Below are 138,493 nucleotides of genomic sequence, written 5' to 3' on the forward strand. Positions count from 1 at the left end.
AAGTAGATTACTTATGTAGCAAGGGTGTAGCCTATCCCAGCTGCTCCCTCAAATGGCTCTGGTTTGATAGCTCTAGAACTACAGCAACACTGAACATAAGCTACAGGAAATCTATAAATTGGTTCAAAGGCACGATCAGGTTGAAAATTAAAGGTCTGCACCTTAGCTATGGCAACAGTGTAGCCAAATGATGCAGCTCAAATTTTGTTTAATTTATGTTTTGTGAGATTGAATGGTTTGTTATGGTAACATTTGGTTGAAACACAGTATGTAAAAAAGGAGCTACTACTCTGATGATAAAAACTGGTGATGCGTGCCAGTTTATGAGAGAATGTATTGTGATATATGTGTGTATGGAGGGAGACAGAGAAGATAGTTATAAAATGCAAGTGAGAGAAAGAACATTTACTTCACAAAGGATTCCGCATTTGTAAATCCACAAAACAGTTTCTTATCATTGGGGTCAGTGAACAGGCATCAGAGCCTCTGAGAACTCCTTAAAGGTGGAAGTATGATTTTTTGCATGTAAGTATCCACATTTCTGGAGAAACAGTCCATGGCTTTCAAGACCATGGCTTTCAAAAAAAAAAAAAGTGTGTGGCAGGTAGACAGTAACTGTTGCTTTAAATATTGAACTTTTAGAACTATTTCAAATGAGTTGTGTTACTTATTAATGGGGATTGTGAAAAATGACTGCTAATAGCCCTCAGATATGGTTCATCAATGAGCACCTTAATTTTAAATGCAAGCCCAGTGAATTTTGGAATCACAGGAGTTGTGCGCTCATATCAAGTTTGAGCCTCCAGTTGGATATAATGCTGTAAGTGACAAAAGAAAAGGGAAAATAATATATAATAACGGTTTATATTGTTGCTGACGATATGTCAGATAATGTATTCAGGACAAACACACTTTTCTCAGCAATGGTACAGCACAGTGATCAAGACCCAGAGAGCAGAGATGAATTCCTGCCTCTGTTACTGTTGTGTGACTTTGGACAATGACTCCCCCTTGCCAGGATAATAACAGCTGGTTCTCATGTAAGAACACTGTACGGGTTAAATAGATAGTGCATGTGGATTGTTAGAACTGTTCCTGTCTCAGAGCAAAATGCGCATAGATGTCTGCTCTGTTCCCCCTAAAGCAGTAAATGGGAAAAACCTTGGGCAGGAAGTGCTCAGGAGAAATAGCAGGGCATTTTCCTCTTACTACCATCTTTCCCTGAAAATAAGACCGGGTCTTATATTAATTTTTGCTCCATTAAAGGCTTATGTTCAGGGGCTGTCTTATTTTTTTCATGAACAACAATCTACATTTATTCAAATACAGTCATGTCATCTTCTTCTGGAACATCGTCTTAACCTACTAAATGCATCTATCTGGTTGAGATCTTAACTGGGCTTATTTTCGGGGTAGGTCTTACTTTCGGGGAAACATGATATCTCCTGTGAGCTTCAGGGTCTAGAAAGCTGCGCATTCTCAGTTATTTTAGGCTGAACAAATGAAATTCAGTTAGTGGTATGTAAAATGTAATTGTCCCTGCTGGAATACCCACCGCCATCAGCAGCCTCGGCTTCTCCGCGAAGCTCACACTGGATTCTGAGCACGCAGGGAGCAGTGCCCTGGACCAGCACAGAGACGCCTATTGACACTGGCTAGGAGAACCCAGGAACTGAATTCAACAATGTGTTTGGAGGCCACAGAGCAGAGCGGTGAAGTCAACCTGATTTGACCTGCAGTGCGGCCCTTCATGCGTTTTGCAGCTTAGGACATGCTACTTCACTCTTTGAGCCTCAGTGTCCTGCTCTGTAGGATGGGCTTGATAAGGGGAGCTGCTCCTTGGTGCAGTCCTGAGGAGGTGTGGTGAGGAGGCGAGCCTTGCAGAGTGCTTTGCAGTGTCTGGCACCTGGTATTAAAGTAGCATGAGTTAAAAAGTGTTTACTGCTATAACAAGAGGCAGAGAAGGACCCAGTAATCCCACTTCTGGGTAATTATCCGAAGAAACACAAAACACTTCTTCTAAGGGACACGTGCATCCATATGTTCATTGCAGCATTGTTTACAATGGCCAAGATGTGGAGGCAGCCTGGGTGTCTGTCGATGGAAGAATGGATGAAGAGGAAGTAGTATTTACAGAGGGTGCCAAGAAAATGTATACACATTTTAAGAAAGGAAAAAAACTATTAAAACTGTAATACTCAATATATATGGATGACAAAAGATGAATACAAGTCATGTTTGACTTCTGTAATTACAAGAGGTGCTCAAAGTGGTTACCATCAGCATCCAGACACTTCTGATTACAGCGAACTACTGCTTGAGCAACATTGACCAAAATGTCTGCTTGTATACATTTTTGGGCACCCCTGGTATATACACTGGACTATTACTCAGTCAGAAAAAAAAGAGAATGAAATCTTGCCATTTGCAATGACATGGATGGACCTAGAGTGTATTGTGCAGAATGGAGTAAATCAGGTGGAGAAAGACAAATGTCATATGATTTCACTTATAGGTGGAATCCAAAGAACAAAATAAATGTACAAACAAAACAGAAACAAACTCATCGATACAGAGTACATTCGGATGGCTGCCAGATGGGAGAGCGTTTGGGGGTAGGGGACAGCGTGAAAAGGGAGAAGGGATTAAGAAGTACAAATTGGTAGTTGCAAAATAGTCATGGGGATATAAAATTTAGCATAAGGAATATAGTCAATAAAAATTGTAATAACGCAAAAAAAAAAAAGTGTTTTCTGCATGCTTGGCCCAGTACCGAATTTTCTTATCTGAATTAGCACTGGTAAAGCACCTCTGAGGTAGGTATTAGTAATATCCCTATTTCACAAATGCAGAATCAAAGAAGAAAGTGTTTGAGAAAGTTGCCCAAGTTCAGACAGCTGGAGAAGGACAGAGGCAGATTCGTTTCCAAGGATCCCCACGGAACCCACTGCACAACCTGGCCAAGTCCTCATGAGATCGAGAGTCTCTGTGCCCACCACCAGTGTTCCCAAGTGTGTCTCCACTCAAGGTGGTGGGAATGGGAGGGACCACATCCCTTGGCCCAGAAAACTGTCCCTAGGTTACTGCGATCTCACAGAACATACAAAATGACGCAAAACAGTGATGTCCTAGGTTTTTCTAACATTTTCTATGCATGGGCACATACAAATATATGCATAAGACATTTGTGTGTTAGAGGGACCTGAAGAGGAGTGATGCTTTAAACAGCTGTGTGAGGAGAGGGTCAGAGCACTTGGAGGAAAAAGATAACCTGCAGCATTTAGGTGAGAGTCTGACATCAAGCTGTGGTTTGCCTGGGGCACTGTTTGAAGGTTTTAAAGGAATTGCAGGAGGGGCTCCGCACACTGTCCCACAGCCAGATAGATCCTGGGTGCCCTCAGTTAACAGTAGGGGGCCTTTTGGTGACTTGTCCCAGGCCCACAATCCTATCTCTACGGTTATTAGTGGCACTGTCAGTGTAAGTGCCTTATGGAGAGGGAGCCCTTCATTTGACCACCTGGGCCGGCCTTGTCATTCCAATGAGATCAATGCTGTCAGAACTGCAGAGAAGACTGCCTCCCAGCCCTGGGTCAAAACAGCATTCCATGTTAGCTGTTCACATGTCCTGGTCCTAAAAATGAAAAGAACATGTACTTCTGCAGTAATAGATATTCTGCACACCCATTGATCTATTGAATTATGTTCAAGTTATTTTTCTGGACATATGTATGGAAATAAACTTGATATTTTAGACTACAAAAGCAGTCAAATGAAACAAAGGAAGTAGCAAGGCAAAAAGGACATTTTAGCAGCAAGTCCTGAAGTGTTTACCATGTTCTTCAAATATTTATAATATCAAAGTATATATGATGTTGTCATGGATGTCTCTCCTTCCAGCCTCCAGAGGGAAGGATGTTGAAGGATGTGAAGAGCTGGCAGTATTCAAAAGCCTTCCAAAGGTGTTAGAACAAACTTTAGAGCTCTTTGAGTTCAAATATTCACTTGAGTGTTTCATGGCATCTCAAACTGAACATGACAAATGCATACTTGGTGGGGGGACAGGGGGTAAACTTGAAAGAAAATCAAGGACACAGTTCTCTAGAAATCAGGATGTCCGTACCTCTGTGGGGATGGATATTTGTGATCAGGAAGAACCCTGGAGGGGTGGGTAACTGGCAGCGTTCTATTTCTTGATCTGCATAGAGATTACATCCATACGATGCGTTAGAAGAATTCATTAAACTGCATGTGTATATTTTAAGGATTTTTTTTAATGTAAACTTTTTATAATGAACAACAAGAAAAAAAGATGTGTTATCCACACAAACCTAATGCTCCCCACCCCCACCACTTCAGTAGTTGGTAGTCCCACCATCTCTCCAGTTACTAAGGTCTGAAACCTAGCCTTCTTCTTGACTCGCTTTCCCTTCTTTTCCTTCTACCCCTCCATCAATCCCATCAGCAGCCCCCAAAGTTCTCTCCTCCCCCCAGGCCTCACCACCTCCACTGCCACCACTGTCCACCCTCCATCCTGTCCTGTGTGGATAGCTGGGCTCCTCACATCCACTCTTCCTCCCCACACAAAGACAGTGAACTTAAAAAAATAGTTTCTATTTTAAATGATTATAGATTCATAGGAAGTTACACAAATAGTACGAAGAGGTCTCATGGACCTCCAGTTGCCCCCGTGTTAACATCCTATATGACACGACAATACCAGGAAATTGATGTGGACATAATTACAGAGTTTATTCAGATTTCACCAGTTGTACCTGCACTCGTTTGTGTGTGGAGTGTGTGTGTGAGTGGGAGGGAGCGAGGGGGGGGTCGGTCTGTATAATTTTATCGCAGGTGTAGATTCATGTAGCCACCACCCCCAGCAAGACACAGAACTGTTCCATCACGGTGGAAAGCTTCTTTATGCTTCCCTTTATGGTCACACCTAGTCTTCTCCTCCTCACCCCTGGCCCTGACCCCCGGCAACCGCCAATCTCTTCTCCATCTTATAATTTTGTCATTTTGAGAACATTGTATAAGTGGAATCATGGAGCATGTGGCCCTTTGAAATCAGCTTTTCTTTTTCACTCAGCATAATGCTCTTGGATTCCATCCAAGTTGTATCAATAGTTTTGTTCTTTTTCAGTGCTCAGTAGTAGCCATGGTATGGAGGTAATCTTTTAAAAACAGAATCTGTCACTTCCAGCTTCAGATGGGGCTTTCCCATTGCACTGAGGCCAAAATCTAACTCCTCATCTCCAAAGCCTCCCCACTGGCCTGGCTGCTGCCTGGCTGCTGCCTTTTCTCTGTCTTTTCTTGCTGCTCTCTCCCCACCCCCGCCACACACACGCCCCTGTCCCTCCTAAAACCCACCCAGCTTGTTTCTCTGTGCTGTTCACTTCACTTGGGGTGACCTCCCCACCTCTCCCTGTCCTCCGGGTCCCTGCTTAAGAGTCACCTCCTCAAAGAGGCCTTCCCTGCACCTTCCTATATACAAATGCTGCCATCCACCTGTTTTCCTGCTTATTTCCTGCCTTGCACTAATTAGACGCAGTAACAATTTTTTGCTTCCTTTGCTTACTTGTTTAGTGTCTGCCGCCTTTCCCCCAGCAGAGTGATCAGTGTGAAACAGACACTAACAAACGAGTGAGTTGAATAAAGGAGTTAATTGGTCTCTGAAAGAGAATGTTGAAGATTACTTATGTACTTGTTTGTACCTGGCCTTCTTCCAGAAGGGATTCGGGGTGGCTTGTAAAAATATAGGCAAGGCAAGATAAAAACTGATGAGAGGAAAAAACAATAGGAAAAGAGCCCACAGCCTGTGGATGAGAAGCAAGCGGGTTGCACGCCTGGCGGCCGGTGCAGGAAGTACAAGACGACGGCTCTCCTCACCCTTGAGCAGGCGTTAGGGCACCGTGGTGCCAAGCCCATTGGCAGCTGGATAGCAAGCGAATAAAAACACCAGCAAGGTAATTTCAGGTTGTGATGAGGGAGATAAAGAAAATAAAAGTTGGGCGGCCGGTCGGCTCCATGCTTAGAGCACAGTGCTCATAACACCAAGGTCGCCGGTTCGATTCCCACATGGGCCAGTGAGCTGTGCCCTCCACAACTAGATTGAAAAAACAACTTGACATGGAAATGATGAGTCCTGGAAAAACACACTGTTCCCCAATATTCCCAAATATAAATTAAAAAAAAAAAGAAAGAAAAGAAAAGTTAAACATGGTCATGTGATTTGCAGTATCCATGAAATTAAAAACAGGTCCTTTTATTTTTCCTGAAGGAAAACAGTTATTCCTGATTCTGTGAATTGAGAGAAAAATTCATCATGAGTCCTAATATTTTTATTTTTATGTTGTGTTTTTTTTTTTTTTTGAAGACAGTATGGTTGGACCCGAAGGATATAACGGAGAGGAAAATGACCAGTTTCCCCTGCCCTCTAGGTGTTTATGTGTCATAGGGGAGAGAGGTTCCAGGTACTGAGGATGCCTCTCTTTCTCTTTCAGTCTCTCTCTCTCTCTCTCTCTTTCTCTCATCACCAGATCCTGTTGCTTCTACCTCTTTCCTGACATCTAAAAGATTAAATGAGCAGCCCAGAGAAACATAGCTGGTTAGTGGCAAGCTGGGCCAAGAAAATCAGCGTCGGGAGAGTAGGTCCACTTTCTTCCCGTAACATCCACCGTTCTGGGTAATCCACTATTGGGATCTAAGCTGTTACAGGCCTGGCCTTGGCCAACCTTTAGACCCCTGTGGACCCCACAATGTTTCCTTATCAGTTAAATTCAGTCCACATGAATATCAAATAGCCTCCAATGAGGGAGATTATTCAGCAAAGACTAGCTTACCTGCTGAGCGGTGTGTGTGAAGGAGAGGGCCCTTGCCAGCCCACCCCACCCCCACTACCACACTAGGGCTCAGCTCCTCCAGGAAGTTGAGCCAGGCATTGGGGCACCTGGTGGCAAGTTCAACGGCAGCTGGATGATAGGCAAATAAATACACAAGCAAGGTAATTTCAGGTTGTGATGAGGGAGGGAGATGAAGAAAATAAAAGATAAACATTTAACTTTTTGATGCATTCACCATCCCCACCACACACAGTTATTCTGAGTTCCCAGCCCCTCCTTGGGTTCCCTTTAGGACCCTGTGTCAGCCTTCTTTCTCTGCAGTGTAATTACCCCCTGAAGATGACCCTTCGAGGTCGCTGTTTCACTGAGTACAGTTCAGGTGGCACCAGCAATAGAATCCTCTGGGTGCCTGTTCAAAATGCAGACCCCCTGGCCCTTTTCCCATCTCACTGAGTCAAATTCTCTGGGAGTGAGGCCCAGGAACCAGAACTTCTAAGAATCTCACTAGGCAATTCTTAGAAACTGTGTCTTGGTTTCTGTTTTATTCTCCGGTTCAGCTAGACTCTATGTAGTCTCTTCATACATACTTGTCAATTCATTGATAAGTAATAAATAAATGTGTATGGGGGATTCTACACAGACAGTGTGACCTGCAGTACCATTGTTTTTAGCTCCAGAAAGAGTTCTGGCCTTATTGTGACTTCTCTTTGCCAAGAAGCCTGTCAGAAAGTGCACAGATTTAGGTTTTAGGTGGTGTCTTGGAGCAGCAGGGTGGAGGTGGATTAGGAGAGCAAACCTAGAAGTTTCTTCAGGAATCCAGGGCAGAAGAGCTAATGATGAGAACCAAGAAACATTATGAGGATGGAGAGAGATAGAGGGTGGGGGAGGGGGTGGGGGAGGAATAAGGCAGAAGAAATAGGATCTACTGATATGGGAGACAGGAAGGATGAGGCATCAAACCAATTTCAGGTTGTGAATCAAACCAACCAGTGAGACCTTTTGTAGAGACCAGATCAGTCTAAGTTTTAGTCACCCACGTGAGTCTGGATAAACTACACAAGTTCTCTGAGCCTCAGTCACTTCACCTATAAGAGAGGGCTTATTGCAAGTGTGAAAGTGCCATTAATAGGGTTACAACGCCTGTTGTAGCATCTTAGAAATGTGTAGTTATACATATTGGTGTTGTCACTACCACTGTTACTTCCAAAGTGGTACTAGACGTGGCTGGCATTGCCGAGGGCGGAGGACTCTCGGTTTGGATTCGCTGAGTTTCCAGATGTCTGTGAGGCTTCCTGACAGACATATTTGGGAGTTCTGGACAGGGGGTTGAGAAAACAACAGTTGGATGATCTAAATTTGGGATTTTGTTGAGCTGTAGCAACACATGAAGACTGTGGGAAGGGACCTTGAAGACAAGGGAGTGGCTGAAGTGATAGGCTGTGGGCCTGAGGCTGGGAGGGAAGAGACGGAAATGGAAGAAGATTGAGAAGGAAGTAGTGGAACTGATGAAAGTGCAGTGTTTTTAGAAGAGTGACATAGCCTGCAGGAATTGAGTTTCTGGCTGGGGCTGGGCAGCGTTGGTGTTTAAGGTTAAAGGGTGATGAGAGATGACCTTGAAGCTAAAGTGGAGGGGAGGAGAACTTGACTGGCACGCGTTGGTGATGGCATGCTGTGGCTGGGCTGTGGGCTGGAGTCATGCCTGACTAGGATGGCGAGGGATAGAGAGGAACACCTGTGCTCAAGTCTGACTGACATCAGGAGGTGGGCAGAGACGGGGACACGTTGGAGTTTGAGAGGTAGAGCCAGGCGCATCTGGCCTCAATGAGCGAGGCCATCCACAAGGGCAGAGGAGGAATGCTCCAGAAATGTTCCTCTGGAGCTGGGAGGCCTTCCCTGCCTGGGACATTCTGGAATGTGAAGCCTAGAAGAATGAAAAGACATACTGACTGAAATGAAAAGGGGGCTTCACAGCATCTCCACAGGTCCTGCCTAGTCTGCCCCTCTATGAGCTGAGTGTAGGGACAAAGAGGACATGGCACCGCATTAGCTAATGTGTAGAAGCTGGAAGGTGCAAGCAAGAAGACAGGCAACTTGAGAGGCAGCTGAGGTGTGTACTCTCCTTCAACAGCCAGCCTCAGTGTCCTGCGAGGGCTGCCAGGCAGTATTTAATGGTGTTGCTGGGGCAGTGGGGGATTTTTTTTTTTTAATAGAGTCCTCAAAATTCATGTGTACCTGACCTCAGAATGTGACCTTACTCGGAATTGGGGTCCTTGCAGATATGATTAAGGTAAGGATGGACATGAGATCATACCAGACTAGGGTGGGCCTAAGGATAGTACCGTTCCAAGAGGTAGACAGAGACACACAGAGAAGATGGCCACACAAACACTGAGGTAGGCAGAGATTGGAGTGATGCTGCCACAAGTCAAGGAACACCTGGGGACAATAGAAGCTGAAAGAGACAAGAGAGGACCCTCCCCTGGAGCCTTCGGAGGGAGTGCAGTCCTGCTGACACCTTGATTTGGGACTCCTAGCCTCCAGAACTGTGAGTAAATTGCTGTTTAAGCCAACGAGTTTGTGGTGATTTGTTCTGGTAGCCCTAGGAAACTAACACAGGCATTTCCCACCGAAGGGAGTTTGAAGTGCTCGGACCATCACCACCGTACACAGAAAGCTGGTTATGGCAGAAGAAAGAAATGTAGTATAGAGCTCTGAGACAGTAAGTGCCAGGTTAGGTGAGGGACAGCGTATGACTGTACACACCATGTACCCATCCGTTAATAATTACAGAAGGAAGCCTCATTCTGCAAAGCTTATTGGAAGAAAGCAAAATTTTCTATGACAATCAGATGATCAAGGCTCATTACTACCAGCAGAATCAGAGCATTTGCAAGGCAGTAGCCTAAGGTGGGGGTGATCAGGGACTGAAGCGAGCCAGGCATGTTTCAGCCCAGGGGAGGTGAAGTGAAACACTCAGAAGAGGGACCCAGAAGAGAGACCAGGTAGAAGGAGACCCGGGCCAGCTCCAGGACTGCTCACTAGCCAGCTGGTTAAGGTTATCGCCAGGTCCTCTGTGAGAAGAGAGTGGACATCTTTGCATGGATTGACACATATTTATTGAGCACCTACTTTGTGCCAGGCCCAGGCCCAGCATGGAATATTGGGGGGGTCCAACGCAGTTCTCACTTTCAAAGAGCAGATAATGTCTCAGTTCAGAAGATTTTGGTTGCAAATAACAGAAAACGACATTAAAAAAAAGGAACTTATTAATTCCAGAAACTAAAAAGTCCAGGGATCTGAGTCTTCCAACACCATTCAGCCAAGACTATACTTTGTTTCTCGGTGATTCTCTTGGGTTCCCCATCTTCTGTGTATCACTTCCAGCCTAGGGTTGACTTCTCTTTTGCTCAAAAGAACAAACCATCTTGCACAGTCGCAAATGGCCCCTGGCAAGCTCTGCAGCCACTTGTTTTACATTCAAGAAGGGAGAGAGCTGCAATCATTCGACCATCAGAAACGCGCACGTTCATCCCTGATTCAATCATAAGGCAAAAGGAAATAAGATACCCTGACTGGCTCAGACTAGTGCTGCTCAGTGCAGTGTGGTCAGCAGCCTCCCCTGGGAATTTGCCAAACATGCAAATCCTTGGGGTGAGAAACTGAAACTAAACTCTGGGGGTGGGGTCCAGCAATCTTATGCTGAACAGGCCTTCCAGGAAGTTCCAAAGTCTGAGGACTGCACTTGGATGAGCCAGATCCCTTCTCTGCAGCTGGTGGTGGAGGTTATTCTGCCCAAACTGCATCGGTGCCATGCAATGCCCAAGGGTAGACTGGTTACTGGGGAGGTAACGATAATGGCCACTACCCTTAGGATGATGACAACTGTCATAACTGCCAGAATTTATCCTCGTTATGTGCCAGGTCACTGCACGGAACACTTTACACGTATCAACTCATTTAATCCTCACTATGCACATGTGAGGTAGGTACTATTATTATCCGTGACAGCTGAGGAAACTGAGGCCCAGGGCAGTTTGGTAAATTTATTTAGAGCTTCACGGCTAAGTATCAGGATTGGAGTTTGAACTCCAGCAAATGACCCCAGAGGCTGTGTGCTAATAAAGAGCCAGCTGCCAGAACGCGGGATAAGCATCATGACAGAGGAACATCAGGTGCATTGGGAGCAACTTGAAGGCAACTACATGCTCTACTTGGGGTCAAGGAGGGCTTCCTGGAGGAGGTGACAAGCTGGGGGGGAATTTACTAGCTGGGTGAAGAGGAAGAGGAAGAGTGTACAAAGGCCTGGTGTCCAGATATGGTTGGGCATGTCTGAGGGACTGGCTTCAGTGTGATGTTGGGAGTGAGAGGAAGCAAGGCGCGACCAACAGGTGGGCCAAGGCTCGAGCTAGAAAGCTCCTGGGGACTAGGGAGAGAGGTTCCGCTTTTTCCTAAGGGCAGTAGGGAGCACAGGGCGTTCTGAGCCGGAAATGAGTATATTGGACTTGGCCTTTAGAAAGGTGATCCTGATCCTGCTTGCAGGTGGAGAATTGAGCAGAGGCAGAAAAGCTAATTAGAAACTCATTGCAGGAGGCCATCTCACTTCAACTGATGGGGGCTGGGAAAAGGACATGAAGATGAACAGACGGATTTGAGGTCTTGGTGATTAACTGAGTGGCTCTTGGTTTTCTGGCGACGGCTGATGTGTGACCCTTTGCAAAAAGATGAGGAAGAGCAAGCTTTGGGGGGAGTGAAACTCAATTTTTGACCTGATAGATTTACCAAGAATTATAATGAATTGTAAATGTGATTTTTTTTTTTTTTAATATAGGGTTGTGTTTCTTTGGGGGTGGGAGAGTAGCTAACATTTGTTGAGTGTTAACTGTGCACCAGGTAATTTATATGTGTATATGTATATAATTATATATTATTATATATTATATCTACTAATACTACATATATTCTTATATATATTATCTCTAATCCATTCAACTACTCTGCACAATAGGCATTCTTATCTGCATTTTCTGGAAGAGGATGCAGAGCTAAACCTGCCCAGGAATCCCACTAACAAATGGTAAGACAGCTGAATTGAACCGAAATCCCTGCAGGGAGTCAGGCTGTTTACCCAAGACATAACCACCTGTAGGGACTGCTATGGAGCTGGTGTGTTTGTGCGTTATTTCTAATCGTTTATATAGTAGTTAGACTTATGTGATTAGTTGTATATAACACCCATCCCAGAGAGTGGGATCACAAAGCAAAAGACACGTTGTATGGTCACTAATACATTTCCAAGCCTGGTACAGAGCAGATGCTCAATAAATATTTGTAAGGAGAAAAGAAGGAAAGGAGGGAGGCAGGAAGAAAAGGAGAAGGAAGGGAGGGAAAGAAAGGAGGAGAGAGGAAGAAATTGGTAAAAGCTTCCAGGTGTTGTTACACATAGGTGGTTCACTGGCTTTAATGAATGAAACAGTTTCACTAAGAGTTTGGTAGAAAGAGCAGGGAAAAAACAAAATTCTATCTGTTATACTACATGTTAAAATGAATATAAATAGGGAGGAAATCTTTTTTTCCCAATTTTTAGAAATTTTTTTAAATTTACAAATTCTGTATATAGCTCTGAGCTGCTTAATAAATGTTTGCTAACTGAATCAGTAAATAGCATGTATCTACACAATATGTCTTGAAGTTTTCTTGTTTTTAATCCTTAACACTGGTTTTATCTTATATCTGATAGTACTGGAGTATACACAGAGGGCTCCACTTAAATCAGGCTTTACTTATATTTTTTTTTAATTGGGGAATATTGGGGAACAGTGTGTTTTTCCAGGACCCATCAGCACTGAGTCAAGTCGTTGTTTTCAATCTAGTTGTGGAGGGCACAGCTCACTGGCCCATGTGGGAATTGAACCGGTGACTTTCGTGTTACGAGCACTGCGCACTTTCGTGTTACTAACCAACTGAGACACCTGGCCGCCCTTCACTTATTTCTAATTATTCTCTATACCAGGACAATGGAATAAGTATAGGGTCACTTGACTGCTGGCAAAAATGCTTGACACAAAAGTATTATCAATCCTACTGGGATCCTGAAAGACTTGCCTATGGGCAAAATATCACCAAGGTCTTCCTCAGTTGTCCCCAAACTTCAGGGTACAAAACAGTCCCCTTGAGCGTGTGTTTTACATGCTGATTCCATGCCTGACTCCAGCCTCCAGCATCCCCCATTAATTCTGATTAGGAAGATAGAGAGTGTTCTCAGCAATCACTCCCAGAAGTCTGAGGGCCACACTTCAAGATCCACCAACTTATCTTGAAAGTGTTTGTGACCAAAAAAGTCCATCTTTCTCCCAACCTCCCACTGCCAGGCTTTCCTTAGGAGGTCTGAGGGGAGCTGACCTCAAAGTGACTGGCCAATCTGTCAACGCGACTCCTAGGGAAGGGGCTCCTTCGTCACTTCATTCCTGTGTGATGGCATGAAGGGAGATCCTCTCACAGATTACACTGCCAGTGCCAGGTCAGGCAGGGAGGGAACGGGGGTGTGACTTACTGATCACCTTGCCCTTTCAACATCTAAATGGCCCGACCCACTATTGACCCCGGACTCATGGCCCAAACAGCATTTGAAAGAATTTAGGAAAGTTGACAAGAGGTACAAAGAGACAAAATAAGCACTGCTAATATGTTGCAGTAACTATTAGTCAGAGTAAGATCTTTCAGGCGCAATATGTTTCTTCTCATTATTCTGGGCATAGAATCTTCACCATAACCATCTCCATCATCATCAACAACAATCACAATCAATCATTATTGGATACTTAAAGAATGCATCTTAGGTTGATTATGACAGAGACCCTGAGGGTTACAGTTTTCCTTTCCATTTTCAGGCCTTTGGACAATGAGAAGCTGATAATCTAGAAGAACTTTTAAAAATGTTTTTGAGCATTGCTGAAAGAACTGAAGGTTTTCTGAACAATAAAATACAACAAATTAAGAATTGTAGTTGGAGCTCGCTCTCTTCCAGTCACCATGCTAGACCCGGCCACGTGTTCTGTTCGCAATTGTCCTCAACAATTGTTGAGAAATTGTTGAAATCTATTGTTCTCAACAATTCTTTGGTGTTGGTATAATTCTCACCCACACTTTTATGGAGAATTCTTTCCACTTTCTGTGGAGGAGAACACAGAAACTCAACAATGAAGCAGCCAAAGATGATTCTGCTGAGCCTTCCTGCAGCCCCCACCCTGTCACAGCCTGACAAAGGTTCAGCTTCTGAGTGGGAAAGGGAGTCTGGGAAACAGCTCGGATCATGAAGCATTGGGATTTCCAATGAGAGGTCAATGACTTCCATCCAAAGCCTATCAGGAACCCTCCTGGAATTGAAAAAGTTGGGTTTACGTCCAGTTGCAAGGAGAGAGGAGATACATATCAGGGAGCTGTTCGAATGTGCTCTCAGAAAGCATTTATTACAGGATTCAGGCTTGTGTTAGGGTATGTGGGGGAGGGCTCAAGGAAGTGGGGCCTTGCTCTGGGTTGGATGCTGTCGGCAGAAAGCAAAGGACTGTGATTCTTGCCCTCCAGGCAGGAGGAGTAAGCTGAGGCTAAAACAGCAGCAGTGGCTCAGTAGTCAGGATGGGACGGTGTTCCGTCATTTTTGTGTCTTGTACAGTGTTCTTGCTTTGTGTGTGTTCCACGCAATTGCAGAGGGGTCTTGTTTTTGTCTTGACCCATTGTGGTGACAGTGGTCTCGTCTGATGTGGGTGATGTGTGAAATTGTTTATGTTCAACAGGAGAACACTGCAGTCTAGCGGTGGGTGCCAGCCCCAGATCAGGGACCGCCTTTCACGTTCTCAGGGAATTTCAGGACATTGTTTGAAATGAAGACCATCCCCCAAATTCCAGCATGTACGTTGCCCATCTTTTTTCTCTCCAGAGGCACAGAGGCCATATGGCCCAGGGACTGGGAACACAGACTCTTGCCCCATGAGGTGGGGGTTGGGAGTCTGCCTCTGTCACTTATTAGCTGTGTGAGACCCTGAGCAAGTCACTTATCCTTTGTGTGCCTCCTTTTCGTCACTTACAAAATGGGGAGAATAAAAAGGATCTATATAGCAGGGTTATGGTGACGCTGTGAGGATAGTACCGAGCACAGAGAAGGGCTTGCTGCGTCGTTATCAGACAGCCAGTCAAGTCTCAAGTTCCCGGCTGATGGCAGGAGCCTCCAGCTGTTGTCGTTTCTTCTGCACTCTCCTTTTTTCCTGTCTGTGCTGCACACTTTCCCCACACTCGTCTTCTTTTAAAAAGTCCTTCTCATCGTGTTCTGTTGAGTGACATGTTTCACGCCCACTCTCGTTTATTGAGCCCTGTGCGGAGCAGAACGGTCACAGCATTTTACTCCATTCCCCTGCACGGCAGGCATTTTCATTCCCATTTGACCACTTACGAAGGAAACTGAGAAGAGAATACAAGGCACTTACCTAAGGACAGACGCATGGTTTGCAAGCTGGGTTCAAATGCAAAATCATCTAATTCTCAAGCTCTTTCTTCTCTGCGCACAGCCTCCCTCTGAAAGTTCCAATCCTTAGCCCGGCATCGAGGGTCTTCAGTGTCCAGCCCCAGCCTGCCCTTTCAGCCTGATCTTAAAAATCCCCCAAACCACCAAAGTGTGGTACTGAGTGTCTAGCAGTTATAGGACTAGTCTGGTAGGCTCAGAGGAAACCAGACGCAAAAGGCAGTTCAAATATTTTGGTGAAGTAAAAAAGGCATAGCTAAATCAAAACATGGAAATGGCATCAATTTAGTAACAAATCTCTGCTGGCGTGTCATCAATATTCAGAGAAAAGGGAAATGGACAAGTAGGAGTGGGCAGGAAGTGGTTCCCACCGGAAGTCAGGTGTTGGCTGAACTTTCAGTGACAGGCCAGATTTGGACAAAAGGAGGCTGTTCATTTAAGACCTGATTTCATCACCTCATCTCTCCTCTGTTTCTCGAGGCCCCTCTCTACACCCGATGGCTCTTGCTTCTGCACTCTCCGACCTGTTCTTCCTCATTCCTCTTTTTGGGCGCTTCTTCCCTCCTCCCGCTCAGCAGTGTATAAAGTGCTAGATGGCAGGAGCCTTGTGTTTTTCATCTTTTATCATCACCCCAACAACACCCCCTTCCTGTTTCTCCACACAGGACACCGAGCCGCACACACCTTGCTCACGTAAGGCAGCCAGTACTTACATGTTCACCAATGAAGCCCAAGAGCCAAGCTCTTATCTCAATTTCACAATTTCATGGGCTCTTTTGGTACCATTTCTCATATACTGTGCACATCTCCCACCCCACACGCGGCACATCCCCTGCTGGGCCCTGCTTGGCTGTCAGCCCTTGTCCAAACAAGTCCCTGGAAGACTCTGGGATGCAGCTCCCTCCCCTCTGGGAAGAGCTGGGGGTGGCTCAGCCACAGTTTCCTCCTCTGCCTGCGTAAGAATCTAAAAATCACCATCAGGGAAGCTTGTTAGAAGGTACATTCTGGGGTTGGCTCCTTCTCCCAGAGAGTCTGACACAGAGGGTAGCAGGCAGCAGGGGACTTTGAAGCCAATGGTCACTGGACTGCTCTTGGAGAAACCCTGCACTAGGTGACCCAGCCAGTTTCTATGAATCTAAAATGGAAAAGGCTGGCAGAGCCTGGGTTTGGGACTGGTGACGGCATCCCAGTGGGGACAGACCTCTCTTTAACACAAACATGTCTTCATCTTCAGAGCCATCCACTTGCAACCTAATGATCTAGCCGAAGAGCCAGGCTGTGGGACAATTTAGTACCTTGCCCCCTCCTGAATCGGTCATGCTTCTGAGGGCCCGCGGGTCCCGCTGGGCCCCAGGGGCTGCTTCTGATTAACTCAGCCTCTGTTTTTGTTTGTTTGTTTGTTCTTCACGTGAAAGGGTTTCTATTTCTGCTGAGGGCCCTCCTGGCTAAGGCACCCCGTTTGGGAAAAGGCAGCGTTTGCTAAGCCCTGGGAGGCTCCTGGCTCCCGGAGAGGGATCAATAGCCCCGTGGTCTGGGAGGAGGCCTTTGTAGTGTCGATTTGCTGTTTGTGTTTCAGGCTCTAAGGGAAGGTTTGCTCCTAATTAAAGGCGTAAATGCTTTAATCCCTGGCCTGAGGGCTTCCCATAGCGCATTAGCGTATTAGGAAGGAAATGGATTGTAATCCCTTTAATATAAACCTGGAGGAACTCGAGGGCTTCTGGTTTGGGAGAAGAATTTCCTCCTGTGATTTAACAATATTAACAACTTGAATTTGCATAGACAGAAACGTGGGGTTCAGCTTTCCCTCCGGAGAAAGCCAAGGGAATCTGTCTCAGATGAATGAAGGTTGCAGTAATTAAACTCCTACAGCATACCAGACCATAGATCAAGTCGTTGCACACGTTTTTCTCCTTTAGTTTTGCCATCTAACCCCATGACTATGTACTGGGCCAACTATTTTATCAATAAGGAAATGAAGATTTAGAGGTGAATATCCTCACTGGGGAGATTGGGGAGGATCTTGCAGAGAGCCCTTGGTGTGCCCTGTCCTTTCTATACACTTTATTGAGTCCTGTCCACACAATCTTTTTGCCTGCTTTTAAGTATTTACTTCACTTGAACCACGCTTTTAGAAATACACTCATATTGGTTTCTGTTACGCAATTTTGTTTATCTTACCTGGCACAATTTGAAGTCAACTCTTGTATGTGATTTAGACTTAAAAAAAAAAAAAGCAGCATTTACTTTCTGGTTTATTTTTCATCCCTTATAAATGTTGAGAAGCTCTGCCCTCACATGCTGCTAAAGGAGACAGCAAGAAACATAAGAAACTTCCCTGCGCTTTATTCTGTAGGAAAATAACATGACCGCACTGTAAAAGCTGAAAAAGTGGCACAGCGTGACATTTTGCAGGGTTTCGGTGCAAGCGTACAGAAGTTCGCAACTATGGTGTCCTCGGGATGGAGGAAGCATTTCAATTCTCCACGAAGAACGGAGGCCACCGAGGCTCCCGAGGAGAGCGCTACCCCCCCCCGCCCCCCCCCGCTGAGCGAACACTGCTCCGTTAACTGAAGGCAGGAGATTCGGCAGAGACCCCCTACAGCCAAGGAGGCAAACACAGGGGACTAAAAAGAGACCTGAGTACATGGGCCCCGTGACCTTTTCAAGTTCTCTGGCCCGGTTTCTCCTCTGTCAGCCCTTGACCGCTCTTTTAGGGAGGCAACCACCCGATGTTCAGCGCAGGGCTGTGTGGGAGGTACGTGAGGTACCTAAATACGGCCAATTCTCTCCAGGAGCTTCAAATGCCACGCATAGGACCAGCAATTCCAGAGTGTGTATGACACGTCCAGAGCTTTCTTCCCTGAGCTATAGATCCTTTTACCCAGGTGTGAACGCACCTTCTCCACTTGGAAGCCACACAGGCTGCACAACTGCAAGAGATGGTCTTGCTCTCCACATTGGCTCCTCTCCCAGCATGTCCCACCTCATCCAAGGACCATCAACCCCCAGGGACTTACTCCGAATACCTGGGAATCATCTTTGTACCTCTCTGTCTTACCCCGGCTCCTTCCTAATACTGATTAAATTCTGAAGAGTTTACTTCCAGACCTGCTCTTGGATCTACCCACTCTTCTCTATATCTAAGCTCCATCGCCTCCTACCTGTCCCAGCCACCATCGTCATCCAGTGGCCTTCGAACTCATCTCCCTGTGTCCTCTCTTCCCCTTCACCCAGGCAGCTGTCCACCAGTGATCTTTTCCATGGGTGCATCCTCTCGCACCATCTTTCTGCTTAAGCTCCCCAGTCCTTCCCACTATTCTCAGGGTAAAGTCAACCGAGCCTCCTGTACCCACTAGACAAAGCCCTCACCTCCCTCTCCCGCCTCCTCGGGAGCCACACTTATCCCACCTCATTCTGCCTCTCTTCCACACGAGACCAGTCTCCTTCCGCCCTATGGCAGTCACACAGGCCGAGAATCTCCTTCCTCTTTAGGACTGAGTTAAAATGTCACTACTTGAGGCAAATCCTCCCTGACTAGCCCCCAACACTGATCCAGGTCCCCAAACACTGTATGTCCCCTTCACGGCACTTGTCACAATTGTACTTAAAGACTCACTTGTGTGTTTATATATTTGTCTCCAGTTATACTGTAACTCCATAAAGGCCGAGATTGTCTGTTTTATTCCGTTGCTATGATTGTAGATCTTTGCACAGTACCTGGCATAAAGTAGACACTCAGAACATATGGGTGAATATTGGCATGAAGAATGCCAAATACCTTCGCAGACACATCCATGTGACGTCCTACATTCATTTTAGGTGGATATTCTATCACTGTGTTACAGAGGATCAAACTGACTTCTTCTGAACTTACATGATTTACCCAAGGATCTGAGGACAGTGAAGTCTCAGGATTTGGAGTGAGAACTCCAGAATCAACTTGGTAATATTTTCCTGGGGAAAAAAAGTGCATATATATATATATATATATTTTTTTTTTAAATATATATATTTATATATATATATTTTTTAAAGACTTTATTGGGGAAGGGGAACAGGACTTTATTGGGGAACAGTGTGTACTTCCAGGACTTTTTCCAAGTCAAGTTGTTGTCCTTTCAGTCTTAGTTGTGGAGGGCGTGGCTCAGCTCCAGGTCCAGTTGCCGTTTTTAGTTGCAGGGGGCACAGCCCACTATCCCTTGTGGAGTCGAACTGGCAACCTTGTGGTAGAGAGGACACGCTCCAACCAACTGAGCCATCCGGGAGCTCAGTGGCAGCTCAGCTCAAAGTGTTCAATTTTAGTTGCAGGGGGGGAGCCCACCATCCCTTGTGGGAGTCAAGGAATCAAACTGGCAACCTTGTGGTTGAGAGCCTACTGGCCCATGTGGGAATCGAACTGGCAGCCTTAGGCATTAGGAGCACGGAGCTCCAACCACCTGAGCCAGTGGGTCAGCCCTCTGAAAAATATATTCTTAAGGAACAAAAATCACTTGTTTGGGCCCAGCTGTCCATTCTACAGCCATTCTGTTTTTTTAGCCTGTTCTTTGCCATTTATTTCAGTTTTATTAAATTCACAAGCACTTCTTAATCGCTAGGCTTAAGTGACAGTGCACAAGGGATAACCTGAGTAAGAATGAGTTCTTTGCCATACGGATCCCATAATCTGTTAGGAGAAATAACTTCTGTAGCTCTCCAAACTTGAATTTGTTGAGACTGCTTCAGCTGTAAGTTACATAAACTCAACTAAAACTGGCTTTGGCAAGAAAAGGAATATATTGGGGCTCACATAAACTGCAATGTCTATGCAACCGAGCTTCAGGCATGGTTGTATCCAGGGGTTCAGTGTCTTCATGATGTAGTTACTTTCTGTCTCCATCTACTGGGTCTTCTTTCCTCTGTTGATTTTATTGTTGTCCAGGCTCCTTCCACATGGAACACAGATGGCCTCGGGCAGCTCAAGGCTCCCACGGTTCTTACTGCCCACCATCTCAGAAAGAGAGAGCCTCTTTCCCAGGAGTTGGGGATAATCAATCACTGTGGCCTAGAGGATGGAATATTCTGGAGACAATATGCTCTTTAGAACTGGAGCAGAGTCAGCACCACCCAAATCACATGATTCCCAAAGGAAAAAACATAAGATCCCTACAGTTCTCTAAAAGGGAAGTTGGTATGCCATTCTGGAAAGAAGGGGGAAATCCGAGATTCACAACAGACTGCCTCTCTTGGCCTCGTGTCCTCTCCCACTCCTTTCCTCGTCCCTTCTTGCTCCAAGGTATCCTGTCTTACAGGCTTTGCACTTGCTGATCCCTATGCTAGGATACCCCTCCTCCAGATCTTTGCATGGCTGATTTTCTACGTTTCAGATCTCTGCTCTCACGGCACCTTCTCAGAGAGGGTTTCTCGGGCCTCCTATCTGAAGTGCTGACTCCCACTTTCATTCTCTTACATGCCCTTTCATTGGTTTGCTGGAGGCTCAGTTGCTTATTACTTTGTTTACTGTGTGTTTTGCTCTCACCAGAATGTGAGCTCTGTGCAAGCAGGGAGTTCCATCTATTGTGTTCATTGTTGAATACACAAGATTCAGAACAGTGCCCAACAAAAAATATGTGCTCCATGAAGATCGACTGAATAAATGAAAGGAGTCTGTGAGAGACCAAGAAGACCAAGGAGAGCATCCAGTGAGAGACCAAGGAGAGCTTCATGGAGGAGGTGGACCTTAAATAGAGGGGCCTTTTTAAAAACTGTAAAAATAGACAATACAATTTACTATTTCAACCATTTTTAAGGATACAATTTAGTGACATTGAGTATATTTATAATGTTGTGCGATCATTACCACTCTCCTTTTTCAAAGTTCTTTCATCTTCCCAAACTGAAACTCTATACCCAATAAACAATAACTCCCCGTTCCTCCCTCGCTTTTGTCTCTGACAATCACTACTCTACTTTCTGTCTCTATGAATTAGATAACTCTAGTACCTCATGTAAGTGGAATCGTACAATATTTATTCTTGAGGGCTAGCTTATTTCACTTAGCATGATGTGTTTCACGGTTTATCCATGTTGTGGCAGGTATTAGAATTTCCTTCCTTTTTAAGGCCTAATAATATTCCATTGTATATGGAGGCCACATTTTGTTTATCCATTCACCTGTTGATGGACACTTGTATTGCTTTCACCTTTTGACTATTGTGAATAATGCTGCTATAAACATGGGTGTACAAGTATCTGTTCAAGCCCCTGTTTTCAGTTCTTTTGCGTGTATAGATACTCAAAAGTGGAATTGCAGGATCATATGGTAAATCTATATTTGACTTTTTGAGGAACCACCAAACTGTTTTCTATAGCTGTTGCACCATTTTACAGTCCTACCAGCAATGCTGGTTCCAATTTCAAGGGTTCCAGTTACTCTACATCCTCGCCAACACTTGTTATTTTTCATTTTTGGATTACAGCCATCCTAATGAGTATGAAAAAGGGTGGAATTTTGACAGATGAAAGCGGGATGAGCCAGCTTTTCCCTGGAGGGGTTATGGTATAAGGTAGATTCGGTTACTCACAGTCTGATGTCATAATTCACCTGGGGTTTTGTTTGACTGCGTCCTGTAAATAGACAGAGTCTGTAGAGTATTGGAAAGACCCTGCCTCCCGGGTCCCTTCTGATGCTGGCTCAGGTGCGCTAGGACACCCAATCACAATGACCAGGGACTGTGACCAACACAGCCTGCATCATGTAGGTCAGGGCTCACCTCAAAGACAGGTGTGGCAGTGGGACAGGGGCAGGCCTCTCCATGCAACAGGGGCCCCTGGAGTTAGGAGGGCAGGCGCGTCATCTTCCCCTTGGCAGAAGGAAGCGTAGGTGCTGTTTGCACTGAAGCGGGTCTCCAGTCCCCAGAGAGGTGCTGTCTATGCACAAAAAGGAGCGGACACAGGGGCCAGGTGAGGTCTGGCAACCACCCCATTGGGACACAGTCCACTGAATGGAGTGGGGGCTCAAGGCAGGGTTCCAAGGGAATGAAATGAAGTAACGACCAAGACCCTAGGGGTCCATGAATATAAGATAGGGCGAAGCTCAGGGAGTTCCCTCGTCCCCAGGCAGTAAGGGCTCTCCACAGGACTTTAGGGTTGGGGGACAGGGGCAAGCTTGGAACCACACATGCTATCATTTCCCTGGGAATGCAGACCCTCACAACTGTCTTCACCCCAGATACCCCCAATCTCCACTAGAAAACATTCTGTGCTTCTGAATCAGGGTGCCACTAAGTCCTAGGCTTGACCCTCGCTTCCTCGAGGTAGTTCAGAGCCCCGGTTTGGTGGGACTTGTGTACCGGAGTCCGCTCCTCCTGGCTCTAAGAGCCCATTCTATACACATCTTCAAAACTCTGCATCAGCAACATTATGTTGATAGCTCAGCATGAGCCATGTGGGAGCATTTACACCACAGAAATTGGCAAATGCTGTGAATTGGGGCTTATTTGTCCTCTAAAAATAATTGTTGAACATTTACCAGCACACCACTTGCCTTGCTAGTAGAATCACCTCTACTTAGGAGGCAAATTTGATGTTCTCAACAGCGCTAATTCCTTCCAGTTCCTGGCCCCTTTGTCCCAGGGCTGCTGTCCACCAGCTCGTTTCTCCCTGCTGTCACCACTAACCCCTGGGTGGTCGAGTACCTACAGGATGGGGCTAAAGGGACGGGGAAGTCATGCTTGGTTGGCACAGCTTTGTGGACAGTGGCTGCTTTCCCTGCCTGTGGCAGAAGCAGGCCTAACCAACTTTGTCTGTGCCTAGGTTGTCTCCTATGGCAGGTGTGGTGTACCCCAGACAGGTGAGTGTTGTGGGCTTCTGTCCCCTGTGACCGTCTCAAGATTGGACAGCGAATAGCCCCAGGGGTGGGCCAGGCTCTTAGGCTCTTTGGGTCTCCCTCTGGTTATCATTTTGGAATGGTTTTCCTTTCTTTTTTAAACAGGTAGAGGAAAGCTAAGGGTTTACCATTTTCTGGAGGTTCATTTATTTATTCAGCATGCATTTATTAGACCCCTTCGGTGTGTCAGACACTGTGCTGGGCTTTGAGGCTGCAGAGATGCCTAAGGTTAGATCCTAATCTAGTGTATTTCATTAAATCAATTATAATACACCACGTTAAGTGCAGTAGTGCAGGATGTTAAAGGTGCTTTAAATGCAGAGGAGAAAGAGTTTAGCTCCTGGGAGGTGGAGAATAAAAGGGTGGGAGAGATGTTTTGGCAGGGAGATTTAATCTGGGTCTGGGAGGACATGTAGGAGTTGGCCAGTCAGCGAAGAGTGCAACTAGCATTTCCAGCAGGAGATTAGAGCATGTGCCAAGTACGTGTGAAGAGAGGAAAGAAGTGAGGCTGGAGTACAGAGGGCATGGAGGGGAGCCCAGGGGTGAGGTGGGAAAGGCCAGTAGAAGCCAGATCATGAAGGACTACGACTGTCAGGCCACTAATGCCTCTATATGGAGGTACACACAACGGGATCTCTTGCTTTGTATTCGCCCTTATCCTCCAGGCCCCTGTGGATTTAGACATATATCAAAGCACCTATATGGTCAACTATAAACCCTTTGGGAAGCACAAGTATTCCAGGGTCACACCGCAAGAGGTAAGAAGTTGCTCAGTCTTGTCTTCCAGTCACCTGCTCACTGAAATCATCTTTATTTCATTTTTATTATAAGTGTGGACATTGGAGACACTTATTTAGAATAATACCCGAGGCCAAGAGATCTAAGAGGTCTTTTATGTGTATGTGTCTATATGTATTTTAAAATGTACATCAAATATATGTCATGCCTACAGAAGAGTGTAAATAATATACACTTACGGTTTAAACAGCATTGATAGCAAATTGTTTAGACTTGCCTTTTACGCACTTTATTATCTATTGAATCATATTATTTGTATTCTTCTGTGACTTTTACTTTTTGCTCAACATTATGACATATTCTTCATTTTCTGCTGTAGAGTATTACACTGCATGAATATGCCACCATTTATTTGTCCTTTCTCCTGTTGGTCGACATTTGGGTTAATTACTTTTTTGTGACGCTCCCGCGGCCAAATGCTACAGTGAACATCCTCACATGCACAAGTTCACCCATCGCAGAAGTGGAATGAGGGACTTGTTATAGGGCACATCACTGTTTTCCAGAACAGTAGCTCTCTAATCTTGCCATTACTTACTATTATCAGACATTTAAAATGTTTGCCAATTTGGTGGGTTTGAAACAACATTTTCCTGTCGTAATTCTCATTTCACTGACTATTAATGAGGTTCAGCATCTTCTCACTTGTTTATGAATATTTATTATTCTGTGAAACATCTTTCCATGTCTTTTGTCCAGTTTTCTAGTGAAGTGCTTGTCTTTTTCTTATTCATTTGTAGGAGTCCTTTAAATTCTGGCATCTTTCATTTGTCAGTTATATATGTGGCAAAACTCTTCTCCAGTTGGTAGTTTGTTTTTTCATTCTTCCAGTGAATAGAAATTCTTATTTTAATATAACCAGACGTATCAGTCTTTTCATGTATCGTTTAGTCATTTTAAGTCTTGTTTAAGAATTCTTTTCCTATCTTCAGGTAGCTTCACAAAAAATAATAATAAGATCTACACAAACAAAGGTGGAACAATTTCTGAGATTCGTTTAGTGGAAGCGAAGCGCAGACTGGAATTATAATATGAGTCATTTATGTGCAAACCAGGGCCATATATATACATATATATTTATATGTACAGAAAATATTGCTAAAAAGATACAAAAACCTCTGATGATAGTGGTGGCCTCTGGATTTGGGAACCAAGACAGGAGAAGGGTGGGAAGGACAATTTTCACTATTAACCCTTTTGTATTATTTCAGTATTTCCTTCTGTTGTGTATATTTTCATTCAGAAACCAATTTACAATTTTTTTAAAATAAAGAAAAGTGTGCTCTGTTTGGGATACTTCCAAGGAAGCTGCATTGCTTTCCATGTCTCTCAGCCCTCCATCTGTCTATGATTTGTTCCCACAGCAAGTGAAGCTAGAGAAACAACTCCGGGAAAAAGAGTTTTATAGGCCCATCCCCAACCCCAACCCCAAGCTAGAGGATGGATACCCCACCTTCAAAAGACCCCACATGACTGCCAAAGACCTGGGGAACCCCGGTTTCTTCCCATCACTGGACCGTGTGACCACAGCAGAGGACGAACACAGCAGGTTCACCAGCATCTGCCCGTCCGTGTACCCAGTTCTGTACGTGCCCCAGGGCGGTCGGCACCGGGCCCACCAGAGTGTCCACTTCCCTTGCCTCCTGGAGCCCGAGCGCCAACCTGCTGCAGAAGAGGGCAAAGGTTACTTTCTGTTGCCTGGTTGCCTCTGTCCTTATCACTATACAGTCAGGGTCCCTATCTTGAACCGATGGGGACCCCTGATGCCATTTTACCAGTAGGAAGGGTGAAAACATCTTCCATGGTCACTATGGAAATCCCTCCCCCTCACAAGGAAACCCCTACTCTGGCCTTGGATCACAGACAGGAGACTAAAAATAAAACCCTGGAAAGATGATCCAGCAGCACTGGGCTGTACTTGTACTTTACTCCCTGGCCTACCCTGGGACACAGCATCCCCACTGCAGAAGGAGGGAGGGAGGAAGGGAAAGAAGGAAAACTGGTCTGTAGGGAGGCCTGGAATTGGTGTGATGCTGCATTATAATTCAGAGTCCCGCTATAAATATTCTTGCTGTTTTAGGCCTTTGCTTACAAAATGGGGAAAAAGTATGTTTCTCATAGTCCTCGGAATGTTAGGTGTGATTGTAAAACTCAAAATGCTGATTCGATAGCTTTTCCCCTCAAGACTCATATTTCAGTTTCTTCACCTCTCCTACCCTTGTAGCAAGCAATAGTAACCATTTAGAAGCCATTGTTTTATACTTTTCTTCTTGTTCCTTGGAACTTTTGTAAATATATACATGTATGAGTCAGTTAAGAAGTAGGCTAAGTTGCTGTAATGATGAGAACCAAAATATAGTGGCTTGGACAATATGAGGTAGGTAGACAGGAAGGTGGGGCATGTTTGCTGTGGCTTCCGTCTCTGGCTCCAAGGTGGCTGCTATGGACTAAATTGTGCCTCCTACCCATGTTCATATGTTGAAACCCTAACCCCCAATGTGACTGTATTTGGAAATAGGGCTTTTACGGGGTAATTAAAGTTAAATGAAGTCATAAGGGTGGGACCCTAATCCTATAGGATTGGTGGCCTTTAAAAAGAGGAAATTTACTTTAAAATGCTCTAGCAAAATAAATAGTGTTAGTAAAACAGGGGATAGGTGAAACAATACCAGTGACAAAATAAAAGTTGTAGCTGGGTGACGGGTACATGGAAGTTCATTATCTTATTCTCTACTTTTGCGTTTGAAATGTTCCACAATAAAATGTTAAAACAGGAAGAAAGAGAGGGAGGGAGAGAGAAAGACGTGGAACAAAGGAAAAGAAAGGAGGGCAAAAGAAAGATGTACCCCTTTAGACTAATACGAGCCATTTATAAGTGTCTCTAATTAATAACGTCCTTGTCGTCCTTGCCATGCTCGTTAAGAAAAAGAAAGAAAATAAAGGAAAACTAAGAAAGGAAGGAAGGAAGGGAGGAAGGAAGATGAGGAAGGAGGGAGAAAGAAAGGGAGAGAGAAAGGGAAACAAGTCTATTAGTTTGATAGTACAGTCTTTTTTGATTCCTAGTAAGGTTGAATAATTTTGCAAATGATCTTTATCTCTTCATCAGGTGGAAGTGTATTTCAGTGTATTCCCTTTTCCCTTACCTGTTACAATCTTTAGTGAATCTGTTCTATCCATAATTCCTTCTAGGGTGTCTGTAATAGAAAATGTGAACAAAAGTTCACTCTCTCTCACTAAAGAACACTTTTTCAGTGTTGAGTCATGTAGATCAGTTGACAGTTTTAACACAGTTATTTCCACAAAATGATTCAGTTGAGGTGAAAACATTAATAACAATAACTACTCTTTATTGATCACTTATTATATACCAGGCTCTGTGTTGCATACATAACAATCATTATTTCATTCTCACTTATAGTTGAAAAAACAGAAGTTCAGGGAGGTTAAGTGCCCAGCCCAAGGTCACACATGGCAAAGCCAGAATTTAAATCCCAGATTTATCTGATTCCAACCCCGAAGTTTCAGTCATTTTTGGAATGTTGTACAAGGCCAGACAATTAAATTCGAGAACACATCCTAGAAAAAGTGCTACATACCTCATTGCTGAATATCACTATGGTCACCTTCAAAGTACTTCCCTAGGGAAGCTATGCACCAATGCCAGCACCTAGTCCAGCCTTCAAAGCAATTTTGGAACTCTTTTTCTGGAATGGTCATCAGAGCTGTCGTCATAGTACCCCTGATGTCCTGAATGTCATCAAAATGTCTTCCTTTCAATATTTCCTTTATCTTCGCGTAAAGAAAGAAGTCATTGGGGGCCAGATCAGGTGAGTAGGGAGGGTGTTCCAATACAGTTATTTGTTTACTGGCTAAAAACTCCCTCACAGACAGTGCCATGTGAGCTGGTGCTTTGTCCTGATGCAAGAGCCATGAATTGTTGGTAAAAAGTTCAGATCGTCTAACTTTTTCACGCAGTCTTTTCAGCACTTCCAAATAGTAAACTTAGTTAACTGTTTGTCCAGTTGGTACAAATTCATAAAGAATAATCCCTCTGATATCAGAAAAAGTTAGCAACATCATTGCAACAAGTTCTTGAACTTAATTGTCAGACCTCGTATGTCATTTTTATTCTAAATAAATGATGGGAAGTCCTTTAATGCAATAGTTGTGTTGCCCTCTAATGTCCAAGTTTCATTGATTAACCATTCATTGGTGTGAACAACGGCCTAGACCAAGAAGATGGGCTGGATTCAGAGCTCTCCTTCAGGCGACCTTAATCCAAGTTGCTCAGGGGTATATACAGCCTTCATCATAGACTTACAAGGGGTATGACTGGCTGTGCTTAAGATATAAAATAGATCATTGAGACATGCCACGGGAGTGGTATGACCTATAACCTGGGTCCCTTGGAGCAGGAGAGGACAGCGACAGAGGAGCCCTGGGAGAGATCCACTCAAGAAGGAAGGATGAGTTGAAACCCCAGCATACTGCATTTGAGGCGCTTGCTCTTCCTTCCAACCGAAGTGCCTGGAGAATGATAAACTGGGCTATGTCTGGGCAAGAGCCACTGAAGTCCTGAGATTCTGCCTCAGAAATCTCTGTCTGACTTGACCTTCCGTCCAGACCCCACTGCCCCAGGCTTCCTCTGTTGGCACCCAGAAGCGCCCCCTGGTGTTCCTCCCATGTTACGGTAGGTAAATCAGAACAAGCGTCTGGTTCTTTCTCATCTCCCTGCATAACATCCGTTTGGGGCCCTTCACTTTGCACCCCACCTCCCTGCCTTCCTTGCATGCCTACTCAACAGTCCCAGCTCTATGCCTTTGTACTTGCTGCATCTGTCTGCTACAAAGCCCCTTGTTCTGCTTTCTCCCAGCGAAATCATTACCTCTTTGGAAATGCCCACCTTGATGAACTGTCCGTAACAGTTTGCTATTCCTGTGTGTCCCCACAGCTCTTCATTCCTACACCTCTTAGAGGGATGCTGTGAGGATTACAGGAGTGAACACTTCGAGCCTGGCAAATAGTGAGGGCTCAATAGTTGTTAAATCTGTCTTATTTTAATTTTTATTATCTTTAGAATTATTAGTTTCATTTGTCTCAGAGAGTGTTTTGTTTATCTTTGCTGCTCCTGGAAGCTGGCATATAGCAGGTGTTGAAAAAAACTACTGAAGGAATGAATGGGGGTGAGAGGAAGAAAGGGCTTTCCAAGAGGAGGCAAAGGGATGAGGGGGCCCCAGGCGTGACCTCCGGACATTTTCTGTCGCAGCTCTCCAGGCTCTTACCTCTAGCAGTTTCAGGCTCCCACCATGGCTGTGTGTCCACCTTTAGCCAAGGCAGCCCTCAGTAGCTGGCAATGTCAGGTGAGGGTACCTGGGGAGACATCCCTGATTTGGGGTTCAGAAGTCCAGAACTTTGACCACTGAATTCTACTCTCTACCAATTGGAGTCTTCTTTGGGAAGACAGCAGCATGGTGGGAACTCCAAATTGGGTTTGGGCCCCCCCCCCCCCCCCCCCCCCCCGCTCCAGTGCCTTCCTGGTCCCAACTCTGGCCTGGTCTAATAACTGTTTAATCAATAGATCCAGGAGAAGGCTGCTTTGGTCAACATACATTTTAATATTCTCAAAAGAAGACTCTTAGCTCCTCACTCAGTTTAGTCCTCGGGCAGAACATGGCTCGATGCCAGCAGGCACCCCCATTGTCTTTATTTCTCTTGCATTTTTTACAGGCCCCTGAGGTCCCTCAACATAAAGGTGAGAACATGGAATTTGGAGCAGGTGCTGTGGAGGTGAACTCACAGTACCACCAGGATGTGCCAGCACCGGTGTCAGGCATAGCACCTACGGACATTATCTTACTAAATACCCATCATAACCATTGAGTTAATACAGCTGTCACCCCCACTTTATAGCTGAGGAAACCGAAGGCTCAGGTGATTTGGCGAAATGTCAGAGAATTTGAAGCTTGGCTTCTGTGAAATCTCACTTCCATGAAAACCTTCAGTTTTCTCATCTGTAAAATGAAGATAATTACACCCATTTCACAATGTACAGATCCGAATGTAAACAAATACATTTAAAAAGGTTAAGGTTAATAAAGTGTTCTTTTCAATTATTAACATAATAGAGAAGGAACTGACACCGGTTTTGCTGCACTAGCTTGTAGATTGGCCACAGCCAACAACACTGTGTTCCCCCGCCCATTGAAGGGATGCTTTTGTCATTCCATGGCCTGGGGAGGGGCCCGAATGAGGAGGCTGCAGAAACCGGACTGGGAGGCTCCGAGATAATGCTGCCAGCCCTTACATGTGTATATTCTTCAGAGTTTACAAAACACAGTCACAGATGGTATCTCCCTTAATTCTCATTTCATCTCCCTGACATAGGAGTTCTTACCCCCATTTCACAGAGGGGATAAGTAACCAAGGCTGAGTGAGGATGCAGACCCCAGGCTTGTACTGCGATGTGCCCTCTTCTGGACCAAGTAGCCACCCCTCCCGTCCCCAGTGGATCACTAACTCTGAACGAGTGTCTAGCAGGGGATCAGGACAGCACCTTTTAAAATGCTGATTCCTCGGTTCCATCAGGTCTGGATGGAGAATGCCAAGGTCCGGAGCAAACTCCAGGCTTCTGCATTTGATCCAGTTCACCTGGAGGGCGGTGCTCTGGATCACACTTGAGAAGCAGCAGAAGATGATGCAGCATTCCTAGAAGTCTTGAGCACACAGCAGTGAATCTCTGCCGGAGATAAACTCATAACTGGGGAGAGTGGGTGGAGGGGTGGGTGTGGGGGGAACAGAGCATACACGGAAGTATCTCAAGAATGTTTTGGCCAAGCAACAAGCCAGAATGTGCACATTGATTTCCAAACAATAAAAAATACACACACACACACAAATATATGTATATTCCACTTTTATGAAGTACCTAGAGTAGTGAAACCCATAGAGACAGGAAGTAGAATAGTGATTGCCCAGGGCTGGAAGGACCAGGGAACAGGATGATGAAAAAAGTTCTGGAAATGGATGGTGGGGATGGTTGCACAACAATCTGAATGTACTTAATGACTGAACTGTAAACTTAAAAACGGTTGAAATAGTACATTTTATGTTATGTGTATATCTTATCATAATTATATTTATACAATCACATACAAAAGGGAAGCATCTCAAAGTATGACATAAGACCTGGAACATATAAGTTTAAAAATTATTACATTGCATACATAATAATAAAAATTTCTGCAAAAGGATGACATAACCTGATTGCTATTTTTAAAGAAAGCTTTTGGCCTGGTTACAAAAAGACTAAGGCGCGAAAGTCAAAGCAGAGAAGTGGGTTAGGATAATGTAGGCGGGAGTAGGTGGTGACATGGACCAGAGTGGCACTTGTGGAAGTGGAGGCTGTGAGAAGTGGTTGGCTTTGGGGTGCATGTAAAGGGTACAGCCAATGGGATCACCAACAGATTGGCTGGGGACATGTGACAGAAAGACCCGAGACGGCAATGAGGGCTTGTGCAAACTGGACGGTAAGCTGCTTTTCATTTAAGTGGAGAGGATGACAGTCAAAATGGGTTTTGAGGGAAGATCAGTTTGGTTTTGGAAATGTTAAGTTTGAAACACCGCTGGGACATCTAAGTGCAGATTTGAGAAAGCAGTTGGCTACACAAGGGAGAGGTCAGGAGAGAGGTCAGGCTGACTGGAGATAGAAATTTCGCAGTTAACAGCCTCTAGATGGTATTAAATACCAGAAGACCTGACCCCATTGCCAAGGTGTGGAAGTGGTTCAAAGACTGCCATCTAGGGCAGGTCAAGGCTGAGAAGTCAGGGAGACAGAGGAGCTTTGAGTTATAAGGAAAACCAGGAAAGTGTGGTGTCCTGAAAACCAGCTGAAGAGAGGTGCTAGGGAGCCGTGAGTGGATCACCAGCGTCAGCTGTTGCTGCTGGGCCAGGAAGCATAAGGACTGAGGACCTACCACTGCATACAGCAACAAGGTTAAAGTGACCTGGCAAGGAGCCAGTGGGTAAGTGGGGGAGGGGAGAGGGTGTCAAGAGAGAATGAGACAGAAGAAAAGGAAGCACTGAGTATAGATGATTGTTTAGTAGCTTTGCAGAAAAGGGGGTGCAGGAAAATAGGCAAGGATGTAGAAAGTTCACAGGAAAAGAAATACACGTGGCTTTTAAACATATGGAAAGAGGCTGAACCTTATAATCCAATAAATGTGCATGTAAACCACAAAGAGATGTCATTTTACGCTGACTGACCGAATTGGGGGAGACTAGAAAATTGGTACTATACCATTGGGAGGGCAGAGAAGCCAACTCATATCCACTGGGGTGAGCACTTTATTAGCAAAGCTTTTCTGGTCAGTAAAAATGAGGTTACGCTTTAGCCCGGTCACTGTATTCCTAAGACCTTGTCGCAGAGGATAGACTCACACAGGTCCTCAACGTCTGTGCACAGGCCTATTCACAGCATTAGTATAATTGGTAATAGCAAATCCTGGGAGAAAGCCAAGTGCCCCTGACGGTGCAGCCTAAATGGAGCACAGACTACTGTAGGTACAGACGCAGCCTCATCGTATGGACTAGTAAACAGAGGAAGCAAGTGTGTATCATCTCTTCTCATGTGTTACAAGAGGGGATACCCACACACATGCCTGTGCAGGTCTGGGAGATTTGTGGGAGCAACTGGAAACGGGGGTGACCCTGGGAGGGAAGACTGAGGTTCAAAGGTGGGAAACATCGTATTTCATATCCTTTGTACTGTTTGAAATTTTAGCCACAAACATGTAATGTTAAGAATTATATTTAAAACGAAAACTTATATAGTGCGGTCATGTGTAGAGTTAGAGTGGCCTTTCGGGTCGTCTAGGCCGGTGGTTCCCACCCCCTAGTCCGTGGCTGGGCTGCCTCAGAAGCGGCTGGTGGCATGTTAAGACACAGAACCATGTGCAGAGACCCCATCTGGTGCCTGGGGTGGGGATCTGAACTCCAGCTCCTCAGGCCCTTCTGAAACCACGGACAGGACATGCAGCGGGCTCTGTGATGTACAATTCCCTGCAGAGACTAGGGGCCTCCCAAGTGTCCGCTGTTTTCCCTACAATGAACAGCCAGGAAAGAAGATCTCAGGGAGCTTCCCTGCTGGTAAGAAGAGACAGGTGAGAAAATGATAGAATAGCTCAAATTAAGTATTTTACAGAAAATAACTAATGCTCTTAACAACCCTATGAAAACGGGCACTGTTATTATCCCCATTTTATAGAACAGAAAGAGAGGCACAGAAAAGTCACACAGCTAGTGAGTGGGTGAGCTAGGATTTGAACCCCAGCAGTCTATAGCTTAAGATCATAAATACAATAAACAGATTTTTATAAAGGATGCGTACTGACAGAGTGGGAGTGCACCTCTGGGTTTGGTGGTCAAAGCAGACCTCTCGGAGACCCAAACAACAAGGGAAGCTCTGGGGGCTGAAAGACTCCTGGCAAACACAAGACCATAGGATGGAAAAGACATCTGGGGTTGCTCATGGAACAGGAGGAAGACCAGTGTGACTAGCCGTGGAGATTGAGAACAAATGACTGAAGGACAGACAGTGAATATCTGATCTCTTTAGAGCAATAACCTTCTCCTGATGTGGTTCCATCTTCAGGTGGCAGGGAGTACATTGCCCATTCCATTACATGACAGTTCCATTCTTCAGGGGATTCTTCCTTGGCTTGAACTCTGCTAAATTTCCCGTAATAGCCATTTCTCTTTTATATTAACAGGACCGCTACTTTTTCTAGTTGGGCTATGGCCACCTAGAATAAAGACTACATTTCCCAGCTTCCTTTGCATGAAAAACATGGTCATTCGACTAAGTTTCAACCAGTGAGCCATCAGCAGAAGTGATATGTATATCTTCCCTTTCTCTATCCTGCAACTTGGACAAGTCCTGAGCCGAGATGGACCTTATAGGTGGGCTGACAAGAGAGAAGAAGGCTGGATTCCCGAGTGACAGACAACAATAATATCACCTCTGGAATGTCCCAGGGAGAGAAAGAAGCCAATGGTTTTTGACCTTCACTGCACATTAGAATCACCTGGGGAGCATTAAAAAGTGCTGATGACTGCCCTCTTCTCCTCCATTTATGATGTAATTGGGGTGGAGCCTGAGCACTGGATATTTCAAAACTTCCCCAGCCAAGGTTGAGAACCACTGGTTTATGGCACGATTGATTTGGGTTTGTGTTACACACACCTAAACCTGTATCCTAACTTGTCCAAGCTCAGGTGGGTTTGGGCTTTTAAAAGCTGTGCTGACAACACTGTAAAAAAAAAAAAAAAAAAAAAAAGCTGTGCCCCAGGGAACAACCATATTGCTGTTGCTGGATAGGTCTTCAACTCCAAAGTCAGGTGGCACACCTCCTCCCGATGAGCTTTTCACTGGGATAAGAGATGCTCGGGAGGAGATTCACAGATACCATAATCTTGACACTTAACCTGGGATGGGGAGTTTCCAGGGCGTGAGGGTTACCATGGGTAGAAGGAGTAAAAAGGGGGTGACAGAGAAGCTGAGGAGCATGGCAGCTTGGGGAAAGGCCAGCGGTTCACTCATTATTCCTGAACAGAAAGTGTGCACATGGTGGTTATCCAGGGCTGAGGCTTAGCGGAGTCAGTTAGTGGAGGGCCTTGTATGCCAAGTGCACGTGGATGAAAAAGGCGTGCTGTAATAAATCTAACCAAAAGTAACCTCACAGGGTGATCTGATCATAAATTCCTAACCGGGAAAGTCATGGTGGGTAGTCATGCCCCAGCCCTATAACTTCTTTACTAAAAGGCTTAACTTTGCCTTAAGCCAGCCCTGTCTATGGTTTTTGTGCATCTGGGTTAACACACTTTTGAAATGCCCATTTTTCAGACCCCTTGGAAGTGTAACCACCTCAAGAGAGTACATCATCTTGTTAACTATCCTGTAATCCAATTCCCGCCTTGCTTTCCCCCACCTCCAGGTAATTTTCCTTAAATTCCCTCCTTAATTCCAAATGCATAAAAGAAACTACAAAACTGTCATTCTCCAGAGCATTTGAGATATTGCTTCTCAGCATTGTTGTCAGTTTGGCTCAAATAAACTCTTAAATAAAATTTCTCTACAGGTTTAGATGTTATGTCGACACTCATGAGTTTGCCTTTTAACCTCAGGATAACCAGGAGCTTTCAGGTAAACAGGGAATAAATAGCACGGCCAGATTTGTGTAAAACATCCTGTCGTGTCAGCATGAGTTGGTTCAAGATTAGAGGTGAGGAGACCAGTTTTGAGGTCCAATGAGGTGTGATGGAGATCAATGAATGCAACATATGGATCTGACATTTTGCTAAAGGCCTCATATTGTTGATTTACTTTAAGCTTTTAATCAACCTGAAGTTCTGATTGTCTGCACTTGTACTGTTTTCAGGCCACTTCTCCCTCAATCTCTGCTTGTGCAGATTCTAGGAATCTGGAGGAAACGCTATAGCTCCCTCTAGAATAGCCCCGTCCCCATAGCAGTTGCTCAGGGGATATTACCGTGTTTCCCCGAAAATAAGACCTAACCAGAAAATAAGCCCTAGCATGATTTTTCAGGATGACATCCTCTGATCATAAGCCCTAATGTGTCTTTTCGAGCAAAAATTAATATAAGACCCGGTCTTATTTTCGGGGAAACGCCGTAGTAGAATTGACCATGGCCCAGCTGCTTTTTATCTTGTTGCCGCCAGCCCAAGAGTTCCAGCCTGCTCTCTCAGCAGTCAGCCTGGGGAAAGGCTACAGAGAGAGGGTTGAAATAAATCTAAAACTCACTCATAGTCTATCAAAAACATTAATGTGCATATGAATCACTTGGGGGCTCCTGTTAAAATGTGAATTCTGATCCAGCAGGTCTGGGACGAAACTGGAGAATCCGAGTTTCTGCCTATGCTCCAGGTCCAGCAGCCACACTGCGAATGGCAAGGCCTGTGGTTTTTAGCCTTGACTGCACCTGGGATTCACGTGGGAACTTTAAAAAAATCCCGATGTTGGGGCTCTACACCCAAAGGTTGTGATTTCTGGGGCTGGAGCGCAGCCTGTTGGCATTTTTTGTTTTTTAAAGGGCCCAGTATTCTAAAGTTCTCTCAAGATTCAGAAGTGGTGCTTTGGAATCACGAAGGGAGCTTTTTTAAAATGTAGGTTCTAGGGCAAACGCCCCTAAAGCTTTTGATTCTTTACATCTTGGAAAAGCATCCCCCTCCTAAATGTGCATTTAGCAAGCACCCCTGGAGAGTCCGCCGCAGGTAAACAGCACTCACTCTGGAGCCACCCCCTCATGAAGAAGCCCAAGGGCAGTAATTATTGCAATCAGATGGAGCAGGATTGGGCCCCAGGCTGCGGCAGGGTAACAGCGGGTAAATCACTTTTAAAGAAATAATCCCTTAACTTGCCTTTCGCACTAAGGTTAATATATCTGTGTGACTATTTCTGTAGAATAGATCCCCAAAGGGGAATTACTGCGTCAAGAGGAATTAGCCTTCAAATTTACACTTCCTAACTAAAAAAATCCATTGAAATGCATCTCAGTTTGCGTTTCTCACATTGTGTGAGAGTTTCTTGTCATCACCCTTTCACTCACACAGATAAATCTTTTACACTTTTGCTAGGTAATCGTGGAAAACTGGAATTCCATTGTTGCTTACATTTGTATTTTCCCGAGGAACAGCGAATAGCGAGGTCGAGTTCTTTTCATTCATTTATTTATTTTAAAATATTTACAATTCACCAGTGATTTGCCTGATTATACCCACTGGAGTAAATCTGTAGTAAGCCTCAGTTTTCTCCTCTATAAAATGGGGGTGATATTTCCCAAGTTGTGAGGATTAGATGAGATTTCACGCAAACACAGTGCCTAGTAGAGGACTTGGTATGCAGCAGGCATTCCATAAAAGTTTGCCTTTTAAACTCACGAAGGAGCCCATCTTCTTGCTGCCCAGCAGGCCTGAGCCTGGGCTAGGGTGGAAGGTGGGGGGTACTTAATGACTCAAGAAGAACTGCTCCTCACAGTCACCTCCTCGTCCTCCGGTGCAGCCTACCCCTGCCACCTCTCGCCTCCCCGCCGCCGGCACCGCACCTCCATCGCCCACTGCTCACTGTACTCACTGCCCAGCCAGCCCTCCTGCATCTGCCCCACTGGACTGACTCTGACACCCAGTCTCCCCAAACCCCCGGGCGCCCCAGTCTTTCCTCGGTGTCTTGTCGCCCCCACGTGGCCAGTCTGAGGTCTTTCTCCCCAGGCCCGGTCTTTGCACCAACAATTCTTGGCGCCGCTCCCAGCCGCGCGGGAGCCAGATTCCCCGCCCCAGCCCGGAGAATGGACGTCGCAGACACACATCTTTGATCTCCAAACCCTGGGGCCACACTGCGCCCCGGCAGCCCGCGGAGTCAAAAGAGGGAAGACTCGCAGGATACCTCCTGACCCGCAGTTTAGGGTCAAAGTCCTGGAAGAAAGGAATTCCCAGCACTCCCCTTTTACTCCCCCAAGGGCAGCCCCAAACCCCTCAGGATAACAAAGGACATTTCTTGATTACTTTAATAACCATTCTTTCTTATTAGCATAACACGTTTTCCACACACAATCAAATGCCAGCCTCGGGTCCTTGTCATATGCATGTTAAATGTCTGCATTTTTGCAGAAACAAAGTTTCATTTTGCACACTTACCTTGCATCTAATCGCATATTTTACTATGAGATTGGTTTTCTTTTCCTTCTTCACCTCTTGTTTTCTTCCTCTCCACTCCTTGAGTACTCAACAGTAACAGGCAGGGGTTCTTTCTGTACCTTGCCCCCTGATCATTTAACCACAGGTTTTGCATATATGTACATATTTGTATGACTCTAACCCAGTTATGTCATTTAATCCTCACAAGAACTCTTGACCAATTATGCCCATTTTAGAGTTGAGGAAACTGAGGATACGATTTCATTTTAAGTCCATTGAGTACTTACTACTTACCAGCTTCTATGCTAAACATCATCTATTTTATCCTTTAATCTTCACAATGTGCTATTTGTAGTTGAGGAAACAGATTACAGAGCTCGAGGAAAATTGTAAACAAGTGAGCAGTAATGCAGCAGGCTGTGACTGCAAAGCCAGTGCTATCTTGTTCCCTGTCACTCCTCTAAAATGCCCTCTGGACTGAAGGGAATTCAGAGAAGTAAGAATTGTTATGCTAAGAGAGGAGTGGAATGATAAGTGGATTATTACAAGCATCCTGTGATGTTACTGTAGTTATTTTAATAATTGTTTTCCTCACATGTAAAACAGCAATGAAAATATCTGAGTTTCAGTGGTGCTAGTAGAATTTAAAGGAGACCACGTTAAAGCCTTCTAAACTATAAGGCAGGACACAAAGAAAAGATCAATTAAAATATTGTAAATGCAGGTTATTGGTTTTCTTTCTCTTGTTTTATGAATGTACTATTATTAATCCCCAAAGCAGTTCATCCGTTGGAAGACATAAAACAATACCGAGATGCATACTGAAGTTCGTCATCTTCTCCCGCATACCCCCTCCCCCAACTCCTTTCTCCCAAGGTAACCAGTACGGTGTTTGGTGTGGATACTTCTAAACTTTCTTTGTGCCCATGAAAATATTTCATTTAAACAGATATAGAAGCTGTCTTGTGTGGTTGCAATTGAACTATGCATGTTCCTGTGCAACTGTTTACTAATTCCGCTCAGGCTGCTGACTCTTTTGCACGACATCTATAGTATGAATGCATCGTCATTTACTCAGTCATTATCCTGAGTATTTCTTCCCCCTTCATGACTTCTCACAAACACTCTCACTCCCTCTGAGCAGCTCTGTGACCTTTCTGGGTAGTGAAAATTCTACCAGGTGCCTGAGCTCTGTGCCAGCAAACTCAGCCTGGTCCCCAGTCCTCTTCCTACCCACCCTGTGGCTGGTAGCTATAGAAGCTTACCCCACCGTGGCTGTCATGGTTTCTGACAATGCTCCCGGGATGCCCTCTAAAAACTCGTGTCATTTCAGAAGGCAGCAGTTAGGGAGCCACGCACTGCAGTGGCCCCTGAAGAAATCCTTCAAAACCCAACACTGAAGGGCAATGACAGAGGACGCCCCTCTGGGCTGTTGGGGCTGGACGCGGGATGTCTTTCGGCTCCTACTGACATGGATAAAGTGGCCTTCTATCTACTCCTCTGTTCCAGCTCCTTCTCTCTCCACTCAACCCTTTCTTCCTCACCTGCCACAGTGATCCTAAAACCTCACCATGTCCTTCCTCAGCTCAGAAATTTGCAATGGCTTCCTATTTTCTCTGGAATAAAGCCCTACCTTTTTACCACAGAGTTCTGGGTAACTCATCATTTTCAAAAGGGAACACCTGCCCTCAGACCTCATACTCCTTCCTCTGGATGCCAAGCACAGGAAAGCCAGAAGCCATCTACTTCTCCTTCACCTATATTCAGTTAATTCCAGTGTCACGGCCTTTCTGCCTCAAAAATAATTCTCAAATTGATCTACTTCTCTGCACTCACACTATTGAGAATGCCTTTTCTCATCCCTCGCCTTTCCCCCCAAGCCTTCCCCTGGGCTGTTCCTGACTCTTCCCCATCTTTCCTTAGCATCAGACCAAACAGAGGAAGCCTGCTCCAAGCAGGGGGTGTGAGCAAAGTTTAGGGATACTACAATTGTTGGAAGGAGCTGGGGCACACGTTGTTCTTGTTTATTGTTTTAAGTCATTGTCCACTTGAGGTTAAATTTATATGCAGTTTATTGCAAAAACATTGTCATGCATGGTGTCATGCGTGGTCTTTGGCCCCGCTCCCCGCATAAGAACGCAGGATATGGTGAGGCCAAACAGGAACACCCACGGAGCCATAGATAGGGGAGTCATACCACTATAATCTCACTGGTGGCTGGGTTGGAGAACAGGAAGCAGGAGCCACACGATCTGCAAACTGCCTTCTACTTCTCTCTGCCAACCAACCCCACTTGCTAGCTGCAATCCACCGTGCTAACTGCAATTCGTTCTTGCAGGCTCAGCCACCATCTTCTTGCCAGCCCCCATTTGCCACTAGCATAGCCACAGCAGTTATATAAGTTGCCAATGGCTGACTGGTTACAGCTGACGGCCAACTAGCCACAGCTGATGGCCATGCAATCACAGTTGATGGCCATTTACTACCTGAGCCAGCACCTTTCCACGAGGCCGAGAGCCAGGAAACTGCACTCCTGGCTCTGTCCCCACAAACATTATGCAACTTAGTATGACTGAATTTTGCCATATCTGTTATGTTTAGGCCAGTCACCTGTGGTCACACTTGTTATGTTGTTCTCATGATGTGTTGTATGTTTGGAGGAGGGGAATATCTTTACAGGTCGAACAATGTTATTTTTTTTTTTTTTTTTTTTAAAGATTTTATTGGGGAAGGGGAACAGGACTTTATTGGGGAACAGTGTGTACTTCCAGGACTTTTTTTCCAAGTCAAGTTGTTGTCCTTTCAGTCTTAGTTGTGGAGGGCGCAGCTCAGCTCCACGTCCAGTTGCCGTTTTCTAGTTGCAGGGGGCACAGCCCACCATCCCTTGCAGGAGTCGAACGGGCAACCTTGTGGTTGAGAGGACGCGCTCCAACCAACTGAGCCATCCGGGAGGCAGCTCAGCTCAAGGTGCTGTGTTCAATCTTAGTTGCAGGGGGCCGAGCCCACCATCCCTTGTGGGACTCGAGGAGTTGAACCGGCAACCTTGTGGTTGAGAGCCCACTGGCCCATGTGGGAATCGAACCGGCAGCCTTCGGAGTTAGGAGCACGGAGCTCTAACTGCCTGAGCCACCGGGCCGGCCCCCGAACAATGTTATTTTTAAATCTCAGACCTCACCTGATTTCTTCTTGGGGAAAAGGTGAAAATGAGCCCCCTGGTGACAGCTACTATAGTTGCAGGGATAGAATCTCCAGGTTTAAGGAAGTCTCCTTAAACAGTGCCTCACAAATCTAGTTATGGAAAGAGCAGGTGTCCCAGAAAACATCCAGAGCTCCTGCTCAGCCCTAGATTTCTCTAGGAGTAAGACTGAGTGACTCTAGGGGCAGCTGGTTAGCTCAGTTGGTTAGAGTGCGGTGCCTGGAACACTGTGGTGCGTGTACCTGAAAGAAATCAACTGGATCCCTGGCTGGAGTGAAGAAGAAAGGAGTTCAGGGGGCAGCAACTGAAGCAGGCTGACCAAGAAATGAAGAAGAAAGGGGGACACGGGCTGGCTGGGGCCAAGCGGACCCTGGGAAGAAAGACAATGTCCAGTGAATTCTGAAAAGGACTTGGTCAAGTCTTTGAGAAATAACAGAGAAGATACTTGTTTGGAACAGGTTTGGAATCAGTTTTCTTGAGGGTGGGGTTTAGATGTATGATCGCGTTTTATAAATTTGAAATACTACCATTTTCGGGCTAATTCCCCAAAATAAGAGTCAACCATAAATAATTAATAAAAGTTTTATTAAATCATTTAGACTTGAAAGAAGTCACAATAGTTAACACACTTAAGTGCGTTCTGTATACCACCAACCCAAATGGATTGAGTTCAGAATTTTTATAAATAAAAAATAAACATATTTACAGTGAAAAATAAAAAAAATGTTAGCAAGGTAGATGATTTAACAGTTATCTATAATCAGTTTCAGGACAGTACCAACCTACAGGATTACATATAAGACATGTTAAGATTTTATTAGGTTTAAAAAGTCCATAATTAAAGAAGTTAGTTGTAATATGTGATTCATTTCTTACTACGGCTTTTTTTCATCCCAATCCTGAACTTCTGACCAATTTACATAAAAAGCTTCATGGTCCCTTTTTTGGAGGTAAAGTACAAAAAGCTCTTAAACTCTCCCAAAAACCATCTAAGGAATAAAGGTATTTAATGCTACAAATGCCACTATAAAACTAGCTGTGGATAGAAACCATTATACAATTTGTGCTACTTGTCCTCCAAAATATTGCAGATTCCTAATTTACCCACCAGGGACAAAAACGGAGTCAGCTTTTTTGGAAATCAGTTTCAAAATCACCACTGTATCTCTAGAAAGCATATTTCTAGAACAACACAGTTACCATATGTAGGGACTTCAATTATTCTGTACTATAAAAATATTCCATTTTAATTCTCTATATACTTTAGGGATTGCTTCCACCTCCCCAGGCAAAAGGTGAGGGCTGTAAAGTGTGGCCAGCCAGTTTCAAGAGACCAACAGAGAAAAAGGAGCGCACGTGAATTCGTGATAGTTGTCTCAGAGTACACCAAAATCAAGAGCTGGCTCAAATTCGGTTACGCCCCCAATGCAATCCAGTTTAGTTTTGACTTAGAAAAAGTAGTCCGAAATAAATGAGCAAAGAACAAAGTTCTCAACTCCACAATTTTGGAAAGTCACATTCCTAAGAGGCAGGCTATTCTGTTTGGGGTGCAGGCACTATATAAGGTTAACTGTTTGGCAAAGGGTTCTGGGAGTTGCTGGACTGTCTTGAATGTTTCGTTCCTGATGAACTCATGGAGCGAGACCTCTGTCTGAGCACTGTTTTTCCTGGAAACTCCAAGTCCTCAAATACAGCATTTTCAATGATGGTTGTCGCTTCAGGCCGTTCCATGGGGGATGGAGAGAGCATGTCTTGAACCATCACATGCTGAAATATAAAAATTGTTTTGTGATAAAAGGGCCAGGTTTAGACCACTCAACAGTCCCCTAACTCAGTAGTCAGCAAAATTTTTCTGTAAATATAGTAAGTTTGTGAGTCAGCTTCATGCAACTTCTCAACTCTGCCAATGAAGTACAAAGGTAGCCGTAAACAGTACGCAAGCAAATGGGCATGGCTGTATCCCAAAACTTTATTATAGAAATAGATCTGGCCTGGGGATCAGAGTTTGCCAACTCCTGCTCCAAATAAATATGGACCGTGTAATTGCTTGTTTTCTAACATATAATAAGGGGTCTTAAATCATATCCTTAAAACTCAGACATAATCTGACTTTAAAAGTAAATTCATCTTACGACTGCTTATGAATGTACTATAATCTCAATAAAAACTTAAAATATAATCATGCCAGAGATAAATACCTAACACCCTTTTTTGACTTTTTTGAACCTCTATTAATGTAACATATTCTTACGAGTCATCTTGGGAACTGATTCATTAAATTTGCAAAACATATAACAAAACAACTTTTAGTAAAACATTTCATTTTAGGTTAGTGTCCCTCTATATTATTATAAAATTCATTTTAATGCAATCCTTCATTATACTTATAATATTAAAAGATAACTTTAGCCTTTCTCCAATTTGATAACACAAGTCTAATTTACTTCAACTTAATTAAGGAAAATCAAGATTTATCAATATATAAATTTTAAAATGAAATAAAAATAAACAAAAGCTGCAAAAAGAAACTTCAAAAGTTCATTACACATGCGTTTCACCATGCAAGACGAGCTCAATTTTCCCTTGCCACTGTTCGGAACCATTTACTGTGTCACTCTGAGTGGCATGATGCCAACACACATAATCAATAGAAAGTAGTGCCCCTCCCCCCCTTTAAAGAAGCCAGTTTTTAAGATCTCTCCCAAATTCACTAAGATAAAGAAATTCATGGCATGATCATAACAGGAACCCTCCGTTCCTGTGAGGGTGTGCGGGGAGCTCGGACTTCCGGAAGTGAAAGGTCGCCACAATTCCCATACCGGATGTCACGCGGCGGCGCACGCGGCACACCAGGCCCGCGCCCGGGCCTGACTTCCGGTCCCCGCTTTTGACAGGCAGTGTGTGCTGGAGACCGGGGCCCTTTCCTCTCTAGACCTTTGGCTTCCTCTTCAGTAAAACGGGGACAATAGTGAATTGACTGCTAAGGACCTTTTAAGTTCTAAGTGTGATGCTAAAGAAAATAAAAGATGAGAATTATACAAACCTCGTGAGGATATTTCTGAGTAAATAATGGTGGAAATCTGAGATTTCTTACATCAGTTAAGACCTAAAAAGAAAGAAAAGTTACTTACTTTAAACCTATTTTGATATATAGATCTATTTAAACATAAAAATATTTTTTTGATACCCTAACAGAGTGACTAAGGAGAAACAGTGAATCTTAAACAGATGGAAAACTTATCAATAGCTTTTCCCAACTTGATCGTTTATACATAAATGCTTCCTGTGCTCTTGCCATCTAATGTATATTTCATCAAATCATCAAAATCTAGAAAATAATTCAGGTATAATTGATTATGGTTGAATTGTACATATGATTCTGACAGCTGGATTTTAACTGAAAATAGACTGATTTGTATCAAAAAATTCAGTCATTCATGAATACACTTTTGTGTCCTTACTTGGACAATGTTTTCTGTTAGTCCCTAACCTTTTTGCATTTGATAAAAAAAAGAGCATATTCTTTTTCTTTTTCTTTCTTTTTCTTTCTTTTTTCTTTTTTAACGAGTGAAGAAAACCAAGTCAATTGTGCTAAATACTGTGCATAAAACTAAGCTTTTGAAAGTTCTTTGGGAAATTTTCAAGTTACTACTTCCTTTATGTTCCGATTTCTTTATCTACAAAACAAGGATAATAGGGCCCACCTTGTACCAGTTTTGAGAATTAAATGAGGTAATTCAGGGAAACTCTTTAGCATAGTATCTGATATTCCTTTTGTAATGATGACAAAAACCAGTTTTGAGAAATAAAATAAAGCAAATAAGTCTTCATAATTCTTGAGAAATAAGCTGTAATGTACTTTTAAAAAAGCAAGAACTGGTTGGCATTTGTTACTTCCCACTGAAGAGAAACATAAGCTTAACTAGAAGAATCTATCCTGCAGGCACTGGAGGGAGGGTTTCATTTGCTGGTAGATAGGTCCCACCAAACCAAGTGTAGACAAATGCCTGAGCCTGGATTCACAAAGTGATTTTTAATCACGTAGCATTTTTAAACAAAGGTTTTTATTTTAAAACTTAGAATTGAAAAAAGGCCTTGGCCGTAATTCAATGGGAGAAAATGGTCTTTTCAACAAAAAGGATAGCATAAAAGAAGAGACTGAAAAACTGAACTTCAAAATTAAAACTTGCTGACCTTTGAAAGACACCGTTAAGAAAATAAAGTGGCAAGCCACAGAGTGGAAGAAAATAGTCACAATACATCTATCTGGCAAAGGACTTGATGATGGTCAAGTCCTAAAAGATTTGTCATCAGAGAAATGCAAACTCAAACCACATCATGATTCCATTATACCCATACTAGAATTGCTAAAATTGTAAAGACTGAAACGTAACTGTTGACAAGGAAGTAGAGGAACTAGAACTCTCATATACCGCTGGTGGGAATGAATGTAAAATGACACTTTCTTATAAAGTTAAACCACTTACCACATAGCTTATCAATGCTACCTAGGTGATGACCCAAGATTAATGAAAACATGTCTACAAAAAGACTGTTCCCAAATGTCATTGCATCTTTATCCATAAACGATTCTCCATAGGTAAATGGATACATGAACTGCGCTATATATACAGTGGAATATTATTAAATAATAAAAGGAATGAACTGCTGACACACTCGAATAACATGAATGAATCTCAAAAACTTTATGGTGAAGTCAAAGAAGGCAGACACAAATAGAGCATATACACTGAAAGATTCCATTTATATGAAACTTTAGAAAAGACAGAAAGTAGAATAGTCGCGTGGGATGGGGACAGGGACTGGAAGGAAAGGGGATTGACTGGGAAGAAGCAAAGGAAACTTCCTCAGGTGATGGATATATTCTATATTTTAAATGTAGTAGTGGTTACATGGATATATAAACTTGTCAAAACTCATCAAACTATACACTTCAAGTGCATACATTTTATTGTATGTAAATTATTCCTCACTATAATTGATTTAGAAAAGGACCTCGGTCAAATCAGTGAATAGTCTGTTTTACTTTCTCACTAAGAGAATTTCAGAGAGGTTCTGGCTAAACATAGCAGATTTTCTACTAAATTTTCAGTAAACATTTTCACTGAAGCAACTGCAAAAGAATGTAAAAAGCATGATAAGTCTTTAAGGATGAGTGCAATGGAAGGAAAAATCAAATTTTTGGAAGAGAGAAAGTGGATGCAAGCACACCGACGTCCTTAGCAGAGCAAAGGACAGTAAGCCAGGGTGCCTAGAGGGATAATGCCAATGGATAGGGAACTGACTAGCTGTGCAGAAGTACAGAAGGCGGGGTGAGGCTCAAGGATGACGACAGGAGAACTGTCTGAAAGTATGTGTATGGAGTGACACACATAAACACGTGGGTTTCATTTTCTGGTGAAACTGGACCATGAAAATGCAAGATTTAGGGTCACTCAACAAAGAGGAAAGGTATCTACTGGGGGGGGGTGGGCATGGAAAACAGTAGGATGAAGTGAAGATCTGCATGCTAGGACATCAGACACTCTCCACTTCCCACCCCCACCCATCCATACTCTTTCTTGGCAGGAGAATGAAAGCTACTTCTCTGGAGAAAATGGTTCTAGAGAAAAGGCCTACAGATAGATGCTGACATGTTCTCCCCCACGCCCCAAGGTAAGAACTAAATTGTAACACTTACAGAGAAGTCCATTCCAGTCTCCATTTCAGCCCTAATTCTTAAGTATGAACGAACAGCTAAGGATTATCAACATGAGAAAAAAAAGCATTAAAAACTCCAGAATTAGAGATGTTGGTAAGGAGGGAAATAAAGGGGTAGTAGGAGGGAATTTTTTTGTGGTGATGGAACAGTTGTGTGTCTAGGTTGCAGTGGGGCACACAAATTTATACATGAGATAAAATAACATGAAACTATATACACACATTGTAGCAATGTCAACTTCTGGTTTTGATATTGCACTGTAATTATGTAAGATGTAACCACTAAGAGAAATTGGGTGAAAGGTACACTGAATCTCTGTATTATCTATGTAACTTCCTGTGGATCTATATTAATTTCAAAATAGGAAGTTTAAAAAAAGGATCCAGAGGACAAGAGACAATACAGGGAGAAGAAAACTTAAAACATACCTACACACAATTGAGATTCTCAGAGATAAGTGAAGATAAGAAATCCATGTACAAAGAGTGAAATGCTATAAAAAAGGAAGAATCTTGGACAATAAAAACTGGATTGTCAAAATCAAAAAGTAATTAGGAAAGCTGGAATAACAAGTTAAGGCACTCTTGCAAAGAATAGTACAAAAAAACAGAAAAATGGAAAATAGGAGGAAAAAAGGATGTTATTTATAGGATTAAGTGTCAGGGGTTCCAAGAAAAGAAAATAAAAATTGGAGAATAATTTATAAAAAAGTAATATACGAAATTTACTAGAACTGAAGGATTCACATCTTCTAACTGAAAGGACCTACCAAGTATTAAGTACAGGAAGTGAGGGGGAAAGAAAGATCAATGAAAGGACTAAATTTCCTAACAACACTGATGAAGGTCAAGTCCTAAAAGCTTCCAGAAAGGAAAATAAAACAGGTCAAACAGATTCCGTACAGAAAAACCGGGCATCAGATTGATATGCGCTTTCAACAGCAGTGCTGTAAATTGCAATATTCTGAGGGAAACTGGAATCTGGCCAATTTATTAATTATGTGTGAGGAAGGAAAAGAATACATTTTCAGATACCTGGGGACTCTAAAAATTTATCTCATACATTCTTCCTGAGGAATTTACTACAGAATGTGCTCTAGCAAAATAAGAGAGTAAGGCAAGAAAAAAGGACAACATGGCATCTAGGAAACAAGGTATCCAAGCCAGGAAAGTAGGGAAGCACATCCTTTCTTGACAACTTACAGAAGGTTGAGGCGGAATCATAACACACTGGAGGACAAAAAGCATTGAGAAGACTCCAGGAAAAAAAAAAGTCTATCTAGAGAGGTAGATAGACAGATAAGCTATACTGGAAGAACAGAGAAAATATTGTTTGATATGTGACAGATTGTGAACATTTGTTAAAAATTACAACAAAGGTTCACAGAAAACTAAGCAATTGAGAAAAGGCAATTCTGAAAAAAAGGATTGAATCAGAAAGAAAAGAAAGTCAGTATATTATTTGATCTAGCACAAAACAGTATCTGCATGGTCAAGAAAAATACTTCATTTAACCCAATTGTTTTTACATGACTACATTTTTTTTACTGAAATAAAATTCACGTAAATAAAATTCACCATTTGAACTATTTTAAAGTGTACAATTCAGTGGTTTTTATTCTATTCACAATGTTGTACAACCATCACCATTACCTAAGTCCAGAATATTTTCATCACCCAAATAGAAACCTTGTACCCATTAAACAGTCACTCTCCACCCCTTTCTGTCCCCAACCCCTGGCAACTACTAATCTACTTTGTTTCTACAGACTTGCCTATTCTGGACATTTCATTATCAATGGAATCATGTAATATTGGTCTTTTGTGTCTAGCTTCTTTCACTTAACACAATGTCTTTAAGGTTCATCTGTGTTGTAGCATGTTATCAGTATTTCATTCCTTTTTATGGTTAATTAATATTCTTTTGCATTGGTATGCTGCATTTTGTTTTGCCATTCATCAGCTGTTTGGGTTGTTTCTACTTTCTGGCTATTATGAAAATCCTCTTATGAATGTCTGTGTAAAATTTTTGTGTGGACTTATGTTTCCATTTCTCTTGGGTCTGTACCTAGGAGTGGAACTGCTGAGTCTTATGTAACTATGTTTAACTTTTTGAGTAACTATCAAACTGTTTATTATAGCCGCCCTATCTGGTGTGAATTAGTATCTTATTGTGATTTTAATTTGCATTTTCCTAATGAATAATGATGTGCTTATTGGCCATTTGCCCATCTTCTTTGGAGAAATGTCTATTTAAGTCCTTTGCTCATTTTTTAATTGGGTTGTTTGTCTTTTTGTTGTTGAATTTTAACAGTTCTTTATATATTCTGGATACTAGAACCTTATCAGATATGTGATCCACAAATATTTTCTCCCATTTTGTAGGCTGTATTTCTACATTCTTAATAGGGTCCTTTGATCCTTCACAAATGTTGGACCTGTTTAATATCCCTTTCTGGAAGCTTTTAGGGTGTTCCAAAATTTAGTCATTTTGGTAGGTCCTTTTGGTTAGAAGCAATGAGCCCTTTGGCTCTATGTGAGGACTACGTCCTCTTCTACCATGGCTAGGAGTCAACAGATAAGGTCTAAAACTGTTTTTTTGTTTTGTTTTGTTTTTAAATGGTGATAAGGGCACATGTTTTGGAAATATGAAGGTGAGTACCAGGGCGAACAGCTATTACAAAAATTGAAGGTGACTTATGAATTGGGAAGAATGTGACAGAAACCTACTTTTAAAAGACTTTCAGTACTATCTTCCTTGAAAACCATGGTCATGGTTTATTTTGAGAGGAAAAAATTAATTATGCTTAGTTTGCCAGCTTTTAAGTGTATGAGTGTGTGGCCACTTGTCCTCTGGAAAATTCTCCTCTGACTAACCACCATCACTCCCTCTCCGCCCCCACCCCCCATTACCCTGTGGTTCCCCTTGCTTTGTGCTTATTACAAATTTACTGAGTACAAGATACTGTAAGGTTATGATGAATTTTAGCAACAACAAGGAACAAAAAATTCAACTAAATAATTTTTGAAGACTGAGCTTTGAATGGAAGCAAATAGTCTACAAATCCTCCCTATACAGCTCACATGCCCTTTTTCACTTGTAGTTAACCGCTGGCATTAATAACTTATTCTCCTTCTAAAATTGTTCTTTTGTAAATTTAAGAGTATCTTCTTTCCCCGCCTTTTTTGAGGCACGGAGAACTTACCCTGACTCTCTCCATCTGCGTGCCAAATGGGTACAGCAATTCAAACAGGATGAGGCCTAAAGAAAAGATGTCCACTTTATGCGAGTAGTTGTTTCCATGAATCTGAAATCCCATATAAAGAAGAAATATTAGAAAAAAAATAACAGAGACAATACAATTGATAATATGGCATTGGTGAATCCCAACGTTGACTTTAGTCACTTCTCTGCTTGAATGTATTAGGTTGGTGCAAAAGTAATTGCGGTTTTTGCAGTTATTTTTAACCTTTTGAACTGCAATTATTTTTGCACCAACCTAATAATTGTATATGTAAAAATGGCAGCAAAGAGTTAATCTCTCGAGCCTCTTTTCTTCAACTCACTGCAGCAAGAGTAATTAAACTACTCAGCATCACAGAAGGAAAGCCCAGGAAGGGCTCTGAGATATGCATCAGTAAAACTGGCCTGGCAGAAACCTGGAGCCTTGCAGTGGGAAAGTCTGTGGAAGCCAGTAAGAGCTGCTCAACTACCCCCAGGGTGACGTTTTTCAAAGTGAACACTATCTAAAGCAAATCTCTCATTTCTAATCACCTTAGTCCTCACCCATTTTTATGAGAAAATCCTCATTACTCCAAACCACTAATCAACTGTGGTTAGCTCTCATTACAGCACCTAATTACGGACTACTTTGCATTCTTGGTTGTATTTTTCACGTGTATATTTCTTATTCTTCACAACTAGATTAGGAAGCCCTGGAGGGAATAGAACTGCTTCTTTTGTATTCCCACCATCCAACACTAGGCTAAGTATGGAGAAGGCCCTCAATACATACTCATTTGTTAAAATGAACAGATGAATTACACCCCAACTAGCTTCTATTTTAGAGGGGAAGAAAAACAAACACTTTCAGAGAATCAAAAATGCTATGAAAAGAATAAACAGTATAATGTGATAGATCCGTTAAACAAAGCCTCATTCAAATTAAAAGTGACCTGGAGTGGTGCTTCAGGAGAACCCTTTTGTTTGTGACAATTATTTTAGGTACATAACTTGCCATTTGGCAAAACTAAAGAAGGGCAGCATTTTGAGAATGATCTATACCAGCATTTCTTCATGGGGAGTCCCAAGGTCGTGGCTAGGATTACAAACCCTTCACCGCCTCCTCTCTGAGCTGTACTTGGTACGTTTCCCTGGTTACTCCCACAACCGCCTGTCTTTATGCACACAGAATATAGAACATCAGATGTAAAGTTTCAAAGATGGTATGAGATACGTCAACCTTACCTCTTATCCCTGGGGTTTGGGAAGTATTCAAAGAAAATATGTTCAAAAACAGAGCTTACCAGGGTACAGTGAAAAGGCCATCCTCATACAAGAGTGGAGAACATAAACTAACACACCTTCATGATAGGTGACCAGCAATAAATTCCTACTCCCACTTGATGGGCCTAATTAATTTCATCTGCCCAACGTACATGGACATGTGGACAGAGATTTGTACACAGGGATAGTTATCTAAGTGATAATCCTAACAGCAAAAATTACAAGTAACTAAAATGTCCAAAACAAATGTTGAGTAAATTGCTTAGCTGAGACAATAATACTATGTAGCCAAAAATGTTTTGAAGAACATTTCATAATGTGGGAAATGCTTACATTTTATATTGTATCCAAAATTTTACAGACTAGAATCCGATTTTTTTTCCAAAATAAAATATGTATAAAAATGTTATAAGATGTATGTATATACTCCTTTACACAAAAGGAAATAACTAACCACTGTGAAAGTTTTAGAGATTTTCTAGTAAATGATTTTTCTTTTTTGTTTTTACATTCCTGTAGTTTCCATATTTCCTACCCCTGCATAGAGGACAGATTAACATACAATGAGGAGGGGAAAGCATTATTAAATACATTTAAAAAAACAAGTGTAGCTTCATGAACACAAAGCGATCTTTACAGAATATCTGAACAATAAGGAATTAAGTACACATCTCAAAGGGGGCAGAATGTAACATACCCTTTCAGAGTTTAAATTGATTGTTTTATCACTGTGTAATACTAGAATGTGGCCTGTATTTCCTGGTGATTACAACCAAGAACAAAGTAACTATTGTCTGTGCTCATTTTCTCCTAGAAGGATAAGAAAATTAAGAGCTTTGATAAAAAATATTTTAAAACAATGTCTTAGTACAGCTTCTGAGGCTTGGGTAAGACAATTCATACAGCCAAAGTATTTTGAGAGACTTCTTAAAAGGGATGTTTTATAAAGTGACAGTTTCTGTATTTAAAAATACAGAGGAATAATAAGAGGTTTATTAAGAGAATTAAGACTGTCCCTTTTTAACTACCGTATTTTAACTATCATACACTGCCGTGACAAAATTTGTGCAGCTACTCTTGATTTTCTGGTGTTAACAACAGTAACAAACACTGCATCCCTTGTCATCAATCTCTTCCTTTCTCAGATGGCAACCCTCACCTCCAACATATGTACACACGTGTGTAGACAAAACACACACACACACACACACACACACACCAGTAGAAACCAAAATACAGTCAGCACAACACGGAGGGTGGTGGCCAGGATTACCTAGCTGGTGTTTATCTTTTCACTGACATTTACATTCACTCATCCCCCAAACATTTGTGCCGAGTTCTAGGCATTGTTTTAAGTGTTGCGGATAAAGTAAAAAAAGACATAAGCTAGGCCCCTTTTCTGATAGCTTATATTTTAGAGGGGAAGAAAAACAAACACTTTCAGAGAGCCAAAAATGCTCTGAAAAGAATAAACAGTATAATGTGATAGATCCTAAGGGAGAAGGGCAGACGAGTCATCTATTTCAAACAAGTTTGGGGGTGGCGGGGACTCATCTAGGGAGCCCTTCATTCACAGGCATATACATCCAGGTAGAATTCCATTTATTCAGTCATTTCTATTTTGTTTTCACAATACTTAAAGTGTGAAGGTATATTTCCAGCCTCTTGAATAATGGTGAATTTAAAAAAATGCTATTAAAAACATTTAGTATCAATTCTGACACGCCTACATAGAAAAATTGGAAAACACAGGAAAGTCCAAAATACCTTTCAAAGCCCCCTACACAGAAACAGTGACTGTTGACATTTTATGGCTCTTCCTTCCTGTCTTTTTTCCTATGGATATAAATATGTATTTACAGTACTTTGATATTTCGTCCAATTTTAATTTCTCCTTTCACCAGGTCCTGGCCACCTCATTGGACGACGATTCAATTACTTGGGTCACATTTCTTTTTCTACTCAAGCCAGTTTGGAAACTTTTGGTTGTAAATGATCAAGTATATATAACAATCTCTTATAAATTAAAACCTCTGCCACATGTGTCATTTCTAATTTCTAAATTGATTTGTGGTTTTCCTCCTTTAAGTAGATTTGCTAGAGAGGATTATCTTTTTTATTTAAAAACTTAAAATCTACCACAATGTTGTCATCTTACTGTTTCACCCATGAGTTTTCATTCCTATTTAACATCTTACAACTCCTCCCCCCACCCATTGAGCTGAATCACTTACGCAGTAACGTGCTTCTACAATGAAGGCTTTTCAAATACATTTATCTCCAAATACAATATTGGTAGCTTCCTATGAATGTCAATATTTTTCATTTCTTTCATTGTTTTCTTAATACTTTGCATGAGTATTTTTATTATTCATTCAATAGTTACTTAGGAAGGTGTTTGAAATGTCCAGCGAGCCAAAACAGAAGCAACAACAAACAAAAACCCCAAATCAAAACAAACCACTATCATCTTTTTTTATTGCATTGTGATCATAGCAAGACATTCACAAGTTCTGTTTTCAAACACACTGATGCTTCTTTGTGGTCCAGAAGTTTGAAATGAAAGTATATCTTATTTTAACTTGTTTATCAATAAATGTTCAAATGCCAACTATATATAAGGCCTAGTATATTTTTCAACTAGCTTCCCTTTTTAACCTTTCTTTTTTTGAAACACACACACACACACACACACACACAAATTTAACCTAATCTGAAGTTTCCCCTTTCAGGGGGATATTTAAACACATGTATTTATTTATTGTCATAACTAATATTTGGCTTTACCATCACTTTAAATTTTGTTATTTCCATACCCTTCCCTTTTCTTATAGTTTGCTTTTCTCTTCTGTAGTGATGCAGAAGGTAGAAATATTATTTTTAATTCTATTTGCTGAATTTAGGTGCATCAAAAGCAACTCCTTACTCCTATATTTACTTTCTCTGTTCTTACAACCTTCTGTTTCCTAATCATTATTAATTTCGTATGGGAGTGACGGACCCAGCTTATTAGGATGACTATACATAAAATTATGAAACTGTTTTACTATTTTACGTTTTGTATTCAATTTTAATTTGGTATTCATGTTCATAAGCCATTGACACATACAGTGAATCGGTTGAGCTGTCCATTGACAATATTTTTATAAGTTTCCCATTCCTAAATTCACTTTCAATAGGTAACATATTCACATGGTTCAAAAAGAAGCATATAGTCAAGTTTCCCTCCTACCTGTCCCTCATATGCCCAGTGCCCAGCAGCCACTTCCTGTCTGCTGCTCCCATAACCACTCATTACTGGCACATCCTTCTTTACCGAAACACAAGCAAATGCACACCTAGCCTCCCCTCCTTTACACAAACCGTTGTACCGTACACTGTGCACACACTTCTACACCTGCTTTTTCCACATAAGAGAATCTTTTCTTTAACTCGTATCTATCTAAAAATGTCTGTTTTCTTTGTACATGAATAACTCTATGACCAGAAACAAGATTCATGGGTCACAGGCATTTTTCTTCGAAACTGTACATGCTGCTTAATTGTCTTCTGGAGTTGAGTCCTATAGAAAACAAACTCTTTAGCTATAAACTTTTTTTTCCTACCTAAATGCTTATACCATTTTCCCTCTATCTTTGAAATTCAACATGTCGAATTAGAGGGTTCTTTTAAATATTTTTTAATTAAATAAAAAAGGAAAATTTTAAACATAACAAAGAAATGCTTGAATAATGTAAAAAACTGAAACAGTACTAAAGGATACTACACTACAGTAAAATAAAGTCCTTCTTCTCAAAGGCAATTCCTATGACTGGTCTCTGATATAACTTCTAAAGACAATCTAATCCAGCCGTTTCACAGAGCGTGGTCCATGGATCCCTGGGGATCCCAACATCCTTTCAGAAGAGGTCTGCAAAGTCAAGATTCTTTTCATAAAATACTAAGACATGATTTGCCTTTTCACTGTGTTGACCATTACATTGCTGAAACCTTAGTATGAATCAAGACAGTGGCAACAAATTGTATTAGCAGTAATTACATTCTTCAGTGCCACATACTGATAGTTAAACAAAACAACAAAAAAGATAATTTCACTTAAAATTTCCTTGCTGAAGCAGTAAAAATTATTAATTTTATTACATTTTGACCCCTAGGTACACATCTTTATAACATTCTGTGTGACAAAATGGGAAGTAAGTATTCATAAAGCATTTCTGCTCTAAACTGAAGCACAACGGTTGTCTGGAGAGAAAGTGCTTGTGCAGTTGTTGGAGTTACAATATGAACGAGTTGCTCTTTTCATAGAACACCATTTTGACTTGAAAGAACAATTGGTAGACAAACCACAACTACTCTGACTTGGATACTTGACAGACACTGTCTTAAAGATGAACCATGTGAGAACGGCACTTCCAGGAAAACTGGAATTTTGGAAAATTCGTATTCACCATGGGGACCTGACAGGTTCCTAATCCTTAAAGCTTTTTCTGGTGAGATTGGTGGTAATATTAACCAAAGTGATTTTTAAAAAATATTGTATAATGAATTGTGACAACTTTTGGAAAAGTTGCTTAACTTACGGAAACAATAGTTTCCAAATTATCAACACACAATGTTACAAAATCATGCATGGGTAAAAGATCCCCATTCAAAATGCAAAATGAACTAAGGATGTTCAAGTAACAGAGCACAAAACGTTTGATGATATGGTTTTAGATTCCACAGGGCAAATGACTCCTAAGAAATGATCACTTACTGAGTTTTGATGTACTATCAAAGAAGAATACCCACAGTTACCTGAAAATGCTATTAAAAAATTCCTCCCTTTCCAACTATGTATCTGTGTGAGATCAGATTTTCCTCATTTACTTCAGCCAAAATAACGTATTGCAACAAATTGAATGCAAAAGCACATATGAGAATCTAGCTCTTTTAAATCAGATATTAAAGAGATTTGTAAAAATGGAAACAAATGCCACTTTTCTAACTGTTTTGGGGGAAAATATTTATCATAAAAATATCTTTAGGATGGGACCGGTGTAAAATTGTTATTTTTAATTTAATTAATAAAATTTTATAAATTTCTTCGTTGGAATCTCTAATATGGCAAATACCCATAGATAAAATCCCGTAAGAAGGGGCCGGCCCGATGGCTCAGGCAGTTGAACCTCCATGCTCCTAACACCAAAGGCTGCCGGTTCCATTCCCACATGGGCCAGTGCCAGATGGCTCAGTTGGTTGGAGCGCGTCCTCTCAACCACAAGGTTGAGGGTTCGACTCCTGCACGGGATGGTGGGCTGCGCCCCCTGCAACTAGCAACGGTAACTGGACCTGGAGCTGAGCTGCGCCCGACACAATTAAGACTGAAAGGACAACAACTTGACTTGGGAAAGGTCCCTGAAGTACACACTGTTCCCCAATAAAGTCCTGTTCCCCTTCTCCAATAAAATCTTTAAAAAAAAAAAAATCCTGTAAGAAAAACTCTTGGGTTCTCAATCATGTTTGCAAGTATAAACAGGTACTGAGACTGAAGTCTGAGAACCGCTGATCTAAGCACATCGACGCTTGTGCGTATCATTAGCCTGGTGGTGGCTGCGCTTGCTCCACTGCAGCTCCTAAGATGCCCATCACTCTTCCAGTCTCTGTCCTGTTCGTCTGGAGGCAAAGCCTCCCACAAGGCAAGATATTCCAGCCTATCTACCTCTATTTCCTGCCATGGGACTTTGGGGGAGTTGCCTGAGAATTACTGTGAGGGCAGCTCAATACAGTACCTCTGGCTCGAGCTGGCTCTGAAAAGTTCCTCCAGCTCACACAGGGCAAACTGGAGGTAAGCTTGGGAGGGGGGCATTCAAAGTATCTTCATAAGTTTCTGGTCGCTGTCAGGTTCTGGTTCGAAGGGTGAGCATGTTTTATGCATTGTGAGTGTTTCTTTTCAATCCATCCCCAATTCAGGTTGTAGAAACTGCATCTGAGCTGTGTTGCCTGGGGAACACTACTACCAGCTTTCATACTTTTCAGATTTTATTTCAGCAGAACGTGGATGGAGAGTCATGGGGCACATGTAGCTTGCTGCCATGCTAACTAAAAATCTATTTTTAATTCAGAAGGAAAACAAAAAAACTCACCTGCTCTGGGCTCATATACAGTTTGGTCCCCACTTGGCCCGTGTGTCTGGCATAAGCTGGCATTGGGGTCAGAACCACCTGCTCTTCCTCGTCCTGATCCATTGCAGTCACCAACCCAAAGTCTCCTACCTTGACCACGTCGTCCAGTGTAAAGAATATGTTGGAAGGCTGAAAATATCAAATCAGACAAAAAGCACAATGGGTGTGTGTGGAAAAGGAGAGAAAGGGAATTTATTTAAGTAACTACAGAAAACAAATATAAGAAACTAGATATTCTCAAGCGTGTTTCTCTTTAAAATGAGCTAATATGAAAATAAGAACAATCCTTCCATGCTACACAAGTACGATGAATAAAGCAGAGGGAGTTAGCATTTACATTTTGCCATTTAGCTCATGAGTTAGCAAATAGTTAGCATCTATTTAAACCCTTACAGACTGACATTCCCTAGGGTATTCTACTTAATGCTCAATGTTATTATTCTATGTACTCTCCCTCTGGTAAGTTTCTCTACATTTATGACTTAATTTATGATTATAATGATAGTAAAGATAACAGCAAATGCATCTATCTCACTTGCAATATACCAAAGCCATCTGAGCTGTTTACTACTATTCACTCATATGATATAACCCTGTTAGTTCTATTAGTCCTTCATTGTACAGATGTGAAAACTGAAGCCCAGAGAAGTTAACTGCCCAAGGTTCCCAGGCAGTGAGTGGTGGGGCAGAGATTCAAACTCAGGCGTCTGGCTCCAAGAGAAAAGGACTTCTGCTTCGCGACCACAGGTCCAGCATTCTGTACAGTTCGTGCCCTGTGGCAGGCGATCACTGCTGTCTGTTGAATGACTAGCACAGCTGGTAGTGGGGTTTGTGTCTGTGATCGGAAAGGAGGCTCTCATGGAGAATCAGAGCTCCTAATACTCCCTTGTACTGCCTCTTCGAATACCCACATGCTCCCATATATTCTAAGACCTCTGTCCCGAATTCTAGACTCTCATGGGCAACTGTTTAGAAGATACAGCTAACCAAATTTCTCACGGGCTCCTCAAATTCAAAGTCCCCTTCATGAAATATATCATGTTTCCCTCAGAACCTACTCTAACCCCTGCTAACATGACCACCATTCACAGCCCTTGAAATAAGGCAAAAAGAAGCCAGTGAGCTCATGAAATTGAATTTCATCAGGCTTCAAATACTGCCAGACAAATGACATTTTATTCCCAAACTCCAAACTACCACTGTACAATTTTGACTTTGAAGCAATGCGTGAGTTATTGCACATAACCAGTCTACAATAATAACCCCCTGCTCTCCCACAAATAACCTTGTATGAGAGGCAATAATAGACGATGCTGCCTTAAATTTCATCGTTCTTTCCCTCTCCTATCATCTGCTATTCTTTACCGAACACTGTAATACTTTTTAAAAATTGATTTATTTTTCGGCTCTCCAGCATCTATCCCCGTGCTTCCACCAGAAGTATCCTGACTTGACTTTGGGAACTCTCTCCTTCCCTACTGTGCAGCAACCCCATGCTTCTGGCGGACTGTATCGGAGGTGGCATAAACCAATCAGCTTAATCCCATCTCCTGGTCAGGACACTGGTTTAGAGATGGGTGTGTGTCCTTGGCCCATAGCAATTGGAAGGGAACCCAGGCCTTCCGGTCAATAGTAGGGGAAAGAGCTACCCATACTTTCCCCCCCACCTCCACCCACTACTCCAAACCACGTAAAACACGTGGCCCTGAGACTCGCTGGCAGCAGTCCTGAGACTGCGAAGGGACAGCCTGCTTGAAATGGAAACAAGAAATGGGGTGAGAGGCAGGGGAACCATGTCCTGGCCACATCACTTGATCTTAGATCAAGCTTTACTTGAATCTTGGACAGTTCAGTTACGAGGGCCAATACATTTCCTTTTTTGATTAAATTATTATTAACGATTTTGGTTACAAACAAGAGAATATTCAAAATGAAATGATATGAGCATACAGAATGTCTCAGCCATTGTACTAAGGATACAGTAGGTGAACAGACATGGCTCGTGCCCCTGTGGAAACCAGGGGATAGATAATATGACTGTGATAAGAATTATGACCGAGAAATACCAGGTTCTCTGAGGACACTGTATATTTAAGGAACTGATAAAAAAAAATCCCAGTGTAGCTTGAATGAAGAGAAGAATTAAGATTAGAAGTCTGGAGAATCAGGGGCCAGAGGGTGCTGATGACAAAAACGTGACCAAAAAACAAAACGGGGAGAGAGCCTAGGAAGCTTAATATTGAGCTCAAAGACAGGTCAGAACGAACAGAACGCATGACTTTTTCACCTGGGAATAAAAATCTTGGGGGGATTGTTTTTTCTGGTTCACTAGAAATCTTTAGAAGGAATTTATCTCTAGAAAAGAATAAGCTTTTTGATTTCTAGGAAAAAACAGGAAAATCAATGTTCTTCTTGAAATTATTTTGGTGCATAAAGAAATACAGGAAAAATCTTTAGACAACATTTTTAGCATCAAACAAATATTCACCAATATCTCATTAACATTATAAAATCAGCAGAATATTTAAAACTAGTGAAAACATAATTCCATGCCTTTCAACTTGGCATTCTGTGTATACAGTAAGTGTTAAGTACAAGAAAAATGTGTGTATCAGCTAATAGGGTTCAACCAAATGATAAATGTTTACCGTGTTCCAATAGCCAGCACTCTTTCAAGTTTAGGGGTATCTAGCCTCCTGGTAACCTTCGCCCTTCTAACCAAAATAAATCATCTGTGAACTTCTCATTCAGTGAAGAATCATTCTTGGCAATCAGTTTTGGCCCATATCAAAATCGCTGAAGCATAGTGATTATGTATAATTCACAAACAATTACTTTGGAAAAGAGGAATTATTTCTAATTTTTCTCCCTGCTATTCCAAACTCTTAAAATATATTCAAGGATTAAAAAACCCACTGATTTTAGAAGAAAATAACTCATCCAAATAGCTACTTGATTGCCTGAAACAAGTTTGTGGTTACATAGAACAAAACTGAAAGTAATTAAAATGAGTCCAAATCTATCAAGAATTTAAGCTACTTCCATCAGAAAAATATTGACATATTCACTACACATCTACGTTTGCTATGATGATCTCTATGAGCATACGGAATATGGCAGAAATCAGTTAAATAAAAGTTCTATGTCCTTATTTCAGAAACATACTGAGGAAATACTGCACGTTTTAGTACGAATCTTATGTAACTTAGCATAATGCTTTGCTACAATATCCAATACTGTATATACTGAAAATAGATTCAAGGGTTTTAGAGCTGTAATCCCCTGGCTAACCGTGGGCCACCTTTCATCATCCAGCTTCTCTCCTCCTTCCCCAAAGCCTAAACAGTTGGGGAACAGGGGTAAAAAGCATAATTTCATTCTGCTACCTCAGGGCCCTACGGGAACCTGTGTCAGGGTTACTCAAAGCCGTGAGAAAAAGTCTATTTGCTCCTGGTGGATTTCACATATATATATTTTTTTCCTTCAGGAGATTAGGAATACTTTTTACTGGACATAAAAACACATTATAGAGGAGAATTCACGATTTGCTGAGGTTTTTAAAACAAGAGATTTCTTATTTTTGCAGCAGGCCCCTTCAGGCCACTTTCCCAGACCTCTGCTCCCAACGCCTTCACTCTCCTCCACTCTTACGCGTACTTCAGTTAAAACCCACAAATACCGCACATACTGCACAGCACGTCGGAGTGAAACCCTGGGTGATGGCTCAGAAGTACAGACCTTGAGGTCCCTGTGCATGAGCCCTTTGCTGTGCAGAAACTCCACCGCCTCCGCGATCTGCAGGAAGACGTGCAGACACATGCTCCTCTCTCTCTCCTCTATGGTGCATCGGCTGTTCATCCAGTCTTTGAGGTTTTCCTTCCTACACAGCTGCATCTGAATGTAAAGATACACCTTTGGTGAGCTGGGCTGGAGTTTTGCCGCAGTGTTTTTAGTGAGATCTAGACTCAGAGTGGTTGGTCTTGGAAGAGAAATAGACAGCGTGGGTTCCGAAGAAGATATGCTACTGGAATGCTTAGTAGCAGTTAGTTTGTGAGCACAATGGTTGCCAACGTGCAGTCGGTTAGTTTTGAGCTCTTCTTTACTGGACGCGTTATCACAGCCTGAATCTTCAAATACTATAGAAGAGGAGGTTCTCTCCCTTGACCTTCCATAAGGAGAGGCTTCAGAAGGACAAAGTTCAAAGGTGTGCCCGTCATCAGTGCCATCCACAGTGCCACCTTCCAAATCACAGTCTGTAAGGCAACTGTCCTGGAGGTTGTGTGCTGCATCCACTGACTCGCTGGAGTCTCCACCGTCCGTTCCTGAAAATTCTAGTGGAGAGAACTCGCTCTCAGATGAACTTCCTGTGTGGCCACAGGAAATCCCTACTGAAAAAGACCTGCTTCTTTGTGGTAAAGGATCTATGATTTCAATGTGTTCCTTTGTAGAGAAAGGATCCATTCTGCGTATTTTAACTGATGGTGCATCCATTGGACTAGGAGAGCTGAGAGGCCAGTCTGTGCTAAAAGTGGGAGAAATACACAGGGATGAGAGTGAATATGTGTGGATTCAATTAGTTTTGAAAGCTTCAACTACAATAAAGCCAGCTACCCAAAGACAAACAACATACAGATTAAATAAAAACATGCTATATGAGACAAAGAATATTACATTCCATCCATTCTTCCTAAAAAACTTAATTTTCAACTTGGAAAGATTATCTAGGACAGTCATGCTAAGGCAGCCAAGGTCTTCATGCAAAACACAAAGCACAGAAGGAAAAACAAGGACAGGACCCCTCAGTGGCTGTGACTCTGAAGCCCTAGCTCACAGGGCCTGGAGACGAGGGGCCATGTCACGTGATCCTTCCATGGGTTGCTTATTGGCCGAGTCTATAACAAGTGTCACTGTAACGAGGGCTGTTTTTGGTGCTTCTAGACAGGAATTTTACTCTAGCTGTTTGCAACCTGCTTCCTCTTTGTTCTCATTTAGTAATTTTTAAAAGGGCCTTCCCTCTTATAACACAGCATATTTAATATGGGAATTACCTTCCGGTTGCATAAGTTCATGTATTTTTAACTGAAAATGTTGAAAACTACTTGAAAAGCCACTGTAAATCCCTCAGTGAATTACAATTCATAGAGCCCTATCTACTAATAACTTCAAAAATTTATGTTCTGCATCAGTGATGTCAGCAGCATGGTGGTGTGAAAGGACCTCCAGGTGTCTCCTCTTGAAGTTACAACAAGTTGGACAGCTACACTTTAACAAAGGGTTCCCTGTTCAATACACAATGTGTCTGACAGATGTGCTCATTGAGACTTCTTAAGGTAGTCAGGCAAAGAGTGGGGACAGGACATGGAAGGACAGAGATAGGAGCTGCAGACCCAATCTGGTGCTTGCCAAGACCCCAGCAGGGGCGGTAGCAGTGATGGGTCGCAGTATGACCCCACTGGGAGAACTGGAGGGGCAGAGGCAGCAATTGGGTCTGGGTGGCCGGTGCAAGTTGAGGCTGAGCCCAATGGGGGCAGAGAAGGATCAGGGGCAGAGAAGTGATACAAACGGTGGCAGCATTCCACAATCCACCATCACTAGACAAAGGATTCTGCAAATGGAGGAACCCACCCAACCCATCCCTTCCTGCCCCACCTGGCAATAAAATCCTTACTCGGCAGATTGCAAAAGGGCAAGAAAAACTTTCCAGCCTAAGAGGTCTGTACTCATTGCAGCTAACCCCACTAGAAAGAACAGAGCCACAGATGTGCAAACCCACTTCCCAATGCCCACCCCTCCCCTACCCATCTGTGGACCCTGGTAGAGGCAACTGAATCAATGCAAACAGAGCCGCTTCTAACTACAGAAAGGTGGCTTCAGAAACACACAGGTCAGGAGACCGTAACCTGCCACAGCCCACCACGGAGGTGGTGTCCTGAGACCAAGGCAACCGGGTTGTAAAGGTGAAGCCCACCTCCTCAATGAATATGGGGTGTTTTCCACTACAGAGGCGACACGGCCCCACAGAGATTCCTGAAAGCACCAGCAGTGCAGATAAGAAAAAATAAAAATTTGTGCTTCAGCAACACCTACTGGTAAACAAAGAAAAACCTCTACTTATCAACTTGCTACACAGTTAAGAGTCAAATACTTTAAAAATAATATTTCATTCCCACAAGTGCCCAAGCAGAGAAATAATCCATCAAGCACCATGAATAACCAACGTAACAAGGGAACTCAGAAAGAAAATGAAAAATCTCCAGAAAATAAAATTAAAGACACAGAAGACTGTGATTTAAATGACAGAGAATTTAAGATGCAGTTCTAAAAAAAATTAAGTGCACTATAGAAAACTCAGAAAAGCAATTTAAAGAGCTCAGAAATAAAAGCAAAAAACAACAAAAAAATTACTTCACCAAAGAGATTGAAGATATAAAAACAGAACCAAAAAGAAATTCTGAAGTTGAGGAACTCAATAAATGAAATGAAGAATGAATTACCAAGTTTAGGAAATAGAGCAAATCTAATGGAGGCAAGCATTAGTAATATTGAAGATAGAAACCTAGAGATGACTCAGATGGAAGAATAGAGAGAATCGAGAGAAAGAAGGAAGGAAGGAAGGAAGGAAGGAAGGTAGGAAGGAAGGAAGGAAGGAAGGAAGGAAAGAAAGAAGGAAGGAAAGAAGAAAGAAAGAAAGAACTCTACTAGAACGATCTGACTCCTTTAGAAAGAGCAATGTAAGAATAAGCATAATGGGTATACCAGCAGAAGAGAAGGAGAAGGGAACAGAGAGCCTAATTCCAAAAATAACTGACAAGTACTTTCCAACTCTATGTAAAGAAAGGGATCTTCAAATCCAAGGAGGTAACAAAACACCTAATTATCTCAATCCAAAAATGTGCCCTTCTCCAGGGCACATTGTATTAAAATTGTCCAAAATTAAAGACAAAGAAAGAATTCTCAAAGCAGAGAAGGAAAAGAAGATGGTAAACCCCATTAGAATTTCATCAGATTTGTCAGCAGATACCTTACAAGCTAGGGGAGAGTGGAACCAAGTATTCAAGTTATTAAAAGAGAGAAATCACCACCCAAGAATGATATATCCAGCAAAGTTATCCTTTAGATACGAAGGAGAAATAAAAGCTTTCCCAGACATATAAAGGAAATTTACCACAATAATTGCATTACAACAAATGCTGAAAGAAGCTCTTTTGCCTGAAACAAAATACCAAAGGATGCAAAACTGTGAGTAAGATGACTGACAGACGGAAGCAGAAATTACAACTCTAGTTCAGAATAGGCTATTCAATACTTAAATATAACATAAAGATTAAAGGAGGTAAAAGCATTTAAAAAAAATAAAAAAAACAACAGCTTCTTCAATTTGGAAATGAACACACAGCATAAAAAGGGATAATTTGTGACAACAAAAACATAAAAGCGGGGGGAAGGACTGAATTTGCTCAGGTGAATGGAGATAAGATGCAATCAGAAGAAAGAGGACTACTGTACCTATGAAACTTTTTTTTTTTTTTTTTTTTTTTAAGATTTTATTGGGAAAGGGGAACAGGACTTTGTCGTGGAGGGCGCAGCTCAGCTCCAGGTCCAGTTGCTGTTTTCTAGTTGAAGGGGGCACAGCCCACCATCCCTTGCGGGAGTCGGACCAGCAACCTTGTGGTTGAGAGGATGCGCTCCAACCAACTGAGCCATCCGGGAGCTCAGCGGCAGCTCAGCTCAAGGTGCCGTGTTCAGTCTTAGTTGCAGGGGGCGCTGCCCACCTTCCCTTGCGGGACTCGAGGAGTTGAACCGACAACCTTGTGGTTGAGAGCCCACTGGCCCATGTGGGAATCGAACCGGCAGCCTTCGAAGTTAGGAGCATGGAGCTCTAACCGCATGAGCCACCGGGCCCTGCAACTGTTTTTTTTGCATAAACCTAATGGCAACCACAAAATAAAAATCTAGAACTGAGGCACATAACATAAGAAAGAGGAAATGGAGGACAAAATCATATAATACCACCAAACCAAAATAACAGAAACACAAGGGAAAACAAACAATAAAGACACAGAACTATTAAAAATAAAAGATAAAATAGCTATAGGAAATCTTCATATATTAATAATCACCCTAAATGTAAATAGCTGAACCCACCAGTTAAAAGGCACAGAGTACTGGGATGGATTAAAAAAACAAAATGTAACTATAGGCTGCCTTTGGAGACACATCTCAGCTGCAAAGACAAACAGAGACTCAAAGTGAAGGTGTGGACTATGATACTCCATGCAAATGGCATCCAGAGAAAAGATGGTGTAGCCATACTTATAGTAGACAAAATAGATTTCAAGATAAAAAAGGTAACAAGAGACAAAGATGAACATTTTATGATGACAAAGGGGACAAACATCAAGAAGACATTACACTTATTAATATATATGTACCCAACTTGGGAGCACCAAAATATATAAAGCAATTACTAACAGAACAAAAGGGAGGAAAATGACAAAAAATGCAATTTTAATACAGGACCTAAGTACTCCATTGACAGAAATGGATAGATCATCCAAATAGAAAATCAATAAGGAAATATTAGCCTTAAATGACACATTAAAACAAATGGACACATTAAACAAATGACACATTAAAACAAATTTTTACAGAGCTTGTCATCCCAAAACATACATTCTTCTCTAGTGCACATGGAACATTCTCAAAGACAGACAATATGGTGGGGCACAAAACTAGCCTCAACACATTTAAGAAGACTGAAATCATAACAATTTTATTCTCTAACCACAACCCTTTGAAACTGGAAACCAACTGCAAAAAGAAAACTGGAAAAACCAAAATATGTGGAGATTAAACAACATGCTATGACTCAGTCAAAGAAGAAATAAGAGATCAAAAGATACATAGACAAATGAGAATGACAATATGATATACCAAAATTTTGAGGATGCAGCAAAAGCAGTAATAAGAGGGAAGTTTATAGCATTATAGGAATACTTCAAGAAACAAGAAAAATTTCAAATAAACAATCTAACATTCACCTTAAAGAACTAGGAAAAAAAAAGAACAAAGCCAAAAGTCAGTAGAAGGAAGGAAATTTAAAAAAAAATTGGAGGAGAATAATTAAATGAAAGAGAGAACAAAAAGACAATTAATGCAACAAAGAACTGGTTCTTTGAAAAGATTAATATAATTGACAAACCTCTGGTTAGACTCACTAAGAAAAAAAGAGAAAGACTCAAATAAAATCGGAAATGAAAGAGAAGTTACAATGGACACCACAGAAATGCAAAGGACAATATAAGAATAATATGAAAGGCTATATACCACCAAATTCAGTAACCTAGAAGAAATGGACAAGTTCTTAGAAATATATAACCTTTCTAGACTGAATCATGATGAACTAAAATAGAAAAATCTAAATATACCAATCAACAGTAAGGAAATTGAAAATCATCAAAAGCCTCCCAAAAAGTAAAATTCCAGGACCTGATGGCTTCACTAGTGAATTCTACCAAATATTCAAAGATGATTGAATACCTGTCCTTCTCAAACTCTTCCAAACAATTGAAGAATAGGCAGTATTTCCTATCTCATTTTATGAGGTCAAAATTACCCTGGTACCAAAACCAGGCAAGGACAACACAAAAAAAGAAAATTACACACCAAATATCTCTTAGGAACACAGATGCAAAAATCCTAAACAAAGTACTAGCAAATCAAATACAACAACCAGAGGGGAAGGGGTGGGGGAAAGAGGAAGAGTTAGGTAAAAAGGATCAGATATATGGTGACAGAGGGAGACTAGACTTTGAGTGGTAAGTACACAGGGCAATACAGATGATGTATTATAGAATTGTACACTTCAAACTTATGTTATTAACCAATGTCACCCAAATAAATTTAATTTAAAAAATTCATGTTCTAGACAAAAAAGAAGAAAAATTCATGTTTAAATACTAAATGAACTTTCACTTAACAAGTGACTAGAGAACGTTCCAAAGTATGATAAGAGTAATTTGCTGTTATTTTTCTTTTTAAAAAAAAATCACCTCTAAAGTTTTACAAATGATATTTTGTTCACATAAGCAAAAAACTAACCTGAAAGAAAATTCTAGTTTTTATGTCTATGTCTAACAATGTTACCTTTCATCTTTCAGCCAAATTTCATCCATTTTTTCTTGCCATTTTTCTGGTGGTGCTTCCAACCAAGCATTGAAATATCTAACAATTCCTGGGTGTTCAAGCTTGGCTAAGGCTTTAACTTCTCGCATTACCTTTTCCCGAGCCAATTCCCTGAAAAAGAGGAAAACAGAAGACACTGAAGGGTGCTTTGATCTGCATGCAGAGTAATCATATCCAGTAGTGAGAAATAAAATTCTCCCCTGAATGTAAAATTATAAACAGATGAATTAACCTAGTGGATGATTCTAAAAAGCCACATAGTAAGTCCTGCAGTTAAAAAAATACACGTCATTTTAGGTTTTTTGGTTTTTTTTTCCTTCTAAAAGTAAGTGCTACAAGCACATCTATTGCTTCATTCAAACCTTGGCTGACTAAAAAAGAATGACTACAGATCCTTAAAGATTACTGCTTAACGTTTGTTAATGAATAGAAGGATGAAGGGGCATAAGTGAAGTATTCAGAAGAAAGAGCTCAGCATCACAGCTCTGGAGGATGGAGAATGACCCCCCAACAAGGGACATATTATAATCCAAAAAGCTTGTCCTAGGACAAGTTTGTTTGTTTGTTTAAAGCAAGCCTCAACCTTCTTTATACATTTAATCAATATGAAGTATCATTTATAGGCAATGAAGTTTAACTAGAAAAGCATCTGGATTTCATCTTTTGCCTTGACAGCTTTTCTGATGAATCTAATCACATTTCTAGGGACCCCACTATCATCTGAAACAATATAATAAGTACAAGTTATACCCTCCTCCCTCCCCAGGAGGTGGTCAGCTCCTCCCATGTTTCCCGCTGTGCCTTGTTGTTATGTCCCCCACTCTCTGAGAATCCTCGTAGGCGTCTGAATTCATTGCCTCCTAAATCCTCACATTCTTACCAACTCCTACCAGCTCCTCCTTTTCAATCCCTCATACTCATTCCTTTCTCATCCGTCCCCACTGCTGCTGCATTAATGTTCTGTATCCTCTGTATCCTAAATTTTTGCCAAAAGAAACCTCCTAACAAACATTCTTGTCTATGTCCCTTTCCTCATACAGCCATCGACACACCACCTCCAGAGTCACCTCCACTTCAATCACGTCATTCTTCTTGCTTGACATTTCAGGTGCTGGACCCAATCTTTCCCATCTTCTTTCCCCTCTCCCATACTCCCCCATTCTTACCCTTTGCTGTCCCCACGCCAGAACACTCACTATTCTCTTTACCACCTTCTCGTGTTTGCCCAGGCCCTTCCATGTACTTGGCCATCCTTTACCTAAACATCTGTCTACTGAGGTACAAGCTACTCTCGAACATTCAGCACAGACGTCACTGCCTCCATAAAGCTTGCCTTCCTTTTCTCCCACTCAGCTACATCTACGCTTTTTTCATGAGAAGCTATTTATTTAGCAAAGCCACGGGTCACAATCTTCCTTGCACTGCAATTATTTGAGTGTATATATATATATATATATATATATATACAAAATTAATACGAAAGCATCAAATAGTTATAAGTTCTTGAGCACAGAAGCCTTTCTTAATTATCTTAATTGTATACCCTAGGAGGTGCCTTGCACATATGAAAAATTATAGACCAAAGAAAAGAATTAGTCCCGTGTACTCAAACCATGCCATTTCTGTGTCCCCATCTATTGGACAGAGCATTTAACTACCAGTTAGAAGTACAGTCCTGCTGGTGCACATTTAATGAAGAATCCACAGGAGCCTTCTATAATATGTGGGAAGCAATGTATTATTGGAAGCTCCTTTTAAGCATCACACTATTCTGAGCCACAAATCCTATTTCTAAGACTCTACCCTAAGGAAGCAGATGTGATCAAAAATTTATATAAAAGATGGACACTGCAAAGTTATTTTATGACCAGAAAACAAATCAAAAGGAAATATTCTATAATGTTAACAGTGGTTATTACTGGGAAGAGTAGAGAAGACACAGATAATTTTTGTTTTAATACTCTTGCTTATTTTCCACAATAAATATACATTCTTTTTTAAATGGTGCCATGTATTAAAGTGTATAGTTATTAAAATTCACTATGGGAAAGTCCTGAGTTGTTAAGAATCAAAAACAAAGGCAGATTTATTTTTAAGTAGATACAAAGCAATCAAAGTAGATTACATCTTTTAGACATCTGGTTACGTGATAGCACTTACGACAGAAGATTCAGAAAGTCAGAAACTATGCTTGCTAGAGTCTCTATGGAGTGTAGTAAGAAAGGACATATTGCCTATGGGGTTAGATAATACAGTGCTAACTCCACGTTTACCAGCAGTACCATCCATTACCTGTTGGGGAGACGGATTCTCTTGATAGCATAATTGCAGTCATCAACTTTGTTTCTAGCTTCAAAGACAACTCCAAACCCACCACGACCCATGCACTGAATTGGTTCAAAATCTGTCAGATATCTGAAAAAAAAATATTTTTAAAAGTTTGCAAATAGTTTAAAATTTTGTAGTATGGCATTAATCAGTTCAATCTTATTTTGTGATATATAAAAGTGTATAAATTCAGTAAGCCTCACAGAACTTATTTTAATAAAGAGTGTAAATTCTACAACTAGCATTCTTTTATTAGCAGTTCTTCTGTTTGTATAAATTACGCAAACACATTCTAATTTCTTCCTAGGAAATTTATAAAACGTATAAAAGCTTCTGCTTCACTAGGAATCACTTGTTAATCACCTGCTCTTAAACCAATTGTACTACTCTTCTGTCCCATCCAATACTTTCCATCACCTACCAAAATATTCTGTCCTTAATGTCAGTGACTGTAAGTTTTATGGAACACATTTAATCAATCTTGTTACACTTCAGTACTTTTTCAGCCAGAAATTGCTCTAGGAACCAAAGCTACCTGAAATTGGCTGGGTTGCCTCACAAGTCAGCACGCTCATCACCAAAGGTATTCAGCCAGAAGCTAACTCGCTGTCTGTCACGGATGCACCTCCACACTGTAGCCTACTCCCCCCTTTAACACCTGACCTCACTGACCTGCACTGTCTATTCCAGCCAACTCCCACCCGGCTCTCCCACAATTTCGCAGCTTTTGCTTCTGCTATGTATGTGCTCTCCTGGGATGGCCTACTTTTTTGCACTTGATGAAATTCTATTCTACCTTCATTCTGCTTATCTCGCCACCTCTGTTAGGCCTTCCTAGACCACAGACATTAATGTTCTCATAGTACTGTGCACACAGTACTTTGAACTATTTAAACTTAATCTCAATATTTTGTAGTTTTTGTATGCAGCTCACTCTCTCCAATGCCACCAAATTCTGGGGTCCTTGAACGCAGGGACGCAGACCTATTTCTCTTTGTATTTTCAGAGTCTGGGTTTACCTGGCAAACAGAAGGCCTAACAAATACCTCTTGAATAATGCATGAATAAATGGATGAATGAATGAATGAATGAATTCATGCTGTGGAACTTATTTTTCCAGCCATGTCAGGGAAGAGTTGAATTAGATTATCTTTAATGTCCCTGATTAGGCCAAGTTTATTACTTTATGATTTACACACTCCTATTAATTTAGTAGTTGGCTCGCTGGCTAGAGCATGGAGTTAAGGAGGACAGGCAACAGATCCCAGCCCTCCATGGACCAATTACCTTCCCAGAGAATGAAGAGTAATCACCTGTATCCCTAAAAATAGCTAGTCAAAGTACTTCAGTACAAATCCATCTCCCTAACTGCAAAAGCCCATCAAGTTCCTGTGCTACTCCTGGATGGCCAAGTGAGTTATCTTCCTATATTAAAGAAAACATCCATATGAAAATGGATATATCTTCTGAAAAGAAAAACATCTTAAATATGATTACAGACTCTAGAAATGTAAAGTATCTCCTTGCCTAAGGTCCCAGTTGGTAAACGACAAAGTTGGGACTGAGACTCATGACTGAATCCAGAACTCATACTCTTAATAATGCCCAGAATCTAGCAGACACCTAACAACAAACATTAGGTATTATTACAGAGCTCCTGTACTTTAAAAACAATCAGCTGTACTCTTCATAATGAATAAAATGAAATTAAGTCATTAATTTTAGAGCACGTTATTCTAATTCTTTCCACAACATCCTTACAAATATATATTTATTCATCATAGCTCAATCCTCCTGTCTCTATGTACCTAACTCTTACTCACGCATGACTTAAGGTTCGATTAAGATATGACCTCACTTATGATGCATTCTTGAATCATCACAGCCAGAGTTACTCACTTAGTGCATGGCTTTTTTCTTATGTTTTTGTACCCAGTATTAGCTTTCCCCACAGACTTTAAGCTCCTCCAGGACAGGCCCAGTCTTTTTTTTTCTCCCACAGCCTGAATCACTGTCCTACACACAGTTGTTCAGAGGAAATATTGAATGAACAATGAACGCCTTCCGTAGTGGAGTACCCGCCAGGAGTTGTCGGGTCCCTTGCTCGCCCTCTCGCTCACGGCCTGCTGCTATTGCCAGCCACGGATGCATTTGTCAGCATCTTTATTAGCAAGGCTCTTAAAGCCCTTACCATTTGTGAGTCACCCAGTAAATTCTGCTTTGGGAAACTAGTAGTTAAAACTTGATTATAGTAAATTCTCAATTTTTGATAGTACAGTATGAATGCAGCTTAGATAAATGAAGTCCACTGATAATCAAAACGCCACACATTTTAGCCATAATTCTCTATCTCTTCTGTCATAAAACCATTCACCTAGACATTAAGCAGTAACGTGCCATATGTTTTCCTTGTTCCTATATCACTGAAGTGCTAAGTATGATAACAAAACAAAGGGAAAAAGTACCAATAATCCATGTAATATGAAAAATGAACCACAGCACCATTTCCTGTACCACAAAGCATCAAAATCTGTGCACGTGACAGATTGCTAACAGAGTTCTTACTTTTACCTTACTTTCAAATTATTTGAATTGCCTTTTTAGGTAACCCACCTGCCTCTTCTGCTTTCAAAAAATGATCCATCCTCCCCATTTTTTAGTATATTTCCCCATTTTTCTACTTTTTATTCTAGACAGAATAAAAATGAAATAAATAATTAAGGATTAAGTAACAGATGTAGATTTATATCATAGTCTAATAACACAATTATTATTTGGTATTATTAATAGCTGAGCTTAGTACATGTAGACCCTCAATAACTAAGTTATCTGATAAAAACTTAATTTGGTGGCTGAAATTCTAAACTTTTACAACACTATTTTTATCCATTTTTAGTGTACATACCATTCTGAATAATTTAAAGTTACTTTAGGGTAAAGTCTATGTTTTATTTACATAGATATATACACATTTAAAAAAAAAACAACAACAGTTAAACAAGATCTTATTTTAGAGGCTATTTCTTCTTTGATCCAAATAGTTGCCACGAGAAGCTACAAGACACATACATGGTTTATGACAAGACTCTTACCGTGATACGTATCCAGAATTTTTTATGTCATTCCAGCTACTGTCATTAGATTCCCCACTTGCAGAATCATATTTACTTTCAGTTTGACACTGAGTTTCAGATTCCTTCCTTTGCTGATGAGGTGGGAGAAAAAAAGCACTATCAGTAAAAAGCTGAATAGAAGTTCGCTAACAATTTTAGGCTTTAAGATAACATTGAAAACTAAATAAATAATATTGAAAAAAATAAAAGCATTCTAAGAACACAAAATACCCCATTTCTCTTGTGAAACTAAAGGGGAATGAATGATGAGGTGGGAGCCAGATTGCAATGGGTTGAGGAGTAAGTGAATGGTAAGGAAATAGAAATGACGTACGGGCAACAATGATTATTTTATGATAAAACTTATATAAATGTATCCCTCGGCCCCCCACCACACACACAATTAGTTTTCTAAATTCCCAACACTTTGAAATAAATTAATTCTAAAATAATCTTACTCTGTGAGGCTGAGGATGGAAAAGTCTACGCACAATAAAAGTTGTTGCTATGATACAAAACAGAATAGTTGCAACTATTTCTTTCCACCAGTGTAAGAGGAGAACAGGATCCTTTTTGCGGATGTTCTTGTTGTAATTTGGGTTGTCGAGAAATCTGACTGTGATTTTTGTGTTCCATGTGCTCCGTTTGCTTCTTACCCTCTGGTAGTATGGTAGATAATAACCATTATCTTCAAAAACAAACGTTAAAAGTTTTTTTTTTTAAAAAAGGTAAACCAAAATAGATTCATCTTTAATTATCAAAATTATCTATTTTCCTATGACTTACAACACTAATTAATTCCTTTTGTAAAAGTTTCATCTCTTCTTTAACACATTTCAACAGCCTTATTTACCCTGCTTTTTTTTACTATGCAAGTATATTTTCCTTTATTCCATAAGTATCATTTGTTTTCTTTATACTGAATAATAAGACTAGAAAAAATTTAACGTCTGTCTCATTGATTACCTCATTAATAATTCAATCCTTTAAATATAAGAAAGAATTAGTACACAAACTTCCTTCAAGGACTTTAAATTTTACTTTCATTTAGTATCAATCAAATACCAAATTTTATCATGAATCATTCTTCGCAAGCTGAAAGGAAAACATGTCCACCAGGCGCCTGGTCCATTTTAGACTGTCGAAACGAGTTGGTCCTAGAAAGCAGCTTGTCTGTTTTGTCTTTGTCTATTTTGCACCAAGTGAGCAGATCACACAATTCTCCCTTATCTTGTATTTTGATCAATATCAGATAAAGACTGCTATTTCTAGCTCAGAGCCCTCTGCTTTTTATCAATTTAAGTTCTATAATAATTTCCCAGTTCGAGCATCTAGGGTAACCGATGAGGAATCTATGTTTTTGTCTAATGCAGATTTGAGGACTTTTTAATATCTAACTGTTCAAAAGACTTTCATATCTAAATATACCCCACTTTAAATACATAGGAATGTATTTCATGCCCAAGTTCACCTATTCGTGACTTTTGCACTAATTTCCCTCATCTGTGAACAAAATGAAAATAATCTCATTTTGTAGCATTTTCACACAGCTCTATAGGGAACACCTGTTTTCTTCATTTTACAGAATGATTTTATATAGACTACGTGGACTAATAATTAAATAAGAACGAATAACAAGAACTAATGCTTATTAAACACTTATGTGCCAGGCACGGTGCTAATTAAGACTGTATATGCATTATCTCACTCAGACCTCACAACAACCCAATAAATAGATATAAGGATTACCATCCTTGTTTCACAGATGAAGGAACCTAGACACAGTGACATTAGGTGTCCCCAACCTAGTATGTGGCAAAACTGGGATGTGAACCCTGACAATCTGACTTTGGAGCTTGCACCCCTGGCCACCATTCACAACATTACCTCATAAGATATTTTGTTTCCTACCCTCCAATTGACGACTGCCTTTCATTTGAATTCTGTTAATTAATTTCAAATTAATACATAAAATAAATAAAAGATAAAACTTGGCATTTTCAATCCAAAAATAATCATACTTACCATATGGATACTGCAAGATTGAAAGTGCTCCATTACTGTACTCTTCATGAGAAAACTTATCATTACTAAGGCATTTGTCAAATTCATCAGACCCTACTAAGACAGGAGTTCGGGAAGGAGAATCTAAAGGAAAATGTAAAATCTTAACTGTTATGACTTTAATGAAAACACATGTACCTCATTCATTCAAAAAAACATATTCAGCCACAGAGTTCCGTTTAAGCATGTTAAGTCAAGCAAACAGTTCAAGGTTCTTTCCCTTGAAAAGCAGTCTTATAGAAAAGATGAAATCGTCTAAACAAGTAATTAAAATATGATGAGACACGTGTGACAAAAACATACACAAGGTATGAGAAGATAACTGAAGGAACTGGGTGGCCTAGTATTTGATTTCAATTCATTACATGTTTCAAAGAATATGATGGGACAACAAGATAGTTTTTCATAAAGATTCTTGATATAAGTACGTTAAGAGCTACATTTAGGCATGGTCAGTGGATGGTTAAGAGTTTTTTTAAGTTGTATAGAGAAATAATTTAACATTGAATTCTAGAGAAGCAACTGCTGTTTCAATGAAATCATGTTCTAATTGATAATTAAAATTCCTTAACATCTGAAATACATTCCTAATTTATCAGAAAATATAGAGTACATAATAGCTGTGGTCCTGTGATATTCAAAACTAGGGCAAAGACATTCATGATTAGGCCTCTTAACAAGTTAATAAACTTCATAAAAGTTTATAATTCACTTACGAATTAAGGGTTTCCATTTGATTGTTGGCAAAGGAACAATTGCATTTTCATTATTAACAGATTCCAAGGCCTTGGGATTCGTAGGAAACTTTTCTGAAATTCTGACTGATGACTGCAGATAGAGCTGGCCTCTGTACATTCCTGAATAAACCAGAACATTGTCAATTATGTTTAGGATTAAGCACCAATGATTTTTTTCAAAAAGATTCATTTTGATATAATACAATTAGATTAATTCCAGTTATTTTTCATTTGTCACATAGCTCTTTTCAAAGAAGAATCATGCCTGAAACACTCAAACTTGACCCAAAGGCTATTCAACAAAAATAAAGGAAGAAAGTTACACGCAAGGTCCATACAATTTTCTCACTGATTAATAATTTTCCGTAATTACTGCAAAACTCATCCAGTAGGAAAATTCAAAGAAAAGAAGTCACTGTTCTCCTATGAGACTAATAACTTAGATGAAGTAACTTTCTGCTTCAGAAAACCTAAACATCCATAATTCCAGAGATATTGCTAACAATTCAGTTAAATATTATCATAACACATGCGTGCCATGTTAATCTTTCAAATTCTTGCGTTTCATTTAGAGTGAGGGGTGGGTAGCACATTAATAGAGCTTAAAGAATTTTGTGAGCATTTGACCACCGAAACTAGTTCAAATAATTAGATTCAAGGTTTTTCAAAATTTGTTATATTAAAGGCCTTAACTGCCCAGAAGCACACCAAAATTTTATTTTTATTTTTCAGATAAGTTGTACAGATGCACAGAAAAAAGTAAACATAATCTTTAAGAGAGGAGCAAATGATATAGATGCAAATACAAATACGAGTGTAGAAAGTTTTTGACTTTGGGGATATATAAGTAACTTGAAATCATGCTATATAATGGGAACAGTTTTAAGCCATTCTAATATAGGTTTCAGAGGAAAAAAATATGTTACAGTAATTAAAAGTTTCAGAATTGGATAAATGAGAAAAAAATTGCAGGAATAGATATCAAGGTATAAACCTTACGGGCAATCTAAGCCAGAGAATATATTTAGGAATTAAAACTACTATAGGCACACCTGAAGTAGGCAGGAACAATGTAGGAGTAAAATCTACATGTCGATATGTTTTATCACTAGATAAGAGACATCTCCTCACCCAAGTAAACGCTGTTTTCTGTGGCTCCTCGAGCAGCTTCTACAATGTCTTCTTCATCTTCTAAAATTTCATTATTAGATGCATAACTTGTATCATCAAGAAGACTGATGGGAATGACTTTGCCTTCCTTAACCAACCAGGCAGATGCAATGGGAGTACAAAACTAAACAAAAGTAGTAAAGAAATTTTACATAATTTCAAGCAGTATTTATGTATTCCAACTGCTAAAATACCATTTAAAATCACAAATTTCTTTTTAATTTTTCTTTTTCCAGCTTTACTGAGGCAAAATTGGCAAATAAAAAAGTATACATTTATGATATACAATGTGATATTTTGATATATGTATACATTGTGAAACGACTAGCACATCCAGCTAATTAACATATCCATCACCTCACATAGTTATTGTGTGTGTGTGTGTGTGTGTGTGTGTGGTAAGAAATTTAAGATCTACTCTCTTCATTTCACAATGTATATGTATATCAAATCATCACAATGTACACAGCGAATGTCTAGTTTTTACTTGTCAATTATACCTCAGTAAAGCTAAAAAAAAGTTTTTAAAACAAGAGCTCTTTTCTCAGCATATTTCAAGTATGCAATATAGGATTATTAACTATGCTCATCACCATGCTGTACATTAGATCTCCAGAATTTAGTCACCCCACATAACTGAAACTTTGAACCCTTTGAACAACATCTCCCCATTTCTCCTACACCCCAGCTCCTGGCAATCACCATTCCACTCTCTGCTTCTATGGTTTCACTTTTTTAGATTCCATGTATAAATGAGATGGTGTAGTATTTATCTTTCTGTCTGGCTTATTTCACTTAGCATAATGTCCTCCGGGTTCATCCACGTTGTCGCAAATGACAGGATTCCCTTTTAAGGCTGAGTAATATTCCATTGTGTATATATACACACTTTTTCTTTATCCATTTATCTACTGATGGACTGATTCCTTATCTTGGCTATTGTGAATAATGCTGTACTAAACATGGGAGTGCAAATATCTCTTCAAGATATTGATTTCACTTCCTTTAGATATATACCCAGAAGTGGATGGCTGGGTCACATGGTGGTTCTATTTTTAATTTTTTGAGGAACATCCATACTGTTTTCCATTAATAGCTATGCCAATTTATATTCTCACCAACAGTGTACAAAGATAAACTGTTGTACACTGTTCACCAACACTTATCTTTCGTCTATTTCATAATAGCCATGCTAACAGATGTAAAACCTCAAATTTCTAAAACATAGAGCACAAGTTAAAAATGTAAAATGGCAGTCACTTCCCTCTACCTAATATGCTTTGTCAAACCGAGAAAGGAAGAAACATGTCATAAATTCTCAGGGGTTTTTGGTACCTGATATTCCCATTCCAGATGTCCTCCCTTCTTGCTAAAGGCCATAACCTTCCAATCAGCAACGGAGATTTTTATCACTGTGTCCACCGTGGTGGCTTCCTGTTCTTCCACATCTGAAATAATTTTAGACTCTTCTTTGTTCTCACTGGGTTTTAAGGTGCTTTCAATAAATCTGGCTCTAGTTTCCATGTCTGGAATATACCGAAGTTCAAAGTGGCCAACACTGAAATTCCACCTTAAATTTACAAATGCATGTTTTAGAAATTTACACTTAAAGAAAGGGACCAAGTAAAGAACTAGTCTAGAGTGAAAAAGCAAACATTCAATTTTTGTAATAAGAAAAGGAACAACTTAACACAATCTTCTGCAAAGGCACGCTCTGCTAGTTTATGCCACAAGAGGGCATAACTTTGTCCTGACCTTTTAGAAACAATGATTCTGAGAGTTGTGAGCTGACATCAGCTATGGGACAGATTTTCTCTCAAAACTTAACAAATGTTCTCATTTCCAAATGAGAGCGAATTTTTCAAAACATATCAAAGCCACTTTAAAAAGAGGTAGCATGCAGTCTGCCTTCTTAATTAAAGTCTGGGACATTTCATTCAAGTGCAGAGAAATCAATATGTCCTAATAAACCAATATAAACAGGCAAGCTTAATACATTAATTTTAGATTTATATGAAACCATGTTCCCAAAAGGCAACGTGACCCAGTATCCCAAACCTGAAGGTCATCCCACCTCCCCGCCAATCTCCTGACTGAGGTCTGACGAGTCATTTAAGCTTTTCTGAGTTTCAGTGGCAATAATTATGTTTCCTATCAAGTGGCAATAATTATGTTTCCTCTATAATTTATAGAAAAATCACTTAACTATTGACAGTATAATATCTTGTCACTTAGATATAAAATGGCCCTAGAATTTCAACGTCTCTTTAAAAATATATTCTTAAGGAACATGGATGGATCTTGAACCCTAGACCAGGGGGTGTCCAAACTTTTTTCAACGGTTTTCACCAAGGGCCATATGCGGTATCATACACAGACAGCCGGGCCACTCACTCGAGGTGAAGTACGTATTGCCTCACCTGGTTTATTTAAGTAAACTAAATATATTTTTGGAATTTGCTGCGGGCCAAGTAACAATGGATTGCAAGCCGCAGTTGGCCCGCGGGCTGCAGTTTAGACACCCCTGCACTAGACCCTTCATATTCTGGTAACTGAACATTCTAATTAAGTTGAACATCTGCTCTTAAGTAGCTGAGCACCCAGCAAGCACTCAAACACTTAAAAAAACAAAATCCTATCAGGATATAAAGAGATCGGGTTGCCAGCAAATGTAAAGCCCTATTCACAGTTCAGTGGACATAGAAAAAAATATATTCTTCACTGAGTTTGAGAAAACAGTTTTCAGAAAAGGAAACTAAATTACATTGCATCAAATTAAATTAAATATGAAAGTCTGTTTCACTTTCAAAAGAGAAAGATGAGATCTAAAATTATTTTTACTACACAGGCAATTTAAAATTTAAATATTAGGTTTAAAAAAAAACCACACACATGTATATGATTTAGGACCAGCATATCTTATCCAATCATCTTATCTTTAATCACATATTTACATATTTACCTAAAAATTACATAAGGAATTCATTATTTGAAAAAGGAAACAACAAAGAATTTGACCAAATAAATTATGCTTTAAGAATAGACTAAAATATTATTTTTAAGTTGGGGTAATTAGAAAGTATTAATCTGCACACCAGAGAGAACTGTAGAGTCAAACAGGTCCAAGCTGAAATAAAGCACCATTAACTCTGTCTTAAGAGCTTTTTGCACTCGAAAAATTTTTATCAGTGAGGTGGCTATCAAAATTATCATTAACCTAAGACTAAACTAATATAGTCATTGTATGGGACTCCTTCTAGTTACCATATACTGAAGCATATGATGAGAAGTCCAGTTCAGAATTTGTTAGTAATTATGAGGCCATTTTCAATTTAGGGACTACTTTTCTCTTAAATTTTAGGGCACCAATATATTATATTGTTTAGAAAAATCTCCACAGACAAAAATCTGGTAAGTTTTGGCCTTGGTTTAGTTTTAAATGATATCAACATCCACATTATCTGAATACGCACTTCTCATTGCCACTACGAGGTCCGACAGCTCTAACAGTTTTCTGGGTACGTTGAAGAAGCAGGATGTCTTCTTGTTCCATTTCATCATTATCCCATCGGCGACAACCCAAAGCTGAACAGATGTACCTCACCTGAAAAAAATGTATAAAGTTAGTTTTAAAAACAAAAAAAGGCAAGTTACATGAGACCAAAGAATCTGTATAATTTATATATAGAAAAAGAGGAAATGTGTAAGAAGTTCCCAAGTACTCCTAAGAAGTATCAGATTACCATCTCCTAAAATGAGTTAGTTAGAATCACAAAAGTACCAATGAATATTTATTTCTGGGAATGATTTTTAAGGATGTAGATAATTTTAGTCTTACTGTGACCATTTCTATGGACTATACAAGAAGAAATGAATAACCAGCTATGATATCTTAGTAATAATATCATTAATAAAATTCCAGATGAATTTTTAAAAAACAAACCTCAGGGTTTCCACCTAACAGAAGTATCAGTTTTTTAAAATTCAAAACTTTTCTAAAAGCTGCAGTATTTAAAAGTAGCTCGTTCAAGTCTTCATTGGAAGAAAAAGGAACTCTAGGTATGAGCCAAACTAAAACCCTCACAGAAAGAAGCATGCCTGCTAGAATACCGGATTTTTGCAGAAGCTCATCAAATCAGAGAACCAAGTGACCTGGTTCGATTGTAGCATTTTACAGATGAGAATACTGAAGTAAACAGAGGACCACAAGGCCTCCTCAATACAATGCAGAATCAGGTGGCAGAGAAGCAGAAAAGCATCTGCAAGAACAAGAAGGAGCTATGGGCCTAACACTTAGATAATGGATCATTAAAGTTTGAAAAATTCAAGGGTCAGAAGATAATTTTTCTATTCTTCCTTGTTTTAGTCTTAAGTCTATATAAAAAATATTCACACATCCAGGTGTTAAAGGGTTAAAAAAAGATTTTTTTTTTTTCCCTTTCTTAAAAAGATGTTTTTTAGTTAGTTACTCCCAATAATGGATTTATGTTACAAGACCCAATCTTAAAAGATTATGATTACATCCTAAGAGCTAATATTAGAGAAAGTCTAGGCCTTAAGACAGATCTAAATCCAATCTGACCTTGGAAGTTTCTGAACCTTTTAAAGTCTCAGTTTTCTCATCTGTAAAATGAATACAAACTTTCTTCTTGGATCTTATTATTATAGGATCAAACTAGATAAATAAATGAGTAGTAGCAATTATTCTTATTAGGATTGCTATTCATCTTGGAGGCTTCCTCATCTGTCCAAATGGAAAAATATGTAACCCTTAGTAATATTGTGAAGATTTCAAAATAATGTGTAAAAAAATGCACCTGACACACAGTAGAACATATCTATTGTCTTCCTCCTGCTATCCTGGCTCTGCTGCTTATTCTTATGTTGGAAATCTAGTTTCTCTTAATAATATTTTCTAATTTATAGTTCTTTTATTAAAATACATGATATCCTCAGGGGGGATATTTCAATAAACCTCACCCAGTAATAGTATAGTTTAATAAATTATTTCTTCTATCCTTATTGTGATTTCTCCCCTATAAATAAATTCAACAGTTTCACTCACCTTTCCACTATATGCACTGAGTCCATACGTAGTGAGGGACTTTCCTCCAACCAAAACAACATCATCTCCAAATTTATAAGAAGATTCAAGAAGTGATTCAACTGTGAAAGGAACTGTTTCCATGCTCTCGCGGTCTCGGTCCCACTGGAAGAGGTCTCCATCCAGGGAAGGAATGATCATCTTATTCCCAAATACCTGAAATAAAAGCTTACTGTTAAAAGGATCTTAACTGTCAAGAGGAGTAACTAAGAGCTGGAGTCTTGAGCCTGAGGTCCTCTAGCCTACTGCTCAGCAGTGAATGACGCGGCACAGGTCACGGACCAAAAGCAGTGTAAAGGAACTGCCAGTCTCCAAGACGCCCACAAGGAGTATTCCAGTATGGTTCCTCCCAAACTCTGTTTGCCAAATGTCCCACAATGCAAATGAGTCACCAAAAGAGAGTTTTGTGATCAAGTGAGTTCAAGAACAGGTTACTATAGGAGTTCTTACAGTAATTAATAGTCTGAATGTGCAATATGATTTTCTAGTAAAGGGACAGCATATGCAGTACTTTCCAGGCCTATTTTATTCAGGCCAATTAGGCTCACAGGCTCAGATCCAAGGAACACAGGTTCTAGCAGTATCCCTTCCTTTCTGTACTTACTTTCTCAAATCTGCTATATGCTAGAAGCCTGGTAACCAAGCTTACTGGTTTTATGCTCTCAGTTGTCCTTTCTTCTTAACAACGTGTACTGAGGGCCTACTATGTGCTAGGTACTATTCTGTTACTTAGGATAGACCAATGAGTCAAACAAAAATTTTTTTAAAATCACCACCATTGTGGAGCTCAAACTCTGATGTCAGGAGACAAACAGCATAGTGTATAAATTATAGGGTATATTAGGAGATAAATGCCAGAGGGAAAAATTGAACAAGAAAAGAGGGACTAGAAAATGTGCATGTGGGAGGGGAGGGGGCTATCAGTAAGGAGTTCAGGGTAGACCCCACTGAGAACGTAACATTTGAGCAAAACCTAAACATGAGAACTAACCATGCTTATTTCAGGGGAACACCCTTTACCGAGGCTTAAGGTGGAACTATGCCTATCACAAGGAAAGTGAACAGGCTAGGGAGGCAAGGGCGGAGGCAGGGAGAGAGAGTAGAAGGCAGGAGATGATGTTGATGGTTGATAGAAGCGGTGTTATTGCAGGTGGCCAGATTTGGGATATAACTGGAAGGTAAGGCCAACAGGATTTCATGGCAGATTCCCTCTATGAAATGAGCAAAAGAAAAGCGTTCAGCACGACTAATGGTTTTGGCCAAGAATTATCTTGTTTCTTGAGAAAGAGTATTAGTGCATGGATTGGTGATACTGACCCTTTGGCATTTAAACATATACACAATTTGATTTACTTCAGTTAATGACAAAACAATTTTCCTGATCATCCAGGCTCAGAACTATGGAAAAAGGGAATATGAAACAAGTATGAGTTTAAGAAACAAAAAATAAGATTGCAAACAAACGATGGTCTTAACTTTTTTAAAACAAAATTTCACTGTGTACTTCTCTGTTCCTTAAGCAGCAGAATCTTTTCTTTAAAGGGATACTTCCTTGAAAACTCCCATAGGGTCGGTAAGAGTTCTAGGTTGGTGCCCAGATCACATATCCTTCCCTTCCACCAGCTTTGTCCCACACCCCTGGGGTTCTGGAGGACAGGCTAAAAATCACTATTCTAATCTACTACTTTCTTTCATTTTTTAGTTCAAATCTTTTTATCTCCTGCTTGAACTATTATAATAGCCTCTTTACACTTCTTAACTGGAAATGTCCTCAATCTAATCTCTCCACATCTTATAATCTAAGGAGTCAGAGTTAAGCTTGTTATGACACTATTCAAAAATCTTCAAAGCTCTCTGTTATCTTCTTATTAAAGACCCCAAATCCTAAGTTTGGCATTTAAAAGTCCTCTTTACATGACCTCAAACAACCTTTTCCCTCCTTGTCCTTCACTTTCCCCCACCTGGACAGAAATCAGGCATTAATACTTAGGCATGATACTTAGCGTTACTGTTATTGTTCAGTTATGTCGTCGTCAATGCCATTTCCTCTCCCCGGAACACACTCCTGGACCAACACTGCCCACTGCAACCCTATCTAGCCTTCAAGGCAGAATCACTTATGGTTTTGCTCTGGAATCCAAGAAAATCCGGGCAGTGCAAATTTGCTGACAAGTCTTCCCATTCCTTAATACTGTACTTACTTTTTGCTGTTAACTATAAACTGAGATACCATTACATTCTTAAAAATTGTTTGTCGTACCTCTAAGAAATATTTACCAGGTATGCTAATGATTTCACATTAATGTTTATACAGTGGGTATAAAAGTAATGCTCTCAAATCTAGTGCCCAGATTTTATTACCTAATTCCACTCCCCACCAATGGAACCACGGCTTCTCAGAGAAATGGCTAATCACAGGGCTACAGGGTAGGTGCAAGATGAGCCTTTAACATCTTATTATTCTAGAAAGTGAGGACATAATTAAAAAATATATATATATATATATATAGATAGATAGATAGATAGATAGATAGAGTATGCCACTCACCTAATCTGGAAGAATTTAAGCACCAAAATAATTAAGTACTGTCCACACTGAGAACAAAAAAATATGGCAGAGAAGGGAGGTCTCTTACTGCAATAAAATGCCAAGTGTCTACTGACAAGTATGACGGGAGGGCTGCAGGTGGAAAAATTAGCATTTTGCCATAGACTGTGTAGACGCATGACCAATGTCTGGTACACCTAAAGTTGAAGTAGAATAATATTGCATGTCAACTATAATTTTATATATATGGTCACGGGAGGTGGAGTATAGCATAAGGAAAAAAGTCAGTGGTATTGTAACAGTTATATAAGATGTCACAGGGGTAGTAGCTTGGGGGAGGGGAGTTATCACTTTGCGAGGGGTGTAAAAGTCTATTACATTGCTTTGTACACCTGAAACTAATACAAATAAAAAGAAAAATTAGCATTTTGCAATCATCACAGCAAAGACCACATCAGGCAAAAGTCAGTAATGGTGCTAAATCTAGGTGGAAATTTTGAGGAGGAGCAGGATACTTGCATGGTCTTAAAAGTATTTACCCAGAGACTGCTTATTAGTAACAAGAAAAAACCCCAGTAATTATATAGGGGAGAATTCAGACAGTACCTTAACTGGAAGTCCAAAATGAACATCAATGAATGAGAGATATGATGCCCTAGGAGAGGACACACCACCAGCTATGCAGCATTCCCCCGCCAAGAATGCAAACCCTAAGTCTAATCACAAGGAGACGCCAGGTAAGTACAAAACAAGGACATGTCAATTCTTAAATAAAAGGGCAGAGACTGTATTCTTCAAAACTGCCAGTGTCATAAACGACAAGGTCTGTGGACAAATCCAGATTAAAAGAAGCTAACATGACCAATAAGTATACTCCCTGACCCTAGACTAGATGTTGAACTGAGGTAGAGGATGCTATGAAAGACCTTATTAGGTCAACTGATAACATTGGAATATGAATGTAGACTAAAGTAACACTATAAATTTATGAAGTGGATAACCGTACTGTGATTATGTAAGAGAATATCTCTATTAGGAAACACACGCTGAAGATTTAGGAGTACAGGGCCATAATGGCTATTTAATTTCTCTTCCAATGTTTCAAGAACTAAAATGTGTTTGGGGACAGGGGAGGAGAGAAGGGGAGACGGAGATGGAGAAAGAGGCCCTCAAATGATAAAGCAAACAAGGAGGTTTCGGTAGGTAAACCCGGGTATATAAGGCTGGGAGGGTTGGTACCACTTTTATTTGTGCAATTTTTTTGTAGTTGAAATTGTTTCCAAATAAGAGGTTAACAAGAAACGAAAAGAAAGATACTCAAGAGCCTTGTGGGAGCTCTGTAATTAAAGACAGGCTATACCATTAAATTGAAGGTCCATCATCATTCTGGGTATTCAAAGATCTCCAATTATTACTCTTTATTTAAAAACGTTTGATTTTTAATAAACTTTCAATTGGCATCAGTATATATCCCGCCTCATATTACCTTAGAGTTTTAGCATTACTGTTTTATTCTTTGCTTTCTTATATTTCTTGATAACAACATATAACAGATTTTATTTTTTAAAAGTTTAAACTTTTCTTTTTCTCTTTTGTAGACGGTCCAACTTGAAGTTGCCACTAAGAATAGACATAGGTCATAGTGTACATACTGGATGTAACCATATGGAGCACTTGGCCAATATGATCTCCCATTTTGAGTTACATATGTTAAAAATAAAGTATTTATTGTTCTCTACCTTTTATATTATGTTAGGTAGTCAATATTCTATGTACCAGAACAGTAAATTCATATTATGAAAAAGTTAAAAAAAAAAAAAAGGTATTTCAGTTGTGCAGTCAGGTCAGCAGTAGTATTAGGTGAGCACACACCTGGAAAGTAGGTGTGTATCACTGAAAGGAAGAGCAAGAGGAGGTAATGGGTCTGTAGCGAAAGGGCACCATTCACTTGCTTCCTCTTTCATTAAGAACCTCTTTTCCCCTCAAGCAGTAACTGGTCCTTAGGGAACACGATGGCTCCTAAGTGCAAAAAAACCAAAACCAAACAAACAAACAACAAAACCCCAAACAAACAAAAAAACCCCCGTAAACTATCAAACTAATAATACAGACTAAAATTCATCTTTGCTTTAAGGATAATCTATACTCCTCTGAAAATGTAAAAGAAAACAAATTTATCTGCAATTAAAAATATGGTTTTAAGCAACCAAGATGATTTGATATGCTTAACCTTATTGTGAAAAACTCTTTATTTTAAAAGTTCAATCTTCACCAGCATTAACTCAGTGAGAAAAATAGAAAACCCAAACAAACATCCGGAAAAGCATCATGATTCAATACTGAATCATAATGTCATATTTCTGGATTATGATTTTAGAAGTTCACTCTTAAATAGCTGCTCTTCACTAATTGGCCGCCTATGAGTCATACACATGGCTGCTAACCTTTGCACCCATCTTTGTGAAATCTTCCAGGCTGCCCATGGGAAAGCAGATGGTGCTTTTCCTTGAGAGCCACAAAAAGCAGTATGTGCATTCAGTTCAGGTAGCGGTGACATCACCCCTCACAAGAGCATTACCTCACCCTCCCAGCACAGGAATGAGTCACCCGGATGGTTAGCTGCAAATCTCTTGGTAGAAAAAAATGTAGGTTACGGTGATGAATTTTCACATTCCACTGATTTGTCCCTGTGAGCAGCTATTTGTTCTGATTCGCTGCTCTGCATCTCAAACTAATATGTGACTTCAGTCATTTTTAAAGTCCTATTAAAACCAATCTATCCTTAAGCATTTTTTTTTTAAAGGAAAGCATATCTTTTTTTTTCTTTTGAAAGATTTTATTGGGGAAGGGGAACAGGACTTTATTGGGGAACTATGTGTACTTCCAGGACTTTTTCCAAGTCAAGTTGTTGTCCTTTCAATCTTAGTTGTGGAGGGTGCCATTCAGCTTCAAGTTGTTGTCCTTTCAGTCTTAGTTGGGGAGGGCGCAGCTCCAGTTGCCATTGCTAGTTGCAGGGGGCACAGCCCACCATCCCTTGAGGACTCCAGGAGTTGAACCGGCAACCTTGTGGTTGAGAGCCCACTGGCCCATGTGGGAATCGAACCGGCAGCCTTCGGAGTTAGGAGCATGGAGCTCCAACCGCCTGAGCCACAGGGCCGGCCCCCTTAAGCATTTATTTTTTTTTTTTCAGTTTTCTCTGACTTACCACTTTCTCTATCTGATTTTTTAAATGTCAGAGGTTCTAAAATTTTGTTTGTAGGCTGTCTTCTCACCCTACTCTCTTTCAAGGTGATTGCTCCTCTCAGTTCCCATGACACTAACAATTCTATTTTTCCCTTCAGCCCAGACCTTCCCTCTGTGAGGGCTAGACCTGTACATGCAAATGCCTCCTTAACATCTCTGCTTGGAGTGCTCTCATGGTCACTCTGAATTCACCAGATCTAAGTAAATTCATGCTTTTCCTCTCGATACCTGTTCTTTACTACTAAATCCTTTTTTTGGTCTTTTCATTCCATAAAGCCTTACCTCCTTCAACTTCTCTTAAATCCATCACTTACTTCACTCCATTTCCTCTGTCACTGCCCAAGCCCAAACTATCACACCATCTGTACTACTTCTATGCAGTCTCTTAACGAGTCTCCCCACTTCTGCTCTTTCCCTTTTGCAAGCCCATCCTCTACAGTCAGTACACTACAGGAGAGATTGGTTTTGGTAGGATTTTAGGGACTTTTCTGCTTTCTTCCAGCTATTCCAAACTGCTAAGTTAGTGTGAATACTTTATAAATGTGTATACACAGAAATACTTCCACAATTAGAGAAAACTGGCTTATAATACAAATGCCTTACTGAGACAATCCTTTGATTGATCAGCGTCTCATTGAAAGTCTCACAGTAAATGGGAACGCCAAAACCCGTTTCTGTTTTGACTATGGAGGAATCTCTCCCACTTAACGTCCTTCATTGGTTTCCCAGGCCACAGGATAAATTCCAAAACGCTTCACATACCTTCCTAGACCCCGAATGCCCTGTCCTGGGCCTTCCTCAACAGCTTTATCTCCAACAGCCTCCCCAACTCATCCTCGCTGCCTGCCATTCTCACCTTCCTTCAGTTTCCTGAGCATACCATGCTAACTCCCTCTGAAGGCCTTGACTCAGGCTACTTCCTCTTTCCAGAGCAGTCCTTCCCTGCTCACTACTCATCTCTTTCTTGCCTAAGCAATTCCTTCTGCTCACATGATGTAAGCTGTGAACATCACTTCTGAGAAACCTTCTCTGACCTCCCAGCTAGGTGGGTCTGGTATCCTTGCTAAGTCTCTGTTGGTTACACGCTTCCTGTAGCAGTTACCAAAACTCAATTACATTATTTGCACTACAATTATTTCCTATCTGTCTCTCCAGCTGGCTCCGCATAGTACCACGTAAGGTCCACATGGGTAGGGACCTCATCTGTCCTGGGTTTTGCTGTACCCTAGTGCACAACGCTGCAAGACTCCCTCCAATCCCCTTCAAGATGAGTTCAGTTTGTTAAGTTCTCCCACCAGGGTTGTTGAAGAGGCAGTTAAATGGTCACATGTGCTGAGCACTACGCTAAGTTGGCTACCTACATGATGTCTTTGAGTAATCATTCTTGATAAAGCACATTAAGAATTATACTTGTTAGTACAGGAAACACAAATACACTGGTAAGTACTGAGGTATTTCAAAAAAACATGAAATATGGGAAAGAGAGCAAGGAGTAAGTCCAAAGATCTGGGGCTGAGTCTCACCTGTACTACATCAAACAAATCTCTGAACCATTTTGAGTTCAAATTTTCTCATCTGAAAAATGAGGGATTAATAAGAATATTTACTTTTCAAGGATATGTTAAGGATTAAATAAGAATGGATTTGCTACCACTTGGCAAAATCTAAAGTGTTAATCAACCAATAGTTGTTATGTCGATGTAATGGTCCAGGGCTGCTATTTTGAACCTCTAATTCATGTATGTGTGCACATATATGTATACTTATTAAAAAGAAATGTTAAAAATAAAAATATATAAATTCATCATGAGCCTTCTTTTATTCGCTATAAGAAAACTTCAGAAAATAACTAAGGTTCATTAACACCAAATTTCAAAACTTTGAAAAGAAGCTTTCAGAATTCAACTAGCTGCTCCAAAAGTAAATTCAAGGAATAGAAAGCTTAACTATCCCACGTCAGTTATTTCTTTCCCAACCCTGGACTCACAACATTCATTTAAAAACGAAGCCTCAAAACTAAAGAAAGATGAATTCAATGTTAAGAATTAAATATATCAAATGGTTACGTCTTTGATTTACCAGAAATCTCTATCAGCCCTGAAATGCTGCTTTGATTATAATATAGATGTTCTATAGGATCGTAAAGTACTTTATCACAAAGATAAACAATATTAAGGGAAACTTCACAGGCATATTTTTTCATTTGTGGCTAAAAAAAAAATTTTCCAACATTGTTGTATTGAGAAAATACTTTTTTTATTTCTCTGAAAACATTGAAATTACCATGACAGGGAGAAGAAAGGAAGATTATATGCTAAAATAAAAGTGTTCCTGGGAATCATACATCAAAGACTAAGGAAGATGATCTAACATGAGGGATTATGAGATCTTTCAGTAGATCTGACTGAATATTAGTTGGAGAAAGCATCCCACGTGACATGCTTAAAAGGAAATATAGACTTAAAAAAAAAAAAGGAAATGCAGAAGAAAATACCAAACCCTCAAGTGATTTGATATTTATTATCTTCAAAGATTGTTAATGAATGCCCAAGAGCAGTGAGATACCAAGCAGATAATAATTGTTTCATTCTCTCTTTCCTTAACTTATAGTCAACCTACAAAACAAAATATCTCAAGGAAAATTACCAGGGTAACTTTTTTAAGCATATTTTTCACATTGATGATGAAAAACACAGATTTTAGAAACTATCTCTGCCTTCACTTAGATTAATATATTTATAAAGTATATAAACATGTGCATGATAAGTCATTTTCTTATAAAACAGGGTCAAATCAATTTCTCACTTGGCAACACGCGTGCTGGAATAAATTGGTTTGGTTCACAGCATTGCTTTCAGTCATGCTAAGGGATTAATAAAACAAAATTGAATCAAAGCACTGTTTCATTCCTATAATTAAAAGAAAAGCAATTAACCTAAGCAATTATTTAAATATTGGCTTGCTACATGATTGACAGTGACTTTTCGCAATAAACCACCATCTTAGATGACATAGCCAGGCTTAAAATGTGGTAATTTACATACAAATGAAAAACTGCAAAATGACCCAACATCTTTCAGTATAAGTTTGAAAATCTTTAAAAGAGATTACAGATCTCCTTTTAATAAAGCAATACTCAAAAGGGTCTACTAATGGACTCTTGGTGAACAAAGCAGTAACCATGGAAAGTGTACTCTTTCCAAAGGCTCCCCCACCTTTGAAGGCCCTTCTTAATAAATGCAGTCTGATGCGGGTGGGGAGGGGGTTGGAGCATCACGGTTGCCTGTTTCTGCACCTGTCTGAAACAGATAGACGATATCCCTTGGGGAGGAAAGTGCCTAAAATAAAACAAAACCCCAAACTCTAACTATAGAGTTGTTTGTTCTTTTTAAGAGGAAAATAAGGCATTTTAACAGAAAACTGAAACAAAAAACAAATGTGGTATCATCTCTAAATAAAGAGGAGACAAAGATACTCATCTAAGGACAAACCAGTTATGCACACACAATTATAATATGCACTCTAAATAAAGAAAAGGAAGGTCTTTATATTTATGAACGTATTCCAAGATATAGCAAATAGTTCAAGGATACTATATCTACTTAGATTTGGTAAAGTGTGGTCCAAATGCCATCCTAAGACCCCAAAGAAAATCTATGCTAATATGTTAAAAACAAAATAAATTTTTAAGACAATGAGGAACCACAGCCAAATCTCCTTAGTGCTTTTTCAAAGTTAAATCTGCATATAAATTATCAGAGGAAAGCAAATCAGTTTTCATTTCAGGTGGTCCTTCTGAAAGTTAAAAACAAAATTCTTAGCTACTATCAAAAGTATTAGTAGGGCACATCTGTGAAAGCTAACAGAGTACACCTTAGGTTCATCATTTATTCTAACATGCACACTCATTTTTAGCTTGGTTTATGTCAGTAATCTTTTGAGAAGTTTGTAAATACCTAGTTAAGAGGAAAGAATGGCAAATCAGATCTATGTCCCCAAACACCTCAACCGCCCTGCAGTATACAATTCATTCTAAATATAATGCAAAACACTTGTTTTGAATAGAACCATCAATCTCTCTTAGCCTCTGGGAACTTATGTTTTCATTGACATAAACAAAACACCATTAAAGCAACACAATACACTATTTTATATGCCTTTTGGATCAGAAAAGGTTAAGGACAACATTAGAGCATAGGAGGCAATGAGATATGCACCTAAGGGTAATTTCTGAAGAATTTGTGTTTTATTTTTATAAGAATCCTTAAATATAGTAAAACTCCAAAAATTCCTCTAGATAATTTGGGTGTTTCATGTATTTGATGGCACCTGATTCCTGAAATTAGAACAATCCTTATGGATTTAGTCCAATCTTGTAATTTTACAGAGAAGGAAATTAAAGATTAATTTAGCCAGGTCATACAGTTAATGAAAGAATCACAACCAGAACGCAAGCTGCTGAATCCTAGTCGCTCCTCCACAATATCACACAGCCTGAGAAGTCTCCGCACTGCTTTTACTTTATTATTCCAGCAAAAGTACATGTGATGCATAATCAACCCCTCTATTATTAATAACCGAAAATTATTACCGTGTTTCCCCGAAAATAAGACCTAGCCGGACAATCAGCTCTAATGCGTCTTTTGAAGCAAAAATTAATATAAGACCACGTATTATATTATACTGTATTATTACATAAGACCCGGTCTTATATTACAGTCAAATAAGACCGGGTCTTATATTAATTTTTGCTCCAAAAGATGATGGTCCGGCTAGGTCTTATTTTTGGGGAAACATGGTATAGTCTACAAAATCCTTTATCCTTCAGCTTCTCATTAGGATAACTGCTGTATAGAGAATACATCTTCTCTGGCCTTGTGGGTTTAATATGTTTCACCTTCATACCACTCGTGATGAAAGCTTGGAGAAACTGATCTTCTAATAAAGGAGTCCCCAAATGAAGCCATGGGTCTACTTATTGCCACCTGGGTGGCACCTGCTATATATCTCCACACCGGTTTCTCCTGCCTGCTGGACCTCGCCCTTCTCCCTACACTACCTTTTCCTACCAAATGCGGGGCTTCAGACAGAGAAAGTTAACTATTTCTCATAAAAAGTTAGAGACCTTCATAAAATATTGTATTAGATACGCTTAGAAAAGTATTATTACTCTATGCATCCAATTCAGAGCATTCCAAATAGCAGTTTTTGTTCCTTGTTTTGTAGTATTTTGTCCAACTTCTGAACACAATTTCTAGATGCTGAGCGACACACACCTTGCTGAGTAACAGACGACTCAAGCTCACAATACATTCCTCTCCTTGTTACTATGTTTATCATTTTACAAATCTTCTTATAATATTTCTAGTATATTCTTTTTTTTTAAACTTATTTTAGTTACTTCTTATTAGTTCTTTTTTTTTTTTTTTAACAGATTTATTGGGGAAGGGGAACAGGACTTTATTGGGGAACAGTGTGGACTTCCAGTACTTTTTTCCAAGTCAAGTTGTTGTCCCTTCAATCTTAGTTGTGGAGGGTGCTGTTCAGCTTCAAGTTGTTGTCCTTTCAGTCTTGGTTGTGGAGGGTGCAGCTCAGCTCCAGGTCCAGTTGCCGTTGTTAGTTGCAGGGGGCACAGCCCACCATCCCTTGCGGGACTCAAGGAATTGAACTGGCAACCTTGTGGTTGAGAGCCCACTGGCCCACGTGGGAATCGAACCGGCTGCCTTCGGAGTCAGGAGCATGGAGCTCTAACCACCTGAGCCACTGGGCCGGCCCCCAAATAAGTCTTTTTAAATTTTCTGTTTTAATTTTTAATATAATTTAAGTATAGGCAGATATAATCCTGGGGGGGGGAGGGGAAGCTCTTTGGAGCTCTCAATTTTTAAAAATGTAAAGGATCCTAAGACTATAAATATGCGACACGCTACACTAGGTGAACAGCCCAAGCTTCTAAGAGGAGGTACAGACAAGATGGGGAAAGGGCTCCAGAGCAGACAGAATGGGGCACAGTCAGGCCAGCCTAGGTTCAATCCCAGCTTTATCATCTAGTCAGTTTGTGATTTCAAGCAAATAACTTCTCTGCTTCCGTTTCCTAGTCTACAAAATGAGGCCAAAACATCAACCTCAGGAGAATCACTGGTGAGGATTACGCTGCTCCTCGTAAAGTATGAGGACTGTATACAAAGTACATCCCATGTGTATTATACTGCTAGAAACAATGTTGTCGTCATTAACATATCTACATAGTAAACACATAGTCTCAAGAAAAGGTCCCACGAACTCCGGGCAGCAGTAAAATGTAGTAAACCTATCATGCTATCACAGATAGTTCAGTACTTTTAGATTTTGTTTCTTTTCTATAATAAAAAGCATAAAACTTAAATCTAGGTAATGCAAAGTCGTCACAAGATTCTTCTCCTGCATAAAAGGTAGCCAGTGAGTGTTTCATTCATTGTACAAAGGTGACACAGTTAAACTTTTTAAATATGCTTGCGATTCAACATTTCAAAATGTTCTAGCCAAAGGATTAGAGATGGGGGGTCGATAGGAAAAAGAATATTTAAAACAAGAGAGCCCTAATAAACCACGGAAAATAGTAAGAACTAGTGAAGATGAGAAAGTTGAACTGTAGTTTCAAACACAGCTAATATGGAGGCGAGTCCAAGAGGGCAGCATAGGAGGACGCTGAGCTCACCCACTCCCACAAACACATTGAATGTACACCTATGTTTACAGTTTTTCCTCCTGAGAAACAACTGAGAGCCAAATGAACAGCTTCTGAACAACATACACACAGAGAGAGAGAGAGAAAGCATACAGAAGGTTGGGGAAACACGAGCGCTCTTTAGGAGCTGAGAGTACTCTCCAGGATAAGAGAAACTGGTGAGCAACCATTGTCTATGTTTTCTCTGCGCTTGGATAGTGGGCAGGAGCTCTATCCAGGTTCTCTGGCCAAACTGTAGGGTGCTGTAGCACGTCCTCAGCCACCCCTGCTGGAGCTAGATCCAGCAGGAACAGGAGGGCACCATAGTGCAGAGACAAGGGGTCCCTCTACCTGGATATTGATCCAGTGGGTTATAGCAAGGCGCTGCAGTGTTTACCACTGGGCTGCATGCATGCAGGGCTCCCCTGCCTGGAGAGGGCACAGAACTAGCAAAGTGCAACAGTGTGTACACACAGGGCTGCCCTATCTGAAGAAAGTGTGGAGCTAGTAGGGTGGTGTGATGCACACACTTAGAGCAGCCCCGCCCAGATCTGGTTCAGGCAACAGACAATTAAAGCAACAGGGCATGCCCAGTGCACTGGACAGACCCGCCTGGACCAGAAGGGCAGAAAGTGTGCACAAACCAGGCTGCCCTGCCTGGAACCGATACCTTCAGACCAGGCAACACACCAGGTACCACACTGCACACCCCAACTACAACCAGCCTGCTAAAACCATCCGGCATACAGTCTATACAGAAGCCACCTTTTCAAGATTGGGATAGCTATCTCATCTAACTCATAGTGACAAACACAGAAAATCAAACAAAATGAGGAGACAGAAGAATACACCCTAAATGAAGGAACAGGAAAAAAAAACTCAGAGAAAAACTCTAATGAAATGAAGATAACTGATTTAGCTGACAAAGAATTCAAAGAAACGGTCATAAGGATGCTCAACAAACTTGAGAGTAGAATAGAGGAACTCAGAAAGCACCTCAACAAAGAGTTTCAACAAAAAGCTAGAAAATGTAATAAAGAACAAATCAGAGATAGAGAGTACAATAACTGAAATGAAGAATACATTAAAAGGAAATGAAAGCAGATTACTTAATACAGAAGAAGGGATTAGTAGCTACCTGGAAGACAGAATAGTGAAAATCACTGAATCAGAACATCAAAATGAAAAAAGAATTTAAAAAAATGAGAATAGTGTAAAGGACCTGTGGAATAACATCAAGTGTTCCAACATTCCCATTATAGGGTTTCCAGAAGGAGAAGAGAGAGAGAGAAATGGGCAGAAAGTATATTTCCTAAATGTTGAAAAGGAAACACATCCAGATCCAGGAAGCAGAGAGAATTCTAAATAAGATGAATCCATGAAGGCCCACACCAAGTAATATTGTAATTAAAATGATAAAGGTATCGATAAAGAGACAATCTGAAAGGCACCAAGAAAAAAACAAGTCGCATACAAGGGAAATCCCATAAGGCTGTGAGCTGATTTCTCAGGAGCAACTTTACAGGTCAGAAGGGAGTGACAGAAAATATTTAAAGTGCTGAAAAAAAAGAACCTACAACCTAGAATACTATATCCAGCAAGGTTATCATTCAAAATTGAAGGAGAGATAAAGAGTTTCCCAGACAAGCAAAAACTAAAGGAGTTCATCACCATTACACTAGTTTTACAAGAAATATTAAAGGGTCTTCTTTATGCAGAAAAGGTCATAACCAGAAATAAGAAAATACAGGAAAGAAAGAAATTTCACTAGTAAAGGCAACTATATAATAAACAATGAATCAGCCCACTTAAAAAGCTAATATGAAGGTTAAAAGACAAAAGTAGCAAAATTAACTGTAGCTACAATAAATAGGGGCACACGAAACAAAAAGATACAAAACCTGACATCAAAAACGTAGTAAAAACATAGTGCTTTTAGAATGTGATTAAACTTAAATGACTATCAGTTTGAAACAGAGTGCTATATATATATACACGGATGGTATATATATATATACCTCATGGTAACCATAAACCAAAAATGTACGAAAATACACAAAAAATAAAGAGAAAGGAAAGCAATGAAAATACTAAAGAAAAGCAGTAAATCAAAAGGAAAGATTAAAAAAAAGGAAAGAGATCAAGTGAAGAAGAAAGGAAGAAAAAACAACAAAAACAACAACAAAAAATTAATGAAATGGCAATAAGCACATACCTATCAATTACTTTTATTGCAAATGGACTAAATGCTCCAATCAAAAGACATAGGGTGGCAGAATGGATTAAAAAACAACAACTATCTATATGTCGCCTAAAAGAAACTCACTTTAGATAGAAAGACACATACAGAGTGAAAGCGAAGGGATGGAAAAAGATATTCCATGCAAAAAACTAAAAGAAATGGGCAGCAATTATTACATCTGACAAAATAGACTTTAAAACAAAGAATTTAAAAAGAGGCAAAGAAGTACTTTACATAATGATAAGGCGGTCAATCCAAGAAGAGGACATAACAATTGTAAATATCTACATACCCAAAACAGGAGCACCCAAGTATATAAAGCAAATAAATATTAATGGACATAAAGGCAGAACTTAACACTAATACAATAAATAAGAGTTGGGAACTTTTATACTCCATTTCCCTCAATGGATAGATCATCCAGACAAATTTAATAAGGAAATATGGCCTGAAATGCCACATTACAGCAGTTTGACTAAATAGACAGTGATAGAACATTTCATCCAAAAACTGCAGATTACACATTTTTCTCAAGTGCACACAGAACCTTTTCCAGGATAGACAACATATTAGGCCACAAAACAAACCTCAAGGCCTCTTGAGCCTTGCCTTTGCTCGGGCCCGCTCCAAACTCTTTGGAGTGTACTTTCTCTTCTAATAAGGCCCTTGAGCCATTCTCTACTGCTCAGATCCACTCCTATTCCTTTGAAGTGTACTTTTTCTTCTAAACTGCCTTTTCACTACTTTAAAAAAATAACAACAAAAAACAAACAAACAAAAACAAACCTCAATAAACTCAAGATTCAAATTATATCAAGCATATTTTCTGACCATAATGGCATGAAACTAGAAATCAATTACAGGGAAAAACTGGAAAAAACACAAATACATGGAGATTAAACAATATGCTACTGTACAACCAATGGATTAAGGAGGAAATTAAACAGAAAACAAAAAACTACCTTGAGACAAATGAAAAACACACCTTTAAAAATGTATGGGATGCAGGAAAAGCAGTTCTTAAAGTTCATTGCTATGCATGCCTACTTCAAGAAGCAGGAAAAATCCCAAATACACAATCTAACTGTACATCTAAAGTAACTAGAAAAAGAAAAACAAACAAAACCCAAAGTAAGTAGAAGGAAGGAATTAATAAAGATCAGAGTGCAAATAAATGAAATAAAGACTAGAAAAACAATAGAAAAGAACAATGAAATTAAGAGCTGGTTCTTCGAAAGGATAAATAAAATTGGCAGTCCTCTAGCAAGACTCATGAAGAAAAGAGAGAGCTCAAATAAAATCAGAAATGAAAGAGGAGAGATTACAACTGATGCCAGAGAAATACAAAGCATTGTCAAAGAATACTATATACAATTATATGCCAACAAATTGGACAACCTAGAAGAAATAGATAAAGTTCTATAAACATAAAATCTTCCACGACTCAGCCAGGAAAACAGAGAATCTAAAGAGACCGGTTACTACCAATGAAATTGGAGCAGTGATTAAAAAAAAAAAAAAAAATCCCAACAAACAAAAGCCCAGGACCACATCGCTTCACAGGTGAATTCTACCAAACATTTAAAAGAATTAATGCCTACCCTTTGCAAACTATTCCAGAAAATTGAAAAGGAAGGACTGCTTTCAACTCATTCCACGAGACCAGCATTACCCTGATACCAAAACCGGACAAAGACATTACAAAAAAAGAGAATTATAGGAAAATATCCCTGATTAAAACATAGATGCAAAAATTCTCAACTAGCAAACTGAATTCAACAATAAATTAAAAGGATTATACACTATGACCAGGTGGGATTTATACCAGGGATGCAAGGGTGGTTTAACATCTGCGAAACAGTTAATGTGATTCATCACATCAACAAAACCAAGAATAAAAATCATATTATCATCTCAATAGCTACAGAAAAAAGTATTTGACAAAATTCAACATCCGTTTATGATAAAAACTCTCAACAAAGTGAGAATAGAAGGAACCTACCTCAAAATGATAAAGGCCATACATGACAATCCCACAGTTAACATCATACTCAATGGTGAAAGTTGAAAGCTTTTCCTCTAAGATCAGGAACAAGACAAAGATGCCCACTGTCACTATTATTCAATATAGTATTGGAAGTCCAAAACATGTCCAAGATACAGAATCAAATGAAAAAAAAGGAAAGGAAGAAGTAAAACTGCCACTGTTTGCAGATGACTTGATAGTGTGTATGTGTGTGTGTGTGTGTGTGTGTGTGTGTGTGTATCCCTAAAGAATCCACCAAAAAATTAATAGAATAAATGAATTCAGTAAAGTAGGATACGAAATTAATGTACAAAAATCCATCACATTTCTATACACTAATAATGGCCAGAAGGAGAAATTAAGAAAACAATCTCATTCACAATTGCATCAAAAAATACCTAGGAATAAATTTTACCAAGGAGATGAAAGACCTCGACTGAAAACTATAAGACATTGAAAAAGAAACTGAAGAGGACACAAATAAATGGAAGGATATACCATGCTCGTGGATTGGAAAGATTAATATTGTTAAATGACCATACCACCCAAAGTAATCTACAGATTCAGTGCAATCCCTATCAAAATACCATGTCATTCTTCTCAGAGCTAGAACGAATAATCCTAAAATTTATATGGAATCACAAAAGACCACAAATAGCCAAAGCAATCCTGAAAGAGAAGAATAAAGTTAGAGGAATCATGCTCCCTGATTTCAAACTATTCTAAAAAGGTATAATAATCAAAACAGGATGGTATTGCCATAAAAACAGACACATTGATCAATGGAACAGAATAGAGAGCCCAGAAATAAACCCTCACTTATATGGTCAATTGATCAATGAAAAAGGAGGCAAGAATACACAATGTAGAAATGACAGTCTCTTCAACAGTGGTGTTGGGAAAACTGGACACATACATGTAAAAAAATGAAAATGGACCATTCTCTTACACTATGTATAAGAATAAACTCAAAATGGATTAAAGACTTAAATGTAAGACTGTAAACCATAAAACTCCTAAAAGAAAACATAGGTAGTAAACTATTTGAATAAACTATCAGTCTAAGTATATGGATATGTCAAACTTGAGCAAGGGAAACGAGCAAAAATAAAGAAGTGGGACTTCATCAAATTAAGTCTTCTGCATAGCGAAGAAAACCTCAACAAAACAAAAAGACATCCTACTGAATGGGAGACTCAGTTTGTAAATGATACATCTGATAATGGGTTGATATCCAAAACACAGAGGGTGCCAAAAAAATGTATACACATTTTAAGAAAGGAAAGAACTGTATTAAAATTGTAATACTCAATATATACTGATAACAAAAGATGAATACAAGTCATGTGTATACATTTTTTGGCACCCCTGATATACAAGGAACTCGTATAACAAATAATACACAAACTAATGGAAAAATGGGCAGAGGACATGAAGAGACATTTCTCCAAAGAAGACATATAGATGACCAACAGACATATGAAAAGATGCTCAACATCACTAATCATCAGGGAAATTCAAATCAAAACCACGGTGAGGTATCACCTCATGCCAGTCAGAATAGCTGCTACCAAAAATTCAACAAATAACATGTGTCATTTCCAACATGTGTTGGCGAGGATGTGGAGAAAAGGTGTGGAGAATGTGCACTGTTGGTGGGACTGCAAACTGTGCAGCCACTATGAAATACAGTATGGAGATCCTTCAAAAAACTAAAAATAGATCTACCATACTATCCAGCAATTCTGCTTCTGGGTATTTGTCCAAAGAAAACGAAAACATTAATTAAAAAAAAATGCACCCTTATGTTTATTGCAGCATTATATACAATAGCTAAGATATGGAAGCCACCCAGGTATCCACGGATAGATGAATGGATAAAGAAGAGGTGGTACACATATACCATGAAATATTACTCAGCAACAAAAAAGGATGAAATCTTGCCATTTGCAACATGGATGGACCTACCGTAGAGGGCATATTATGCTAAGTGAAGCAAGTCAGACAGAGAAAGACAAATACCATATGGTTTCACTTATATGTGGAATCTGAAAAAAGACAAGCCAACACAACAAAATGAAAACAGACACACAGAAACAGAGATTAAGGAATGGTTACCAGAGGGGAAGGGGTAGGAGATGGATGAAAAAGGTGAAGCAGAATATAGTCAATAACATTGTGGTAAGTTTGCATGGCGACAGATGATTACTAGAATCAGAGAAGTGATCACATTATAAGGTATAAAAATGTTGAATCATTATATTGTACACCTGAAACTAACATAATATTGTATACCAACTATACTTAAATTTGAAAAAATTTAATGGAAAAAATCCCAGCTAATATAACTGCTATTTATGAGAAAACTTCAAAGTACGACTAGCTGCTTATAATTCAAACACAATCAACAGCACTCAAGTTATTACAACTATTTGAATTCTACTGTCATACCATGCAATTTACCTTGTGTGCGTGTGTATATTTTAGTTTGCAAACAACACACATGCTTTGTACCACTACAACACACTGTAATATTACCTCAGATGTACACAGCTTACAATCTTCTGATTTTGCTGATTGTCTTTTCTGTCTAGCTTAAAAATAAAGCAAAATGTGCATACCCAAGCATAACACCAGCAGAACACAAATAAATGAATGTTTAATTTCAGTAGTGATCATTTGAATATTTTAACTGATTCAAAATTTTTCATGTCATTTAGAATCAAATTGCTATTTATATTAACAATTCGCAATACACCAGGAGTTCACTATCAACAGATATTTTCAGTATATCGTCTGATGGATAACAGGCAAGTCTAATCAGGGCTTAGCACACAGCAAACATGGAGGTGAGGCAGTGCCCTCTCCCTAAGTACCTGCTTGGGAGCACCAGAAAAAAATCCAGGCTAGGTTTACTGGAGAGCAGGTGGGTCACTTAGTAGCAGTTTTCTCATCAGAAAATTCGATTATTACTAATCAGGTCATTCAAGCCCCTCATGTTAGGTTTCGTCTTTTTCAAATTCGATACCAGCTATGAACCTTTTTGAAAGAAAATGATTGATGATGACAGAAAAATAGAGTATCCTTGGGAGTAGCCCACAGGAACACATTGATAAGGTAGAAGGCTGAGGGCAGTCTAGAAAACAGGTGACAGCTTCCATGTCAGCAGTGACAACTCAAAAGAGGGACTCATTTAAAACGGTTTAAACAAGAGGATAAAGCTCCAGAAAAGGAGTGAGACTTAATCTATCAGAGTCAAGACTAAAGATGAAGAAAATAAACTTCCCTTATTTACTTGCTCCCCTAACTTCATCAAGGTTGGTAATATCCTTTTGTTATTTAGGGACTATGTGATAATAATAACCAAAGATGACCATGTTATAGCTAAGATAGTGAATGAGCGATGCTGACATAGCAGATAGTATCCTTAGTTACTCATTAATATGAATAACTAATTTAATGCCCAAAACGGTGGTAAGAAGTGGGTAATATTACTGCCTCATTACAGGAGGGGAGTGAGGAACAGAAAAGTTAAGTACAAGGAACTGCCCCGAGGGGACATAGTTTGTAAGAGGCAGACAGGCCTCACACCTAGGCAATGGGGCCCTGAGCCCCAGCTCCATGCAAACACATACTATTTCATATCAGTAACTGCTCATTATAACTAGTTTTCCAATCAACATTTAACAGAAAGCTCTTACCTCTGGTTTGCTAAGGCTGGACGAAACCAAGGAACCAGATCCCACGTCCAAATCCCACTGCTTCTTGCCATGATTCTCAGGATCCAAGGCAGCAATTCGCCCATCTAAAGTGCTGATAATCACCAATGATCTGGAAATTTAAAAATTAATAGGACAAAGTTTAAAAGATATCTAAGATAGTGAGCACTTACTACTCCAACCACGTGAAGGAAAACCAGCCCCTCCCCAGGCCTCTATCTGTAGGAGAGAAGCGGGGCCTACCTTCTCACGACACTTAACTGTCTTGCCACCACTATCCGGCTTTAGCCTTCCAAGACAATTGCACTATGTCCTTTACCTGTTTACGTCACATATGAAAAGTCCCAGACTCCTAGGCTACCCCTCATTCCCACACGCTAACCCCCATATGGAATTCAACATTTCCTGCTCTGTCCTCTTCTCCTACCTTTCCCCAACTCCTGAAGTCTTTCCCCAATGTTCACTTTCTTTCTTGCTCTAAATAGAAACCTGGCTCTCCCTGAGGCCATTGCCTCAGAAGCACTGTTTTCTCCATAACCCTTGACCACTGGGCCTCGTAATGGGGTCGGTGGACCTTGCACCTCCTTCTCATTCCCAGACTACTTTTTTTTCTCTTCTCTCTAAAAATCTTCAGATTGTTCCATCTGAAGATGGAACAATCCCTCCTAGTGATTGTCTACTGCTCCTTGGGTCACCAGCCCCATTCCTTGGGAATTGCAGTTTCTGGTTTACTGTGACTATTAACAAATTCTTGGGTTTTCATGATTTGTTGACCTTGCTTCAGCCACTCCCGTGGTCACACTCTTGTCATTACCAATCACAACGTCCCTGACCCACAGAAATGTCAAGCATCCCACCACCAGCCACCAACCCCTTTCCAGCTCACTTCCTCTGCTTCCCTGACTCCAACAAACCTGACCCCACCAGAACCTACAAGCCATTGGTCGGCTCGCCTTTACCCAGACCTGCACTACTGTTATGCCTTCACTTCTTTCTTACCCAGTTTCAATTCCATAGCCCTTCATTTTAAGCACTTCCTTTCTTGCACCCTCTCTCGCATGTCACACTTGACTGGCAGAGCTCCAACCCTGGTTAAATTTAACTTTCTGCCTTTTCTCATTCTTGCATCTGTGCAGTTGAATGTGGCTGAAGAAAAACATAGCTGTGCTGACTGGTCTCATTTTAATTATGACCACTCACCTCAAAGAGGCTACTCATGATGTTTAACAATCATGTCCACACTTCCCTTGTCTATCCACTGGCCCACCGTCCTAAGGTAACTATTTCAATTCTCCTTTCTCCTCAAACTTCTGACATCAGCTCTTCCAAGCTCATGCATCGCAGGGACTGTGTTACCTATTTCTCTGAGGAAAACAAATACGTAATCAAACGAGATTGTTGCCCACCATCACCTCTCTCTGTTTATCATCACCTGGACCCATGAATTCTCCCTTCCCTCCTGTTACTGCAGGTGCACAGTCCACACTCACCACCCACACTTCCACCTAGGCAATAGCTCTCTCCCGCATACACACATCAGGACTCACTCCTGCAAATCTCTCCTCTTACTCTCACACCAATTATTCCCTCTCTACCAGAGCATTCCGTTCAGTATTCAAATCTGCTATTATTTCCCCCAACTTAAAAACCAACCCAGATTAGGCAGAATCAACCACTCACTCCCCTCCAGCTTCCAATTCATTCCTTCCCGCTTTCAAACAACATTCCTTGAAAGAACTGTTATGTGCTTTATGTTTCCAAATCCTCTCCTCCCCTTGTCGTGAACTATTTCTAATCAAGTTTTTGCTTCTACCACTCCACTGAAAAAGTTCTTGTTGGAGTCACCAATGACCTTCACATTGAAATATCCTGTGGTCAGGTGTTGGTTCACCTGACCAGCTACTTCTCCTGCCCGCCACAAAGCACACTCTTCACGCAGTTTCCAGGACACTATAATTTTCTGATTTTTTTCCCCTTACTTCTGTCCTACTCTTTCTCATTTACATTTTCTGGTTCCTCCTCATTTCTCCTCTCTTAAAATATTCTCTACCTATGTGTACTTTTTTGGGTGGTCTCATCCAGTCTTATAGCTTAAAATACCATCTACATGCTGGCAACTCCCAAATTTTTATCTCTGGTTCCAAGCCCTTCTCTAAACTCCAGATTTATGTATCTAACTGCCTTCCAGATTCAGATTGTCTAAGAGGCTTCGCCAAGTTTACATATCCAAAATGAATACCCCCACACTGACTCCCCCAATTCCTAAAACACATCGTGCGTGATTTTCCCACAGGGCCCTTGCAGCTTCTGTTCCTTCTGCCTGGAACATACATTCCCATATACATAACAGACTCTCAATAAATATTTGTTGAATGAAAGAATGTGCTGTACAGTTGTTCTAGGAATTTGTTAGGTACATTTATCTGCTTCAAAGACCATGCAAATTCCAAGCACATATACTTAGTTATGTTCTTGGTTAGAATAAACACAAATTGTATGTTTTGTCTCTGACTTGATGAATAATGTATAAAAATTCAAAGTAAATCTATAAGTTGACCAAGTCAAAGAGTTCAAGTAAAGTCATTTGAAACCTTTCAAAGAACTTAATTGTTTGTTAAATGAATGAATTTATCAAAAGAATAAATAAAATGGTTAATTTAGTTCCCAAACTACACACCAATTCTCACACTGAATTTTTCAAGTGGTAACTTTTAGTCTAATTTGTGAAAGTAAAAATTTCGCCGCACTACAAACTGTAATTTTAGGTAACAAACCAAAAGAAAGGGCACAACTCAACTCCCCTGCCTACACATTATCCTGCTTTCTAAAGAAATCTATTGGGAGCGGGGGGTGGGGGGAGAAAGATACCTCAAGTTAGAAAATTATTTTAAAATGAATTTTATAAAAATTCATACTTAAATGTACCACTTTACAAATAAAAGCAATAGAATCTAATTAACTTGGAGATCCAGGGTTCAGAGCCAAGTCAACGCTTTCCTAGCTCTACCATAGAAATGTCTAACTTTTATGTTTAATAATCATTAACCATAAATAAGTGGCTGAATTTAAAAACACTAATTGAAAAAAACTTAGTATAAGCAGTATTAACCCATGAAAAATTAAGGAGACCACTGGAACACTTCAGATGCTATTTTTTAAAAATTCAGAACCCACATTGTTCATTTATTATCCTAGGCATTCTACTTATAACAACAACAAAGAACTATAATTTTTCTGCATATGTAGCTATTTATGCCAGAGGTATATACAGAGAAGAATGTTAAAATTCTAGCTTTCATCTTCAAAACAAAGAAAAATCCAATGAGATGCATATGTGTGTGTTACGTGTATATAAGAACACATTTTAATAAGTCATTTGGAGTCTAACACTGAACTATTCTTTCACTGAAAACCTATCATATGGGGTGCATTTAACTGAGTCAAAAATTCTGCTTTTTAAACTAAACAAGATATTTTCAGATTCTGAACTACTGCATTTAGACAGTATGTGTACATTTGAGCAATAATTAAAAGAAACACAAACGTGGGGAGGAACAATTAAGTACATCACCCTCACTACTACTGATATTTAGGCAATCTGGTTCTTAGATTTGAGTGGGGTACCCTTATTTTAACGCCCCCTAACAAACTCTGGCAGGTGTCAAGAAAAAAAGATTCTTCCTCCTCTTATCTGCTACCATTCACCGATATAGTCACTATGGGCTCCTTCCCAGGCATGTCTCCGGGAGGTACCCCTTCTCTGTGGCTGAAACTGAGGAGCACAGCTGGGGCAAAAAAGATATGGTACAATTTAGACCATGATACCTAATCACAGTCTAAGAGAGAGATGCTCATTGACACGTTATCAGTTGGAAAAAAGCATCAAATAGATCCTGCTGAAAATCAAAGTCCTCAGGCTGGACGCAGCAATAATCGGAGGGTAGCAATGACATTTAGAATAAACATCAATTAGACATGAAAAATGATATCCTCCCCCGCCGGGGACAATACAAGGCCATTTATCTCCCCACGATCCACTCCCCCTATTTTGAGGTTTCTATGAACAAGACGAAAAACTTCAACTTATTCAAGAACAATGGAACTGCACAGGCAGCATTTCCAGTGGAAAGAATCCGAGCTTTGAAGTCCTGAGTGCACATCCAGTGGCTCTGATCTTGTTCTCCTCGTGGCTTCTTCACTCAACTTGTTTTTCCATAAGTAAAATACAGACACACCTCATTTTATTGTGCTTCACCGATGCTACATTTTTCACAAGTGGAAGGCAAGACCCTCCACCAGGAAAAAGATTATGACTTGCTTTATTGCAATACTCGTTTTATTGCGGTGGAACTCTATTGTGTGGAACTGAAGCCGCAAAATCTCCGAGGTATCCCTGTCTGGGTATTTCACCTAGCTTGGCACAACTCAAATTTGCCTGATCATAAAAATAATCTGGGTGCTGGTTAAAAACCAGTAAAGGTTCACAGGTGCCATCCCCAGAGGGGTTTGGGAGAATGTAGCTTAAAAAGTACCCTAAGTGCGTCTCGTGATAAGGCCAGTTTGTCAAATACTGATTTACCTCAAAAGGCTATCTCCTTAGAGTAATTATAATAATTATTATGATGTATTACCTGAATGAAGAGGGCTTATTGATCAAATCTGTCAGTAAACTGGGAACTTCTAGCTCTCACTTAACACCTTGCTTTAGTTTACAAAGGCGTTTGTTTGGATGACTATACACCAAGCACTGTTCGTTGGCCCATAACCTGAGTCTTTGAAGCTACTCTCAATTGTCGGCCACCTCCTAATGGCCAGACCCATTCTCCTAATCAGGTTTGTCCCTGCAGCAGCAGCCAGGCTCCTCATTCTGGGCATTCTCTTCCTTGGCTTCCACAGGACTGGTCCCTGCCACTCCATCCTCATCTGTCATTCTCACAGCTGTCAATCACTAACAAGCAGGCCAGGGCCCACAGCTTCACCTGTACCTGTAATATGACAGCTCCCAAACCTATACAGTATTTATAGTTCATCTCTCCCAACCCTGGTTCTGCAGTTTCAGCAGGACACATTTGTCATTTGCTGTAAAGTGTACAGAACACTCAGGGGCTCTCCACATATTTCTCCATCTACACTGTCACTTAACATTTAAATCAGAAATCAACTCTACCTTCACCCTCACACTCTACATTTAGACAATAGTCACTGTAATGCAGGGACTCAGCTCCCGCTCCCCGCACAAGAATGCAGGATGTGGTGAGGCCAAAAAGGAACACCAACAGAGCCATGGATAGGAGGTTCATGCCACTATATTCTGGATGGCAGCTGGTGGAGACACAAAAGCAAACATCCACTAGTACCCCAATAAGGGGTCTTCCTACACCCCAGTCTCACTGGCAGCCAGGCGAGACATAGGAAGTAGGATCCACACGATCTGCAATCCGCTGTCCACACTTGCTAACCCCACTGCTAGCCGCAATCCGCCGTCCACTTCTCTGCCAGCCAACCAACCAACCCCCTAGTGTAGTCACGGCAGTTATATTAGTGCCTACTGGCTAACTGGTAACCAGCTGTTGACCACCCAGCCACAGCGGATGGCCATCTAATAATCAAACCAGCACCTTTCCACGTGAGGCCGAGAGCCTGGAAACTGCTCCCTGGGGCTCTGTCCCCCCAGTCACGTACTCTTGATTCTATTACTGAAGCTTCTTTTAAATTTTTTCCTTCTTCATTACCACTTCCCTTGTCCAAGAACAGATTCTCTTTCTCCTCAGAACACCTGCAAAAGCCTTTCTGACGTATTCCTGACGTATTTCCCTGCTTCAGGTCTATTTCCCTTCTGCTCTTCCAATAGTTTTGTTCCTATAAAAGAGATCCAATAAATTTCTATAAAAGAGATCCAATAAACCCTGTGCCCACTAAGGCCACGGTATGGTATGGCACATAAAGCCTTTCATAATCTGACATGATCTTTCCTAAGACTAATTCTATCATTCTGTTAACTGTAAGTTTACATAAGTGATAACTACTATAATGCTACAATGTACAGCTTTTATTCCTTCCAGAAATTTCATCAATGTCATTTATCCTGTTATGCCCGCAACTGAGCAAAAATGGCCTTATTCCACAACGAGCACACAATTTTTAAAAAATTGTTTGCTCTGACATAAGTTACCCAGAATACCTGCCTACTTACAATTAAGTTTATCAGACTCTGAATTCCTTCTTTTCAGTAATGTTAAAAGAGGTTTACTGCCTGTAGAAATTTCCATGTGAAAGAGAAGCAGGTGACAGGAGAACAGTGTATGGATTGAATAATGTCTGTATTAACAACTGCTTATTTTAAAGGTTTACATTTCTTTTCTTGAGTGGGGGTGGAACTCTAATTTAAACAAAATTTAAAAGGTGGAACAAAATTTAAAAGGTGTTTTGGTCTAATCTGTTTTGTTTTTTTTTTTTGATGTATCCAAGTATCCCCTCCCTAAACATATGTTCTCACTCAAGGAAGCACATGTTCTCAAAAACAAACCAGTACAATTGGACTTTAACCTTAGGCCTCTCCTACTAAGTAAATCTTCAAATTTAACCTCCTTTATTTAAATATATCACAAGACTAGCCATGCCCCAAGTCAAAACAAATACAATAATGTCAAAAGTTACCAACTATACTTAAATAACTTTGACATATCAAGTAGACCTTAAAGAAGTACAATCTAAGTTTTCAATGTTACAGACAACATGAGGGTGAGATACCCTTTTCCAACTAGATTAAAACAATTTTGGAAGCAAAATAGTTTTTCTGCTTTATTCTAAGAAACATTTTTTAATCAAAATGGTTATTTACAAATAGAACAAGGTGAAAAAAATAAAACAGGAATCTCCCTCTCTCACATTTAGTTTCGTAACCTACAAATTCTCTTCTCAGTGCCCACTAAATTTTATTGTGTAATAAAAATATGCACACAGTTCCTCTTACAAAAAAGAAAATGAAAACAAAAACAAAAACAGATGGAGTTCCCAGGCAGTACTTAGAGAATGGAGAGCCATATCCAAACTACAGTTCACAGCAGCTGATAAAGACAGGACCCGTTTTACAAAATGCCTCAGAGTGTAAAATCTGCTGAGTTCAAATTCAGTACAGAGTCCCCTCAATCTTGTCACATATATCTAGAGTCCAGGTATCAATTAAGCTAAAAAGACAACTGTAAGACAGGAAGGCCTAATGTATATTTATCTTGGATTACAACTTGCCTTGAAAGTTATACATAAATTCTTCTTTAAATGTGAGTTTTAGTCAATTTTAAAAGTCTGGAGTTGGAAGTGAGCAGTGCTGGAACACATGACTAAGTTCCCTTTCAACACTGTATTCTGAGATTCTATTATTCAATGGTCATATTTTAAAAAAATCATGATTATAAATCTGAAAAACCAAGGAAGATGAGATTTCTATACCACTGCTTAGCATCAGATCAGTTTGTGAAAGGAGAGAGAAATAAAGAGGAAATAAACCATCTTAACATGTGCAAAGTATTTTCATGTTGTGTCAATAAATTTAAAAACAAATCAGTTTACAGATGCACAAATTGAAGAAGTACCATAGATTATTATAAAATTTAATAATACTTTTGTTACAGAGGAATTAGAGGCACCGGAAAAAGGAACAAATACTTTACAAAATTGTTAAGAGAAAACTAGCTCTTTACAACTTGAGTGTCAGAGGTCCTCAATATGAAGATACCCATCCCATCACAAAAACAGCAAGTTAACACCTGCTATTTGTGTGGGAGTCAAAAAACTACTAACTCATAACTTATGCCAACTTGCATAAAACCTAACAGTGAGGTGAGATTTTAACTTTCTTCCCAACTTTCTGCAGTAACCATCCCGTTTAAATTTCAATTAAATAACAGAAGAAGCATTGACAACAAGACTGCTATCAGAAAAACACGTTTATTTTAGCTGTTTTTTAAAGAAAAAAAATAGTTTACTCATTCACATGCTTGAGCTGGAGAGTATTTAGAATGAAGCCAATGAAAATGCCATCAAGAGAAAAATAATGAACTAGTGAGTCTCATGTTGCTTCTTGGGCATCAAAAGATAACATGCAAAATGAAGATCTTAATTCCCCACCTCCCTCTTTTTAAAACAAGTACCATAATTCTTCACAGCTGTTTGTAATAAACGCTTGGTTAATTCAAATCTGTTCCCCTAATCCTCCTTCTTGAAACAAACAGGATATTGGTCGATTATTATGGAACTGATATTCTGACTTTATTTTTTAAGAGACTTTATTTTTTAAGAGCATTTGAAAAATGTCTTATGAACATTGCATATTTATCTCCTGTTGATTCTATCAAGTTACTTACTGAAGTTTTCTTAAACTTTCCACACTATCTTAAGCTACCAGGCAAACTCCTAAACCTGGGCCTAACTCTTCCTCTCCAATTCTGTTTGCCAAAGATCACGTACTCTCTGGCAAATATTCCTCTATTTTCATCTTATTTCTGAGAAAGAAGTGGCCCTCTTGCTTGCCAAGTAGGTCGTCTCCAACGACCTCACCTCCTCCTCCATTCCCTTCTTTTTCAACCTGTCTATATAGGCTCTCTCCTCTGAGTGTATAAATAAGATTAGAGGCCCCGGGTCCTAAAATTTGCCTCCCATCAGGTTTGGCGGTGAGGGACGGAGAGTGTGGGCTGAAAAGGATGAATCCTTAACCTTTCTCTCACTATCTGAATACTCTGTATTGCTTTACTTAAACTCTTTATGTGCTCATCACCAAATCCCTCATTTTGCTCAGTCCTCACCCTACACCTCCAACTTAAGCTGCTATATTGCTGTCTCCTGTGACGGCTCATCTTCTCTAAAATATAAGACATTTCCTGAGGATTTACTACAAGCCTCCTCTTTCTCTCTGCTCTCCAACTTCAGTCACTCATTTCCACCTGCCTACCAAACATCTCTCTATTGATGTCCTGCCTGGATCTCCAAGTCACCATGTCCAACGCCAAAACCTTTGTCTTTTCTTCTCTGCTCCCCTAAATCTTTCAATTTTCCTACGTGTGCTCTCATCTTCTGGCCACCCAGTCTCAAAGTTTGGATGAGACTGTCAAGGGAGGAGGAATCGATTCATTTGCTAGGAACCAGGATTCTACCTCAAATATATCCCCTTTGTTCTATATCCAACTAACAGTAAACCTCTCACCTGAACTGCTACAACCTTTTCCTGTGGTATCCTTACCTCAAGTACTCAGCAGACAATATTGCTAGAGAAATATTCCTTAAGCACAAACTTTAATCAGCCTGGCATTCGACATACTCTACACATCATTTCTCAAATTATAATGTGCACATGAATCACAGGGTGATTGTGTTAAAACAGATTCTTATTCAGTGGGTCTCAGTGTTGCCTGATTCTGGATTTCTACCATGTTCCCAAGTGATGACCATGCCACTTACTAGTGGAAGGCTATATATATACTGTGGCCCCCACCTATTTTTCTAGTCTTATCTTCTACTCCTCCCTGCCCGGCGTACCCATATGTATGTCTGTATCTCTCACATACACACAGATGTAGACAAACACAATGTTCCCTAACATACTTCCCAGCTTCTGTGCCTCTTGCTGTTTCAAGTCCGTGTCTGCCCATCACAATTCTACCCACTTTTCGGGAACCAACTCATTCTGCCACCGCCTTTGCTGATATTCTCACCTTCCTCACCCCCTGTATTCCTCCACTGAACACCACCAAAGCCTTCAGACACTGACAGCACTTCATTTGCGCTGCTTCTGTTCTGTAATGTCATTAAGGGTTTCCTCTCTTGATTCTCACTGCTAGACTCCATGCTACTCCAGAAGGGCAGGAACTATCTGCCTACCTCTGCCAGAATGTTCTAATTGCATCACTGACAGAAGTACAGGTTAACTTATTTGTGGTAAACTATACCTGTTTCCCAGAATGTTTACACCATAACATTCTGGTGAGATAGGCAGAGAGATGACAGAACTGATTTTTTTAAAGACTGTATTCAAGTCTATAAAAACTAAAGTGAGTGTATTTTCCCTCTGACAATATCAAGATTTTGTAGTGCTTCAAGTTGGAAATTATGTCCTCTGCCAGGGCATCATGAAGCCTTTGTAAGTGCCAGTAAGTACCTCCCGCAGTGGATGTGTATCCTAAGAAAATGGAAACAAAGTAAGTTACTTCATGTAATTTACTTTGATCAGGTGCTTCAGAAGTTTCTTTAAGATAAAGAAAACACTTCCAGGAAAGTTAATTCAGTAGCAAAACCTATGACAATTTTGTCAAATGATTGCTGCTTTAAAAAATATCTAAACATTCAAGGGGTGCTTAGAGAATTTTAGTACTTATTCTATTTATAGTAGTCTCCAGGTATGGAGATCAAGGTTCTGATATTTAACTGAATATTAAATCTATTTGGTATATAGTAATTACTACATTATACGTTTACAATACTTTTAATCCACATCTAGCCCTCCCCGGTTTAATTTACCTAATGTTCCTTTTATCATTCCATTTGTTAAATGGGACATCACTTTCTCCCCAGGTCTGCTAAGATAGCTGTCTGCAAAATACTTCACAATTATAATGCCTTCCATTGCGCCCAGGCTTTAAAACGTGTATCTTAAAGTAACATTTTTAAGGAAGTCAACCAGCTCAACCAAGACAGCCCTTCCCTGTTTCCCGGAAAATAAGACCTAGCCAGACCATCAGCTGTAATACGTCTTTTGGAGCAAAAATTAATATAAGACTGGGTCTTATAGTAAAATAAGACCTGGTATATCATATATCATATCATCATATATCATATCATATCATATCATATCATATCATATCATATTAAAGACTCGGTCTTATAGTAAAATAAGACCGGGTCATATATTTTTTGCTCCAAAAGACGCATTAGAGCTGATGGTCTGGCTAGGTCTTATTTTCCGGGAAACATGGTATATTAAATGTTTACATGGTTAAAGCCTCTACATACCAAAACTGCCAAAATGCAAGAACCTACCCACAGCTCTTAAACTTTAGTGTGTTCAAGAATTGTCTGGTGTACTTGTTAAACTTGCAGATTCCAGGTTCTTACCCAAATAAAGTCTGTTTCAGTTAACCTGGGGTGGGGCCTAGAAAACTGTACAGCTAACCAGCATCCCCAGATGATTCTGATGCAGGTGTTCCGCAAATCTCAGAGAAATAGTGACCTTAACCCTGGTCCGGGGTCACTAAAGGATTGTGTTTAAAGGGAAATGTAGAAATCTCTTTGTAAAGTCCTTTCCCCAAACAGCTGTCACACCCGCACAGACAAGGTGATTCACGAAAGAAAAAAGGAGGGAGGAGGGGGAGGAGGAGAAAGTTTTTTGGAGTATGAATAAAGCCCGAAAAATAATCAAAGAGGGAAGTGGTGTTTCTTTCCCACCGCTGCGCTCCATTCTGCGAGCATCCCCAAGACACCTACCAGGATGCCGCTCTCGCCCGGCAGCGGAGCGAGGCCCCTCGCTGGCGTGAGGGACGGGGAGGCAGCCCCGCTCTAGCCCTCAGGTCACCAGCTGTCCTCTGCAAGCAAGAGACCGCAGCCGAGGGGGAACCCCAGCCCCTCGATCCTCCGCGGCGCGCGCGTGTAAACAAGTCGCCTCCTGGGGTCCGCAGCCCCGGCGATCAGCGCGCGCCCCTCACCTGCCGCGCGGCCGCAGCTCGGCCTCTTTGTCGGGTTCCGGCTCCGGTGGCTCCTGCTCGCTTGCAGCCGCCGGCAACGCCTCTGCGTCCTCAACCGTCACCTCAGCCACTGTTACAGCCCCAGTCGGCCGCACCCGCGCAGCCGAGGTGGGAGCGGCCGCGGCCCCCAGGCCGAATGCAGCCTTGGCGGACGGTGCGGGGAGGTCGCGGGCGCGCCCCGTGGCCACCGTCCGCGCCGCGATCCCCAGCAGCAGCAGCAGCAGCAGCGCCCGCGCCAGCCGGCGGACGGAGCGCTCCATCAGCAGCTTGTCCCGCGCGCGGGCATGGAGGTGCAGCCGCCGGTGCCTGACTCTCCCGCCGTTCCGAGCCCCCGATCAAAGCGAGGACGTGCTAGAGACCCAGCCACCGCACCGACGGCCTGTACAGCCCTGCGTTCCCCTGGCCACGTCTTAGCTCGGCCTCCGCCACCGCCACCTGAGTGACAGACTCCCTCGGACATCGCCCATTGAGCAAACTTTCCGCGTGTCTGCACTCCGATTGGCTGCGGCCACCGCCACTCCGGGGACTTAGGCTGGTTTTGTTGCAGAAGGTGGGCTTTCTCCGGCAGTCAACATTACGCCTGCCAATCAAATCGTATTGTCCAAGCCCGAAGCCCGGCCCTCTTCCGGAAGCGGTTACCAATGAGAAATGCCCCTCCCTCCCCGCAGTCTTCTTACCTGATTGGTGAGCTCCACAGTTCTGAGATAACTTCTTCTTGATTGGTTGGAAGCGGCACTTAATACGTGGCGGATTCTGACTGTGGAGGGGATGGTTGCTTGTGAAAGGGATGGTTGCTTGTGAAAGGGAGACTGGGAGGCGAGTCCCGGGTGGTCGGGAGGCAGTCGACGTTAAAGGACCTGCGGCTCAAAGGAGCTGTTTCTCTTGTAAAGCCTGGTCTGTTTGGAAAGGCGAAAGCGAAGCAGGAAACGTAAGTGACCACACAAACCGTGTGGTCCTGGCAGTGGAAGGGGGAGGGTAGGTTCAGGAAACAATCCTGCGTGTGGCCCCTAGGGTGCTGAGAAGTACAGGTTGAGATGCCGGTGATCCAGTCTACCTGACACGCCCCCTGCTTCGTTCTAAAGGGCCCTTTACACTTACGTAATTTGACTAAAGTCACAGAGCTGCTTATTTGCAGAACCATGACTTTTAAGCCTTCTCACCCTGATCTGCCATACTCTTACCTCACCCTGGGGCTTCACGGAAGGAAGAGATAAAACCGCAAAAGGCAAAACAGGGGAAGATTTGAATGTTCAGCTAAGGCATTGGAACTTCATACAGCACTTAAGGACACCCTGAAGATTTTTGAGCAGGTCAGAGGAGTGGTTTAGGAAGATGCATCTCTCAGCAGTGAATTCAAAAAAAATAACATCAAAAATGAGACTACTTGGGAGCTGGGAAGCTATTGCCCCATCAAAACTCTGAAGATTTTTTTTAAAGATACTGCACAAACATGCTGTAGTTGCTTCTGTCCAAAAGAAAAACAAAAAGTCCCACTTCCTCCTTCTTCCACCACATTTCTTTGCTCGTACAAGTACAGCAAAACTCTACAGTGTTCTAAACTTCTCGTCTTCAGTTCTCCTCAAACACACTAGTCAGGGTTTCATGCCCACAACTCCACCAAACTGTTCTTGTTGAGGCCACCATTGCTAAATTCAAAGGACAATTCTTAACTTCTAATCAGCTATATTTAACCCCGTAACTCAGCCTTTCCCGTATAAAACATTCATCACTGGTTTTCCTGCTTCCATAACACTTATTAGGTTTCATTTTAACTTAATCATCTTTTTAAAGGCCTTATCTCCAAATATGGTTACATTCTGAGGTAGATAAAGGCTTCATATGAATTTGGAAATGGAGGAGTCACAGTTCAGCCCTTAATCCCCAGATAGATCCTCACAAGGATTGTTCCCTCACTTCCTTCAAGGCTCTGTTACCTTCCTAGTTTAACCTCTCTGCACCACCCTTCTTAAAATTGAAACCCCCCTCCCCAACCTCACTTATGAAACTCCCCTGCTTTATTTCTCTCCTTTGACCTTAGATACCATATTTATGTATTTGTTTTGTTTATTGTCTGTATTCCTCCACTCCTATATGAATTCTGTGAGGATTTGCTCATGAATATATGCTAAGACCCTAAAACAGTACAAGGTGTTTGGTAAGCATTTAATAAATATTTGTTCAATGAATAAACACATTTTTCAACAGGACAGAAGGGAAAGAGACAAGTGAAAAGGAAGAGATTGTAGTTACTATAGGGTGATTAAGGAAGCAAGATCCCAGAGTATCTGGAGGAAACGGGCATGCCTTCCATGTTGAAAGTAGAGATTAGGAAGTACCCTTAGGGAATAAGTTATTTTGAAATGAAGAGAAAATAGATGAGAAAGCTCAAACTAGAAGATCATTATTTACGCAACAAAACATGAGATAAAAATCTCTTGCCTAAGTGAGGAATTTAATAAATAATATGAGGAAGGTATCAGAAAATTAACGAGATGACAAAATGATTGTTGACTACTTATAATTAGCTAGTGTAGATATTTTAGTGAACCTACTATTCATGGCTTTGTACCTTTTTCAAAATATGACCATGGTGTGAGCAATAATCTGAGCTGATAAATTAGGAGTCTCCTTGCCACCTGTAAATGATTTAGAAGTTTTGTTCATTTATTCATTACTATTCAGAGATTATCATGTGGCCACTTGCATGTAATGGGAATAAAGATGTGAACAAAACAGGCATGGTCTATGCCCTTCTGAAGTTTAATATCTAGTTTGGGAGAGAGACACTACTTTATTAATCACATATATTTATATGTGCACAAAGATAAGTATTATGATAAAAACGGCATGGGCAGAAGAGCACAGTGGTGGGAAATGTCAGAAGTGTCAAGCTTTATACTCAGAGAAAAAAAACATGCAAATATTTCCATTTTGGAAAAAGAAGAAACGTCCCAAGTCATGGTTAGCTGACTGACTGGTAAAATAATTTGAAGGAGCAAATAGAGAGTCTGAGAGTTTTCGTACAGCAGGAAGAGTCATGGTGACTGCAATGGGAACTCTGGAATATGAATCTGAGTACGTCACAGAAGTGTAAGAAAGTTGGGACCAAGCCTGATAGCTGATCAATGAGTCCGATCCAGAAAAAGAAGCTAGTGCTCAGGTGCCTGAGCCAGGGCTGACCAGGATAACTAAAACTGAACATGACCCGCAAGGTCAGGAAAACACATTAGAGATTTAGAATCGTAGACTCAGTTCATTAACAGAGAAAATCTGCATTTGTTGAGATTATATTTGGTTGTCAATAACAAAAACCGGCCCCATAGTGGCTGAAACAAGTATGGGATTTATTTTTCTTACTGGCACAACACCTCCATAAGTGTTTTACAACCAGGAACCCCATAACAATGTTTCAATGACAGACCGCACATAGGCATATGCTGATAACAAAAGATGAATACAAATCACAGTTGACTTCTGCAGTTACAAGAGGTGCTCAAAGTGGTTACCACCAGCGTAATTTTAATACATTGTTTTCCTTTCTTAAAATGTGTATACATTTTTTTGCACCCTCTGTGTTGCTCCAGAAGAAAAAAAGCATGTCACAGGGTTGCCTCTGGGAAAACAAATACAGTGGCAAGGCACAAGGATGGGAGAATAGAAGAAAGATTTTTTTCCTTTTTTTAGAAGCTTTATTGAGATATAATTCACATGCCATACAATCTACCTCTTTAAAGTGTATGCTTGAATGGTTTTTAGTATCAACTATAATGGAAGGAAAGAAAGAAAGAGAAAGGAAGGAAGGAAAGAAGGAAGGACGGAAGAAGGAAAAAGAAAGAAAGAAAAAGGAAGAAAGGGAAAGAAAGAAAGAGAGAAAGTAGATTAACAAAAAAGTGGCTATTGCCCTTGTGGTCTATCACACAATTAGGTGGGATGCATGTAAACTGACTCAGTGTTTTCTACTTGTTTCATACATTTATTCAGTTCTTCAACAAGTATTTTATATGTTTAGGCTGTGGCCGACCTGCTAGGCACTGAGATCTCATACTCAGAAAGTATTCTTGTCTTCAGGAACATACAGTGTTCATTTTCTATGTTTCTAGCAAAATTGGTAGCTCCTTGGAGGAACACCTGATCTATATCCCCTTTCTCATTCAGTACCTTCAGGTAGTTGGGGACACATATTTGGTGCTTATGGGATAGATGAAATGAAAAATAAAATAGGGCCTAAGGCACACCCTAAACAGAAGGATTTCTCAGGTTTTCACTGATTGGGTAACTTTTGCTACCAACAATCAGAGGATGGTGGCAGGCTCCTCTAAAGACCACTGCCTGGGATCCAGCTCTTTCTTCTCTTGCCTTTATAGGGACCCTGTCTCTTTGCAGGGCATTAATTTCAGCATAGCACTGGGTCAGCATTTTCAGGCACTTGTCACCAAGCGTGGTATCCCAGGATAGCACTGTGTACAAGGGAGTCATCACACATTTGGTCTCATAACTCCCTTCAAGTTGGCACAAGTTAGAACATTTTTTAAAAGGTGTCTGTGTTTATTTTCTGTGTCCTTTCTTAATTCACTCTAATTTTCTATAATCAACCTGTGTTATCTGTGTATTTTTTAAGTTAAAAATAAAACACACTCCTCATGGTGCCTCCTACAAGGAGCCTTCCTTGATTCCTCCCTATCTCCTCTAGGTTGTTTTGCTTCCCTTTTAGTTTTAATAAAACCCATGCTCACATCTAGCATAACACTTACCATAAGGCATTTTAATCACCTGTTTAGTTACCTGCCTCCCCCTTAGACTGTGATTTCCTCAGGGCAGGTGCTGTGCCTTTCATAACTGTGTCCCTAGGGCCTCACATGGGGGCCTTGGTGCAAAGAAGGAGCTTTCATTTTTCCACCTCCCCTAAGTGTCCTGCCTAGAACACCCAGCTCAGTCAACAACTAACTCCACACCTATTCTCAGAGTAGCCAAAGAAGACTTCTGATCAACCAACCAACATGTACCCAACACTGCGTAGTAAATATAAGAAAATGAGGATTCCAGAGGGACTTGACCTGCAACCATCTCAGGAATGCTGGAAGTCAAGGAAGGTTCTCAGGCATATAATTTAGGTGATAGCTATATTCCTCTGGAGTGAAAGGTGAAGGGGTTAGGGACTGAAACTAGACCTTGAGATGTAAATTGGGAGGTGAAAAGGCAGTGAAAGCATGAGTCTTTGCTTTGGAAGACAAATTGGTGGAGGAAGGACAGAGCATCCTACAAACAAATTCAACTAGAAAGGAGGAAGAGGGAAAGAAAAGTGGGAAGGGGTGGAAAAAGAAGACATAAGAGAAATAATTATTTAAGAATACAAGTTCACACAGAAAAAGTCGAGAACCATGATTTCACTGATATGTGGGATATCTGAGAGCAACAAAGGAACAAGACAAACAAAGAAATAAAAACTCATAGACACAGACAATAGTTTAGTGGTTACCAGAGGGTAAGTGGGGGAGGGGGGTGGGAGATGAGGATAAACAGGATCAAATATATGGTGATGGAGGAAGAACTGACTCTGGGTGGTGAGCACACAGTGTGATATATAGATGATGTGTGACAGTATTGTACACTTTAAACCTATGCAATTCTATCTGTTGTCATCCCAATAAATTTTAATTAAAAAAAATAAAGCAGAAACACCAAATAAATAAATAAATAAAACAAGTTGTTATGTTGTATTAATGTACAGATGTTGCTACCCAATGAGCTGCAGAAGGGAGAAGGGAGACCTGCTTTGCCTTTACTGTGCTGGGTTTCCCTCTGAAAGCACTTGGATTATAGTGGAGCTGAGACATAAATACAGCTGCCTGGATCCCTCCCTCAGAGAGTCCGCTGTACGTAATGGATCAGAGGAGCAGCCTGGGCATCAGACTGGTTAAAAGCTCTCAGGTGATTTTTTTCCTCCAATTTTTTGTATTGTGATAAAATACACATAAAATTTACCATCTCAACTATTTTTAAGGCTATAATTCAATGATATTAAGTACATTCAGAATGTTGTGCAGCTATCACCACCATCCACCTTCAGAACTCTTTTCACCTTGTAAAACTAAAACTATATCCATGAAACAAGGAGTCCTATCCCCTCTATCCCCAGCCCTTGGAAACCATCATTCTACTTTCTGTTTATATAATTTTGATTACTCTAAGTTCCTCATATAAGTGGAATCATATAGTACTTGTGTTTTTTGTTTTCTGGCTTATTTCATTGAGCATAATATCCTCAAGGTTCATCCATGTTGTAACATAGGTCAGAATTCCCTTACTTTTTAAACTGAATAATACTCCATTGTGTGCATATAACACATTTTGCTTGTCTATTCATCTGTCTATGGATACTTGGGTTGATTCCACATTTTAGCTATCGTGAATAATGTTACATGGGTGCACAAATATCTCTTTGAGACAGTGCCTTCAGTTCTTTTGTGTATATACCCAGAAGTGGAATTGCTCCATCATATATGGTAGTTTTATTTTTAATTTTTTGAGGAACCTCCATACTGTTGTCCACAGTGATTTACATTCCCACCAACACTGCACAAGGGTTCTAATTTCTCCCCATTCTCTCCAACACTTATTTTCTTTTTCTTTTCTTTTCTGATAGTAGCTGTCCTAATGGATGTGAAGTGGTGTCTCATTGTTGTTCTGATTTGCATTTCCGTAATGTTTGAGCATCTTTTTTTGTGTGTGTGTAAAGGTTTTATCACACACACAGGGAATGGGGCTCAGTCCTTTTTGGCTGCTGCCTTCCTCGTGACTGCAAGGACATTGCTCAGCTCCTGTCTTCCTCTTGGTACGGATGTGTGTCCCCGCCCTTTTCTTGGACTTCAGGGCCCACTTGTCCTTAGACACCTTGAGCAGCTCCATGGCACGCCGCTCATGGGGCAAAGCCGCACACCTCTCAGATCATGTCCTACATGAACTTGGTGTGTTTGGCGAGGCATGCGCCGGAGCAACAGTGCTTCGGCTTGGTCATGTTCTTGGTCACCTTGTGGCCCTTGTTGAGGCCCATGGCCATGGGGTCGCGCAGAGCCATGGCTGCTGCTCCTCAATGGCTGCCTTGGCGAAGGGATGTTGAGCATCTTTTCATGTGCGTATTGGCCATTCATTTATCTTCTCTGGAGCACTGTCTATTCAAGTCCTCGGACCATTTTTTAATTAGGTTGTTTTTTTGGTTGTTCAGTTTTAGAAAACCTCTATATTGTCGGGTTATTAATCACTTATCAGATATATGATTTACACATATTTTCTTCCATTCTGTAGGTGGCCTTTTTATTCTATCGATAGTGGTTTTTGGTGCATACATTTAAAACTTTTTCAGGAAAACCAATTTGTCTATTTTTCCTTTTGTTGCCTATACCTTTGGTGTCATATCCAAGAAATAATTGCTAAATCTAATGTCAGGAAGCTTTGTCCTATGTTTTCTTCTAAGAATTATATAATTTTAGATATTACATCTAGGTCTTTGATCCATTTGAGTTAATTTTTGTATATAGTGCTAAGTAAAGATCCAACTTTGTTCTTTTGCATGTGGATATCCAATTTTCCCAGCATCATTTGTTGAAAAAACTGTCCTTTCCTCATTGAATAGTCTTGGCACCCTTGTCAGAAATCATTTGACCATATATGTGAGAGTTTATTTCTGAGCTCTTTATTCCATTGGTCTATATGTCTGTCTTTATTCTAGTACCACATTGTTTTGATTGCTGTAGCTTTATAGTAAGTTTTGAAATCAAGAGAAGTGTGAGTCATCCAGTTTTGTACCTTTTTTTTCAAGATTGTTTTGGCTATTCAGGGTCATTTAAGATTCCATAGGAAGTTTAGGATGGGTTTTTCTATTTCTGCAAAAACTGTCCCTGGAATTTTGATAGAGATTGCATTGAATCTGTCGATCCCTTTGGATAGTACTGATATCTTAACATATTAAGTCTTCCAACCCATGAACATGGATATGTTTCCATTTATGTCTTCACTTTCTTTCAGCAATGTTTTGTAGTTTTCACTGTACAAGTCTCTCACTTCCTTAGTTAATTCCTAAATATTCCATTTGGTGCTATTGTAAATAGAATTGTTTTCTTAATTTTCTTTTCAGGTTGTTCATTGTCAGTGTATAGAAATGCAACTGATTTTCATGAGTTGACGTTACGAGTATATCCTGTTACTTCAATGAATTCATTTATTAGTTCTAATAGGATTTTTTTTTCTTTGTAGAATTGTTAGGGTTTTCTACATATAAGAGCATACCATCTGTAAGCAGATAATTTTACTTCTTCCTGAAGTTAGTTTATTGTGCAGCCAGGGTTGAGAATCTCTGCAGTTGGTCTTAATTCCTAATTACTGCTCCTAGTATTATTTCATGCTGTGCTGAGTTTGATTGTAGTCTTTAAAGATAAGTATTTATTGCTTTGCCAGCCCAGATCCTCCCAGCTGGTGTGGTGCTTTTGTTTCTGTACCTTGTCTGGGAGAGTTGCTGCCAAGTGGCCCCTTAATGTTTGAGTCATCATGTCTGGTCACCAATATGTGAGCCGGAAGCAGCTGGCTGGCTTCGATAAGTATAAGTGCAGTGTGGCAGATACCAATCCGTTTCCTCTGTATATCATGGAACTCTATAGTAAAAGTATCACATGTCAGCTGACAGTTTGTCAAACGAGCAGAACGCAGTGCCCAACTTTGAATTGGTTGCTGGCTTCTCTCTTCTTGGTTGTTACGAGGTCTGACAATTAAGTTCATGAACTCATCCTAGAAAAAGTGTACATACCTCGTTGCTGAATATCACTATGGTCACCGTCGAAGTACTCCCCTTGGAAAACTATGCACTGGCGCCAGCACCTAGTCTACCCTTCAAAGCAATTTGGAACTCTTTTTCTGGAATGGCCATCAGAGCTGTAATCATATTACCCTGGATGTCCTGAATGTCATCAAAATGTCTTCCTTTCAATATTGCCTTTATCTTTGGATAAAGAAAGAAGTCATTGGGGGTCAGATAAGGTGAGTAGGGACGGTGTTCCAATACAGGTATTTGTTTCCTGGCCAAAAACTACCTCACAGACAGTGCCATGTGAGTTGGTGCATCGTCGTGATGCAAGAGCCATGAATTGTTGGCAAAAAGTTCAGGTCATCTAACTTTTTCACGCAGCCTTTTCAGCACTTCCAAATAGTAAACTTGGTTAACTGTTTGTCCAGTTGGTACAAATTCATAATGAATAATCCCTCTGATATCAAAAAAGATTAGCAACATCATTGCAACAAGTTCACAAACCTAATTGTCAGACCTTGTATGGTGCCAGACTTACTATCTTTCCCTGAAAATAAGACCTAGCCGGACCATCAGCTCTAATGTGTGTTTTGGAGTAAAAATTAATATAAGACCCGGTGTTATATAAGACCCATTATTGTATTGTGTTATGTTATGTTATGTTATGTTATGTTATGTTATGTTATGTTATACCTGGTCTTGTAATAAGACCAGGTCTTATATTAATTTTTGCTCCAAAACATGCATTAGAGCTGATGATCCGGCGAGGTCTTATTTTTGGGGAAACACGGTAGGAGTAGCTTCTTACCTGAGAGCAGTCTCCCGCATACATTAACAACTGCTTTCATACTGGCCCACATGCACTGTAGAGTGTGAATGGTAAAGCAGCTCAGCAGATTTTCAGATTTACCCCTTCTCATTGGGGAAAGCAAATTTGGATTGACTAGGAATGGGACAAAAGAATATTGGAATATTTCTGTTATCTACAGAAAGACGTACTGTAAACAAGATGCTTGTAAATATTTTATCCATCCCCATTGAACTAAACTGACCTACTTAACAAACATAGGAACTCTGTGTGTGGTTCTTGGTCAGCAGAAATGATACCCATGATCTGAACTTGTGGAATTTGGGGCCTACTAACTCCCAGTTTATTTATAAAACCATATGACATTTTGGTTAAGCATAACGTACATTAGAGCAGCAAAATGTTATTAGTGATTTTAGCTTCCTGGGTCCATAATGTTTTGGTTCATACAGAGTCAAAGATGCTTTGTTTTTATTTTTTTAAACCCCAAATTGGTTTAAAAACACAGATAACATTCAGAAAACCATATGTTTCCATATTTATAGTACTTAGTAGTAGTTCTTCAGCTGTGGAAGTTTTCAAGAGCCCAAATCTAATATACGGAAAAGATAAGAGCAAGTCACCTTCAGCAAGAGGTGCCAAATGATTACAGAAAAATATACAGTTGGCAAATACTGGTTTCTCCTTCCCATGGAAATGCCTATGTCCTCAAGTGCTAAGAGAGCTAATATATATATATTTAGATTCTCTAGTATTCTGTCTCTCTTTGTAATGGAACAGATCTTGGTAAAATTTTTAAAATTTCCTCTTAAATAAAAATATCCTATTGAGACTTGGTAGAGAATGGATTGTAATTATAGTTCACCCATTGGCATGGCTCATTGTTTACATGTGGCATTTTTCCCACCCCCGTCAGCTGCAAGTTGTCGAGATTTGGTGCCTGTGAACTATGATTATATGAATGCATACGACAGTCCCAGTCTTATAATAACTACTTGTGAGAAATGTCAATAAACTTTTTTTTTATTAATGAAATTTACTTTGGAGTCAGGAATCTCATGAATCTCACTATGAAATGACGACTATGAACCTCATTACAAAATGAGTTTTCTAATTCAATTTGTCCTTCCTTTCTTCCTTCCCTCTCTTTTTGTTTCTCTTTTTACGAAGGAGAAAGTGCTATGAAGGAGAAAGTGCTGTGTTTTTTTATTTCACACAGGATAGAGAAGTACAGAGAAATTCTCTTTCCCAACTTGCCCACCTCCCTACTTGAAGAATAGTTTTACTTTTTATTTTATTGGGGAATATTGTTTCTCCAGGGCCCATCAGCTCCAAGTAGTTGTCCTTCAATCTAGTTGTGGAGGGCGCAGTTCAGTGGGAATCGAACTGGCAACCCTGTTTTTCAGAGCTCATGCTCTAACCAACTGAGCCATCTGGCCACCCTTGAAGAATATTTTTGATAGATACACCTTCCTGAGTACATACTCCCTGTCATATGACTTGGAGTAACTTTTGAGGTTTACTGAAAAACATAAAAATATTTTTTACTTTAACGTGGTTATTTCACAGATCACATCTTTTCATAAATGTGGATATTTTCTTCTGTTTCTTTTTGAATTTGTCTCCATTTAGTTTGGTGGTGGTGGTGAAATTTACTTGCTGTTTTTCTTTTATTTTCCACTGAATAAAGTTTGTACTAGAATAAATAGTGTATCTTAAGGCCTTTTTTTGGGATAGATTGCACTTGGATAAAATAGATTGCACTGTACTGATATGTACTTAAATTTATAATGATTATTTATGAATATTGTCATTGTAAAATTTAATTATAGTGTATTCCTTTATTGAATTCTATCATTGTCACCCAAGTTATTAGAAATAGTCAAGGTTCTGTACTCATTTTAAAAAATTGTGTAGGTCAGGGTATATTTGGTGGCTTTCTCTAAGACAAAAATGAAGAGCGAAAATAGGTGAGAAATTCATGAGGAAAATGTGGGTAGTGATTCCATGTTTGTTAATAATTTGTCATCATGGAGGTAAGGGAATGAACCAATTAAGTGAAGGTAATGGTGTTTTTTTTTATATACCTTGTTTTGTGTCATCTGTAAAATTGAACTGGATAAAGTGTTGATTTGGGCTGTGAACAAAGATTTGTTTTAAGGTTTCTAAGCTAATAATTTTACTCTTTTGTTGTCCTTAGACACAAGAATGAAATTAATCTGTATTAGATAAGAAAAATAACTGATATTTATAAAATGACAGATTTAGACCATAGGTTTTCTTCATCTTATATTGTATAGTAAAAACTTAAAAATATTATTTTGGCAAAAATATAAGGTAAGTATTTGTTACTCAACCCCAAAACTACTCAAGCCTATAATTTCATCTGGTATTTATCAGAGGAAAAAACAATGTGTTCCAGTGTCAACTCTGACTTAATAAGAGTTTATATGTCTGTATATTCTTTGTGGTACTTAAAGTGTTTCAAAGGTGATTTTAAAAATAACCTACTGTCTCCCTCCTTCCCCTAAATAGTAGGTACCATTTTTATGAGATTTTTGTGAATTCTTCCAGAGCTTCTTTATGCAAATTCAGTTAATGCAAATATTTATTGTTTTTCCACTTTTTAAAAACATACTATAGTCTCTCTCTCTCTCTCTCTCTCTCTCAGCACCCAAAAGTCTAAATGCCAATTTTTACTTAAAGGAACCAGGGATTTTTGGAGAAATTGCTTATTTCAGATTTGGGCAAAAAATGTGTAAGATGATCCTGGAATAACTTGTATTATAAGAAAATGAAAAAACTCTCAAAGACTAGCAGTGACTGCAGAGGCTCCCTCTGGGAAAAGATGGGCCAAACTGAGCATCAACAGGATTAAAAATCATCAAATATATTTAAATCCATAATTTCAAAAGGTACTCCAAAAATATATAACCCTTTGGAGGATTTCAGAGGTCCTCACTAATTTAAAACTGGGAAAGAAGTGGGGGAATAGTGAATCAAGCATTTTTATACAAGCTATACCATTGAGTAGTCAAATGTGATGAGGGAGGTTTCTCTTTCTAGAAGTATTCTAGCTAATGAAGAAGGAATGATAGAATTAACAGATGCCAGGCTTAGAACTAAGGCAGTGACATTACAGTAGAGAGACAGCCAGATGTAATATACCACATGATAGAAGTACACGATACTACTTTTGAGGTTATCTTGCTACCAGAGAAATTAAAAAAAAAAAGCAAATCTAAACTGGATCAAGCTTGTAGATACAACTACAATTCATGGGAAAGAGGAATATTTCAAATAACTCCACAGGGATGCAATAAACAAAATCTGGACTATGGGAAACAATGAATAAATCACAAGGGGGAAAAAAGATCGAGGGTGTCCTGTAGATTAAAAGAGGTTTAAGAGATACCAACCATTTACAATGTATGCACCTGCGAAGAAAAGAGTTAACAAAGCAGGCCTGAGATCACTATTCTTAGAAAGGGTTGCTTGCAAGGTTGGTCCATGGCTGGTATCTGGAAATTGGATCGGGATGCTTCTCATCACTCCCTAACTGATAAGAATGGCTCCCTGTGCCTAGACTATAAAAAACAAGGTGGTTTATGCTGAATACCACCTTTCCTTCTGGGAGTCTGGAATTTTGGTATATCCTAGATAGTAAACGCCTATATGACCAGCCCCCAGGAAAAACCTTGGGCACTAAGTCTCTAATGAATTTGCCTGGTAGATAACATTTCACATGTGTTATCACAGTTTGATGTTGAAGGAATAAAGTGCATCCTGTGTGGCTCCACTGGGAAGGAACTCTTGGAAGCCAGCACCTGGTTACCTCTGAACTTCACTCCATGTGTTTCTTCCCTTTTCTTAATTTGCTTTGTATCCTTTCTTCATAATAAATCATACCCTGTTTCCCTGAAAATAAGACCTAGCCAGACAATCAGCTCTAATGCGTATTTTGGAACAAAAATTAATATAAGACCCGGTATTATATTATACCTGGTATTATATTTATTATACCTGGTATTATATTATATTACATTATATTATATTACATTACATTACATTATATATTATATTATAGTATTAGACCGGGTCTTATAGTAAAATAAGACTGGGTCTTATATTAATTTTTGCTCCAAAAGACGCATTAGAGCTGATTGTCCGGCTAGGTCTTATTTTCAGGGAAACACGGTAGCTATGAGTACGACCATATGCTGAATCCTGTGAGTCCTTGTAACGAATCACCAAACTTAGGAGTGATCTTGGGGACACCAGATCTAGTACTTTATTTGGATCTTGATAAAACAAAACAAAACAAAAAACTGGAAAAATTAGACAATCAAGGAAATTTGAACTCAATGTAATGAAACCATGGAATTATTAATTTTTAGATGTGATAATAGTATTATGGCTCTGTTTAAGATATATGTACATATGAAGAAATGCTCAACCTCACTAACCATCAGAGAAATGCAAATAAAAACCATAATGAGATACTACCTCACCCCAGTCAAAATGGCTATCATCAATAAATCAACAAACAACAAATGCTGGCGCAGATGTGGAGAAAAAGGAACGCTTGTGCACTGTTGGTGGGATTGCAGATTGGAGCAGCCACTATGGAAATCAGTATGGAGGTATCTCAAAAATCTGAAAATGGAACTACCTTATGATCCAGCAATTCCACTCCTAGGTATCTATCCGGAGAAATCCAAAATTCCAATTCAAAAATCTTTATGCTCTCCTATGTTTATTGCAGCACTATACACAATAGCCAAGATATGGAAACAACCGAAATGCCCATCGGTAGATGACTGTGGTACATTTATACAATAGAGTATTACGCAGCCATAAAGAAGAAAGAAATCTTACTATTTGCAACAACATGGATGGACCTAGAGAACATTATGTTAAGTGAAATAAGTCAGACAGAGAAAGACAAATACCATATGATCTCACTTATATGTGGAATCTAAAGAAAAGAATAAGTGAATGAACTAATTAGAAACAGTACTGGAGACATAGAGGAAAAACTGAGGGTTGCTAGATGGGCGGGGGGTGGGGATGAGGGAGAAGGCGAGGGGATTAGAAAACAGTCAGTAACCACAAGATGGCCACGGGGATACGAAAGTCAATTCAGGGAACATAATCAATAATGTTGTAAAGATCTTGTAGGTTATCCGATGGACATGTGTCCCATTAGGGAGACCACCTCAGGGATGATGTAGATGCCTGATCACTGCACTGTACACCTGAAGCTGAACAATAATGAATGCCAACTATAATTTTATATATCTATATGTATATATATATATGTATGTATATACTTACAAGAAGCGGAGTACAGCATTAGGAGTAGAGACAGTGGAAATGTAATGGCTGTGTGCGATGTCAGAGGGGTAGAGGATGAGGGGAGGGGGGTTCACACAGTGTGAGGGATATAAATGATAAACGTCTAAGTATTACTTTGTCTTGTGCACCTGAAACTAATAATAAAAAAAGATATATGTACAGTGTATATATTGTATATATACACTATATTTTATATATGTACGTATATATATATAACTATTTGTGGATAGAATAATGTAACGTCTGAGACTTGCTTCAATATATTTTGGAAGGAAGGATTGGAAGTAGGTAAGGGTACAGATGGGAAAAGATTGGCCATTAGCTCATGGCTGTTGAAGCTGGAAGGTGTATCTACGGGACACACCTTCATTGTACTATTTTGTCTATCTTTTGTATATGTTTGAAATTTTCCACAATAAAAAGATTTTTTAAAAGAATACATTTTGGAGATCTTTTAATTTCAGCTCATAGAAACCTTACTCATTTTTCCCCCCCACTGCTACAGAGTATCCCACTGTAGGGGGTGGTCTCAGTCTTACGTGATTTGCCTTGCCACGGTCTGTAAAACCTGACCCTCATGACATGTGCAAGTCTACTCAGAATTGCTTCTCAGCTGAGCTTCTAGGGCCTTGTCCCGAATACCCAAAAGAAATAACTATTAACCTAAAAGAGCTATAGTGTTGGTCACTTCAAACCAGAAGACATCCTACCGGAGGCAAAATGAACTAAGACAGTGTAGTAGAGAGCGATTATTATTATCACAGGAGTCTCAGGGGTTGGAGCTGTCTAGAAGTATCAGAGTCTGGAATGGAACAAAGATGCATCAGCAACACTATCCTGCCAGGTATCCAGGTCGTGGAGAAACTACAGGAGTTGAATTTTATGGCCAGAGAACAACTGGTCTGGTTTTCCAGAGTTACTGGGTTCCATGATTTGTGGTACTTGTGCTCTCTAAGGATAATCAATCCTCAGGCTCTGAGAGAATATATCAGTCAAGATTCTTCTGTTGCAAGCCACAGAAATCAACTATTTTAAGAGAAAATTTTAAAAAATATATTGTTGTTGGAAGGATGTTGGATAGCTCACAGAATTAAAGGAAAAGCTGAACAACCAAGTCTCTGAAAGTACAGAAACCAAGGCAGCCTTGAGGGCATCTAGGGAGCGGGATACAACAGTCTCTTTAGACATACATCATCAGGAGAGAATGACCTCAATCATTTTTCTTTCTTGGAGTCACACTGTCAAAACTTACCTTCCCTAGAGAGAGAGGGAGAGATCTTTGACCTAGCTTGGATTATGAGTTCATTCTCAACTAGAGGAGGGCAGGACCCCTTGGCCAATAGTACCCTCAAGGCAGCACACAGTGGGTGGGAGAGGGGAACATTCCTACAAGGAAATCAGGGTTCCTCTATCAGCTGATGGGGGTGATGGATGCTGAGCAGACAAAACAAAAAATATTTAATGCTAAGAAGAGGAAGAACTCTGGGGTGGGACCTTAGCTTGGCCAACTGAGCAGCTGGAGTCCCAAGAGGACAGGGTGGGCCTTAGAGGGCCAATCTCTTGGGCTATAACCTGGGCTCTGGATTTTCTCTTCATTGATATAGACTGAGACACAAGCACTGTGCTACAAAAACAGAAAACCTATGATTTTCCTGCCTTTTCCAGCTCAACGGAGGTTTTAAAACTCCCTGGACATTAAAAAATATATATATATTTCAAATAAATGAAAGAAAAGAAACAACATGAAAGACTATGGCTGAAGGCAAGAGCTCTGCTACCTGTTCTTGGCAAAGAAGGTTCCATCCATTGGCCCAGTGAACAAGAGTTGTGTTTTAAGTCTCTCATAATTCACTTGTACCAACTCACTTAAATCCCATTGTTTAAGAGGCTCGTGTTGCCCACTGAGGGTTATTGCACCGTAATGCTAAATTGTGAAAATATAGAATAGTAACACTTCTGATCATAAAACCAGAGCGTATTAAACAAACTCAGGAGAGTGGATTTAGGAAAAGTTAAGGAAGCTATTAAACACTGGAGAGATTTACCCAGGAAGCTGTGGAATTTCCTTCCTTAGATATCCTTAAATACACAATAAAATAAATTTCTAGCTAAATATCAACACCAAGGTGGCTTTTCTGGTGCCTGCAGTTCTGAGGCTTTTTATTGTCTCAAGAGCCAAAATGTAAATATAGAAAATGTGTCTTTCAGTTATAATTTTGATGCCTTTTGGGGCATGTTGCAGGATCCCTGGCTTTCACATACTGAAACTTAGTTGCTGAGATTTGAAGAGTGGGTGGCTCTTTACTCATTAGTTTTCAGAAAGATCTCTAATCTTTGGCACAGCAGTTATGAGAGGCCCAAGAAATAGCATTATTAAATTCCAGTCTTGCTTTAATCACAATCATACTGAGTCACTGTGGCAAGCTCCTTACTTCTTTCTTTACTTCCATTTCTTTCTTCTTTTCCTCCCTACCTTTTCTCTTCTTATCACCAGTACACTTATTTTGATAAAGCCATGGCACTAATGGTATCAGGGATACAAGTTATCTTTGAATGTGCATGGTATGAAAAATAAATACCTTTCTCCCTCTATTTTACGGTTACAGAATAATTCCCATTAATTTCCTTAAAAATTAATGCAGTTGGTCATAGAGAAAGCTAGTGAAAAGCGTTTGAATCAGTGCTGATTCAGAACTAGAAAAATAATTCAGTGTTCAAGCTGTTGCTCATGAGTCAGTAAGTGTCGTTTTCCTGGGGATAATAGAAACAACACTGGTCGTCAGAAAATTAAGAAATAGAGGGATAATCTTGACAGTCCTGTCCCACCCAAAGGTCATTTGGTTCTTCATTTTCATCTATTTGAATTTCTAACTGCTGCACATCAGTTCCTCCTTGGTAGCATGGGGATGGGGTAATACCATCCATTCTCTCAAAACGCAGTGGGTCAGGGGGCTGCCCAGCTGGGGTTTGGCCCCTTCAGTTAACTGCTGTCTCCTCATCACCTGTGTACCACCAGGGGATCTGAGTAAATATTGGTTAAATGACAAACGGGTAAATGAATGACTTGAACCAGAGGTGTTTGCCTGGACTTGTTCTGGAATTAAGACGATGGGGGCCTTCCCCCTTCTCTTGGCGTGGAGGTTAGAGAACCCCCAGGAAGAGGAGTCCATATCATGCCACGCCTTAGTGCCTTCTCCCAGCAGCCACATTCTGAGGGCCAAGCAGAAGTGAATGGCGGTCAGCCTTCTAAGCTTGCCCCTCTAGTCTATCTTTGTCTTGTGGCCGTACTTTGACGTGAGATGTTTCGGTACTCTCCTTTGCCCAGCAGTCTGCAGCAGCTCCTGAATTCCAGAAGCAAGCAATGTGTGCTTGTAATAAACTCCTCCTGTTGTCTTGGTAATTGTGTTTTCCAGTAGGGTGACTGTCACCTGACCCTGGAGATGAGCCCCAGTTTCACTCAGAGAGGCCAATGGTGACTGATTTCTATCTGTTGTCCTGAAACCCAAAGGCTGTGGCCTGGCTGTGGGCAGGCGGGGCCTGGAGGATCAGGACCTTTCTTTAACCAGTTTATTCTGGGAGAACTGGCAGAAGCTGGGCAATCTAGATTAGTACCCTCCACCTTCACCCCTTGGCGACCTCCCTCTTTGCTAAACTGGGGGTAAACTTGCCATTTAGTAGGGAAACTTTGATCTCAGTTCTGAAAAAAAGGCAGAAAGAAGGGCAGTTTCTATATATAGCTCTGGTCTCCCACATTCCTCAGAATTGTTTTTTTAAGTTAAAAGACCAAATACATCATGAACTTGAATGTGTACCAGGTAGCCACAAGCAGCTCAGCAGCAGTAGCAGAGATAAACCCTCAAATAAGCGTCCTTTAAGGGCGGGAGAGAATCTTTGCTCTGAAAGGATACTTTTGAAGTGCAGCACCAGAGAGATTGCGAGCCCGGCCAAAGAGCACATCTGGTAGCCCAAGGACCTACTTAACTCCGCTCCAGCCCTGACCGCATCACACCACTCCACGCGCAGGCATTAGGCTTCGCTAACCTTGTGGAGATGCTGCAGGCTGTTTGCTTTTCTGTGGTGGCTAAAGGAGGAAACTATAATTGGTCCTCTGTATAATGCAAAGTATGTAAATAACTAAAATCATAAAAGGGGAAGCTTTTTGAAAAGCCCTTGGGTTATAAACTCCAGCTCTTAAGGCTGGTTCCTAGTTCATATTAAGTTTCTCAGATCTGTAAGGGCCTCATAGAACCTCATAGCTCCATGTACTTCTTTTTTAAATCCCGAAGGCCATTTGTGCACACACAGGACCTAGAACAGAACCTTGACATACAGGCATTTATTATTACAACAAATCCAATAAAGCCTTCTTTAGTGAACAAAAATAGGCATGGACGTTATGGGCTCCAGGAATGGCGAATTTGAATACAGAAGCACATCATGGAACAGTGTTTGTGGGAGACGCAGCTGTAGAAGAGAAGGGCAGATAGCAAAGGGTCTCTCATGTCAGGCTGAGGGATTTGTTCTGCTAGCAAAAAGAATAGAAAGTTGGGGACGACAGGAAAAACATCTGTAAAAGATTACAATTATTTCATGTGTTCCATGAAACACTAATCCCAAGGAATGCTTCTTGAGTAAAGGGTCCCCTGGACAAATAATTTTGGAAATCCAGTCCGCTCTAGTCCTATAATCTCCTGGAGATGCATAAGCATATTTGTTTTAAAGTCTCTGAGAAGTCTCAAGAAACTGATTTATTCTGTTTAACTCAGTGGGAGAGAAAAAAGGAGAGTGGGTTGCAGAGAACTCGATTCCACTTTTTTGGCCAACCTCACAACAAAAGAAATTACCCCTCTTCAGTGGTGTAGGTGATTTAAAAATGAATTTGTTGATAGCTTCTTTATTTGTACCAGAATATTGTCCAATCAATTTAGTATCAGGCAAATATAATTTGCATGTCCAAACCCCACCAGCAAATGACCTCAAAATACAGTTTCATTGATGGCAATATCACAAAACTCGATGCTCAGTGCTTCTAACAGAATCTAGAGATTCTTCTCTGCAAATATTCCTGGGATGCTCACAGGTACAGTCTCCATGCCATCTCAACTTGGCTAGTTTGTGATTCTAGCTAAGTTCCTTTGCCTCTCTAGTTTGGAAGACAAAGGCTAGGGGGCAGTTCCCTTGCATGCTCAGATCTGCACCCAGCTCACATGGTCCTTCTCCACAGGCTGCTCCTTCTTGCTGTCTACTCACTGTCTTTCCTCATCCGTGGAGACTTAGGTTGTCGGCCATGTTTGTCTCCTCTCCGGCTAGCAGGAAAAGTCATTTCAGAGGGATTGCTCCTATCAGAGCTGCAGGCCTCCGTGTCATCGTTTTCCCTTTTATGCTACACTCCTCCCCTACTTAGAGCATACAACACACTAGCATGCCACATGTGTGTAAAGGGGATGCACCGGATCTGGGGACATCACCTTCTGTATTAGGGTTCTCCAGAGAAACAGAACCAATAAGAAATATATACATATATATATACACACATATAAATATAATCTTATTATATTAATATATATTAATATACCTAGAGATAGAGAGAGAGAGAGGGAAGAGTCAGAGAGAGACAGAGACAATTACTTTAAGGAATTGGCTTATGTGATTGTGGAGGCTGGCAAGTCTGAAGGCCCAGGCAAGGCTGTCTCCAGCAGGCTGGAGACCCAGGAGAGGGTGGATGTTGCAGTCTCAAGTCTGAAGACAGTGTGGAGTAAGAATTCCTTCTTCCTTGGGAGATCTCAGACTTTTCTCTTAAAGCCTTCAACTGATTGGATGAGGCCCACCCACACTGTGGAGGGTAATCTGTTTTATTCAAAGTCTACTGTTTTAAATATTGATTTCATCTAAAATGTATCTCCACTATGACTTCTAGACTGGTGTTTAAAAAAACTGGGTACTATGGCATAACCAAGTTGACACACAAAATTAACTATCACACCCAGATGTGCTATGGAGTTGGGCCCACCCGCCAGGCTCCTGGGTCACTTGCAGTGACTTTCCTCTCAGGCTGCTTATCTCTCTCTGCAATCTGATGTCCACAGGGTCAAGCCCCAGCTAAATACCTAACTCAGGTGCAGCCCCAGCCGTGTGTAAAGTGGACAGGGCCCTTCTCTTAAATCCATTCAACCAGCATTAGTTTGTATGAAATTTTGTAGTTTTGCTTTAAATTCCCTTTCCAAAAGAGTTTCTTCATCCTTCAAACACTAAAAGCTTTCAGTTTAATTACTTAAAAACTCAATAGAATGACAACATAGAAATGGAAAGTGAGTTGCTGACTACAACGATAGCAGGAAGACAACCACATTATCCAATGGTTAAATGTTCAAAAGGCTGAATACAGAGCATGGAAGGAGATTTGGGTATGTCAATGTATAATGGGAAAAGATAGGTGGTATGCAGTCTGGAAACCTGTGTCATATTCTCTGGGTACAGAGTGGGGCAGAGAATATTTTCAGCCATAGTGATTTGGTTAGACATACCTAGTCTCTCAACTTCAGATTCACTAAGATTTATTTTTGTGTGTGTATTTTATGGTTTCATCTACTGAATATTCTCTAAATTTCTCTTCTCTCCTCTCTTCCAGTTCTGAAATCTGACTTTTTTTTTTTTGTCTTTCTTCTTCAGAGATGCCAATGTTAGAACTCTTTTGGAAGCCAGGCCTCTGTCACAAAACAGTGCCTGGTGACCAGTCAACCAAACTGATTTTGATACTAGCTGTTCATTTCATACAATAAACTAGCTCAGGCATCATAGTCCGTGGAGAAATGTTAACTTTTCTAATTCTGGCTACTAAAAAAATGTATACAGAGGGAATTAAGAGGAGGTGGGGCCACTTAAACCTTAATTTAGCTAATAAAAAATGGCCACATCATGGACTGTTAGAGGCCACGGCGATGCTAGTACCAGAGAGGTGGAGGGCGATGCAGGTACCCTTTGGGAAACGAACAACACCGTTCACCTACGTAGCTCACTTCCCAGTCTTTGTAGGTAGGAACTGTCCTAAGAAGCAGAGCTGTAAGACTTGTTTTTCATAAATTAAAAAAAAGACCTGATGCTTAAAGTATCATTGCCCAGTCCTTCTTGAAGTAGGAACTGCATGTTCCAGCTGTTTTAGCTGTGATGCAAGGTATAATAGGAAGAGTTTTTCCACAGCTAGGGAAGCAGAGGAAAAAGACCAAAGTGTCTGAACAAAGGTGCGACCTCATGGCCCAGCTACCCACACCTCATGTGGAGCTTTGAATGAAAAAGCAATTATACTCAAAGCCAATAAATATTTATGAACCCTAGATAAAACACTGTATCGACGTATACACCCAACAACACGTAACATGTATTTTTGAAATGTTTTTGTTATAATAGGGGACCACCTTGGAACTAAACCAAGGGTCTAACTGCTTTAGAATGCATTGGACCACAACTTCACCAGGCCCCAAGCTTTGGTGCCCAAGATATTTGAAATCATCACAATGAAAATTTGTTCTAATCCAAGTCTTAATTGCTTGTGCTGTGCATATTCTTATGAATATAACCAGTGTGCAAGTATTTGTGCCTATTAAAAAACAGTATATCATCAATATCCAATTCACTTCTGTGGTCATTTAATGGACATATGTAAAGTGCTGAACATCTAAGTAAGAGATTTTAAGAAAAGGGTGCTGTCCAATTCGTGACTCCCTCGTCTTGGAATTTACTTCTCATGGTAATTTGGAAATTTTAATAGCCCACACCATTCTTGTTTCCATGGTCTCTCCAACTACATAGCAAGTCCTTGGAATAATAACCTAGCTCTGTAATAGCTTGAGACCCTTAGCAGGCTAAGAGAGACAGGGTACCAGCATCCAGTCTCAGTGAGACCTTTGCAAATGCTTGTCACAGTGGCCAACACACAAAGCACGTGTTCCCTTTTTTTGCAGGGTACTTCCCTAATTTTGCTGCATATTAGGTTTTTAAAATTCTGACGCTCAGACCAAAAAAAAATCAGACTCTCTGGAGGCGAGAAGCAGGCATTGAAAATTTTTAAATCTCCCTCAGTGATTATAATGTGAAGCCACGTTTGAGAACCAGTGTCTGACCAGTACCGCTCAAGCTCTAATATTCATACAAATCTCCTGAGGACCTTGTTAAAATGTGGATTCTAATTAAGTAGGGGCAAGGCCCGATAGTGTGCATTTCTGGCAGGTGGTGCTTATGTGGTGGGGCCACAGCTCACACTGGATTAACAAGGTCCCAGAGAACCTCGGGTTTCCAGTGGGGGTCAAGCCAAGGTGAAATGTGGCCAGTACGGAGCCGTGGATTGTGACTCTCCACATCAATTCCAGCCTCTTCTAGTGTGCCTTCCTGTGTTGGAAAGGCAAGAAACCTAAAAATTGCATTTCCCGTTGCATCCAGGGCTCTGAATTTGATTCCCATCCACCAATCATAAGCACTCAGGTAACATTTGAATTCAGACCTGAGTTAAGGCAGGGAGGTGGCAAGGTAAGAGGCACCCATCCTGCTCTGAGGGTTGTAGCAAAAGTTCTAGAGTGGAGTGGGGTGGGGTGGCAGCCTCCCAAGGAAGCAGAGCCGTTGGTGGCTTATTTCCTCAGTGTGGATTTGGGAGTTGTTCCTGAACTCTCAACCTTTTAGGCTCTGTGTCTTCAAGTCTTCCAACAGTGCTGTAAGCTTTAAAATATTCTGAATTAAATCTTTTCTGCATAAGCTAGCTAGGGTGAGTTCTGTTCTTTGAAACTAAACTTTGACCAATACACCAGATGTTTGAATGAGAGATAGTAACATTGAATGGACCAGCATCTGGAATACAGGCAACGCTGGGGTCAAAATCAAAATAGATGTAGCTTACAAAGAGACAAATGGTACGGCCACAGGATTCTCATGGACACGCTAACATTCAGGATTCTTTTAAGGACATGGAACTCTCCCATATGTGAAAGTCCCCCACGTTCAGTTTTGTTTTTTTATTAGTCTAAGTCAAAGACCTGTGAGCTGGCATCTAGCCCCTAAGACCTACTGGAGTTATCAATGGAGTTATCTTTGAGGGGATGCTGAAGGAATACCTTTCTAGAAGGGTGGGGAGACTCAGAGGTGATGTTGAAGAAGGAAGAGTTAAGAGATTAAGAACGCCAAGCTCCCTTATTTTTCTAGGATCCTACATGAATGGGGTTCTCCTGAGTTTGGGGTCAAACTCTATCTTGTAGTCAAGCTACCATCTCTTTCTTAGAATGTTGCATCCCAACCTCAGGGACCCAGGAATCATTGATAGGCTTCTT

General features: G+C 40.3%; 2 protein-coding genes and 1 pseudogene across 3 annotated transcripts; 1 reads left to right on the plus strand and 2 right to left on the minus strand.

The window, feature by feature from the left end:
• Window positions 1-23,155: 23,155 nt before the first annotated feature.
• TEX37 (testis expressed 37) lies at window positions 23,156-25,797 on the plus strand. The gene is made up of 3 exons (XM_033124343.1): window positions 23,156-23,182; window positions 23,884-23,976; window positions 25,381-25,797. The coding sequence occupies exons 1-3, from the start codon at window positions 23,156-23,158 to the stop codon at window positions 25,795-25,797; spliced, it is 537 nt and encodes a 178-aa protein (XP_032980234.1).
• Window positions 25,798-41,490: 15,693 nt separating this feature from the next.
• Window positions 41,491-114,782, minus strand: EIF2AK3 (eukaryotic translation initiation factor 2 alpha kinase 3). Of its 2 annotated transcripts, none has more exons than XM_033124875.1 (17): window positions 114,184-114,782; window positions 102,476-102,605; window positions 81,974-82,168; window positions 80,382-80,512; window positions 78,244-78,478; window positions 76,870-77,032; window positions 75,718-75,858; window positions 74,963-75,085; window positions 73,396-73,625; window positions 72,917-73,029; window positions 69,789-69,911; window positions 67,458-67,607; window positions 61,050-61,833; window positions 57,273-57,440; window positions 49,847-49,948; window positions 43,963-44,025; window positions 41,491-42,686 (listed from the first exon to the last, which is right to left on the minus strand). In XM_033124875.1, exons 1-17 carry the CDS (start codon window positions 114,480-114,482, stop codon window positions 42,486-42,488), a joined length of 3,351 nt encoding a protein of 1,116 aa, XP_032980766.1. In that variant the 5' UTR covers window positions 114,483-114,782; the 3' UTR covers window positions 41,491-42,485. The 2 variants fall into 2 exon arrangements, with proteins under 2 accessions (XP_032980766.1, XP_032980767.1); XM_033124876.1 differs by having other exon boundaries at window positions 41,537-42,686; window positions 73,429-73,625; window positions 114,184-114,676.
• Window positions 114,783-120,986: 6,204 nt separating this feature from the next.
• On the minus strand, window positions 120,987-121,303 carry LOC117033358 (60S ribosomal protein L36-like; annotated as a pseudogene).
• Between the last annotated feature and the right edge of the window lie 17,190 nt (window positions 121,304-138,493).

The sequence above is a fragment of the Rhinolophus ferrumequinum genome, chromosome 13, assembly GCF_004115265.2.
Source record: "Rhinolophus ferrumequinum isolate MPI-CBG mRhiFer1 chromosome 13, mRhiFer1_v1.p, whole genome shotgun sequence".
Taxonomy (NCBI): domain Eukaryota; kingdom Metazoa; phylum Chordata; class Mammalia; order Chiroptera; family Rhinolophidae; genus Rhinolophus; species Rhinolophus ferrumequinum.

Excerpts from the sequence above, each read along its gene's own strand:
- TEX37 (XM_033124343.1), top strand. The coding sequence starts at position 23,156 with ATGGCAGGTGTGGTGTACCCCAGACAG. Across the intron at positions 23,183-23,883 it reads GTGTGGTGTACCCCAGACAG|GCCCCTGTGGATTTAGACAT; the intron begins GTGAGTGTTGTG and ends CTTATCCTCCAG. Across the intron at positions 23,977-25,380 it reads CCAGGGTCACACCGCAAGAG|CAAGTGAAGCTAGAGAAACA; the intron begins GTAAGAAGTTGC and ends TTGTTCCCACAG.
- EIF2AK3 (XM_033124875.1), bottom strand. The coding sequence starts at position 114,482 with ATGGAGCGCTCCGTCCGCCGGCTGGCGCGGGCGCTGCTGCTGCTGCTG. Across the intron at positions 69,912-72,916 it reads AATTCTGGATACGTATCACG|ATATCTGACAGATTTTGAAC; the intron begins GTAAGAGTCTTG and ends TTTTTTTTTCAG. Across the intron at positions 49,949-57,272 it reads TGTATATGAGCCCAGAGCAG|ATTCATGGAAACAACTACTC; the intron begins GTGAGTTTTTTT and ends ATGGGATTTCAG.